At 37.0% G+C, this 144,179-nt stretch overlaps 8 protein-coding genes and 1 pseudogene across 9 annotated transcripts; 6 read left to right on the top strand and 3 right to left on the bottom strand.

The window, feature by feature from the left end:
- Positions 1-34,279: 34,279 nt before the first annotated feature.
- On the top strand, positions 34,280-41,724 carry LOC145776738 (uncharacterized). Its single transcript, XM_082587964.1, has 14 exons — positions 34,280-34,321; positions 34,538-34,646; positions 35,126-35,306; positions 35,654-35,767; positions 36,016-36,217; positions 37,462-37,590; positions 37,784-37,916; positions 37,990-38,242; positions 38,869-38,985; positions 39,277-39,475; positions 39,710-39,862; positions 40,461-40,611; positions 41,211-41,292; positions 41,682-41,724. The coding sequence occupies exons 1-14, from the start codon at positions 34,280-34,282 to the stop codon at positions 41,722-41,724; spliced, it is 1,908 nt and encodes a 635-aa protein (XP_082444090.1).
- A 295-nt stretch (positions 41,725-42,019) lies between these two features.
- LOC145777689 (uncharacterized) lies at positions 42,020-51,096 on the top strand. Its single transcript, XM_082589123.1, has 12 exons — positions 42,020-42,096; positions 42,565-42,672; positions 45,594-45,723; positions 46,173-46,346; positions 46,572-46,777; positions 46,930-47,085; positions 47,508-47,748; positions 48,383-48,531; positions 48,800-49,066; positions 49,391-49,523; positions 49,792-49,990; positions 50,487-51,096. The coding sequence occupies exons 1-11, from the start codon at positions 42,031-42,033 to the stop codon at positions 49,965-49,967; spliced, it is 1,806 nt and encodes a 601-aa protein (XP_082445249.1). The 5' UTR covers positions 42,020-42,030; the 3' UTR covers positions 49,968-49,990; positions 50,487-51,096.
- A 3,330-nt stretch (positions 51,097-54,426) lies between these two features.
- On the bottom strand, positions 54,427-59,976 carry LOC145776737 (solute carrier family 35 member G2-like). Its single transcript, XM_082587963.1, has 8 exons — positions 59,903-59,976; positions 59,306-59,424; positions 58,544-58,881; positions 58,035-58,165; positions 56,704-56,855; positions 56,081-56,230; positions 55,299-55,467; positions 54,427-54,977 (listed from the first exon to the last, which is right to left on the bottom strand). Exons 1-8 carry the CDS (start codon positions 59,947-59,949, stop codon positions 54,767-54,769), a joined length of 1,317 nt encoding a protein of 438 aa, XP_082444089.1. The 5' UTR covers positions 59,950-59,976; the 3' UTR covers positions 54,427-54,766.
- A 9,358-nt stretch (positions 59,977-69,334) lies between these two features.
- LOC145777112 (organic cation transporter protein-like) lies at positions 69,335-86,891 on the top strand. The gene is made up of 13 exons (XM_082588406.1): positions 69,335-69,559; positions 70,222-70,337; positions 71,360-71,521; positions 71,868-71,971; positions 72,120-72,274; positions 73,047-73,239; positions 73,728-73,866; positions 74,274-74,398; positions 74,942-75,162; positions 75,447-75,555; positions 76,141-76,240; positions 85,168-85,331; positions 86,223-86,891. Exons 1-13 carry the CDS (start codon positions 69,433-69,435, stop codon positions 86,278-86,280), a joined length of 1,773 nt encoding a protein of 590 aa, XP_082444532.1. The 5' UTR covers positions 69,335-69,432; the 3' UTR covers positions 86,281-86,891.
- Positions 86,892-95,276: 8,385 nt separating this feature from the next.
- LOC145777510 (intraflagellar transport protein 27 homolog) lies at positions 95,277-101,266 on the top strand. Of its 2 annotated transcripts, none has more exons than XM_082588898.1 (6): positions 95,277-95,404; positions 95,638-95,717; positions 97,943-98,005; positions 99,140-99,320; positions 99,768-99,877; positions 100,724-101,266. In XM_082588898.1, exons 1-6 carry the CDS (start codon positions 95,371-95,373, stop codon positions 100,772-100,774), a joined length of 519 nt encoding a protein of 172 aa, XP_082445024.1. In that variant the 5' UTR covers positions 95,277-95,370; the 3' UTR covers positions 100,775-101,266. The 2 variants fall into 2 exon arrangements, with proteins under 2 accessions (XP_082445024.1, XP_082445023.1); XM_082588897.1 differs by lacking the exon at positions 100,724-101,266 and adding an exon at positions 100,050-100,702.
- Positions 101,267-101,396: 130 nt separating this feature from the next.
- On the bottom strand, positions 101,397-113,020 carry LOC145777605 (protein Spindly-like). The gene is made up of 13 exons (XM_082589030.1): positions 112,895-113,020; positions 112,240-112,361; positions 111,847-111,981; positions 111,496-111,620; positions 110,800-110,923; positions 109,912-110,001; positions 106,815-106,954; positions 106,555-106,624; positions 103,753-103,890; positions 102,597-102,697; positions 102,298-102,485; positions 101,714-101,884; positions 101,397-101,636 (listed from the first exon to the last, which is right to left on the bottom strand). The coding sequence occupies exons 1-13, from the start codon at positions 112,986-112,988 to the stop codon at positions 101,527-101,529; spliced, it is 1,608 nt and encodes a 535-aa protein (XP_082445156.1). The 5' UTR covers positions 112,989-113,020; the 3' UTR covers positions 101,397-101,526.
- On the top strand, positions 104,092-106,014 carry LOC145777342 (uncharacterized). Its single transcript, XM_082588705.1, has 2 exons — positions 104,092-104,232; positions 105,398-106,014. The coding sequence occupies exon 2, from the start codon at positions 105,480-105,482 to the stop codon at positions 105,990-105,992; it is 513 nt and encodes a 170-aa protein (XP_082444831.1). The 5' UTR covers positions 104,092-104,232; positions 105,398-105,479; the 3' UTR covers positions 105,993-106,014.
- Positions 113,021-117,005: 3,985 nt separating the features above from the next.
- LOC145777802 (U6 spliceosomal RNA) lies at positions 117,006-117,103 on the bottom strand (annotated as a pseudogene).
- Positions 117,104-125,193: 8,090 nt separating this feature from the next.
- LOC145777339 (cGMP-dependent protein kinase 1-like) lies at positions 125,194-134,708 on the top strand. The gene is made up of 16 exons (XM_082588702.1): positions 125,194-125,440; positions 125,577-125,752; positions 125,927-126,110; positions 127,196-127,343; positions 127,542-127,753; positions 127,880-128,032; positions 128,225-128,319; positions 128,473-128,584; positions 128,740-129,011; positions 129,239-129,359; positions 129,780-129,910; positions 131,054-131,216; positions 131,536-131,683; positions 132,078-132,214; positions 132,856-133,019; positions 133,458-134,708. Exons 1-16 carry the CDS (start codon positions 125,309-125,311, stop codon positions 133,585-133,587), a joined length of 2,478 nt encoding a protein of 825 aa, XP_082444828.1. The 5' UTR covers positions 125,194-125,308; the 3' UTR covers positions 133,588-134,708.
- The last annotated feature ends 9,471 nt before the right edge of the window (positions 134,709-144,179 follow it).

Here is a 144,179-nt window from a genome sequence, read left to right as displayed (position 1 = left end):
CCTATTGATGCACATCCCTGGAAAGGTAATTTAATACTGAATCTGATGCATGCAAAATTTAAGTGGCACGTGTTGCGGATTAAAGTTTTATTTCAAGATGTTTGAAGAGGTGTCAATTATGCAAAAATCATATTGTTTTAATGTTTATCGTAAATATATCCTCCATCTTTGAAGCGTTCTGCTGGGAGTTCCTTCCAAATGCCCACCTATTGGTGCACATCCCTGGAAAGGTAATTTAATACTGAATCCGATGCATGTAAAATTTAAGTGGCACGTGTTGCGAGTTTTTGTTTTATTTAAGGTTTTTCGAAGGTATGTCAGGTCGCATTTTATGCCTCGCACTTATTCACGGATGACTTTTTTAGGCGGAAAGCGGAAAAACTATTCTGCCAGATTGACGGTGGTGTTTGTGAGTGTGGATTCTCAGTGTTAACAAGGGCTGACGCTCCCACTAGACGGAGCATGTTACAACCAAGACAGGCAAACTTAGTGCTTATGGCCTTTGAACATTCTGTATCGAAATCTATCGATTTAGACTTGTTTGTGAGACGGCTTGCATCCAAACATCCGCGACTGCAATAGCAATAGACTAGCTCACGGTTGTATAGGCGGAATGGAATCATATATATCAAAATCCTCGGCACTAGCTTCTTCGAGCCAGTTAAAGTTTTTGCTCGTAACAAGTACCGCTATTTATACAACAAGTCAACAATTGCTTTGTTATGTTGGTCATTGTAATATGGTTGCCGTAATAAGAGACCAGTGTTGGTCTTAACCAGTGGCGTAGCCAAAGGGGGGGGGGGGGTTACAACCCCCCCCCTTTGGCACGCGTGTGACGTCACGATATTGAGAATGATGCTTTCAGACTCTTTATGCTTGAGCATGATGCTTTCAGTCTAAAAAAATTTGCCTTATTTTAAACAAAACTGCATTAAAAGAGCGAGTTGTGCCAATACCTAACATTCAAACATCTCAGCCAGGAATTAACAACAAGAAAACATAGAGACTTAGCTTTATTTCCGAAAAATGCTGAAGAAAACATGATCTTATCCTTTTGCTATGCCACCTGACAGCACCATTTTACAGGAATATTCATACCCACATTTTTGTTGAAAATGCTCTCAGAATGCACCAAATTCAAAGTAATTTTTCAAAATTTTCTGGGGGAGGCCCCCCAGACCCCCGTCGCTGGGTGTCGTCTTAGGCGAACACGCCGTCGGGCTTCGCCCGCCGGTAGTCAAAACCTCTCCTTTCAAAATTCCTGGCTACGCTACTGGTCTTAACACTAAACTGACATATTGCAATTTTTGTGGATACCGGTGTTTAAGAGGTTAAAATGCCAAAATCATTCAAATTTTTTCGGCCCCACCTAACGAAAAGTTGGCCCCCCCTTGCTCTGCGGTCTGGCTACGGCCCTGTATTGACTATTGTAATAATTATGCTACTCAACTACTGTACTGTGCCATATTGCATTGCCGCTATGACTCCTGCGGCAAATATCAGGAAACAGTTTTTCAAATAAGAAAATGAATGAATTGTTCAAGAAATGTCAGCAGTACCGGTATTTGAATATTGGGGTGACCCAAAGTGCCATGCCGAAACTTTTTCAACGTAAGCAAATTTAATGAGAGGGCTGTTGCTGCCTTTCCTGAACTAAACGACTAAACTGTGGTTGAGTGTTTGACAATGCAACGCGCATGTCATCTTCAACGTCCAGGCGATTTTGATGTTTAGTTTTTATTGTAACAAGAGCTGAGAATCCTGCCTCGCAAAGGTAGTAAGTGGTTATGAATGAGTTGAGTTGATATCAAAAGAGTTGAAAAGAGTTTATCAAAAGAGTTGATACCTGATTTTTTAGCTGCTGCAGTCGTTTTAAAACTTCTCCTCTAGATAACCAACGTATCTCAGAATGATACAAAAGTACTCCGTAATCTGACCCTACTTCTTGACAGAGCGCTTTAAAAGTATTGTGGTTTACAGCTCTGCTTTTGATGAAATTAACGACTTTCACGCAATTCTTCAGAATTTCTTTGAGACTTGCTGGTAAAGTTTTTGCTGCTAAGTCTTACCTGAGCAAGAAGCAATGGGTAACAACTACGCGAGGAGCAGCAGCATAGATTTATTTTAATGCATACCGGTACAGTTTATTCTTGCGGGCTTGAGCTTGACACATTTACATTTAAAGAGAGAAATGAAAGTAAAAAGATCGCTTTTCGTTTTTTTTTCCAAAATTCATCAAGGTTATCACGGACCCCCAAGGGGTCCGCAAACCCCAGCTTTGGAACTATACTGCTCTACAGGCTGCGAACAGATTTAATGCAATTTGGTTGAGATGCTAAAATAAGCTACACGCAAACTGCAATGCCGGAACCATTGAATTTAATAGTTAGCCACAATGACTTGCTTCTCGTTTTCGTTTGATCGCATTTTGCAAAATCCATGTAGTACTACGTAACATAAACGTAAGCTAAACAATATGTTGTCTGATTTCAAGGTAAGATTATGTATGGAATTCTTGAGTTGTTTGCACAAATTATAAAAGGCAGTAGCCTAACTCTGCTATTGTGTCATTTGATCGAGACAGCTTCTCGAAAGTGATTCAATAATGCAGAGGGCACTGTTCTTCATTTGTGTTCTGTTGGCAGCTTTTTCAAAAGATGTTGCAGGAATTAAACAGCAAGGTTGGTCTGTAACTTAAAAAAAAGGCCTAAAGTTAAAAGTAATAGGCTACTTTTGTTTGTTTCTTAGTAAAACTTGTAGCCTGCTGCAAAAATTGCGTTTCGTTTTTTTCCATGTTTCCAAACTCTAGCTCATAAGCGACTACGAGGCTTGATTATAAACAAACGCAGTTTACTGCGTCTGCATGTAGAAGCTGGACCACAAACTTAAAAAACATTATAACAAGTTCCCTTGATCCCTTACTTAAAGCTAGTGAGGTTGTCTAACTTGTCTAGCAGTAGCCTAGTTGCCACGTGCATCTCATGAATGCGAAAGTAAAAGCAGAAACATCTGAGTTCTTTTGCTGCCTTTAATAACGTTTTACCCGCCGTGGCTATACTGTACATAACAACCTTGGAAATTAAGGATTAAGAACTTTATTGAGATTTCAATCTCAGTCAAAATATGATTAAACAAAAGCATTGTTACCACTCCTAGTCTTTTTTGTAAAAATGGAGAAAAAATTACAACATCGCATAGCGTTAAATACCGGTACATCTTTCAATTATTTCCAAGGCCTACTATATCGGTGGTTTTCAACCTTTTTGTTTTGGTGGATTTTTTTGGTGGCTTCGAAGCGGTTGCGGACTAAAAATCTTTTATCTGAAATGTTGATAGGCCATATGGGGTCTCCTATAAATGGAATCAAATGTTCCAAAAGTTTCGAAGCGGCTTACCGGTACTTAGAAGAATTTGCTGAACTCGCGACGATTGATGACATTGACGAAGTTATGTTATGAGCTATATTATGTTGGCGTACAAGATCAAAAATCTGTAATCTATATTAGTAATTGTTTTTCTATAAATTTTATGAAAAATTAATTAATTTTCGCGACTGTTACAAACAATTTCTCACTTTTTTCGTTTGTAATCAATATTCATTTGTTATAATCACAGTCAGGACAAAACTGTGAGTGCTAATAAACTGCTAACTAACGTTTGCATTTCTAAGTCAAGAAGTGATCAACAATTTGCTGTCTCGAAAGAATTAAGTTGAACATAGTTACATAGCCAAAATCGCCTCAAACATTTAGCTCATGTATAATATATGATTTTTTTTTTAGTTAAGGAACCAAACCTTTGTGCGATGTCTTTTGAAGTTTCAAACAACACACCAGTGCGTTGCGATGTACAGTTTAAAATTCACTGTAATGCACAAACAAAGTACAGACAATTTTTAAATTTTGTAATTTATCAATCATACTGCAAACTGGGAAACTTTCGCGGACCCCCTGAAATCGCTTCGCAGACCCCCGGATGAAAACCACTGTACTATACCTTCCACCTTAGCCTATTGTAAAACCATTAACCAAAAAAAAAAAAATCAAAGCAAGGTTATGCCTCACCATTTACAAACAAAGCGGCTTCGTTTATCATTACGTTACAGCAAACATGCAGCTGCAGTTTATAACCTATCTAAAACTTAAAATTATGCTTGATTTTGTTTTAGGGCTGAAGGAAAAAATGGCGGAATTTCCTCGACCGAGTAACTGCGCATGTAAGGATATGTAATAATATCGTTTAGTAAATTAATATTTTTAAACCATGAAAGATAATATTCTCTTGTAATCTATATTGTTTGTTGTTGCTTTTTGTGTTATTGCTTTCAGGCGTATTGTTTTTTCTAACAAAATAAGCTTCGTGCTACGGTTTTCAATTTGGTCGTGATATGAACAAAGCCTGAGAAATCTTAGGTGCCTAACGCAGACACAAGTCACAATAGCCTACACTACTTAGGCTACAACATTTGGAGGGTGTAATCTAAATTGCTGCCTTATAGCAAGAAGAAAGTTGAGGATCGCCTACTATACTTAGACAATATTGTGATTACATTACAACATAGCTACAGTAGAGCTCACGTTCAAATATTGTCCATTTTTAAAACTAGGCCTACTGTGTTGCATTTAATCAAAGAAGGCATTTATTATTAAACGTTTATTTTAGACCTTGCAATCCATACGAAGCGAAGAAAACAATTCAACAAATTCACTTGCATGCAACATGCCCTATAAAACATAGGCTATGCCAGTATAAACAAGCAGACACATTCAAAATAATTGGTTATACGAGATACATTGCTTTTTAGTATAGTGCTTATGAAATGATGACAATAAGAAAGAATTCGATTTCATGAGCAACGAAATTAATCTATTAGCTGAGATTTCACAGCGTTTGATAAACGCAAAAAGAGTCTTTCTCATCAAGGCCTCAAATGTAGTTATACTACAAGCAATTTGAAACTCACTGATGCTGATGTGGCGAGGCAGTCGTTATAAAATACGAAACAAATTGTTACACGCCACTCGAATACGATGAATACTATAACTCTAAAATTCACTCCATAGCTGGCTTCCATACATAGGCTATGTAGATTAGTTGCATACAATACGATCGAAATCAGGTATATTAGGCCAATTGAGAACACCTAGAAAATCTAGCTTTTAAATTTGTAAACTATGCTATGTTTATCTTGCATCAGATGTACAAAGCTTTGAAACTGGGCAGAAATATACTTATCGTTATGACGCCGTTGCCAAAATCTCAAACAACATGAAGAAAGGTGCTACGAACGGCGTAAAGATCAAGTCAGTGGATTATATTGTTAGCTTTGTTTTTGCTTGTCGTTGCCTATATTGTCTATACACAACCCACTACTGCAAGCACCGTTTGAAATATTTTGTGCAACAGATAGCTTAAATTAGAAATTAATATATACATTCAGTGCACAAATGTTTTGTCATTAATCTATTATTATTACTTTTTTATTTCTATCTTTTTCAGTTTATAACTTATAAGCAGATAAGGCTAAAACCTAGCAGCCAACTATACAGCATGTAACACAAGATACAGACATCTAGTGATTGACCTACAGTATAATACGCTACGTTTTTTACCTTTTGCTAAGATTTTTATTGTTTCGTAACTTGCTAGTAAAATGTTTCTAATTTCATTGTTATTGTTGTCTATGCTATATAGACTATCACTTGCTGCATGAAAAGGTTACAAAGCAGCTTCTTTTTGTTGGTGACAGATGCCAAGTGCAAATTCGCATACCAGCACCCTGCTTTGCTGCTTTCTTAATTGAGAAATGTGAAGTGTACGAAAGCAAGCAGCTTTCTATTGGAATTTACAACATGTTGCCTGCAGCATCACACGATATCAGCAAGAGAATGAGAAAACATCCCGTTTATTTATTTTTCAACCAAGGAAAAGTAGGCTAAACGTTTAATATTACATAAGGTTTGCATCTTTTTTCCGTCCATTGCCGGGCTTTCAGTCTCAGTAGCTAACGTGAAACACACTATTTCAATATTCCTTTAAGAGATAGCCTTTAAAGCTCAGCACCAACTTTTTTGTCTTTCTATTAAAACGTAGCCTAATGTCTATTCTGGCAGTTTGAAAGCAAAATTGCAAATTTAGAATTTCGATGGGGATTGATTTATTCTTACGAGCTGTATTTAAAAACGATACCGGTAGTTCTAGTTTGAGAGAAAAACTTGATCTTCTCTTTGTATGGATATTTACAGTTTAAAATAACTCCTAGTTGAAATTTTTTATTTTAAACGAAACCGTTTGGTGATTAATTTTGTTTGGCTCAATGTAATGACTAACTGAATAAGATTCAAAATAAGTTGCTGTTTGAAAACGTACATTAATTAGTTTCCTTAACTCTCTTTTCGATTCCCTTTTACATCCTATGCTTGCAACACAGCAATAAACAAAAATTTTCATTTATCTTGAAAGTCTAAGTTAAAATGAATGCTTACGAAGTACAACCAATTGCAAGCAGGGATATCGACAGTATAACTTACAGCAGAACTTAAATGTTAAAAAGTTTTGAATGATCATACAACTATTCTTAGATGACAAACTTCTTCATCGACGATTCCGAACTCAGCGATGTTGCCAATATAAAAAGGGGTGTTGTAAACGCTGTCCAGTTTGAATTTACTGGTTCCGGTTTGAGACAACCACTTTACAAGCCTGTGAAAGTAAGTTTTTTATTCTAAATTTTTTGAGTGATAAATCTACTGTAGAATAAAGTGCTTTAAAACGTAATTGGTTGTCGAAATATTCGTAAGGGTATCGTAGCTTTTCAAACTTGATGTGGCAACCAAAATGACGATAATCTGGTCTTCACAAACAGCCTCATGGTGCCAACCGCTTGTTAAACTTTTCTGCAGTTGCGCAATAGATTGAATTCCGCTTTTAGCAGCATGACCGTTAATTATTTCACAAATGTAGCCTGAACTTCTTTTTCAGCCTAATGCTGCATTAGGCCGAAAAAGAAGTTCAGTCTACATCATCATAATCATCATCATTATGTTCCTTCCTCGTATAGACGATTGGATACAATGCGCCATTGGTCTCGACCATGAGCTGTTTGTACTGCATTTTCATAACTTAATTTTGTCCATTTAGTAATGTTTGTTGTCCAAATCATTCTTTGTCTGCCTTTGTTTCTTTTACCGCTTATCCTCCCTTCTATTAATGATCTTTGTAACGAGTTTTGCTTTATTGTGTGTCCGAAAAACTTCAATTTTCTTCTTTTGACTATTTGTAAGAGAATTTTGCTTGAATTGGATTTGGATAATTTCAATCTACACTTGTGATTTCTGATGTTTTTAATATATTTATTGTTTTAGCACAAAGAAGTGAACATATTCGGTTCGGGTAACATGACCACCATCGTCAAGTCCTTTTATAATGGTTATGCCAGAAATCTTAAACTTACTCGTGATCTTAATCATTACGAACTGCCATGGAATCGACAACAGTCCACTTTGTTCCGCATACCCTTCAAAGAATCGGAATTGTCAAAGATTATTTCTGATACCGTACGTTGCTTATCTCGCGCTATAGCAACTAATACTATTTGGCACATTTTCATACAAATGCAACGTTTGTGGAAGTTGAAACATTGCAAAAAAAAGAATTTTTTTTTGTTAGCTGAGGTCTACTAGTTTTACATTATTAACCTTTTGAGGTCCAATTTTTTTCCGATTTTGGTCCGTTGAGGTCCGACTTTTTTTCAAAATTTTTCAAATTTCAAAAGCACCCCACGGAGATGCTTGGACCATGTTGATCAGCAATATGTAGACATCATCCCAGGGATGACGTTGGACCGTATTACATAATTTTATTTTGCATCCCAGGGATATACTTGGACTGCAAAAGGTTTTAAGATGCATAACTACTTAAACTTGTTTTGTGTTTATGATATATCTTTATTAGTTGTCGAAATCTTTATCTTCAAACTGACCCTCTTTAAAAATTAAGTCCTGGAAATTTTGCGTAGGCTGGATGTAAGGAATTTGAGCTACCGACGCAAACACAGTTACCGATAGTGACAGAAGTGAAACCCAAGAGTTGAACTACGGCTCTACTTGACTTTGTCGCTTATAACTTACAAACTCAGCGCTTTCCCACCTCAACACACCTGCCCCCTGGTGATTTATTGGCTACTGAAATCTTAGATCAGCGTGTACACGGTTCACACAGTTGAGCATTTCTGTAGTAACTCTGTTTGCAGTATGTGTATTCTCAGATATATTTTTCCTTTCACCAGTTTGTTAAAAATTCGAGAAGTTTTGCTGGAACGGCTATCCAAACTTGTGACATCGTTCTTTCAAGTGGTCGACGCGTGATACAAACTCAATGTGTTGAAAGACGTTCTACCTTTCTTTCGAACAGCGTTTTATTTCAGGTACGCTTTGGCATTAGCAACCTTTAAAGTGAACTATCTTTAAATGGTTGTCTATAAGCCCATCTAAGGCCTTTAATCTGAAACTGAAGAACAGAAAGTAAGTAAAAGTTCGAATTAAATTAGCACACGTTCAGAATAAAAAACAGTGAAACTGATTTGTATTAACAAACAGATACTTACTAGCCAATCTCTCTTTATTTGCAAGAGGTTCAGTCTCTTCCTATAAATTGTAATACTTTCGCAGTATTACGTCTATTCTCATTTCTTAGCCATGCAAATACATTCTAGCTTTGAAAACATTGAAACAAGTAATATGAAATCTTTGTTTCAGACTTTAATGCAAGAAAAGAAAGCATACGATATGTCATCAAGCGCTGTCATTCGCGTAAAATTGAAGCAACTCCGTCAAGAAAAGATGAAAGATACAGACTATCCCTCTATAGGTGATTGCATCACCGTATATAACGCATATGCACGAAGTTTAATTCCTGTTATGGCTGTAAAAAGCCGACTCTACTGGGTTAAAAAGTATTGTAGGTTGTGTGCTCTTTTATGGGGTTTTGATATCCAAAGCTTACTCAATTCAAGTAGGCTACATGCACAAGCCACACATTCCATCAGCAACTTTACAGTGTGCAGTAATAAACCGGCAGTGGATTAACACGATGTGGTTCCTTGATATAATTATTGTCGAAACCTTTATTTCACAGCAAGAAAAGGTCTCCTGTGAATTATTTTTTCCACTGTCCTTGAAGGGCCTTGTTCAAGCCCATGGCCTATAACCCTTCAGCTGAATCAGCGTCATTGCATGCTTTTGTCGTTTTCTTTTGTTCACAAAATCAGGCCCTTATCTAATTAAGGTATCGGGGAGAACTAAAACAAAAATATGCCCTGCTCGTTATATCTGGAAGTTTAGAAGAAGTTAACGTTATGTAGGCCTATTATGATATTTTGAAGTCTGTATGTGCCTAAAAGAAGGCGTCTAGCTACAGTAGATGCTTCTTCGTAACAACTCAGACCAAGTTACAACGCCTTGTTTAACTAATTCGAATTTGCAATGTTGCATTTCAAATGATGTCGAATGATAATTTCAGCGGAAATGAAGCATTATCGAAACACATACCACGACGAGTCTCTGATGTTCGAGGAACAGTGGCAGGAATCTATGGATGGCAATCCAATCATATTCGATCCCATGTCAGCCATGGAATCTCTTGTAAAGCGTCAGGGAAATAGGGTTACTTCTGCTCTATATGCTAAGCTGGCAAAATGGGTTGCCAGAAGCAGCAAACTTGAACTAATATTTCTTTGGAGCAAGCTTTTACTCCGATATCATGGAGATGAATTGGAAAAGACCACGTTAGTGTAACATTATAGGCCTATTAGGCCTACTCATTTAAATCATTTCAACAGAAAACTTGACTTATTTCCTACCTGAAAACCTTTACCTGACGATGTGGTATTGTAGCCTACTGTAGGCTATCTAGTAGAAGTTTTAAATTAATCTCAAACCTTATTTAGTTTAAATACATTTGCAATCCACAAATCACATCATAAATTATTGAAACTGTCATATAAAATGCAACGCACGGAACTGTCGTAGACAACTGTCACAGTCAGATTACATTCTTGTGCTGATGATTTCGCTTCAAGTGTTTCTAAGACTACCCTACCCTATACGCTTTCACAATCTTACTGTGTTTAAAAGGAAAGAGACAACTTTACTATATTATCATGTGCTTAATTGTTTTTATAAATATAAAATATGAACGTATATAGCCAAAGGTACGGTAGTCTAGAAAATGCTAATTAGAATTTTTTGTTCCAGGAATATTTGGGTACATCTTTTGTACGGGTGCAGTAGCACTACATTTTGGTGTACAATGCCACAATGTAAACCGAATTCTGCCTGCCAGGAAACACTGGGAAACTTTATCAGTTCATCTTCAGCGTCATCGTGGTCAGCCAGTGTGAAGAATGGCATTTTCAATGCCCTTTCGTCAATACCAAATCCCAATGTTACCATTGTCAACTCAGCATTGGTAATCACTGGCGATATTTTTCAAACATCAAATTCCTTTTAACTTACATTTGTTTTTTTGATTGTTGGTGAAAATTGTCTTGACACCACGGTTGTCCGACAGCTTACCAGAACGAGCGTTTGTTTTAGCAAAAAGCATTTAAAATTTAAAACAGCATAATTTTCTTATGTTTGCACCATTCTATAACCATGTTCTAAAATCTAACTTTCTCTATAGCACACTTCACAGTGAGCTATATTTCAATAACCTACTTTAAAGATACGCTTAAAAAAATAGTACCAAGCAATAGAAGTAACCTTTTTTATTATATTTTTGTCACAGGAAATCTGTTCTTCTGATCCAACCCCATTCAATACGATCGTGTTGGGAAAAGTATTGGCTCGCTATGCCAAAGTTGCCAACAACGACAAAGAAGCACTCTCGTTTCTGAAAGCGGAGCAATACCTTCTTGGTCTTCTTCACTCCAATTGCAGTACGCAGTTTTCAGGTAGGCTTAGATTAGCATTTTAAGACTTTCCAATCATAAAAGTAGCTTTAAAAAAGTATAACTTAAAAACAAAACTGCTTCAAATAGAGCTTCGAGGTGTCCTAAGATACGGTATATTATGTTTTAGCCTACCAGTTTCTTTTAGATGATGAAAGAGCTTTGATGATAGCAGCAATGAAAGCAACGGCTGCTTTGGGTGAAGATGGGATTTTTGCTGTTGAACGCCTTGCATCGTGCGCATTTAACACAAATGCTTCTGAAGAACTTGGACTGGGAGCAGTTCAAGCAATGAAAGATATCCCGTTTGGCAATAATGAAAATGTAGGCTGAGAAAACGTTGCATATTAGTTGTGTTAATCTCAAACCTTGATGCTAGAGTTCGTTGCATTTTGTTGCAATAGTTCAACAGATATCAAAACTTTCCCTAATTTTTAAAATCAGTAAGTTTAGCTTGTATAGTGCAATTTAATGGAGTATTTTATACACGCTGATCTGGCTATTTTATTCACAGATATTGAAATAAATAAAAAGGGTAACCTCTGTATTTTAATCAAGAAAATGAAATATCTTTGGACAGGACGGTGTCAAACCCACGACAATGCTTGATATGAACGACTCGGTTACACGTCTTATAATACAAACGAATTTATTTTCACACGAGTCAGTTCAATCATAAACAGCTAAAATTCGATTTCGATTTTCTATTTGAATAAGCTTAACTGAAGATGATCTAGCTGCTAGCTGATCGAAATCGACTTTTAGCTGTTTATGATTGAACTGACTCTTGTGAAAACGAATTCGTTTGTATTACTCTGCATTTTACCGTTTTCTAGGCTCGTCGACGCTTACTTACAATATTTGCTGACAACAGACGTTCGGTAAATCTCCGTCTGGCCTGCTATCTTCTCCTGATCACAAAAGAGCCTACTCTACCAGAAATTCGCACTATCCATAACGTTGGTTAGTTTTGAAAGATGATTTGTAGATTAACAACGTCATTTCAATGGCATTACTTTCTACTTTGGCATTCTACTTTTATATTACTGTACTTCATTGAGCTACGCGTGGTATAGTAGAATAAACACATAAAAATTTAAAACTATTTTAAGTTTGTCTAAAACTCGGGGTTGTGTTGGTGTAGCTGATGTCGTACAGTAGGAAGGGTTTCTGTTTTGGCCCTAGAAACCTGCTTAGATTTCGATCGTTGTAGTGTATCTACATTAGGGTGGCTCATTTTCCTTGATGTTCTTTAAATTTTTTGTCAGTTTGGAATAATGTTCCATTTTGCTCACTGATATTTGTAAACCAAAAATTTTTGTTGGGTTTTGACCTTTGACCCTGGTTCACCCAAGGAGAAATTCTGAATTTTTCTGAAAAATTAGTAAATTTCGATGTGGTTTAGCAATATCTGAAGAGGGGATTTGTCAAAATTTGACCACGTGATTTTGACGTCACTTCCTCTGTTAACTTCCACATGGAACATCTTCACCCTACTCCAAGTCTGAGAGTCACTAATAGTGCGTGCTTTTAGTGTGATTTTAGTTGATTTTACAGCCTTTTCGCAGTCAGTGAATTTATAACACAGACCAACAAAAAAAATTTGGCACAAAAGATGAGAGTCATTATAGAGTATTTCAGGGCACCTGATTCCGAAAATGCACTTAGTTTTTTCGAATTGGCTCTAGTTTTCGAGATATTCGACAATGAAAATATTTTTGAAATCGTTTCTCAAAAGCTCTCAATTTACAAATCACTTATTTTCAGCCCTGTTTACCATTATGATGTCATAGTTCCACTTGTCTAGTTCAATTGGTTCATATTGCAGGAAAGTTCAAAACCCAAGCAAAGGTTGAAATGAATTGTGTTTAACGTAAGGGAGACATAAATATTCAATAAAAACAGTTGTGAATCAGTAGGCCTACATCACAAGAAAAATATCCCGAAAGTCATGTGTTTATGAATGCAGCTTTATATTGAATAGGTAGGCCTACAGAAATGGATACTATACAAATGAAATTTTATTCTAAAGCCTTTGCTAAGGCCAAGTCATTGCTGCAAAATTTTTTTTCTGGTCTATAGGCTAAATAAATGGCATATAGGCTAATAAAATATGCCTTTGACAAGTAGGATGCTGTACAAACAACCCAGATATATTTTGCTGCATGAGGCAACGCAGAGGAGCAACGCATTCTGCGATAGATACAGCGCTATATAAAAACAAGCATTATTATTACTTTGACATGAAGCTGGGTGATCAAGATAAGTCCTGGGTTCCTCCTATAAAGTATGCAAACATTGCACGCAAACCCGTTTCTGGGCTCAAGGCTAAGAAGAAGTTCAGAGTGCCATGGCATAAAGAAAGCCGTGGCATCACCATGAAAATTAATACTTCTGCACGGTGAGGATGTTCGAAGGAAGTTGGAACATTATGTTTACATGGAGTGTGCAAGGCAGTCATTGCATGGACGTTGCTATTTCTGTTTTTTGTTTGCCCTCTCTAATTTCAAGTGGTGATTTGCTTGAAACAATAGGAAAACGGGCATGACTGAGAGTAACCTCAATACCTTCAGTAGTGTTTTGGAGCAAGGTCAAGTTTTTTTCTCAAAACCATTTCTACCACCTACTGTAGTAATTAAAGATTTAGTTATCAAAAGTGGTAGCTGGAATCTTGGCTCCTCATCTCGATCAACATGGCATTCTTGACTCCAAGGCCAAGATTACGTTCTTCCGCAGCAAGGATAAAATTCTAAGCAGCTACCTTACTGAATAACATAACTTTGTATTTTGTAATTGTATAAATGGCCTTCATAGCCTACCTTGATGGGGTGTTGCTCAGTAGGCCAATCATAATAAAGAGTTGCGTTTGTTCATCGATAGCTTTGTTTTGCTTATTTGTCTAGTTTGTTAGCAAAACAATGAATGCATTTTGTTTGTACTTAGTAGCTTACTTAGTAAGTCTGATACTGTTGAAGTCAGCAAATATATTAATGCAAAACGAAAGTTATATATTCTACATCTTGTATCCTCAGGCTTACTTCACATCATATTTTGATTGTTACTAGGCCAGTAAATGTTAAATAGCTGTTTGTTTGGGTTGTAATCAACGTGATTGGTTCCAAATAGCGTTTATACAACTCAGAAATGTGCCTGGGATTACTTCCAGTTTTGTCTATGTAGTAAACGACACGACGTTAAATCTATAGGGCCACAAAATTAAGAAAAAAATATTTTTGCTGTAACTCAAAAACTAGGGCCAATTCGAGAAAACTTAGTGCATTTTCAGAATAAGGGGCCTCGAAATACCTTAAAATGACCTTAAAATGACTGCCTTTATATAAAAAAAAGTTTTGTTGGCCTGTGAAAATCGATAAACATCGTCAAATGATTCAAGAAACTGAAAGCAGTATATATTTACTACGGTGAAGGGTGCACAAAGAAAATCATGTCTGAAATGTGGTAGAATTCGATATTTTGAGAGTAATACAGGTGTCAGTGTTCATGGAGTTGCTAATTAAACCACTTTGCTTGCTACAAGTGTGTGTTACTGCCTCTTATTGTGTCCATTAAGATGCTAAAGTGCATTAGAAGATAGCGGGTGAGCAGTTTCGGGGATAAGCAAAAATTCGATATTTTGAAAAAATTCAAACCAGGTGAACCAGGGTCAAACGTTAATATTTTTTTGTGAAATTTGGTGTAGGAGATACATTTACCAAAAGGAACAATATTCCAAACTGACGAAAAGTTTAAAAGAAAAAAAATTTTTTTTCGAGATTTTGCGCCAGCCTAATCTACATGCATATGGCCTTTCCTTTTGTGATCGCGATTTTCGCTCGAATTTTTATTGTGGCCTTTGAGTACGTTTTTACGTAGAGTCGTTTGGTCTTTGAATGTGTTTTATATAGAAAAGACGTTTGGCCTTTGGCTATGCTCGGAATACGCTTGGCCTTTTGATATATTTTGGTTCCTGAAACTGACTTTTTCGTATATTTTTGGTTTTAGTGCTGGCTTTTTGCAATGAAATTAGGTGTGTTACTTTATTGTACCGTTATAATTTCACACTTATGTTCTATGCTTGTGTTTCATTTTTTTTAAGTAGTTTAATAGTACAATCAGGGGTCAAAAACACACATGAGGTGGTGTTTGAACTCCCAAAAAATGTTTTTGCGCATTTTTCCAATTAAAGTTAGGCTACAACCAAGGGTGGAAAACCTGCATCAGAGAATGACAATCAGGGCATTTCAACTTGGTTCAGAAGCCGACGTTTAATCTTTAAAAATTGTGGAGTACAATCCTATGGTACTTTAGGTTCCAATCTACACCCTTGTTAGAAACCATGACATTCCTGTAAACTATCATTGATTTTAAAAAAGTTGAGAAAAATAATTAATTTATTATTTTGTTGCGTCTGGTATGTGGGCTATACTCTACGCGTTTGTCGTTATATATATCGTAGTATCATGAAACTTCGTATTTGTAAATTATTTCTGACTTCACTCATTTGTCAAGCTTACCTTATAAATCTGTAATAATGTCTTTGCTTTCGATTTTCCATAGGAGGAAAAATCATTACAAACTTTAAGATCAAATTAGCCAGCGTTTGCATATTCAGTGTACGGTATTGCATTACGATTTTCAATTTACGGTCATGGCTAAGATGAATTTAATGATACAGCAAACATTATGTTGACATTAACTTTTATATATTTGCACAAACGTTTGCAGTACACCGGCCTGAAGAGCCGAGAGTCCTAAAAATCTACATCGTCAAGCACATAAACTCTCAAAAAGCTCTCAGAAGAACCAGTTTTCGTCAGTTATCTGCGAGGTCTGGTATTCTTTTTTACAACTTTATAGTCTATTGACTATTTGAAATGACTCATGAAACCAATCAATCGGCTAATAGGTCTACGATAGCATAGATTTGTGCAAGTAAAGTCACCAGAAAAATGTGGTTCATCAGCAGATATGATTTAGGACTGTTTTGGTTACTGCTCAGATATGGTTTAGGACTGTTAGACTTAACCTTTCTTTGACTTGCAGTTTGGAACTTTGCGCTTTCATGACTTTTTTTTTCATTTTCAATGACTTTGAATATTAAATACAGGCTATTATACGTTTATTATTTCAATAACCTGTTTGAATCTTATAAACATTTCTTAATGATTTAGCACCACGCAGCGACTTTATTACTATTTCCATCCCCGACCGAGTAGTTTTGATTTTGACGTCACTGATGGGAGAAACAGAATGGAAGAGAAACATTATGAAATCACAAGACTGATCTTTGTTCCCTTCCTCAATCAACAACTCAACTGCACGTTTGCTGCCAATCTTGTTCATGGATCGAGAGATGTCTTTCCTAGACTTGCTAACATCACAATATCAACGCAGGTTAGTTTGTTGGTTTGATATCACTGCTGTTAGGTAATGATGGATCGATTTTGGGAATCTTTACATTCGGACAGAGAAAGTTTCTTTGAGAACTTAATCCTGGCAGTTTCACATGCATATAAAACTATAGAGGCTGACTGCTTGGTAGGCTCTTTTCATTTCATTGAAATGATGGAAAACAAATCGTCATCAGAGGCATGGTTCGGCAATGTAGAAGCGTTTAGCCGAAGTTTTAAACTAAAGCAATTTGCTTTTTATATGAGCCTAATGTTCTCACCAGTCTCGCTTTTGTTTGCACGGACACTCAAGACGGTTATGCTACGTATTTCCAGAAGGTAAATTTAAGCTTTGCCCAGAACAATTGGTTTAAAGCAATAGAGGCAATCGTAAAAATAAGCTACCGTACTCGAAAAATATGTCTTAGCCTACCGTACAAACTTAATGTAGCCTATTATAGGCTACTTAATTTAAACCTTTTTTTTGGCTTGCATCATGTCGGATACCTTTTTAACTGAAGCAACGGGTGACTCTTAACTTCATTCAAACATATACTTGCCTCATTGGCATTACCTATAAGAAAAAAATTTAATTCATTGGTTGTTTATCTGGTTTCATTGCTTATTTTTTATTGTTTTGCTGACATCTTACCCTTTGAGGGCTATTTTATCGCATGACACGTTCAAATCAAGTTTTGAAACTTAAACGTTCAACATACGTTGAATCAACATATACGTTCATTAATAGATCACTTCACGTAAGATCATCTTGTTGGAAGCTACACTTGATCTCAACAAGATCCTTGCTGTTCTGGAACCCTTATTCGGTGACAAGGGAATCTTCCCCAATCAAGGATTGAAGCAACTTCTCAATATTCCTTTGTCTCAGTTTTTCTACACCTCTCGAAAGGAGCCGCTTCTAACATCAAATGAAATAAAAAGACTTTTGAATATCCAAAAAGAGGTCAGTTTATTACAGTTTCATTACAGTTAATCACAAACATAATCTACAGTTTTCTAATAGGAATATACATACAGCATAGGCTTGTTGATAGAAACACAATAAATATAAAAATAAAATAAATTTTTAAGTATAGCTTACTGTATTTTACTCTTGTAGAACTGTGGTAACAAACTAAAGCATACAATAAATTTCAAAGCTAAATTTCTAACTCAGTGGTTCTCAACCTTTTTATCTTGGCGGACCTCTTTAGGTGCCCTCAAAGCCGTCGCGGATCCCTTTAAATAAATTCATTTAAAATTTTAGTATATTGGGTCTCTTTACGGAAACAAATGTTTCGTAAGTTTTGAAGCGACACCCTCAGAAGAATTAGCTGAACTCGCGACACATTTATGACGATTGATGACGATGATGACATTGATAAAGTTATAAGAGAGAGAGAAAGAGAGAAACCGAACCTTTGTACGACACCTTTTGAAATTTCAAATGACGCACCAGGGCGTCTCGACGCACAGTTTGAGTATCACTGTAATAGAAAAATAAAGCACAGCCAGCTTTCAAATGTCGTAATTTATCAATCTTGTTGTAAATTTGGAAACTTTCACGGACCCTTTGAAAACGCTTTGCGGGCCCTTGTCAGCGGATCCCCAATTAAGAACCACTGATCTAACTTTTGTGTCTGTTCTAAAAATTAAAACTTTTACTTTTACTTTTCAAGCAAACTTTCTAAATGCAGGGCTCCCTTGCGCACGGCATTCTAATGATGAACAACCGTTCGCCTCTCAAAGTGAAATTGCTTGGTGACTTATTAAGTTCTGATGACCTCTTTGATTTTTCTTACATTCGGGAAATGAATATGATGGACATATGGAAGGTGAGAGTACAACCGGCTAGATCTTGTGGGCTACTAATTGAACCGTCCTCAATTAAACTTATAATAAGAATAAATTTGAATCTTGGATTTTTATTCTGTCTATGATGTTTCATTTGTTTTTCGTTAGATTTAAAATATGAGGCAAACCTGCTGCTGCTTACAGCCATGGCGAAGGAGCATTACAGCATGGCGAAGGAGCATTTGGCCACGTGTCTTGCCTGAAATTGAAGAATAAAGCAAAATCATCACAATGTTCTGCTAACACGCCCCACATCACCAATCTAAGGCAGCGCTCATTTGAGAATAAATCTTTGTTTTTTTATTTTTTCTTGCCATGCTCATTTCTAAACAAATCCGATGCACCTTCAAAAAATTGCGATATTTTAATGAAACCAAATTGCAGATTATTGAGATCCTGGAGAAAGGGTGGATCTACCAAGGACTTTCTGCAAACCAACCACTGCATGTGTCCATTGCCTCCCCTACTTCTATTGGTTCTCCTCATCTTTTGCAACTGGATTCTTCCTACTTTCAAAATGCAAACATTAGAGTTGCTGCTCAGATAAAAAGAATATTTTTAACTGGACATGGAGACATATCCATAAACTCGGAAATGAGGTTTGGCTGAATGGAGCCACCGTGTTCCCTTTGTTGACGTAAAATGTAGTTACTTTTGCAATTATTTAAATATGCAGACGATATTTTTAAAAGTCATTGTCTTAAATTTAGCACCTTGTATCAATCTCTAAACTTGATACCTTTTTTAGAGCTAGTGGTTCACTCTCGTGGGTCAGTAAAATGCAGCTTTTTTCTGAGATATCGACTGGGTGTGGCCATCAGCTTAATGGAGGACACAACAGCAAAATAAGTGCATCACTGAAGTCTTCTGGAGATATAATTGCTTTGAAAGTGGATCCTCTTCCTCGAGCCACTGAAATTGCCAGCCTTACGTAAGAAATATATTCAATTTGTGCATTGCCATATTGTTAAAAGAAACTTACTACAGTTATCGGTAGTTTACATCTATTTTTTGATCCGTTACGTTCGATGTAGGCTACATGTATTGCACATGTTCGAATGCCATTCACAATTATCATCATTACTTTCAACCTGTGGTAGCCCACTGCTTAGCGAAGGCCTTTCTCTTTTCTTACCAATCTAGTCGATCGTGCGTTTTTGTGTACCAGTTTATTATAGAATATTTCTAAAATATTCAGTTTTATATTATTTTTTTGTCAATCTCGTCTCTTCATTTCATTTTTGGCTTTTCTCGTTTGGGTTTATTTCCTCAGGGTGTCCAAGTTCTTTAAATAGCTTCAATACGTTTTTAAAGATTGAATCAAGTTGAATATAAACAAGGCAAAACCAATCTTATGGAACAACCACAAACTTGCACAGCCAGAAGTCTTTACGGAACTTGTGGATCTGGGTTTGCTCTTTGTTCTGAGGTGGGGTACCCTAGATCAAGAAGCCACGCCGTAGGCTACTACACAGACTTAATACAATAAGCACTTTACTTTGTAGTACGAACTTACTCAATTAACGCGGTGCATAAATATTACAGTATTTGTTCGTTTTGGCCATTGGTTCTCACTCTTTTTCTGATAAACTAAGCTACCACTTGGAAGTATCATAAGGTCACCTTGTACTGCTTCATTGCGGAAAAAATGAGTGCCATATTTTGTAAACAAGATGTATTGTTATAAATCAGGTCTAGAAATCTTATCGGATGAAAACGATGGGTAAAGCTATTTTTAAATTGTAGGCATGTTATCGGCCAAATGTAGGTTATGGAATATTTTTGCAAAGCAACATCGAGAACTACTACGAGAGTGAAATAAAGTGGGGAAAGGCTGATACTTTCAGCAATGGCGCAAAAGCTTCCTCCCAAGTCATCGACTTCATTGTAAGATTTAATGTGTGTGTACACTGTGTAGGCTGTTCGATTATATAAATTTTATTTTAAAGCTTTTAATGTAGAAAGCTATAATTATGTCTGTAGCCTATACCAAACTATAATTTGAAATCGGAAAGGCAAATCCCAATTTGACACAAAATTAAGGAAGTGCTGTTAATCAAACGCTACAACCCAAATTTAAGCAAACAATTATTTGCGGGAAGCTCGTCCATTCTCCTCAACATTTATTGGATGTATCATGTACCACGTACCCTTTAGTGCAAATTCTTTTGTAGTTAGCCAATTTGTAGCTTACCTTTTCCTAATGTAATTTGTTTTCCGTCTATCTGTCTGTTTTCCACACTATTGCTTTTAATCGCTGCTTATTTCTTGATGCTTATAGTCAGTTAGCTAGTTATCTTCAAGTTGAAATTTATTGCATTTTTATAACTATTTTCAGATTCCTGATGAGGGCTTACGTTAAGCCGAAAACGTTCGACTATAAAAACTATTTGTAAATATGTAAAATATGTTGCTTTAATGCTCAACTGTGTTGTATTGTTGAGTCTTGCCTGTCTTTGGTACAAGAAAGCAAACTATTTTCCGAAACTATATAGTTGAATTGTTTGCAGTTTTAAGAATGTGAGCATAGTAACTTTTTGTTAGCAATTTAGCTAAATATTAAATGCATCGCTTTTCAAGGTAAACGCGTAAAAATTTTGCTCTTTGCACCGGAAGCAATAAAATCTTGAGTATGCTGCCTTCAAACTGAAAAAATGATTTGTGAACAATAAATGCTATTAATACTGGCAACAAGTACTTAATGCCAAGCAAAAAATCAAGCAGAGCAAATTGCATCAAAATCAGTTACGAGAGATCGGTGACCAGTGGGACGCTTTAACAGTGGGACACTGCCATTTTCTTGAACCGTGGTGAACTTAAATGACTGAAATTTTGCGTGTGGAAGCGAGATACTGGTCAATGTCGTTTGACGAAGCAAATGTTATTTTTAAACTTAATTCTTGTTAGCCTAAAATTATTTGTGACAAAGCTTCGCAGGAGATAAGTCCAAAGTGTCTTGAAAAACGTTGAATTTTGTATTTGATTAATTCCGCTTTGAAACTAAAATGCTCTCAATACTTGAGTGATCAGAAATAGGGTTACGCTATTAATACCCATTGTTGTTAATTTATTACAGTTGAAATCAAAGCGCGAACGAAGAGGGTCAGGTCAAAGTCTGATTCGAATTGTTGGACGTAAAATCCCCACTCTGAGCGAAGTCCAACTGGAAGTCTTTCAGGAAAACCAACAGCCATGGCTTGTGACAGCCAGACTGCCGATGTACCGGTCATCAAGTTCCGGCTCTTCAATTAATTTTGAAAATATGATTGCCAGCTTGAACGTAACCAATCTACTCGGGGAAATTGTATCTTCAAACGTTTTCAAAGTGACCTTGCAGGAACAAGAAGTACTTTTGCAGAATGTAGATGAAAAACCTCAAGCAAGTGGTAGGCTAGATTTTGTGAATTATTTTTCTTTTTTTTCTTAATCACTATTATTTTGTGAGTTATTCTTCTGAAAGGAAAAAGTAAACATTTGTTTCAAAAGTTACAATACTGAATCATCATTATGCTTAATTATTCAATAGGTGAAATCTTTACAATCTCCAGCACAATATGCCATTAAAGCCGAAGTTCAATTTCCAGTAGTTGGTAATCTGAGCGCAGTTGGTTCTATTTTTCTTCAACAAAATGTTGGTGGATATTTTACTGACATGCAAGTACGTCCGATAAGCTAAATAGGCTACTGATTGTCAGAATCTAAAAACTCGTTTTTAATGTTATTCAAGAATTACGCTGTAGCAAACTACACGACACCGACTTAGTTAAAGTATATTTTAACTATGCATTTGTTTCAAGGTGAAACGTGGCCTTTTGAGTGACGCTGATGCCATAACAATGTGCTTATTCAACATCTCTTCTCATCCAGTTAGTGAAAACACATTAAGAGGATTCAAGACAACTGCAGTTCTAGAAACAACGCCAACGCTACAATTTCTTTACACTATCTTTAAACTTTCTTCAAGGACATTGAATGATAATTTGGGTCGTCATGTACAGGAACTAAGTGGCTACGCAAGGAAAGGAAAAAAGCAAATTCCGTATTTTTTTCACAGCCTTGTCCATTTGAACAAAACGAATAGCGATGATTCAATAGAAGCATCCTATCAAGTTTCTCCATATCAGTTCAGTTCTACTTACACAATCAACAGAGCACAGTTACAGCTTGATGTTAGTTCTCCTCGCTCGAGTCAAATTGAGATTGTCCAAAGATCCTTTGCCTTGCAATCTCCTATTCGAGATTTCAAGCTTGAACAGTGTTATTCTCACCAGGCCATCAGAATCTTTGCAAACGACCACAAATTGAACCCATCTGGACATGAACTTGTTGTAAGAGCCGGGAAGAATGAGTTTGACAATTATGAAATGAACTCAAACTTTTCCAAATTACACTCAACGTCCAAATACGAACATTTAAGAAACGAAATTTTTACCATTGCTTTTTCAGTTAACCCAAACGAATGTAAAAGTTGTCATAAATTAAGCGTAAACTTTAAAAACTTTGAATTATCAAGTCAATATGAAAACAACACTGACTACCACGGCCACACAATATCGATTGGTTTGCACGAGTCAGCATTAGCTTACCTTCCATTGTCACAAAAAAACAAGGAACGTCTAAAGTATTACTGCCGACTTCCTATAGCAAACATGCTGAAGATTGGATACACTTTGAAAGAAAAGAAAAGTATCAACAAAAGTTTCTCAGACGTTGGCTATGAAGTTGGTTATGAAGTTGGTAACAAAAAATTTAATGCCATAACTAGTTTTTGCCAACGCAAAGATGGGATATATCGTGCTAGTCGTCCTTTTGATCTTTGGATAAACGGATCTTGCAAGACATGCATTCCATTTTCTTCATCATCATTTGAAACCTACTTACATGTTATATACAACGAGAAATTTCCTACTGATATTCATCCACTTGCCAGAAATGCATACAACGTTGCGACATATTTTGGTTTTGATAAACAGAATGGCCTAAAAATTGATTCCACAGCTAAAACTTCTTTTGTTGGGACCTCCAACATTTTAACCAACTTAAACTTGTACGGGAAAACTGTCTACATAAGCAATAAAACTTCTTTTGGTTACTACCTTCCCTTCAGTGTGTACAATTATGAAACTGGTATGAGTGCAAATCTAATCTCAAACGCATCAGATTCAAACCAAGAGAAACTGTATAATGTGTCCGTTTCCATGGGACTCTTGCCACAGTCCCCACTCATGATTGGTAGCTATACAATTGCTGGATCAAACGATGATAAAAATCCTGATTTGTGCCGAAAATCTTATTCATGCCATAGATACAAGCTCTACCTGCATCAAGTAAGTCTGCTCGACATATGTATCTTAACCAAACACACTAATTTACAGTTGAGTAACACTTTTCCTTTGTTTCGTCTCTTTTTGAAGCTCAGTTGATTTAGCTTTCGTCTACTCTCTGGCGAATAATGATGAAAATAATAATAATCTAAAGCGATTGTGCTTCAGGCCTCCAAGGGCGTAGGAAAATAATTCATTCGAGTACATTTTCATGCGCAATGAAACCTGCCGGTATCGAAACTTTTGCCTTAAATATAAGCGAGAACCTTAAATTGTTCCTTTGCAACCAGCGACTATTTTGTTACCAGCTACAACATGCTCATCAGCGAAAAGTTTCGCTTATGAAGGACCATTCTCTGTTTGAGAATACATACGCTGCAATAAAGCGAAACAGATTAAAATTATATTTTCAATATTTATACGCTGGGTATTGCACTACTTTGGCAATAATAAAAAAATAATGTAATGTCTTTACTTTAGTACTGCAAATGTATCAGATGCTTTGTTGTCTTTTAAGAAATGAATATTTTAAAACTGTAGTAAGCAAGTTCAAAGAAGCCATTCTTTGGTTCTTTAAAGTAGCCTTCTACCTAATTATCATTATCACTTGCTACTTGTGTAGCTACGCAATATAAATCTGTAAAAGCTATTAAGTCTGAGATTTATAAGCAGTAACAAAAGCAAAAATAATTGTTTTACTCACTTATTGTACATCCCCAGACAGCAAACTTCGTCATTTTTTACATTGATTCAACGTTTGCAAACGTTGAACCAACGTAAAAATGAAAGTATTATGCTGTCTGGGATTGTAAAATATGGACTTAAACATGTTTCAAATGAAAGATGCATAGGCTACAGTACAACAGAGCCATAACAATAAATTTTGTTTTCTATAGGCTACAAAGTGCAGCAACGACGTGTTATCTTTTGCGGACCAAAATGACACAAAAAGATTTGTGTCTAGTTGCACGACACTGTCTGCAGACTATCACGGTTCTTACAATGCTTGGAAGTATCAACTTTCGATCGATGGTGAAAAAAACATTGACACCCCTTTAAACCGTTTCACTCTCAGTCTAAACAAAAACCGCCAAAACCGTGTTCACAACTCACTTACAATGAATCTTACTCAACGTGTCGGAATGTTACCGCAACTTCTCAAAGCGTCTTACAGTAGCACACGAAAAGGTCAAACAGTGGACTTTTACGCATACAATGATGAAGGCGAATTGCGTTATAAATATGAAAGTGACCATTCCTTGCACTTTTCGGTTGTCATGGCTGAAGGACCACTTAAATTGAATTGCTTGTACAATGCTAATTTGTCTGATTTTTCAAAAATAAAATTTAGCGTTCCCATGTGTATTATTGATAATCCACAACTTACCCTAAGCGGACCCGCAAACATATCAGCAAGCGGAATGTTCAAGTCACTGTTTGATCATGATATTCATTTTCAAATTGCAAAAAATTCCACAAACATTCTTAATGCTGAATTTTTTGCTAAAGGTGGAAACGGTAATGGCAGAATTCTATGTCATCAAAAAAATTCAACACTGCCATGCCATATGGAAGTGAAATTTGATTTGGAACACGTTAATATTAACTCCAGTATCAATTTACCAGTTCTGAACCAAACAGCAAAGTTATCTCTAACTGGAGATTTGCAACGCGTTGTCTATGACTTACAAGCCACATCCTTTGATTTAGAGACCAGCAACACTGTTAAACTTGGAGGTGCCTCAGTTACTCATTATACCAAATTCAAGTTTGGGAACGGACAACAATGGCTGTTTAAATCGTTCGTCAATGTTTCAGAAGATTACAGCACTGGCATCACATTATACAATGGCAGTTTAAGAAACTTCCACGTGATAGTTAACCAACCATATTCTTCTTTTTTTGACAATTCATTGTTCAGCAATTTTCACTATATTACAAGTGAAACAGTCAACGTAGATGTTTTGTTTATCACACGAATTGGAAACACCAGAAACCTTGAGACTGGAATTTATAGAGGAAAAAATAAAGCTGATGTCGCACTCCATCTGGCTCCTGAAACTGAAAATAATTATCTGGAGGCAATTTATTTCAACAGTACATTCTACCACAAAAATTATGCAGTTAGAATTAAAGAATTATATAATCTACCAAGTAAAGATGGTGGGAAGCTTATTAAAATGGAAACAATGGTCAAGAGAAACTTTCAGCCTCTTATCTGCAGTTATGAATGGAAAGATCTTTTCAATCAACTTTTTTCACCTATGCTCATTGTACCCATGTGCCATAGTGAAATCATGGTGCTTTCGGAATACAATGAATTCAAAAATAACGAAATTTACTTTCAGCTTTACTTTGAATCGCTACCGATTTTCAAAGTTATCTACAGTAAGCAGCTAGAAACACGGAAATTTGAGTTTATTTGCGAGCGGGTAAGCAGTCCATCTTGTGACGTGACTGTCTCAATTGGTCAAAACATTCTTGAGATTGATTCTATGCTTAACACCTCCAGTGTGTATCACACATGCAAGGCAAGATTTGATACATCTGAGGAAATAAAAAACTTGTTGGGAATGAATCTCAACATCACAACTCATAACGCACTTACGCTGAAGCCTTTCCCTGCTATTTTGAATACCAAGATAAGTTATGGGCACAAAGAAAGTTTTTCTATAATGTCGGATTGGAATGTCACCGAAGATTTAACCAATGTTTTGTTGATCAATCGTGGAACACTTCAATCATTGAACTTGCACGGTAACAATATACCTATTCTTTTTCAACCTCGTTCGTGGGATCTCACTTACCGTTCGACTGATTCGTCAAAGGTTGACATGTTTGTGTCAATAGTTATAGATAAAGATACATCATTAAAAACTGCTTTTTACAACGGACAAAATTTACCTGATGTGAACCTCTATCACCCGGTACCAGTTCAGGAATCCCTTCTTCAAGCTGGAACTTGGAATTATACGTCACGTGGTAGACATGCAGTGTTGGTGTTTAAGACAGTGCGTTCTTTTGATGACCGCAACTTAATTACAATGCATTCAGCTGTTGACATCACAACGTGGCCTTTCTGCAATAAACCTGGCTGGAGCAAGTTTTTCGTTCCGGCGACTTCATTGTCAGAACTTAGTCTTGGAAACTTGGAATTTACAGTAACACTTGATGTACTTGAAAATACGTCAGCGACTTTACAGCTAATTTTTGCAAAAACACTTGAGTTGTTCGTCGACTACTCACTGGAACCTTGGCGGAAAGGTAAAGATTTTAACTTCAATGGACAAATTGAAGCAAATTATTACAAGAACTCGATAAAGTCCTCCCATGTTTACCTTGGGGGAAATGCCACTATTCTCAAAAACAACTACACTGCTTTGAAGGTTATGCTTTTGACTGAAGGCAACGATATCCTTTCCATGAATATGAGTGAGTCGTGTGAATATGCACCATCTCAACTTTTCATGAACGAATTTGCAGTCAACAGCAGGGCAGCATCGTGTTACTTTTTCATCAAAAGGAACGAAGAAACAGAAATCATTGTAAGGTGAGCCTTTTCTCTTATGATGATAAAATCGAAAATAATAAGTATAATGAACCATAGGCTACTATAGCCTAATTGTAAAATAAATAGACATAGCTGTGCAACAACACAGCATTTAAAATTATAAAAACAACAACAAAATAGAAAACGTTTTTGACTATATATCTAGCCCTTATCAAACTCAATTATGTCTGTTGATGGTTAAAAACTAATTTGTCTATCCAACTTGTATAATCGTAAAATGTACACCACTTTACTCAAGTTTTATTCAATCATGTACTTTGCAGACTACGAACGTTTTTAGATAGCCGACATCTATTTAATTAAAATATGAAACAATTTTATTTTCTGATCATGTGAATTCATCTGTGTGATACAACTTTGGATACAATGATGTGCTGTGCAAGAGATGTGAGCTCTTTCACTCTTAAACTTGTTACTCTCACAATTTGAAAATCTACAGTCGCTTTCCAATAGGAAATTGTGTTGTTTGCAGTAACTAATAAATTTGCATAATTCTCGATTAAATGTGTTTTTATGTTTCAGATATCCTAGCAGTTCTGATGAAGTATTTAATTTTGCTGCAACCATTGGTATAGATGAATGCATAATTAAAAAAGTAGCTTGGCACACTCCGTTCATGCTTTGGAAATTAGATCAAGTCGCAATTGCTCCGGTTAGAGACGAATTCTATAGAGTAGTTGGCATAAACGTTTACAACCTTTCCTTGAACGCAATTCCACTCCACATTCGCAACCCAGTTGCAACACATATTGTTGGCAGCGCAAGAGTAACCAGGGAAGGAAACTGCTTTATTGACGTACATGATGCATTGAACGAAAACGTTAGAATTCGGATGAGAAGTGAATTTCAACAGGATATGTTTTTGCTTAACTCGACAGGTCTGGTCCGTTTAAAGGGTGTTGAAATGGACTTGGCCGGTTATACTGTAGTACAAACCGGTAGATTCTTTATTAACCATCAAAGCATGTCGATTTCGTATCTCGACCAATTTTCTGCAAAAATGAGACCTTTATTCCAAGTGCGGATGACAGATAATATAACAGCAAATGATCGGTCAGCTTTCTTCGGAAATCTTGATTGGGCAGTAAATATTAGAAATTTTTGGAGTTCACCTTCCTATTGGAGACCTAAATTTCGTATGTCAATCGAAGAAGCAGATAAAGTTGGTGAAACATTTGCGAACACCAACCTGATCCTTTCTGAAGATTCTTACATCGCAATTACTTCCGTTTATTCTGATGCATGTCAAGCTATAGTGTTGCTTTCAAGCTCGAGTGTTGTTTGCATTCCACAGCGCCAAACATCACACGTTGCTTATAACTATCCTTTTTTCCAAGCAACACATGACTTTCGAATTGCACCTGGATATTGGAAAATAAAATCTTCTGGCACAGTATCTTCTAATCGTTTAACCAACAAAGAGCGGCAACCTGCTATAAATTATAATTTGTTTGAAACTATCTACACCACTGAAAACAAATCATGTTTTGGTAATTGGAACGATAATGGCCATATGCTCAAACCAAGCGTTGTAAAGTTTGAAAGTGAATTTGAGTTTGAATCTGTTCGACATGGCACAAATTTCAACTATGCACTTAACATTGAAGATTATCCACCTGTGATTTTGAATGTAACTTCTCGCTCAACTTCAGAAAGCCAAAGAATTGTTGTTCGACACCTTGACACAGTGCTAGCAAGAGCATGTGTTTCAGTTTCCGGATGTAATTACCAATACAACCTGTATGAAAATAACTTTTGCTTTCCGAAGAGAATTGAAATACAAAATATTTCAGCCAATATTTCATTAAGTCGTTTTCCTTCTGAAGTTGTTGGTTCTCACACACTTTTGAGATACGTTCCAAATGGCAATTTTTATCTGAACAATGCGTCTTTTGTCATTCTTTCCAGTCTTACCAGAAATGCTTGGAACATCACATGCAACGGCCATTTCCCCAACAAAGTAACTCAACAACCTCTTGAATTTAATTCAGTGCTTTTTAGTACTTTACATGATTTTAGCTGGGACATTCATGTTAATGATGAAACAATTTTCCAACACCAATTGGCCTGGAATATATCAAGCATGGACTTAACAGTTGACTCCCAATTTCAATCTTCCTGGTACGTAAGCTTGACAAACGTTTGTTTATAATTAACTGAAACTTCTTTTTTTCTTGTCTTGGCCTATGGCATTTTTTCGTATTTGAAATAAAGCACGCCATTCAGTCCATTGGTGGTCTGCTTTTCTCCACCTATTCACTGGCATGCATAGTGCCTGCAAATAAAAGTCTTCATTGAAATGTACGAACTTAATCTAGCTGATTAATAGCCTACAATTACTCACTTTTGTATGCCGTTATATAAGGTAGCCTACCACGGGATCTTGCTTGTATTTTTGTTTGGAATGGGGTTGTGCGATCCACTCGGTGGCGCTACAACTGGGTCCTAGCAACACGCTCGCAGTGATTGCTTCAAGCTTTAGCACGCTTTGCGTAACGCGCGTACAGCTGATATGGGTGGGATGGGAGTGGAGTGTTGTGTTGATGTGAGGGTAAGAAGGTGCATATTACCAAGTTTGATACATTTTAGGCTTTATTTAACGTTGCTGTGGCTATAAAAGCAAATAAGTAAACAGGCTTTTCGAACACATTGCATGACAAGGTATCGACTTGTGGTGACAGGCAGAGAGGGAGACAGAGCAGTTTTTGTAGCTAGAATCCTTTAATAATGTCCTTGAAGTCTATGATTGTGCTGTCTCTTCCTTTTAATAATAAATTGAGATGATTTAACTCCGTAAACATGTCAGTTAAATAAGCAAGATTTTCTTCAAAATTATCAGCATTCATCACATCAATCAATTTTTTTTTCAATCATGCCATTTTGTTTTTGGATTTGTTTGGCAGTTTGCTTCTTTTGCATTTCACTATCAATTTTATTCTGCATAAATGCCTTTACTTCTCTTCTTAGCTGAAATAATTGATTCAAAGCATTGCCTTTTGATTCAAAGCATTTGCCTTTTGATGACATTAAATAAAAACTCTTCTTTAATGTCTTCTTTTATTTTGTAATGGACGTAAACTAGCATCTGTGCACAAGATCGAACTCCAGTGGACTCATCCACTGCAATGCTAAGCAAGCCAGATTCTTTAATTTCTCTCACAACAGTCTCCTTAACATTTTCTGCCATTTCAAAAATTTGTCTCTGCACTTGTGTTGGGTAGAGAAACTTGCATACCCTGCCATCACCTTTTGTATAGGCTACCAAGTAGGCTACTTATAGGCTACTTGCATACCATGCCTTAACCATTTATATAGGCTACCAAGTAGCCTACTTGCATGTTTAACTGTATGATGATTGATGAATCAACCATGTTTGATGGGTGTGCGGAGCACACACTCTGAATAATACGCCACTGCAATATCCAGGGTTGCCATCGACATGGACCCCAAAATAAGGACAACAGAAAAATTAAATTTTCATACAAAATAAAACAAACGTTTTTGAACAAATCTCAGCATTTATACGAGCCATTATATATCACATGCCATATTGTTTGCCAGAAACAATGTGTTCCAGCAACTCATTGTTCGTAAAAAATACTTTGTGCATCTCACGACAACTCAGGTCTAGGTTTACTTTTACTGTAGTAGGGATTTGGCTGTCATTTTACTAAGTTTATTCACTAATTGTTGAAAATAAGACAAAATAAGGACTCAAATCAAAAAGAAGGACATTTCCTAGCAATAAGGACAGAAATATTTTCTAAGATAGAGTTCTTCAAAATAAGGACAAATCTTAGAAATAAGGACGGTATGGCAACCCTGGCAATATCCCTGGAATGGGGTGATTTACCGATTAGGTCCGTGTTGTGCACCGTCTTCCTGGCGTTCAATTAAAAAATGGTTTTCGATTTCGCCATTTACTCGACAAACCTCCTAAGAAACTCGAGTTGATAAGCAATCTGTTTCCGACGGCCCTCCCTACTGTACACTTAGTTAATTACAAGCACTTTTGCAACTTTATGAGAATTCTGTAACTTTATGAGATGTTTTTCTTATTTTTGTATCATTCTGCGTTCCAACCTTCTAAAAACAAACATGTTTTGATAACTACAATGCATATCCGAATCATATTTTAAGTTATTCTTTCGCCCACGCATAACCAAGCGCTGTACAACGCATTGTTTATATGCTGCGCAAGGCTAGTTCTCGTCTAGAAGGACCCAGTTGTACCGCCGCTAGTGGTTTCGTGGTATCCTGTCGCACAACCCCATTGTTACAAGTGCTTTTGAATGCACTCCATTGCAAAAAAACATAACTTATGCATATCATCACACACTTTAAATTTCAGTTGAATAATATGTTTTATTAGGCTTGAAGAAAACTTTCGTTTTAATCGTCATGGTGCTGGAAACATCAGTCAAATACTTTTATTGCTGAAAACCAAGAAAGATTTATACAAAAAATCCCCGATAAACATTGACTGGGAATACCAAAACAGTGCAGCACTTGGCTTCAAAAAACTTGAGATTCGTGCTTTGGAATTCGTGCCGGGAGATCTTGTTCAAATGGATGCGTCGATGAGTTCAAATGCCACATTAAAAAATGTTTCTTTATGTTGGAAATTGACTTCAGAGAAGTAAGCTGTTGAATGAAGTTTTGTTAACGTTATTACTGGAAATACGGTAGTATATCGATCGAACTAAATGATTTACTGCGACGTTTTTAAATAAATCGGTATGAAGCTTATCTTTTATTGGTTAGCATCTTAATTGGTAGCACCTCGACCATATATCTATTTGTTGAGGCTGTTTGAAACAAGTTTAATTGATCAAAGCGAAACGAAATCAAGAAAACAAATTTTACGCCAAAACAAATCTTTTTGAAAGTTTGAACTATTTGTACTTGAACGTTAATATAAATTTACATATTGTAGCATAGCCGTAGGAGAGGATAACATTTTGGAGGGGCAAACAAAATTTGTCCAAATTTTCTTTGCAAATATGTGATCAAAAGTGCAACATTACTCACCAATTTTTCAGGTATGGTAGTAGTCTAATAACTCCACAGGCATCAACGTGGACGTGTACGAAAGCACAGGACACAAAACGTACTGTATAACAGAAAAACAAGACTGAATTAACGTTAATCTAACTTACATTCATAGACCTGTCCTGTCTGTGTCACAATTAAATAAACCATCAAATTGAAACTTTCTTGTGGGTCAAAAAATATATATTTTAGGCCTACCTGGATTCAACAACGAGACTTCAACAATAATTAAACAACAGTGGCTGAATATCCATGTCGCCAGATTAATTGAAAATCTCCAGCCCAATTGCAATAAAAGATTAGACCAAAAGTAGCTTAATCGTTTCAGTAAGATTACTTTGTCCATGCTACCTCAAACCCTACAGCCTGAAAAGAATCTGACAGTTTATCATGCTATGCGCATCAAACTTGCACCTTTGAACAAAACTACTTTTATATATCACAAATATTGATAGGGCCTATCATAGTGAATGTTCTTTTATAGAACATCATCACAGAGATATTCTCACTTCAAAATGAAGCAGCTACAGTACATAATCGCAAGCATTGAAGAAAAATGGCCCATAGGTAATAACTTCGAACTCAATACTTGCCGAAAAACACAGACAACATTTCCATCAGCGGCACTGTCTAAATTGCCTGATGCATCAACTGCATGAATTGGATGACAAAACAACATTAAACTTCCCTTTACATTTGATCGTTGTTGCTATAATACTGTGTCATAGATGATAAATAGCAAATGGTTTTTACAAATAATTACATTGGTAGAATATTAAGAAAAAAACAAAAAACCTTACCAAATTACCAGTACTCAGCAGGCTTTCAAATCTTACCAATGAAAAAATGCAGCCTACAGGTTAGTGAATATCAGTAATAAGCTTACCTCTGTTCGCCAACTGTGCTCTTTTACACTTATATTTTGCAACTGTGGAACCGAAACTTATCATTCTGCCCAAACTGGTATACCACATGCAATAATTTTCAAAATTGATGAAAATGCATTTTACATCGAACGGAAAATATTAATGTATCTCATAAATTATAACAATTATGTAAAGTTGCTAAACTGGTGAGATGTCGAAACATCGTGGAATGATTGATTTTCTCAAATAACTTGACATTTTTGCCCAAATTCGCAAAGTTTTTTTTGTAACGGGGAGCGACCTCCCCCTGCTCCTCCATCTCCTACGGCTATGCATTGTAGATATTTCAACAGCCTGCAAAACAATTCACTCTAAAGTATGTAGATATCATCATTCAATACAAGGTTTTAATACAGCTTGTCTGCTGGCTGGATAATCTTGCTTGTTCACACACACTTACACAATACTATTATGTAATCCAAGCATAATTGAAAACACATTAAATAAGCTCAGTATTTATATCAATAACCATACCTTTTATTATGTAGGTCTCCCGTTATAAACAATATGTTTACAACAAACTTGCAAAAGCTTCACGATTCTAATCATTGGAAGCTAAACACATCTTTGAAAAACGTCTTTTTTCGAACAAATGTTTCATTTATAAGAGACTCTAGCCTTAATATTCGAGATATAACCTTGAAACTGCCAGATGATCGAAACCAAATCGATGCAATATATACTCCAAGTATCGTGCCAAATCAGTGGGGAAAATTAGAGGTGTTTCTGAAAGGGCCGGAATCAGCAGTGTGCAACTGCACTTTGAAAATGAAACGACAAGAAGCATTAAGCTTGATTTGTATGAAACAAGAAGTGAGTTGTTAGGCTACTCTTGTATTGAAAATGCAAAACCTAGGTATTCGTTGACAAAGTGATTTATGTCTGAATGAAATGTTGAATAACCTATTTCTCTGGGAAGACTAGGCTAATTTTAGTTTTTGGTAACATTTAGCGATGATATACGTACTGACAAATCGCATGTTTTACAGGAAGCTCAAAACGGTACTAGGGCCCATTTTACCAGCGAAAAGTACTTTGCAAACGCCCAAATGCAACTTACGGTGGTTTCACTGCTGCAAGTATTAACAAAAAGCATTTCATTTGAATATACCCAGCTTATGGAAGAAAAGTGGCTTGCGAGAACCCTTTCCGAGGTATAGGCTGACTGTGCAGACAAGTGTCTCGTTAATAAATGTACTGTATTAGAGATAATGACAATAGAACATTGCTTAAGTTGGGGAAACCTACTGGAGGTATGAAATGGATAAATATTTATTTCACATTAAACTTTATTTTTTTGCATTGTAATTTACACGTAAAAAGTATCTCATTTATTTCTTTACTTTTAATATTTTTTATCTTGGTCTTCCATTTTCTCCTTTTACTACTTCTATTTTTTGAAAAGTCGTTAAAGATTAGGCTACCTGGCTTGACAACATTTGTGTTACTTCACTATACTGTATATTTAGACTTTCAGTTTATCCAATAAAAAGACGATCGTTCAACTATCACATTATATCAAGCAGGAAATGGAAAAACTATTTAACAAACTCAAAGTGACAACTAACTTTAAAATTGGTAAGTTAATAGAGATGCGAACTAGATCATTTTAAATCATGTTTATTTTCTTCACAATGTAGATATTAACCACCTGTTTTAAACATGTTTACGACCTGTTAACGAAATGTTTATTCAGATGCAAGTCCTATATCTTCAATCTTTTACATGTTTGAGCTCATCAGTAGCTATCCATTAATTTTGAGGTCGTGTTTAAAATCTCCGAATTAGTTTTGAAAACTTGTGGCATTTGCAAACAGAAACGTTTAATGATATCCTTATTCTCTTTTTAATTTTAGTCCTAGAAGTGTACTTAATTTTGATCAAACAAATCATTTTAAGTACAAATTTGCGGCCCTGCGTGTATATTTGAATAATAACCTAATGTTCAATGGCAGTATGAAGATTGCAATGATTTTTACCGTGCTTTAGGCTACCGTGCTATCTTTTGCAATAATTGATAGGATTGCAGATATGCTTACCAAGCTTTACGTTTTTAGTGGAAAAGACTTTGAAGTTTCTGTTTAATATTGTTGCATCTGCCCCTGATTTTGATGCACTGCTTTTAAAAGCAAACGAGGCTCTACAAGCTGTAGAAGCTTTTACTAGAGGTTCCTTGAAGATGAGGATTGTCAGAGAAGCTGACTTTATTGCCATTCAAAGCAGATTGAACGATCAGGGGTAAGAAGTATTCTGCTTAAAACATCATCTTTTGCTGCAGACATGAATTTATTATTATCCATTCTACACGTTTTGAAAAAAATATGGACAAAATATTGTTTTGGGCTCGGCTGTTGAGAAAACCATTTTAATTGATAATGTTCAATCGATTAAATGGACGGGGTTAGGACACAAGTCACAATAAGTCTTCAGCTGATGTGGTAAGAAACATAAATCTTCACAATACCATGCACACGTAATTTTTCCAAAATGTTTAATTTTTTTCCAAATGCAGAGCTTTGCACAAACGAAAAACATAGAATTTATAGACATAGCGTTACTAGTAAGTTATGTCTTGTACGTTGCAGAATGGAAGGTCTTATTTTGCAAGTTAAGCTCACATCCAGCAATGAAGGAACATTAGTTGCTAACTTCTCTCTTGTGTCTTCATCTTCTTTTCAGTTTGTTGCCGTGGATATTGGGTAAAACATTTAGTTGACAATTTGCAGTAGAGATGTATATTGTATCTAGATAGTGCAATTGACAAAATTTTATTCATGCAAAATATTGTTATATTGTAATTTACGTTCAAGTGCATTTGTCGCTGGCATTAAAAGAAGTTAATTAAATGCTTTCATATATATTTTTACTTAAGTAGGCCTACATTTATGATCATTTTTACCAATATTGGAAATATTAATTAATTAAAGTTTTCACTGATGTTATCCAGTCACACTATCCGATTGCTGGAGTTTGGGAGGAAGTTGGACGAGCCCAGGAGTGAAATGAAGGTTACCTTTTCTTCCAGTGAATCAGGACATTTATACATCAAGAGCAATTTCACTATTGGCAGCAAAAACCATTATAACTGCCAGATCAAAGCACGATCGTTCGTTTTGCATTGGGATGTTGTGTGCTCTAAGATCGAAAAGGTTTGGCGAATTAATGTTGTGTCATTTGCGGTGCTGTTGACGTTTTTAGACTATACACTATCTGTAGATATACTATCTATACTATAAACTGTAGACATAGCTATCTTGTATACATAGACAAGCATTGTTGCATATTCCCAATGATGTGCTCCACTCCAATGCTATATGACTTTGCGTAAGAAACATCAGATGGTTGCATATCACAATTAGTTCAGACTCTGAACGCCTTGCTGATAAAAAGCTTGTTGTTTTTGTAGGCAGGTGGCAAAGCGTTAAAAATTATAGTTTCTAAGGCATTTTTAACCATCAAAGCGCATATTCATCAACAAATGCGGATCGATTGCAAGATTTTGTTGTTGTAAGAAGTAATCTACAGTGATCTACATTCGAAAACAGGTATTCGAATATGCAAGAATAGTCATAGCTGCCCCATCCGCCATCAGAACAAATTTTGAAGCAAAACCCTAGGAACCCGACACTCTGGTGTGTTAGCTGCAAATTTTTATCGTAAACTTGAGATCCAATCCTTTGAGATGCAATCTTTTGTAATGATGGCATTTTAGTGAAAAATATTCTACAGCGTCCTTTATCAAAGTTGTATTACGCTTGCTTTACTGAACTTATCCTTCGATAAGTCAAATGTTTACTCTATCCTGCATCCGAGAGTAAATATGTTCCTGAAAAAAGTTTTTAGTTTTAGCAGTTTAGAAAAAAATAAAATAAACTTTCATTAAGTCATTGGTGATGTTTCAACATAAAATGACAATATGGTAAGTTTGGTAACACACTGATTCACTAAAATAAATGTGAGCTTTTGCTTCTTTTGTGAAGAAAGGGGCGTTCTTCCCGGCTATCAGCACAAGGCTGAGCACTCACTAGTACAGCGAGCAGTTGCGATTCGCTAACCATAACGGTATAGCTTTCACGCTAGCCATTCAGACCATCCAATCAACAATATGTTTCTCGGCAGCCGATTTGTAGCAAGAATTGACAGCGATAGACACGTGTTTCGCCCATGAGGCTGGGCTCATCAGTATCGCACCGTATTCTAGCCACAAAATGTCTATCACTGTCAATTCTTGCTACAAATCGGCTGCCGAGAAACATTTTGCTTCTTTTATTGAACTTTCTTTCAATTTAAGGTTAACGTATGACATCCTACTTGTGTGCTCTTAAACACCGAGGTAGCTGCTGTAGCGTCAGTTGTGATGGTGGACTGGTGTCAATAAAATGTTTTTATTCAGCTTAAATCCCGTGAGCGTCAAATTGCTCAATATCGCCTCCAAAATGTTACTCTTTCATCCATTGCAAAGCTCCTTTATGAAATTTCCATGGAAAATTTATCAGGAAACTTGAATGAAAATCTTCGAACAGTAAGATAAATATCTTAATTATATACAAAACTATTTGGAAAGACTCTTCTTAAAGACTCTTCCTTTAAAAATGAGTACCAATGATTATTTTTTAATCCTTTCAATCAGTTTAAAGTAAATTAAAAGTTTCGTTATAAGAACTTTAAACCTTATATCATAGAACTTTTTACCATGGTCTTCAAATATTTTATAGGAATGGAATGCTATTTACGAAGGTTTTGCTTTTGGTTTTGTGAAAGAGGTTTACCTAACTTACAAAGCATTTGAAAAGATCTACGTCACTCCTGGTCGTTCCGGAACACCAACTTTACTGAAAAAAATAAAAGGTGAAAAATTTTATTTTAACTCCAGATCTTTTCGTATAGAATTTCTATGTACCTAATTGTTTTATTTCAACAGCTTTTTCAAGAGAAGGGATTGCACTCTTCAATCACCATCTAAACAGATACATCTATCAAGAAATATTCCTCACCGACTATAAAAGAGTCATGAAATCTCTGTATAATTACGTCACGTCCGTTATTGACTTTCAACCAATCACAGTCCCCATCTTTGACTTGAATTGGAAACACGGCTCTTCCAAGGCATACATGACGATAGAGCCTGGCCTCCTAAGAAAGATCACTTTTGGGTTAAAGACCGCTTCTGAAAAGTAATTTCAAGATTCACATTCATCAATGAAGTTATTTTAACAACATACCCTTACTATTGTTAATCGAAAATCCAAATCAGTTACTCATTTTTCAATTTGATTTTTAGACGATAGTAAATCGTGCTATTTTATATAAAGCGACGTAGCTTGTAATTGTCAATTAATTACCAATTTATTTGTCAACTATTGTATCATTTTACGATCACTAAATAGACTAGAAGATCTGCGTGCTTTGGATGATGTGGCCAAAGACTGGATACTCTCTAGTGGTAATAACCTCTCGTGCTGTTCCATTAGCATGATGTGGATAAAAGGATAGATCCTTGATTTTGCAGTAAAGGCTCATGCAAAGAAGATGAGATTTTACCGACAAAGCAGTAACAAAACTTCTACTTAGATGTTATCTTCATGACGTAGTTTACCGCCTCGATAAAGTTATTTACAGTAATTCAAAACGCTTCATTTGAGAGCAAGGAGTGATTTCAAACTGAAGCACCTTTAAAAAATTTCTAAACATCCTCAACCTAATTCTAGCAGTCTGTCAGGCAAATGCTATTTTTTGTGACGCTGTTGCTTTTTATCCATCTCACTATGATAGCCGGCATACAGTTTTGCTACAATTTCAGAAAACCTGAAATTGATCACACCATCCAATTGGACGTCTGGTATATTCAAAATGAGGCAATGATGAGTTTCTCTATGAACAGCACAGTTTTCTGGACTTGGACAGAAGTATGCCTGAGGTTGGTCGATTATGTACATCGAAGAACATTTGATTCAAAGCTCGACAGTAGCTTTGTTCCATCATGCTAGACCCAGAAGTTAAAATAAAAAGTAGCCCATGTGAAATTGAAAAACTTTTGAAACGTTTAAACAGTATAAAATAAAATGGAAAAGTCATTAGGCTATTTTATAGTATAAGGAAATATTTGTTTTATAAATTCAATAAAATATGCACGGATTGGTAATGTAAGGTTCCATCGAACAGTTACTCAAAGAAAACATAAAAAAGAAGATTTTTTTCATTGATGCAGCTGCGACTACGACAACGTCAACTTCTTGAAAGGTGCAATCGGCATGCCCAATGCCGACAATTACGTCACGATCAAATCTGCAGTGGGGTCGGATGATCCGTTTGCTTATGATGCTGAGTTTACCTACATCGGTTCCAACTACACTTGTCACTTGCGGACAGCAAACGAAGGATTCTTGTCAGTCAACTGCACTGTCCAGGTGACGTGTCAAAAACTGTCAGATTGTAATTGTTTCTGATCTAAATTTACAAGACCTTCTGTTTAGTTGTCTAATAAAACCTTTCAGTTATTGCGAACCTAACCAATTTAGTTGTTATGTTAATTTATATTATTATTCTATATAAGCTATTATTATTTATTATTGTATTTACGTTATGCATAATTTATATTTATGTTATTATGTCAATTTAATTAATTGTTTTGTTCCATTTAGGAACTTGGAAGTCCTGCATCGAGAGTATGCAAATTTAATGTCATCAAACCACCAATCCTGCTTTCTCAAATTATTGTGAACACATTTTTGTTAGTACCTTACTCTTATGAGGCTGCATATGACACAGGAAGATTCAGTAACAGATTACAAGGGGTAAGTTGATTAGTGATACCTCAGGCTAAATCCTTAATCAGATATAGCCATATTTTCAAAATTACATTTGTGTCATGCATCGTGTTATTCGTAGGCTATTGTTTGTTGGATAGAGTTGCTCAACCACCACAAAAGAACTGAAATCATATGCGCCCTTTCAATAGCTGAAAAGGTTAACACTTAATTAAGTCTTACAAACAAGAAATCGGCAAGATTAGGCGGTGTCGGTTCAAGTATCTGAAATGTGCTAAATTTGTGTTTAATGCAAGAAAATAAAACTTCAAACTTTATGACCTGCACGGTGCACGTGCATGGTTGATCAAGGTTTCATCGAATGTGTTAAAGTTTAGTCCAATTGTCCAAAAAGGCATTCTCGGTCGAGAAATAAGCTAAGTATAGGCTGTTTTTTTGCGTCTGTTCTTCAACAGAAAACACATTGCTAATATATGTCTTGTTCTTAAGGTCAAGATGGATCAATTTCAAAGACTCGCAGCATATTAAAAATATATCTACACAATCAGCTGTTTGCAACAGAAGTTGTGATGTGTTTGGATGCAAACATATTTTGGTCGATTTTATCTGTTTTACTTATTGACAGGCTCTTCATCTGACTCACTATCGTAGCCGTACTCGTTTGACCAACTTCATTGCTAATGGATGCAGAAGCATCCTTGACAGTTTTCATTTCAAGCTATTCAAATACTACACGAAACCTTTGACGTCGAAAGTTATGACTCCATACGACGCAGGTACCGAAATCGTTCCTTACACCCAGATATTTTGTAGGGAAAGAAGTTAAAAGTAAAACTTGATCTTTTTTCATATTGATTTAACGTCTGTAGATGAGGAAACAATAATAAAACAGTGGACTTTGTTGGCTGGATATGTAAGTGAGACTTGCTCTAACTATAAATGAAGCATTGTGTATTGTGGCACCCGGGACTTTTCTTCCGGTGTGACAAAGTCCTGGTGAAGCGAAATTCCGTTGTGACGCCCTTATCATTGCATTGAAACTTGTTGCCAACAAAAGTTTTAGATTAAGCTTTTCAACGCAAGTATTTTTACATTTTAGAGTGAAAGGACATAAAGCATTCTTAGGAATGCCAGTATTTGACTGTTTAGTTTGTGGCCCATTGACATTGGCCTACGCTATACCATGCATCTCCATATTTGTTGGAACTATTACTGTATGATAGAATATTTTCCATATTTCGTAAAGTTCTTTCAGGCGTTGATTCCACATCAGTATTACTACTTATTTTCAATATTTATCAACTCGACATACGGTTGTAGGCCTAATTCTGAAAAATATTTTTTTACAAAGTTGTAAAGGGTTTTGTTTTTATAGATTTATTATCGAGAGCTCTTGCAAAAATGATAAGCAACCCAAGAATTCTTGCCAACAACAGACGGCCATTCGGAAACGTTTGGTGGGAGCACGGCCTACTAGAACACGGCCAAATATGTTGCTATTTGAGGAAATTTCTAAGAGTCTGAATTGTTACAATTATAGCTATGACAAACCTGTCATCTTCCCATTTCCAGAAGTAAGTAAAATAAGCAATATTTGTACCTAGACATATGTTTGGCTTGTTTAACCGGAGATTAGGTATGTATGTTAAGCACAACTTATGCAATAACAATGTAAAATATGTAAGATTTTCCAATCGCAACCTGGAGGTAGTATCGTTTGGTGTGTCGCTTTTGGTGAAATTGCATGTTCCATTTAAAATATCAAGGATTTTTTGTGAATTCTATGTTGTAAGCGGTTCATTTGATGTGCTAATTTAAATTTTAATTCGTTTTGTTTTCCACCAAGTTTAATTTTGCAAGTAAAATGTGGTTATTGGCAAAAATCCTGATATACAAAAAACCTAACGACTGTATGAATGTATGATGAGACTACCTCCAGGATGTAGTTGGAAAATTTTACATATTTTACATTATTATGGCATAAGTTGTGCTTAACATACATATCTAATATGTGGAAAAACAAGCCAAAAATATGTCTAGATGCAAATATTGCTCATTTTACTTACTTTTGGAAATGGGAAGATGATATGTTTGTCATAGCTATGATTGTAACAATTCAGACTCTTAGAAATTTCCTCAAATAGCAACATATTTGGCCGTGTTCTAGTAGGCCGTGGTGGGAGGTTGTGTTCCAAATGTACCAGCCAATTTTAGAGGAAATATTCGAGACGTATCGAGCCACTGTCAACACATATTCAGATGTAATGGCTCAAATATGATTTTACAACAACTTTTTGCGAATTCCGATGAATGTTTTTCTCTACGTAGGCTACATTATTTATTTTTGGTAGCCAGCTGATGTGCACAATTTTTAATGCAGGATGCTATGCTTATAAAAATTGATATGTTTTCCATGTTAAATGCAGTATAAATGTCATATTATCAAGTTTACAGTAACAGTTAAACCCATGCGAAACCGTAGGCTTATAGCTTACAACTAAGCCTACTTGCCTTTCATATAAAATAGGAGTACTTTAGTCTACTAAGGCACACTATTCTTAAGTAAATTCCGGGAATAAATTTAATCCAATTTTGTGTAGCCTTTCAAATTTTGCATCCTGAATGATTGCTTGGTAAAATGCACATTCTTTTCTTTGCTACTGTGTAAATAGGGACTTGTTTGTAAGTTTTGACAGTGAATTTCTTTTTATCTTGTTTTTAATTTACAGTTAAAACGGATCTTATCCGAATTAACATTTAACGAGGAACAGATCCAAGCATTATCACGCTCTTCAACAACTCGTGATATTATCAGAAGATTTTATTTTCTGGCTGAGGTAACTTTATTTATTCAATATGTGGAAACGTTCTTTCGAAAACTTCCCTACTGAAACCATATCAAAAAGTTATTTTATAAAACTGTACATTTCAAATTCAACAGGTAGGCTACAAATTGTCAACTCGTAATTTGTCTGACATTGCAGAAATAATAGTCAAAAGAAGAAATAAATAAGCATCAATCGAAGGATAAATATAGCATAATTAAATTATCCTTTAAGACAATCTTGCTTAACAAAACCAATAAAGCATTCATGTATTCGAGTGGTAGAGCAATCCCGTAAGAAGCACAATTCGCCACTCTTATAGTCATAGGTGGGCAAAGTTACTTTCAAAAGTAACTGAGTTACAGTTACAGTTACTTGGCAAAAATAGTAACTGAGTTACCGTTACAGTTACCAATTTTAAAAAGTAACTAGTTACCGTTACTAGTTACAGTTACTAGTTACTTTCAGTTACTCACAAATCTGAACACAAAATTCTGCACCTGGCCAGCTCTGCATGCAAGTCCAGTTTAACCGCAATGTTTGATATATAGTGTTAGAGCCATCCATGCTAACATAACAGCTCAAGTACAATACCAACAAGGTTTTATTTAAAAAAAATACTCAGTGGCTTATATGTTTATTTCCTTTGAGAAATACGAACATTTCAAAGTGCTCGTCACTCAGGCCTGCCCTTTCGGGCTTTAAAATGTCCTTGCCCAATCGTCGTCGTCGTGTGAGCCTCTGGGGCCGAGAGTCTATCCTTTTACCGCCCCAAATTCACGATGTTCCCGGACTACACTGGAAGGCTGCTAGAGAGCAGCCAGTCTTTGGTTTCATCATTCATGACACGCAGACCTTCCACTCCGTTAGGTGGCTTGAAGATGTTACAGTCATTGATGATGTCCGTCCCGAAAGTTCAATTGGTTAGCGCGTCACATCTGGAACGAAGAAGCTTCAAGATCAAGCTGCACTGGTTCGACTCTCAGGGCATGCGCTTGAGCAACGCACGTTAAGGACTGCTCTCCATTTAGCGGCATCTAATAGATGGAATAATTTCCCGGCAACAAGACTTCAACAATCGGAAACTTCACTCTGTCAATCTCGGTGACCGGGCCTGCGACAGTGATTTAAAGCCTTTAGTCTACAAGTATGCGAAACTGCCAGAATTTAGTTCTGCAAGAAGCTTTCCCAGTCTGATAAGATAAAGATTTAATCAATCAATGATGTGGTATGCGGTCTGTTCCTCGGCACCACATTCACAGGAGGAGGAAGAGGCCATTTTCCATTGGTGCATGGTTGAGCAGAAAAGCCCGACGCCCGCACGGAGACGGTTGAGGCGCACACATGCCGGTCTTGGTGGTGTCAGGTCGATGGAGCGTGTGTCGGCGTCGGGGATGAACGAATAAAGTCTGGTGATGAACAAGTGCTGCAATGAAAACAATATTTCTACTGCAGCACTTGACGGAATGGGAGTGTTATGTTTTTAAAACAGTTTTTTTATCAGTCCAATTGTGAATGTGGATCCGCTTAACTTGTCCTCAGGGTCCACTTCCAAATACTCCTGTAACAGATTCAACGCGCATTGCTTTCTTTTCTTGGTTTTTGCGTAAAGTGGTGCAAAAAGTCCTCCGTGGCTCTACCTACCACGGTACCACCATCCACTTCAGTGTCGCTGCTACTCCCCTCTTCAGCAGAGCAGTTTGCTTCTTCAATTGCTTGAAGCATGTTCTGTTTTCTTTTGGTCTTCAATTCAGCAGTGTCACTTAATTGTCAGGCATTAAACACAGATAAGTCTAAATTATGGGTGGAATGCACTCGCAAGCTGAAAGTCGCTGTCCTCGAACCAATGACCAAATTTGGTTTGTATTGCTTCCACAAGAACGTCCACCATCGGCAAGCAAACAGCAATGCTGTTGCTGGTTTTAATGTCAGACAATCTTTTTAGAGGCATTGCAAGCGTTACACTAAATGCAATAAATTTCAACTTCTTGAAAGTAACTAACTAACTGACTATATAAGCATCAAGAAATTGCTTTTAATCGCTGCGTGTTTCTTGATGCTTATAGTCAGTTAGTTAGTTACCTTCAAGAAGTTGAAATTTACTGCATTTTTATAAATATTTTCAGGTTCCTGATGAGGGCTTAAGTTAAACCGAAAACGTTTGACTGTTAAACTCATTGTAAATATGTAAAATATATTATTATAATGCTCAACCCTGTTGTATTGTTGTGTCTTGCCTGTCTTTGGTACATATTGATTAATCGACAAAAACAATTAATTTAGCAAAATCAGTTATCAAAAATCGCCAAAAAAGAGCCAAATCATAAATATGAAGCTAGACGTCTTAAAAAATTGCCAGATTTCTGGACTTTGGCAATAAATTTGCCAATATGGCAACCCTTCTCCACCAAACCACAAAACAAAAGTAGAACTGCGCATGCGCAGTGCTGCGCCGATACATCTACGAGAAAAATGCATTATTGCGTAAAACGCAGCAAACACGCACGAAGCAAGACACAAACACGTGCAGAGAAATAAACGACAATTAAAAACTGAAATTTCAATACAAAAGTAACTTGTAACTGTAACTGTTGAAAAAGTGCTAAAATAGGAACTAGTTACCGCGTTTCGTTACTTTTGGAAAATAGTAACGAAGTTACCGTTACAGTTACTCAAAAAGTAACTAGTTACAGTAACTAGTTACTTTTGTAACTAGTTACTGCCCACCTCTGCTTATAGTGAACCACCTTTAATGACATGGAACGATAACAAAGCTGATAGTGAAAGTGATCTAAAGGCTTTGTAATGGCATGGGAAGTGTACAAAAGCACGGTCGGAAATAAGACACAAACGAGAATTTAAAAGAGAGAGAGAGAGAGAGAGAGAAAAAAGTTTTCAAGTCACTATTTGCAACGAAATCACTTTCTTTGCAGGGATTCCACAAGTTCAAATTCGCGTGCTTGAAAATCATCAACCAACCAGGAGAACTGGAGGATTCTTTTAAAAGCTTCATTGAACAAAGTTACATCATCGAATACGTCTCCACTTTCTTTATGCAAGACGGTACAAAAAAAGTCAATTGTATAGATTGTTTCATTTAGGATTTTAGAGAGTAGGCGTCGTGCATACACATTTTTATTTTTAAGGAATATTAAATTGTTCAAACTAAGCCACAATCAATTATATTGGCATAAGATAAAAATAAGCCTAGTTGCAACACAGCTTTCTTCAAATCTACAACCAAACTTTATTTGCCAAAAGAGGCCATTGTCAGGTCTATTTGAAGGAAATAAGCTAAGCCTACTCAATGACAGAGGTTCCGCAACGAATCACACAGCAGATTATGATGATAGACACCTACATTATGGTGACAGATTACCTATTTTTGTGTGATCTACTCGTTTTCGATTTTATTTGCCAAACATTTCAGTAAAAGTATTTTTTTAGTTTTTCAGCGACTACCGTATAATAATAAATCAGTAAAGTAAGATTTATATATTTCATTACATTAGGTCCAAGTTATAGATGGCTTCAATCTCCGGAAATTAATCAAATCATCTCGTACAATGGGGAATACTTACATTTGCCAGTACCCCACCAGCACTCAGAATGTACCTATGTTTTAGCCACTGATCCCATCCACAATTCACTGAACATTTTATCTAGAGGAAAATCTATCATTTTTGGTACGGTTTGGTTTTGAATCTTTGGAGCGATTAGCAGTCTAAATGCAAATGTAGGCTAAATTTGAAAATTAAGTTCTTGAATGGAGGGTAAGAATTTTTTAGGCACTTAGTTGAAACATTACAGTATAATGTTGCACTCTGACACAAAGGAGTATAGAAAAAGTACGACTACTAAATTAAAACTACTAAACAATTTCAATGCAATAACAATTCAACTTTTAACAGCTTTTCCTGATAAGATAGTAGAAGTTACTCATGAAGAAGATGTCTACTTGACCACTCATCGGAGACAAAAAACAAAACTTAATCTTCCCTACATTAGCGATGATTTTGTGTGCAAGACCCTTCCTAAAAAAATAATTTGCAAAAGCCTTGACTATTCTGCTTTTTTTGCATTCAACGACAAAAACCGGACTCTTGTCACAGTCAAGGTAAGTAAATGACCGATCAGCTGTTATTGGTCTTTTACTACTGTATATAACAGCCTATGTGTTTGGTTAGTGTAGCCTATCAATGAAACAATTATGGCTTCTTTTGTTGTTCTATTTGTGCGTGTCAACTGTGTAATATTGTTTTTCTTTAGATTTATAATGCTAGATTTATTCTTGGAACAGTTGGGGTTTATAGCGTTCAGCCACCTCCATCTACTCTGTTTCTACCTGATGCAACTTACGCCAAAAATATTTCTCAGTTAATGAACGCATATGAACTGACTGGACTACAACAATGCACTGAACAAGTAAGATTAGCCTACATTTATTGATAACGTCAAAGCATCATCGATAACAGTAACGAATTATCAATTTTATCTGGGGTAATATTGTTATTTGCCACTTATAGCCCTATTAAAAATTAATAATTCATCCTTTTATTTTGTACGCTAAGATGCAGTTCGTAGACCTACACTACAACTACAAGTATAAAAAACTGCCAAAACTTATAGCTTACAAAAATGTCTTAGTTTGAAGATAAAGATTCTCACGATCAATCAACCAATCTAGCAGCGGTATCGAATTCAAAATAAAGGTTTGACGATTTTCCTAAGCATTACCAATAGCAGTCTTACAGGAACGAACAATTCAATCCAACCGAGCTTATTTTGTGTATTCTTTCAGCAATTAACTTTTTCGATGATGTGATGCTTTGTTACAACTTTTAAAGGCAAGTGTTTCGCCTGAGCAAAGAGAGTACGGAGACGGATATGATCAGTGCAGAGAAGCTTTCTCACATTACGAATTGAAAGACGCCACCGAATCTTATCCTGAATTAACTCAGCAATACATAAAGGCTTGTTCACAAGGGAGTGGTGCGCAAGACTCAAAAGAAACGTGTGAATATGCAAATGCTTTTGTGGAGCAGGTTCGTTCCAAAGGATATCCTGTCAAAGAACTCAAACGTTGTTGTAAGTAATGTTACTTTTCCTGATGCTTCCTCTTTTTACAAAGTGATAGTTCCTTTATGTGTAGTTGCTACGTCTTTATTCGTTTCTCCAATTATTTTTCTTGGATTTATTCGTCATGTCACACAATTTTCTTAGTACAGAAAACGTAAAACACTGCGAAAACACAATTCTGAACATGAAAGATTACAATTACAACGTATAAACGTGCTTTATACTACCACGTTACCCTGCATAGCCTATATGTTAGAATACTATACTCCAATGTTGATTGTAACCGCCGTGTGTAGGCTACTGAATAGAACAAAGCATAAAGTAGTAGAGCGACATTCACGCCTTAGGCCTACACAGGGACGTAGCCGCGGAAAGGGGGGGGGGGGGGGAGGTTGGGCAGCAATCGCTCTCCAAAATTCTATCTTTCCCTCCTCAAAATTAGCTTTTAATGCCATTGTATTAAGTTAAATGTTGAATGACATTTTATAAACTTTGGCTGCATTCAGCAGCTTTATTTTAAAACACACTCTATAATTCAAATATTAAAATATTTCCTCCCCCTAACAGTTGCTTTTGCCCCCTAAAATATTCTTTCTAGCTTCGTTACTGGGTCCACACTTTTATTTTGCGATTTTTTTTGCAGTAAACTGTGATGATGGATCTTTCCCAAGTCATGTGGACAGGTCAGAGATATACTTTTTGATTTCTTTGAGCCGAAACACAACGGAGACTCAGCCGAAAAAGTTTCTTCGGAATATTATGAAAGAAATAGCTTCTTTGCTACAAAAAAGAGTGAGTGTGAACTTACAAGTGACTTCTTTTGAGAATAATGCATTCTGTAGTCTATCAGTAACCAATTGAAGGTGTCATTGTCAATATTTGCTACAGCCTACTTAGCATTTAATTCAGGCAAGGTCCTAGTCAGCAAACCAGTAATATTTTGTATTGATTCAAAGTTTGCAGACGTTGAATCAATGTATAAAAACTAACTGATTTGCTGTCTAGAAATAGACTTATGCATATGAAATCTATTTCAAAAGCTACCATTTTGAATTTTCAGAATGAAGACCTTCCTAAAGTTGGCATAGTTACGTATGGTGGTCAAGGCATTCTCTACAGGCCTATGCTGGCTGGATCGAGAAGAACATTCGCCAGCACCGAATCAGCTCATTTGACCACAATTGTCCACAATTCTCGATTTAACGGAGTGAAGTATGCTTCATTCACGTCGCAATATGCTTTGGAATTTGTGGCTAAAAACATGCCATCTGCATCAGAAGGTGTTGCTAAACATCTAGTCATTGTGGCTTTAGAAACACAAGAGAAGGTATTGCTCTATTAATCCACTTGAATTGTTTTTGAGCATTGACAAACTCAAACGTATCTCAGCCTACACTTTTATTTTTTTGTGTAAGATGTGTGTGTTGCCTTGTAACTGCTCAACCTACATAACTGCTTGCAAATTATTTAAGAAATTGCTGAAAACGTCCTTAAAAGTAGTATAGGATAAATGCATTATGTAACACAATGCAGTTTTGTCTATTTTAAAAGTATAGCAATTTGATGTTTTTTGTTTGACGTAATTCATTTTGAGTGCAATGCCTGCTCCATAAGTTTGGTTATTTGTCATATACATGCGTCCACCTTACAGAATTGCGGGTCATCGGACATGAAAGAACTCACACAGAAGTTTCAAAACGATATGACTTCAGTGTTCTTATGGTCACCAATGACTCACAGTGAATGCAAACAACAGAGAGAAGCTATCATCGTGCAAACACAAGGTATCAGCATGAAATTGGAAAGCAATTCAAACTATTATGCGTGATTCATAGAGGCGTATTTTTAAATGATTTCTTGTAGGCCTATTAATTTGTTAAGTTCAGAAACGTCTTTTTTGAAGGTCTCCTAAATTAATTGCAAAATCTATTTATGTTTTAACGCCGTATGGTTATAAACTCTCTGCATTCTTTCCATACTTTGTCACCAGATACAATATCACAACGCTATTGAATTCCAGCTGTCATTACGTTGCAAACTGGTTACTTGCAGGGAAATGTATAAGCAGCAGCAGTGAATCCTTCTCTGACATGGCCAAAGCGCTTGTGGCCAGCATGGCTTCTAAACTTGGATCAACTATTAATTGTCAATGTGATGTGAAAAACTTCTACACGGGTGAAAAATCGAGTGATTGCGTTATTGCAACATCCCAGGCTATTCATACTTAAATGGTTTAGACCATTTTTACAAGGTATGTATTTTAAATTACCACTTTTATCAATCTTTGAATACTTTTCGAAATATAAATTGTAATTCTAAGACAAGCAAAGTCACAAACTAAATGACATTTTAGTTTCTAGGTAACAAATTGATCTCGATGTTTAATTCCGAGCTTAAAGAAAATTCTTGACTTTTTTTGCATTATTATCATCTTTGCATGAATCACTTTAAACTGAGATTTTAACCTGTGGGTGGGCTAAAAGCAAGACCTGGGCAATCTCTGACAAATGGAGTTGCTCGATACACATTGTGCTTGAGTCCTTGCGTTTAAGTGGTTTCCATTAGAATTAGATCTTCTACTAATACCTTCATAACTGTTCTTTCTACGTTATGATGTGATAAGTTTTTGTCATCATAGTAGAAGTTTGTGTGACTGGGTTTAGTGCAAACACTTTACAGATGAATGTGTTTATTTAGAGTAGACATAAGTGCGAGAGTGGTTTACAGTTTACACTTTCCCCTTACAGCGCATTCAAGAAATTATGAATGCTTCAAGTTCATTCAAAGATCTGCTGCAATTTTTAATAAACCTTCCACAGCTGGATTATTGCGTGCCACTCTCACAACTGAGAAGTTGACAATTATATTACTATGTACATATATTATTACTCTGTGGTCACTTTCATGAATGCGTCCTTTGTGCAAAGGTTTTGCTATAATAGTAGGCATATGAAATATGTTTTGCGATGTAAAGGAGACAATCTTGCAATTAAAGTGATTTCGCGTCAGTAGGCTATGCTAATTTGTTTTATGCATCAACTGTTTATGTTTTCCTATTTTGTCACTTGGTCAATCATATCAAGTGAAAGTAGCTTTGTATTTGCTTGTTGGATTCCCGCTTGACTGGTCAATATCTCCTATCCCAATCGCTCCCAACCAGGGCTTAGCTCCCAACCAGGCAAAGCGCGATATAGGCAAAGCGCGAAAATAGGCAAAGCGCGATATTAGCTAGAGAAATTTCACTTGATTAAAAACGTAAAAGTGCAATAAATCTTATTCAAAGATGCATGTCAAAAAGATATAATTTTGAATGACATAATATGTATTTTATGTTGCAATAAATAGCCTACAATGTCAGTGGTGGCTCGTGACTATTGTTAGTAGATAGGACGCAAAAATGTTTTACATTATATTTTCGTTACATTTACATGCACCATATTCACGAGGGTAGGCTGCAGCCTTTTAAGACAAACCGCCACTGTACGAGGTAGTCTTGGTCTCATTGTATGATTTTAGTGGATAGATATCTGAAGGTTAAGAATGTTCTCATTTTTTGTCAGAATATATAACATTATATGAGTATTTCGACCGCTCTTCGCTGAAACAAGTGTCTGATCAATGATGCAACCCAATGCAGTTCTTCAAGCAGAGTGAAACTAAACTTGATCAAAACGATAAAACGTAACGAGAAGAAGCATAGAAGCTGACTAAACGTGGTGTTACGCGAATGAGAAGAGGATTGATGTAAGGTTTGATGAAACAACGTAAGTTACTGTAGCACTTCTGCCCAGAAGATCAATATTGTGACGTTGTTACGTCTATAATCTACAAATATCTCGCTAGGGAATAATGTGTTGATGGGTCTCGCCATAATGATCACTGCACTGTCGGTTCTGCACTGGATATCCAAGATAAACCTAACATTTGCATTCTAGTAACGCAAACTTTAAGACCTTCTCGAGAATGAATAAAGTAACTACGAATCTTTATGGATGAATATAAGCTATCACGTTTTGCTTGTCGTATCCAGGCTTACACCCGGTGATCGAAGATTTAGATTAAGTGGACGGGAAGGCAAGGAAGCCAATCTTCATGTCCACCTTCAGGCATGTCTTTAAGTGTCCTTCCAAAGACACAGCTGTGTGCTACTGAGCGGTGTCGAACCGGCGCCCATTCGATTGCCGTTCCAGGGCTCCCACCACTCGGCTATGCAGCCGATAAATTAAGACAAAAAAAAACACGTTAATGGACGTCTACCTAATCCAGTGGTTCTCAACCTTTTTTCTTTCGTGGCCCATTTTTCTCTGCATAGAAATTCTATGGCCCATTAAGCTTTTATGTAAGTAAAAACTACGAAATAGGTTTATAAACAAAAAGCAGCAAAACATACTTCAAAAAAGATTATTTTTTCAACCGACCAGTAGAGAGATGCTTGCTCCTGAACATTATCAACCAACATGTCAATTTTTGGAAGGGTTGAAGATAGCGCACAACGCATACCACTTTCCACTTCAAGTTGGTTGTGAGCCTTCGTTTTCATCTGCACCAAAGTGGAAAACCCTGCTTCACATAAACACGTACTGCTGAAAGGCAGCAGCATTTTTTTACATTCTTTACCGATAGGCTGATAAGAATCACACACCCTTGCCCAAAACTCGCAGATTGATAAATTCTCAAACATGTCTTTACAAGTAGAATCATTTCTCCAGTCAATGAGCTCATATTGTAAGTCATCAGAAACTTTTTCTTTTGGTATTGCAAAAGGGTTTCTCAGCAGTTCTAAGTCAACGGCAGATATTTCAGGAAAGTAGTTTAAAATTGTTTTCGGAGTTTGATTGATCGAGTCTTTATCCTCGGATTGGGAAAGATCATGTCCAAGTTATCTTCAATCACAGATGAAAGGGTCTCAAACATTGCAAAATATCGTTCTCAGCTTTTCGTTTCCAGTTTTCAAGCTTTTGCACAAACGCATTTAGAGCGTCGATACAGTCAAGTAGGCTACAGTTGTATTCCTTCTTTGTAGCTTGAGATTTAAGCGGTTCAATTGGTCAAATATATCAACTAGATAAGCAAGTTCGGACATAAAAGTACTATTTCACAGTGTAGATTGTAACGATCTGTTTAAGCCTGATGCTGCGAGTTAGTTGTGGCAATATCGAATTACACGAGCTTTCGGAACACATGACTAGGGAACTGTGTTCCGAAAGCTCGTGTAATTCGATATTGCCACAACTAACTCGCAGCATCAGGCTTAAACAGATCGTTAGAATCTACACTGTGAAGTAAGCAACGATCATGCTGCTAAAAGCGAAACTCAATCAACTGCATAAAAGTACTATTCCTAAAGCAAGATTCCAATTCGTACTTTCCCTGCATGTTCAGAAATTTTTCCTGTAGTTCAAAAACTCTTGCTAAAACATTGCCCTTGGGCAGCTGCTCACGGATCCGAGTATACTAAAGTAAATTTAAGTGTTTAGCATTCATCTACGAGCATAATTTTCTGAATAGTCGTATGTTTAATCCTCTTACTTACCGTCTTGATAACTGTGTTTAGAACATTTTGAAGAGATTCTGAAAGAGTTTTCGATGCAATGGGTTGTCTGTGCATCATGCAATGCATTGAGACGGCATGAGGTGAACGACTACAAACTAATGTTTGCAGGCCACTTCTAGCTCCTAACATGGCAGGAGCACCGTCAGTGCATATACCACAAACATTTTCCCAGCCGAGTCTTTCTCACAATTTGGGTAGAGAGGTAACTTTTTTAAAGCATAAACAGACATAACCCAGCACTACATTTAACATTATAAAAAGTAACGTTTTCGGCTAGTCATACAGCCCTTTTCCAGACTATAAGAAAAATATTTTTAAAAGAACAAACACACAAGTGTTAAATTAACCATAGTGTCAAAAATGAAACAAAATGTTTCAATAAATCTCTCAATTTTTTGAATAAGTCTGTGACCCACCTCAAAATGTTTCTATGGCCCACCAGTGAGCCATGGCCCACTGGTTGAGAACCGCTGACCTAATCTTTACATCCAGAGAAACGTAAACCCCAAATTTTTTTGAAAAGTATAACAAATTAACTAGCCTATAACAGCCTTCTTGGGATGAAGATATCAGCATCTGTCTCGAAACCCTTGATGAGATATCTGGCGTGTTGGTGTTGACTGTAAGTAACAAAGTGTGATGCATTGAGCAATGAGCATGAGCACTCAACATATAAAGAATACGAGTAGTTGCATACAAAGTGGGTGATACATAAAATGTTTTTTTTAGTCAACTAGGCTACCGTAATTTAACCGCTGCTGCGGCTAATAACAATTTCTTCTCAATATACAACAACGTTAATTTTGTAAAACGAAATAGGTTACAGACAAAAAAAATCAAAACAAAATTTAACAAAGTAGGTTATCTGATTTTATTGTATTGCTTTCAGAGTTACTTAAGTACAAAAAACGAAACACCCGAGGAGATTTTTGTTCGGTTTTTAGATTGTGTATGAATGCATTGCAAAATAATAGCAAGCTTACACTACCAACAGAAAAACACAAAACTTGGTTACATTACTTTTTACCACACATGTCGCTGATAAAATCATCAGACTGCAGACAATAACCTCTCCCAAGTTTTGTCTCTTGGAAATAGTAAGTAGCCTACAGTACGAGGATACTGACCACATTTTTAACAAGTGAGATTTGTACTTTTTACATTTAGCTTGCTAAAAGGCTATTTGATTCAAGCATGCAGATGTACGCATCATGCGTATTTTCCTTGATAAATGCGTGATGTTAAGAAATATAATATTCCAACAAAGTGTACAGAAATTGAAAAGTTTGTCTAACTTGGTAAAGTTTGAGACAAATTGCATTAACTTTTTTACTCTATATGGATAACCAAGCTATCCTTCGGTGCATAAAAACAATAAATAATATTATAGGTAAACCTATCTACAGTAGTGTTTATAATGCTTCATGAAAAGATCAGCTAATTAAGTTTTTTAATAATAGCCGTTCTACTAAGTTATTTGGCAAAAATAAGTTCACTTTTATTTTTGCTTTCCCTCCACCTTATCCATGTTAGCCCTGATACACCTCCTAATATGAGGCAGGCACCTAACATCTCCAAAACGCTCGGAACGAGTTGCAGTAAGGTATGTTCCAGGACAATGCTGACCACCAGATCGGAGTTTTGTCCTAAAGCCACCAGAGCAGGATGAATCAGTTGAACAGCACTGTGAAAAATGAAACATAACTTGGATAGCGTTAACGTAAAACAGGAGAGCAACTTTTGTTATCATCTATTCCATGGTTTCTTGAAGAATTTGCCTAAAGTAGGCTACTCAAAATTGGCCAAACACCAAGCAATAATTTAATTTTGTTTTTGAAAAACATTCCACAGATAACAGGCTAATCTCCTTTTTGCAAGCATTTGAAAGTTTATTTAAATATAGATAAGTGTAGGCCTACATTTTTTATTAATTGGATGTATTTTACAACTTTTTATTTTAGGGATTTGAAAAGTAACTATTATCGAAACAAATACATTTGCCCACCTATTGGACGACCATGTTGCAAGTGATGACGTAAAACACACAGCTAATGTGTAAGCGACACCAGCAGCAGTTGGAGGCCATTCTACCGGCCGGACAAAAAATAAGAATATGGTTACCACCATAGTCAACGTCGAGTGGTAAAATACGATCATGAATGAATGCAGAGAACCTATGTAGTATAACAGTGAAAGTGAGTTGAACATATCAAAGTGATACTAATTGCGTAGCTACTAGCTTTTATTAATTTAAATCATAAGAACAGATTGAGGGCATTGTGTGGATACACGATAAACATGAACTACTTTACAATCAATTGAATTTACAAAACTCTGCAATGCAAGATCGATAGACTTTCTTCTCCGTTTGCACTTCTGTGCGTTTTATTCTGGAGCGGGGGTTTATCTTTTCATCGCTTCAGAGTAGCGTAGCCTACATACTGATGAGTGGTTGTCAACGTCGAGGATATAGGCACAGAGCCCGACTGTTTTTAGTCTCTATTCTGCCTGTTTAAAATCCATTTAAAATTTCAATATTTATGGCGAGTATTGGCTGAGAAAAAGCTTCCATTAATTTTCTACAACAAAAGTAATTGTGTACGTCGTCCAGGATGTATTAGGGCGGTGACCGTAAAGTTTGATATGTCGGATGCTTGCTAAACATACAGTACGGTTATACGGTATATCGTCCTTACGCATTAAAGTGTGTTAATATAAAAAGTAAGTAAAATTTAAGTGAAGCAGTGAGATTTCTTGCTCTTTTCGATCCGCCTATGCAAGTCTTACCTTTCAAATGGCGCACAGTAACCATTCCGAGACTTCTTGTGATTCCAGCAAATACAATTAACACATATCCATATATGTTGACGATGACACGATTGTCAGACATTCCTTTCGGTACAATGTAGTCGTCAGAAGTGGAAGTTAAGCTCGAAGCTACAAATCACAGATTCAAAAACATCGATCAACACCATAAGCATATAACATTGCAACTTATGTATAGACCAGACTACAGCAGTTCGGCTCATTATCATTATGTTCCTTCCTCGTATTGAGGGCTGGATATAATGCGACAGTTAGGCTATCATTGTAAAACAAATGCCACGTTGTGCATTTACAGATGCAAAAACTATTTTTATAATATCACAGGCTTACAATTATTATGCTCTTGCATTGTGTAAAGGTCATTTGCGATGTAGTATGTAGTCAAAAATCGTTGCTATGCCTATGGACCCACTGCACTGGATCGTCATGTTCTAACATTGCCCTCAAGTGCATTTATTTTTAAGAAATTGTCATCGCTATAAGTTAAAGTGTGCTAGCTAAATGTAAATAGTATATTTAAATTTTTAACTAATATACTTTTAAGACGACTGTGCCTGACTGAAGACAAACTTACCACAACCTACCTATTATGCAAGCGATACCAGTTACACATGTTGTAACCGCTATAATGTCTTTCAGCAAAATAGTTTCATGTGTTATGAGAAACGCAAACAGGATTGCAAAGATTGTTCTAGATGCCCCTCTTGTGGCAATAGCATTCCCAGGAGGAACAACACTGAAAAAAATAGTCTAAACAAAAACTGTGTCTTGTGCAGAATTTTTTATCACAAACTACTTCTGTGATATCAGTATTACTATTAGATTATTTTATTATAACTAGTATTATTGTTACTTTTATGAACTTCAGTAATATTATTAGTAGGTTATAATGAGTAGGCTTTAGCTTGTTATTATTATTAGGCTACTTAGCACTGATGATTAAAACAGTTTAGTTTTTAAAACCTTTGCCGAACATAACTTTACTGTACTGTATTATGTACAAACAACTTTATTTTATAATATCTACTGATGTACCGTCGGTGTATAGGCTCTTCAGGTTAACATTAATCTTAACCTTTGGCTGTGACTATATTGTAACAATAGTTTTCATTTAGATCAATCAATTTTTTTTTACTGCATCTGATGTGTGATGTGTGTTATCCAGGGCTGCAACCTCGAAAGACTTTTTTGCGATTATTATCCAAATATTGAAAAATTTGAATTTTTCGTTTTTAATTCCTACCAAGGTTGAATTCGATAAATTTTTCATCGATTTTGATTTCGTAGGCTACTCAGTAAAAGGTACTGGATTCTTTGAATTTGGTGATAATAACGCCTTCAAGCTCATTCGGATGATGATGATTTTTAATCTTGATAAACCACTTTCGAAAATTAGCGATTCCGTAAACTCAAACACAACAATTTTTTCCTGGTTTAATTTCAAGGATTTGATTCTGTCCCTTATGGCAAACAAGTCGGAGTTTTGTTACAGCACTGCTTTTTACATAGGCTATATTTGTTGCATTTCTAACTAAACCATGCACTTCCACATGTTTGTTTAAATTTTTCTGTAACTCCTGAGCTACTGCGGGGGAGGGTGACTATTCTTCACACAATCACACCCGTTGGTCGACGTTGCCTTACATGCGAGAGTGGGAGCTCCCGATGTTGGGTTGCTCAGCGAAGGTAAGTCGACCTTTGTGTTCTACCAGAAACAACTTAGATTTGCGGTACCGAAATATAGTAAAATCCCGAAAGCGGATTTAGCTGTTTCGTGCCACATACTACAAGCAATCTACTGCATAACATCAATTATCTGATTACAATAATGTAGCTCATACATTATTGCGGAAGCCAACTGGAGCAAATTTTGTAAAAACGCAACAAATAGATCTACTCATTAACAAAAGCTTACTTGAAGGCTTCGAAAGACGACATGGTTGCAAGCGCGTAGCAAACCGCAATCAAGATGCAGAACCACACTTTTCCTTCCGGAGGACGAAATGAAATTTTTTTTATTGCGGATGTTGTTCCAAATAGTACCGACTGAAAGAAAAATAACATTTGCAGAAAATTTGTAAACAAAGAAAGGTGAGGTAAGGCAATAACTACCGAACTTTGTAATATGAGTAAATCCAAAACTACATCTCAATGGCTTATGTCAGTGACGCATATAGCTTACTGTAGGTAAGGATGGCTGGTTTAATTTATATCACCTATTCAATACCACTTGAAAATATGATAACTGTAAGATAACATGAACTATTAAAATTTTTTCTTGTTGCAATTTACTTTGAATCATAGAAAATGTTAAAGCAATTAGACTACTGTAGGCTACAGTACAGTGGTTCATTTGCTGAAGTATTCTAAATATCACTACACAATAATCTGTATATATATACAGTATATAATAAGCTACCTAACCTGAAAAACACTTCGAACAAAAAGAGTCTCCACTGATCCCACTCCATTTTCTCCTGCAAGTCTTACAAACACACCAGTTAAACCGTACATCACACCAGCTCCAATGATAGCAAGAATAAGTCCTTTGGTCATATCAGAGTGTGAAGAAGAAGAAGACGTGTTGGATGGTTCAAGTGGCTTTGTTTCATCAATTGACATGCCACTCTCGAGCGAACAGGAAGAAGACCATTGATCGTGCAGCAAGCCGCGATGATGAGTGACAATATGTTGTTGGTTTCCGTTTTGATTTTTCAGATTCGATCCCTGATTGTTTTTATCTTGAGATAAGCTGGAGCACACTAAAAATGTGTTAATTCAGTAAATTAAAAAAATAATAATTTCCAATTTCAACGCATCTTCAGTGACGATATATCGCAATGTTTGTCGATGACCGTACGCTTGGGTCGAATGTTTTCAAACAAACCTTCATTTGCAGTTGCAATTTTTACGCTAACATCAGTCGCTTACTTGTTAACAATTATTAATTATATCAGCAATTGTCAGGCTTAATTAATCTACAAGTTGGTTGGTTTTTGCAGTGATTTTACATAACTTAATAGCTAAACCGCAAAAAAAGCAATCGCTAAATCTTCGAAAAATTATTCCCTATAAGAGGAGCAGCTGAGTGTAACTTTATAATCCTTTACAGGAAAACTTATTCCATACAGGATACAGCCTACCGCAGTATAGCAATAGCCTACGATTATTAGGCTAGCATACTACCAGTAGCAACACTTTTTGCTGACTCAGAGGGTCGGTTATTGTCGTCGATATTCGAAATTTCCAATTCATCTTCTCGGATAAGAGGAGTTTTTTCCGTAGATTGTTCAATTTGTTTCTGTCTGCATATATTTTGTTAGTTTAAGAACAGTTTCACGATAAAAAAAAGGCTTCCATTGCTGATCAATCGACTACAAAGTAGTCTACCAATGTAAAACAAGTAGCTTACAATTCTACAATTTCAACCACTCTAAGGTATTTTTGTTTACTCGCCAAAACCATTCCACTACTACTATACTAGCACCATACTGTGCAGTGTGCATTATATTCATGTTAAATGTGCTGTTGTTAGACTACGGTACTGACAACTTACAAAATTCTGAATCTGAAAACCAACAACTAAAAATATTTGATTCTTTTATGTCGTTTTTTTTAAAACATAACGTAACTGTTAAATTAAAACTCAATTTATTTACCAATCATAAAAATTAAAACATTGGAGATGTAACTATACTTTACAGCAAGGATATCTTTCACTAAAACACGCATAAATAATTTAGCCGACGTGTCAGCACATTACAATATACTGGTATAGGTTACCTTAGCAATCCCATTTTGATACGAGTCGGCTTCTCTTGTGAATTCATTTTGAACAATCTTCACTGCAAGTAAATTTAGTTACAACTGGTTTTATTGCATTTGCAAAACAAACGGGTCTAAGACTGCAAAACTACGTCCATCTATAACTTATTATTAAACCGAGGTAGTCTACGTGAGCGTTAAAATCCAATCATCTTTCTATCCTTTTCAACTTCAAAAACTATAAAAGGGGTTACCGAATAGCCTTAGCCTATAATCTTGGTTTCATTAAATCTACAGGATTAATACAAAAATGAAGTTTTTGACTATTTTTTGACACTAATTTTTTGCAGATAGGATCTTTTATGAATTAATTAAAACTCTCAATTTTTGTCGGATACGTAACTCTTGTTCTGATTTATATAGGCTGTTTGAAAATTCAACATCTATTAAAGTAAACTTCCGACAAAATCTTAGTCTACACAAAATTCAAGAAAGAAATTGTAAAATCTCCGCAATTAAAACCAATCCACCATCCCATTAAACACAGAAGTCAATGACCGCCATCTTCTCCACACGGTAATCCTTCACGCACAACATCTCACTTGTCAACGCTTGCCTTCCAGATGCCTTTTCTCCAAACACACTGCGGCCCTTCATGAAAGCCACACTGACCTTATGCAATCATGAAGAGACTGCTGGAAAAACACCTCACGACCCGATCAGCTTCAAGTATCACTAGATGCTAACGTACTACGTGGTTCAGACAAGCCAAAAAAAGAATGGGTGACACTAAATCGCCTCTGTCCCCGTGTCGGTCGCTTGAAACATAATATGTTTTGTGGAGTTTGTGTAACTTGCCAACCTGCACCCTTGCACTTTGGAAAAACTCAAACAGCACAGCCCATCATGCATCATTGTGCATTTTTTCGATCTGCAAGACATGTGGACCTCATAGACCCTAACATTGGGAGAGTGTACTAGTTGCAACAGTTGATGGGTGCTATCTGAATTGCTGTCTCATAAGCAAGAAAGATCTCATCAACATCGCAGTCCAAATTTTTCATTTACTGGGACAGATCGATGAATACATTGATACTTAAATGATATTTCAAACACAATTCACCTAATATACTACAGTAGCCTATAGGCTACTATTCAATGTTTGATCTGAATGTGATGTTTACTGTGATACTACGTTTCCTCAAACCATACCGAGACAGACTTTTCTCTCTGTCAATATGTTTCAGAATCTACAGTTTACAGCATAGACTTTACCTTCTTTTTTACCGTGTATAATTAAAGCGACGGATGTAACATAGTTTAGCAAGCTTATAATTTATTTATGCTTCTTGCTTGACGTTGCATTTATGACTGTAGTTTGTCTTACAGCTCAACACAAGATTTCTCGAAGCATCTCTTTTGATGTAATCGATAGTTTTGGTATTAGGATTCGAGACATTTTTTTTTCATAAACTTACAACAACTTCATGAGCTACCAAATGAAATCACGAGCAAGCTATTCCTTCTAATTTGCTCTGTTGCAAACATAAGCTCACGTGGCTTGCTTGATGAAATGTTGATTATTTTTAAAGACGATGGATCATCAAGAGTAGCGTTGACAAGGGGAGTTTGTGGAGCACTTTTAGACCTTGGCCCGTGATGATTCTAGTGGTTCGTAACTTTTCCAAAGGACTCGGGAACCAAAAGAAACCACGGCGTATCTTTAGGATTTACCTGTAGTGCATTTTTTTAGAAGTGTTTTAATTTCGGAACGGCAAATTTTATTGGAACCGGAGCCCAATTATCCTCTCAACGACCATGACCATCAAAGAAATATAATAAATAAAAGAAATTAAAGTTTCTTGCTGTGTTTTGCACAAACTTTATTACTTGCCTTGCGCCGTAACTAATGGTGCTGTTCTATTCAGTAAGACAAGGAAACTTAAAAATTAAAATAAAGTGAAAAAATAAATACAAACATATGTATAGGCCTGTCTCATGGTGCAAGACTTCTTCCTCCTGTGAATGTGGTGCCGAGGAACAGACCACAGACCACATCATTAATGACTATACCATCTTCAAGCCACCTAACGGAGTGGAAGGTCTGAGCATCAATGATGATGGAACTAAGGCTGGCTGCTCTTTAGTAGCCTTCCAGTGTAGTTCGGAAACATCATGAATCTTGGCTGTCAAAAGGGGTTATAGGCGAATTCTTCGTAAACAATTCTTCGTAAAGCAATTCTTCGTAAGCAATTCTTCGTAAAACAATTCTTCGTAAACAGTTGTTGGTGAAATGAAATCCGTAAAAGAATTTTTCGTAAAGCATTTCTTCGTATACATCAAATCTCCATTGCATGCACGAATAAATGCTTTGGGAAGAATTGTTTTACAAAGAATTAACTTTACGAAGAATTGTTTTACGAAAAATTGCTTACGAAGAATTGCTTTACGAAGAACTGTTTACGAAGAAAACGTCGGACACCGTCAAAAGGATAGATCCTGGGCCCCAGAGGCTCACACGACGACGCGACGACGATGATGGTGCAAGAGAGGGTTAGTTTTTACGCATTTATTTATTTCAAATAAAAAAGCGTTGTGAAGTCATGCCATTTCGGCAATATGTAAAGCTATAGGTGCTTCAGAAGGGTTACTGATTTCTATACTTTCATTTGTTAAAAAGTCTAAAGCCTTTCTTTCAGCAAGTACGCCCATCCAATTTATTACACCCTGGGTAGAGGTAAGCGATGTTTATGAACAACCAGCATAAGCCGGGAGTCGAAACAGATTTGTTTTATTGGAAAGCTAGCGCATTAACCCGTTGCGCCATCCCACAGCACCGCACAAAAAAGACTAAACATACCGCATCAATAAAACCTATATTTATATAGTGTGCAAAATTAAAAGATTAAGTAGGCTATTATTCATTTACAAAAAGTAGTGCATTTGTTTGCTTGTATTTTTTTAAATCTATGGCCCATTTAGCCATTAGCCTGCTCAATGTTTTAGCCTGAGTTTAAATCTAAATAAAACAAATAATAAAAAAATATTTTTATGAACACTGTATATGGTTCAAAATTAGCGGGGCAGATATAAAAATTTCAAATTTTGTTTGAGCTATGTGCACTTTAATTTTTAAAAACTCAGTACTTTTGTCTTTGCGCGAATACGATGGTAGTTCTATTAAATTTTAAAGCAACTTCTGCATTCGGCTGATCTCAAGGGTAAAAAATCTATAAAAAGCATGATTTCGATTTGTAAGAACTCGTCATTACCTAATCAACGCGTCAACACAAAAGCATTACCAGGAAAATCAGCATTTTTGCAGTTTTGCTGAAAGATTTGTTTTCTTTTGTCACTCATTTACCGCCCAATGGATTGCACCTATGTTTTGTTGAACTTTTTTTTTCTTTCGCTTTTTGTTTCTTTTTCGTTCGCGCAAAGCTAAGAGCTCAAAATAAATAGTATATCAGGTGTAGGCTACATCTTGCAAATTTAATTTTTTTTGTATTTTATACAAATTAGTAGTGGTGTAACATTACATTCTGATTATATTCACAGTGCCTTAAAAAAAAAGGTAGGCTGCATTTGGTAATGCGAGTTCGTTTTCTCATTTAGACATAGGTTCCCGTAAAGAGATTCAAAAATTTATACGCCTGCTCGCTACCACATGAGCAGGAGAAAGATATCACATACAGAATTAATTATTAAAAGAACCAATTTTCTGAACGATTCTGTGGATTGAAATCGATCGATATGCAAAATTGTAACTTATTTACTGTGACTTACCTTTAATTCTTAATTTAAACTCCAATCAATGTTTAGTAAAACGAAAAGAAGACCGACATCCGCTTTAATCATTCTGAAAACGATAATAGCCATCATGTTCACGCTTATAGCCTACTGTAAGCCCACGACATTGTCACCGTCTATTTTGCTTACAAAGTTTTTAAACATTTTTGGGCATTCCTAATACACGACGTTTTATCAACTTTAGATTGACCGCTGAAAGGGATAGGCTGGCTATAACGTAATAACTACGTAATATACATTTTGTCTGCTCCTTTAGCTCAGTCGCGCCCGACATCATGAACGAAGAAACCTCCAGATCAAGCGGCGCTGTTTCGACTCTCTGGATGTATGCTTGAAGCAGCTTGAGCAATGCATTTCAGGACTGCTTTCCATTCAGCGGCACCTAGGGGGTGGAATAATTCACATACAACAAATTTTCAACAACTTCACTTTGCCAATCTCGACAGCCGCGCTTGCGTACGCGGTTTAAAGCTTCTACAAGTATTCGAAACTGTCAGGAAAGTCCTGTCATGGGCTTTCTAACCAGCTCAGTAGCCGAGTGGTTTTCGCCTTCGGCTCTGGTGCTGGTAGATCTGAGATCGATTCCAGGTCGGGTCAAACCGAAGACTTTAAAAACGGTACCGATTGTGTTCTATCCTGCATAGCGCAGTGAGAATGAGTCGGGTAATAATGTGGTAACATCGTAAACCTGATATAAAATTAAAAATGAGTCCTGTCGCTAAAAGACCTTAGCTGTTGTAGAGCGACAATAAATAAAACCATAACATTATTATCATGGGCTTTCTCAATCCGAGAATAAAGATTCAAACCAACCAAACATATTTTAGAAGAAAGTCTGAGTTTCAGACAAAAGTTTTTAAAGGTATAACGCATATCAAGCAATACAGTTTCTTGCATTGTCTACTTATTGCTTGTTTTTGTTGTTGAAGGTTGTCGAATTAAGTTGTTTGCCACTTTTGCTTTAATTTTACTATTTGTCACATGTTATGACTAAGGATGTCCAAAGTCCGGTCCTCTGGCCAAATCTGGCCTGCGATACGTTTTTGTATAGCCCACGCCTGTTTTTGCGCAATGTGTTATTTTTGGCCCACAGCCACATAGAAATCATACCAATTTAACTTGTATTTTTTTTAAATTATTGAAGACAACGTTTTCTCACAGATTTTGCACTGAGTGAGTTGTAATACATGTGCATGAGTTGTAATATATTATGTGCATGCATTAAACATGTGTGTTATTGCTGGTAGGTCCGCAAAATAATGCATGCCTTAAATTGGTCCGTAGTGCGAAAAAGGTTGCCGATCCCTTTTCTAGAAAACTAAGATAGGTCACACATGGCCACCTGGAGATGGCCACCATCCACCATGGCTACCACATAGAACAAAGTTTTGATTTGACTGTTCTATATTGTCGAAATCAGCAAAAAAGACGAAAAGAAATTGCGCTTTAACAAACATGGACCATACTTTATTTCTGCATTGAAAACTTGCGCTATTGTTATTCACTTTTTTCTGCATGAAACCTGATGAGTGATGAGGCTCCAGCTCACCTGCAGGTAATTGAGCTTCACTGCGACGCCGAAGCCGACGCAGCACCTTTTGGTCGTGTCGTTTTACCAGTAGCTAGATGAAAACAAATTTCCAGAAATGCGAACATTTGCAAAAAAAAATGTTGAGCTAATGAGATTGTTTGGCTGGACATATTTGTGTGAGCAGACGTTCTCGGTTATAAACTTAAACAAAAATAGAAAAGTAGATAACTTACAGCAGTGGTTCCCAACTCGTTTTTAAGGCGACCCATTTTAAAAAAAAATTCAGTTCGTTAAAATCTTGCGACCCAAGCAAATTGTCGTAATATTTTAAAAGCCATACAAGATTGTGTTGACAAACAGCACACAAACAGCACTACAAAAGCAGTAACTTTTTCCGAAGATAATATGTTTATCAAATCACTAATGAGATAGCTGTGCTGGCTTGCTGTCAGTGAGTTTTTGAAATCGAGGCATTAGGCTATTTTGCTTAGGCATAGCCGCATGTCGGCTTTAACTTCCAGCCGGTTTCGCTGTTCAGTTTTCAATACACACATGGCGCTAAATCCAATCATACAAAGCCAAGTTGTTGCAAATGGAATCTGTTTTTGAATCCCTAATTGTGAAATTGTGAGATATACTCTGTACATGGAAGCCCAAAAGTGGATGTTTGCAGAATCTTTGGGGTATTTGTCTTTGAAGGATGCAAAAGAAATACGGTTTGCTATTTCTATCGTTATGTCCATAAACTGTTCTGCAACATGGATGGAAAGTTGAGGCAGATCTTTTCCAACAAATGGATCAATTATCCAATCATTTTGGTTATTAAGTGTTAGAGATTCTCCATATTAGTGCACAAACTTTTTGGCAAACTGTTCCAAGTGTCTAATTTTCGTTTGCTTAATATCAACTTCATTGCCACAGATATATTGCGTTAGCTGAGGAAATATATTGTACTCATCTTTGGTGACATAACTTTTCCAGGATATGAGTTTTTTGTGTTAAGCAGAAACTTTTGCGGCTCGATCAATCACCGTAAAACCGTTGCCTTGCATAGATAAATTTAGAAAATTCATAGAGTCAAATATATCGGCAAGGTAAGCAACGTTTGCCTTGAAATCTTCTTGCAAAAACTTCTTGGCTAATCTCACACAGTTCTGTTGTCTCAGGAGGATAGCAATCTCCTCTCGCAAATTACAAACTCGCTTTAGGACACGACCTCGTGACAACTATCGCACTTCTGTGTGCAACAGCAATGCTTGATAATAATCAGAATCCACAAAGACGAAAACAAATGCCGATTTAGTGGACTTGTTTTGATGAAGTTTACACACTTCACATCATTCAACACTTCGTGCAGCTCTTGAGACAGCTTTTTTGCAGCAAAGGCCTCTCTGTGGAGAAAGCAATAAGTCCGTACAGCACTTGGAGCTTTGTCTTTGATGCGTTTTACCACACCATGCGTGGTCCAACGTGTGGAAAACTTTGTCATAATAGTTTGTCCGACATAGCGTTCGTGACGTATAGTGCACGTTACAATATTATATCCCGTAACTTTGTCAAGTTAATTTATGTTTGAGACTGAAATTTTACTTGGGTTTACATTTAATAATAATAATAACAATAATAAAAGCAAAAACTGTTAAAACTTCTTGCACTACGATCATGTTACAAAGCTTTCCAATGTCTCGACATGAAACGCTTCATGACTAAGTTAGTGTTTATATTTTCCAGTTTTGTGATCGATCTCATCACGTTTTAAATTTTTTTTATTGTTATTTTTTTCGCCCAAGATACAACATGCCTGAAAAACAAGCGACCCAAAAAAATTATCAGGCGACCCAATTTTGGGTCGCGACCCATGAGTTGGGAACCACTGACTTACAGTATACTATATAGCCTAACTTATCATACCTGCATAATGCATATAGCTTTGATGCATAAAAATTACAGTACATTAATTACACAATATTACCAAAAATGCATCTTTTTTGCGCATAATAAAACTATTATCACAGATTGTTGGCCCTCGCCCCTCGGGCACTTCTGCATTACCAAATCTGGCCTCCATGAGAAAATTGTTTACACACCCCTACGTTATGTGATAGCTATGTATCTCTCGGAGTCGTGCAATATTAAATTCTTAATCTGAATGTATCGTTCTGCTATTCAACGAGATTCATGTTGAGAAATTTCATCATATTGCAAGAAGTTGTTTTTGGTTAGCAGTGTATGATGAAGTTGTGTTGTTGCTTTCCGAGCAGAGCGTTCTGTTGATTGCAGTTTTCGTGCAGTGTTGTGATACAATAGATTTTATCTTCAGATGTAGTTTACTGTATTGTAGTTAAATTGATTGATTGAATCTTTATCCTCGAACTGGGAAAGCTTCTTGCAGAGCTTAATCCTGGCAGTTTCGCATACCGGTACTTATGGAGGCTTTGAAATTGAATCACTGACACAGGCTACGGAGATTGACAGAGTGAAATTTCCTTTTGTTGAAGTGTTGTCGCCCAGTAAGTATTCCATCCATTAGATGCCGTTGAATGGAGAGCAGTCCTTATAACGTGCGTTGCTCAAGCGCACATCCCGAGAGTCGAACCAGCGCGGCATGATCTTAAAGCTTCTTAATTCGTTCTAGAAGTCACGCGCAAACCAACTGAACTATCGGGGGGGAACTAACTTTTTCTTGATGAAAATACAGCTTTGCGTCGAAAACATTCAATTTTTTTCGCATTAACCGTTTTTATTTTTATGAACCCAATCCAGGGGCTCTATCCACTTTTAGAATTCTGGCGGGGAGTGATTTTTGGACAGTGGGCTAAAATCGTCATAGTCATTTCAACAACAACTTTCAACTTGTCTTAGTCATTTCAACCACACCAATAAGTGGGGGGTGATCATCCCCTCACCCCCCCTTGGATAGAGCTCGTGCAATCCACACAAGAATAATTTCGTTTGCTGTAAAATTTGTATTGCAACAAATTGAACTTTTTCCCTGAGCTCTACCTAGAAAGCAAACAGAAAAGTTTTGCTAAAATCAACAAAATATATTTTAGTGAACAAGCTTCATTTCAAATCTTCGTGGATTGTGCAAATATTGATCGCTTTTGTATGGCAGTTGGGTGTCTTTTGTCATCATCAGCAAGTTAATTGAACGCTGCACGCACCACTGAAGCGTTAGTTGCATGGAAACAAGATCAATCATCCCTATTCGCCTTTGTTTGGATAAAACACTCTGTCCAATTGTTTAAGAAGGTCTGAGTTTCCTTTTTTTTGTGTTGAACATCTCAAGGTCTGCAATTTGCTTATGGGAACATAGAAAACTTAATAGAAAAACGTCTGTGAAAAATGTGAAAAAAAAAAGTTATTTATTTCCTTCTTGGTTGAGAAGGTGCTTTTACCATTTAAAGTAAAAGAAATCATTCCACTTCAAAAACTCAAAAAGTTTGTGTCTTAAAATAATTTTGTAATAAGTTACAACACTGATCCCGACACATGATATGCCACTCGCCAAAGTAAACCTCGTTGTTTTGTGTTTGTAGTTACTTGACTCGGACATGTTTTAAATTGCATAAATGACTCACGCAGTAAACGTATGCCATAATTATGTACCACCAATAAATTATGCCGCAAAAAAGATTTAATGACAAAACATTGTTTTCATTGACTCAAACAATCGAAAAACATCTATACGTCAAATCAGAAATCTAAATTGCTTACACAAATAATATTTTTATGCAGCTCCACTTGGTAGATCGCCCGACTCTCTCGCGAACAAAATATTTGCAGACAGTTCAAACAAGACAAAAACTGTCCGCCAAAATCTTTGTGTAAGGTTTTCAAACATCGATTCCCATTATTCATGCTGCAGTGCCATTGACTAGTTCCAGCAAACGTTTGCAGTTTGAAGGTTGGAATGTTCAGTCCAAACAGATAGAAAGTTCTAACTGTTAGAAGGTTTGGTTTGATTGTAACCTGGAATGAAAAGGTGTTTTAAAGTAGACTATAATTTTTAGTACGATATAGAAGAAATGCTTGTTTTTGTTAGATATACGAGTAATGTATAATCTCGTATGTGGTAATATTGATTTTGCTTATACAATTTCAGAAGTTAAAATAAGACAAAGTTAATTAAAAGGTTTGCAAGTTTAAAAATACTCCAAAACTGCTCTCCATATACATTGAAGTACCTTTCAAAAATTGAAAAAAAATGTTTTCATTTGATGACGTAATTGAAGACATCTCAGGAACAGGAAGATATCTAATCATTTTAGCATTAATAGTAACTTCCAGCAGTTTTCCGAATGCCTTCTTTATGACAATGACAGTATTTTCAGGTAAATCTTCCTACACAATTTGTTTTCTTTGTTTTTATGCAAATAGTTGTTTGTGAATCCTTTATTTATTTCCGATTTATTTATTGAAAAATACATTTTAATCAAACCCTTCTCAAGGCTACTTGAGTTCAAATTGCTTTTATAGCACAACCGTCAAATATTTGACAAAGTTTTGTTTTTCGAGGCTTGCTTGTCGGTAACTATGCTATATTTATTTGAGTTGTGAATATATCAACAAATATGTGATCACAGGTCAGTAGCCAGCTTATGGTAGTCTAATTGCATTTTAAGATAATTCACATATTGCACACGTACTTTCACAAAAACAATACAGTAAAAGGATGGCAATACCTTAACCATATAAAATTGGGCTGCATAGAAAAATTGAAACCCAGAACTTTAACGATTAACATTCAAAACTTTACATATTTGAAGCACACTTATAATTTTGGAAGGTTGCTAAAGTGGTTGAATTATCTTTCAAGGAAAATGCATTCTACTTTTATAGATGGTTAGCCATTGCGAACATACAACCATATTTTACTATTTGAAGCTAACCCAAGATATGAAGCAATGATCACTTTGAGAGCAACATTTTCAAACAAAATAGTTCTTGATATTTGTAAGTTGTTTTTGTTTACTTTTGTTTTTGTATTTTTAAGTTGCCACCCCAGCTACAAGATGCCGCGTGGTGCCGTACGATAACTCCACTCTCTTTCCAAACGTCACAAACGAGGTTATCAATAAGGTTTTCATTCCATGGAGCCCACTCACTGAAGTAAATATTTACTTTTTTAAATTCTTTTTGGCTCCAGGAGACAGGAGATTCTGCAATCAAACAATCTTCTGTTTGGCCAACAGTACTTTATGAAAAAGATTTGATAACTTTTGCAAAAAGTCAAAGCGACGAAGTTGATTGTATGAGCAATATTAAAAGCAGTGCAATTGAACCAAATATTTTATGTAGCTTGTTTGGGAACGTTATGCTTTTACAACATTGGGTCGAATGCAAAAAATGCTTTTAGCTAACAACAGTTTCAGTAAGATTTTTTACTTTTCTGGCATTTCAGAGCCAGCTTGTGTGACATCATTTTGTGTCATACCTATTAACCGGCTCCGTTAATATAGTTTCGGGAGAGAGTTTGCTTTTTATACCAAAGACAGGCAAGACACAACAATACCACAGGGTTGAGCATTACAACAGTATATATTTTTTACATATTTACAAAATAGTTTAACATTCAAACGTTTTCGGCTTAACCTAAGCCCTCATCAGGAATATGAAAATATTGATAAAATGCAATAAATTTCAATGATTTTCAACGTTAATAAATTTCAACGTTAATGATTTTCAAACATTTTTTCTTCACTAGCCTTATCGTTTAAAGTTATTTTCCCCCAGATTGCAGCAAGCAACGCAAATAAGAAAAAACATTTTAGGCAACTTATGTCTCAGGAAGCATTTATAAGCAGTTGTTTTGAAAACTGCATGGGCTTGTACAGTAGATGTTGTCATAAAACTTGACATTTTGCATATTTGTGGACTGTACTAGAAACTTTCAACCACTGACTCAGAACCGGTCACGGAGATTTTCAGAGTAAAATATCCACTTGTTAAGAGTGTTGTTAACTGTAAATTATTTCATTCACTATGTATAGCCTACCCCTGAAACAAGAGCTATTCTTGAAAGAAGAACTTTCATCAGATTGCTTAGCCGAATGGACGCGTCTTTATCCTTTAATAAATTTTTGAATTGTCATGATCCTTAAAATGGGATTAAGTTAAAAATTTATTTACAGAATTACGATTCCTGTGCGATGAAGGTTTATGACAGCTTTGCTCACAAAATAAATTTTACCGATATTCTGGATGACCTTCGCAACCAAACTGCAACGGAAATCCCATGTCCACATGGTTATGTATATGATCACAGCGTCTTTGAGAATACAGCAATCACCGAGGTAGTTACACTGACTCTCGTGATAATGTCTGTTAGCCTACTAATCTGTTTGTTAAATAAAGTTGTAAACGGGTAAAGGCAAAAATGAGATTTAAATACACGTAGCTGCTGGCACGTATTTCCCTGCAATTCTTTTACATTAGCTCCGATCAAAAGCAAATTTCTTGGGTTGTGTAACTTGAATAACATCATCTTGGTGTTGTTATACAACAGTTACATGAAAAATACCAAGAATGCTTTGAGTAGGTTTTTGCTTTACTATGAAGATTTAATACCTTTTTCGAGCCATCAACTATAATTTCCAACAAAGAAAACTATTCCACATAGGCTTCTTGTTATTTTTTCAGTGGGATCTGGTATGCGACAAAAGAATTCTAGCTGCAATGTCTAACTCCTTGTACTACGTTGGTGTATTTTTTGGCTCCGTAGTTGGAGGGATGCTTTCTGATAGGTATGCCACAGGCTATTTCACTCATTGCAATTTTTTTTTTTCAATTTAAATACGTTTGTACGCTATAAAATGAAATAAATAATATAAATGGACTTCTGAATACTAGTGAATTGACAATACTTTTACAACTTGTATTTCATGACTGCAGGTTTGGACGGGTGATTACCTTTCGGATCTCAGCATTGTGTGGCCTCTTAGTGGGATGCATCGTCGCTTTTTCTCCTAACATTTACGTCTTCAGCATTCTGCGCTTCTTACTAGGCGCGGTATATTTTCCCATGATAGTGAGCGGGTATACATACAGTAAGTAAATTAACTCTTTCTTCACCTGCCATTTTGAGTCTTCCCTTTTGTTTTATCCCACGACCCACGTGTCCCATATTGACTGCAGTACGTTTGATACAGTTTTTACAATATATACCCTGTTACGCTTCTATGCCTATACGTAGCGCCGTTTAGGAGTTTAACTGTTGGATATCAGAAATGGGGTGAATCTGACGGCTCAGTTATCTGACAAGAAACTGGCAGATAAAGCAGCACTGGCTCTATTTTTAGGGTGTGCGCTTGAGCAACACATTTCAAGAACAATTCTTTACGCAGTGGTACGTAGTGGATGGGATAATTTACAAACAATAATTCAACAAGCGCAAACTTCGCTCTGTCGCACTCTGTGACCAGGCCTGCATCAATGGTTACAAGCCTCTACAAGTATCTGCGAAACTGCCATAATTAAGCTTTCAAAAAAGCTGTCTCAGTCCGAGGATAAAGATTCCCACAATATTATTGATCTGCTTTTTTTATTTTTCATATGGGGTTCAAATGGTATGAAATCGTTAATCTGGAAAGTGAAATCCATCTTATGTCAAGTCTCTAAGACTAAACCATTTACCCCTTCAAGTTATTATGTATACTACTATTTTATAATGCATTCGATTACGATAAAAATAAAATAGAATCAAGTTTGATTGATTAAGATTAGTTAATATTTCCTGTGTAGTAGTGGATAAGATATTTTTCTTACAGTAGATTGCTTTTAACAGTTGAATTAAACGCTGATCTACGTTATATTATACAGTAGTTGAAATCTCAAGAAAAAAGTGGAGAATTACATTTGGAGTGATGTACAACGGAATATTCGGCCTGGGTTGCATAATATTAAGTGGGATTGCATACAATTTTACAGCCTGGAGAAGTCTACAGCTGGCGGCTAGTGTTATCGGATGTGTTCCTGTGTTTCTTTTGTCTTGGTTACTTCCAGAATCCCCAAGGTTTTTTCACATTTTTATGACTAATTTCTAATTTCGTCCATGACAAAAACTCCATCCAGAAAATCCTTATTACAAGATGTAGTGAAGCAATTTACTACCAACCTAAGCATGGTGTTAGTATTATATTTTGATGATACATTGCAATAGTAAATCCTATAAAAACAGGAAAAAATCTCATCAATATGGTAGTTGAAGTACAATAGCGTTAAACTTATTTTCTCGTCACACATGGAAAAAGAGGTAGCTTGCTTGTTAGGCTATACGTGGAAAACAATAAATTCAAGTCCAATCACACAAATTATAAAGTGCTTCTTTAAATATAGCGCTGTCTAACAACTGAACTTACAAACACAACGTAACAAAATTTACATACTTATTGCAGTATGTTTTGCATGGTCAGGATGTGTAGATGGTGCAGCCACAGTAGCAAAGGGAATTAGGAACCCCTCTTTGGCTGTGCTGTTGTGCACATAAACTTGTCTTTGCAGATGGTTGTGTGTCCAGGGAAGGATTAAAGAAGCTAAAACCATATGCGAAAATATAGCTCGACGTAACAACACAAAGCTCAGCAACAAAACATGGAAAGATGTAGAAGAAGAGTTTAAAAGCTTCGACCAGCAACAAGAAGTAAAATGATTGTAAATTATTTCATTAAGGCTACTAGGTAGCTTACAAGAGCTGTAGGTCTATCTCAATAACTTACTGCATGCACTGTAATATGTAACAAATGCTTATGGATAACAAAAGACATAGCTTAAGCGTGCAATAAAAATGAGGTTGGGTGTGCTGTGTGCATTAATCTTGACAAACTAAGAAAATTTTTGGCATTGTCATGTTTGTAGAAATTTTAAACTTATATTTCTAATTCAGTAGCCTACTATGCGAAAGTACATATATAAAGCCTACATTGCATTCTTTTACTGGGCAGCAACTTATTTTTGAGCATTATTTACGTACCAACAACCAAAACCACATTGCTTTATCACTGCACAACACGCTCAATTATGTGTGTCTACATATTGCATTTATTTTAGACATCAGATGATAACTTGTCTGTGGCAGCAAAAAGAGGAAAACGTTTTCTTCTGCGTGAATTTATCCGAAAGCCTTACACACGATATATGATTTGTGGAAACATGTGTGTTTGGATGGTCACGTGGTACGTAAATGTAAACGATTAAACTCTCTTTGTTACAATAGTTCAATACAATAACGTTGTTTTAATTTTTTTTTATTTATATGAACTAAAAGCTTAGCTGATAGAAACTGTTGGTAAGGTAGTTTATACAGTAGCTTAAAAAAAATACCTGTCAATAACACGTAGCTTATACAAATCAGTTAACCTGCAAATGTGTTTCTTTTTTCTTTATCAACATTTATAAAACTTGTAGGCTATAGCAAATGATGCGGAAAAATTTAATTCCGGTAAAGACGGGGCCTCAGTCAGATGGGTTCGTTAAGCGCCAGTGAAGGGGGTAATCAAATCAAAATGAGGTAGAAAAAGACTTAGCCTAACTATAGACCTAAATTTAAAACACGCTTTATCATCAAGAAAATAATCTTTTTCGAAGGAAACTTCAGCACGTGTTCTTCAAGTTTTGCAAATTAAAAAGCCTCAAAGCGAAAAGCCCATTTTCTTATCAAACACAAATTACTCAACAATATGCCAATGTAGGCTATCAAGAAAAACATTTTTTTTCAGTTTAGTCTATTATGGGCTGATCCTAAACAGTGGATCTTTGGCTGGCAACGTGTACATCAACAATGCTGCAGGGGGATTAATGGAGTTCTTAGCAGATGCGTCTGCAATCCTTTGTATTGCGCTGATGGGATTTACCAAAACAACATCCTCGTCATTATTCATAGCGAGCATTTCCTGTTTGGTTTCTACAGTTGTAGGTCAACTGAGTGGAAATAATGCAGGTAGGCCGTATGTTTACCAGAACTTATACAAAACATAGCTTGCAGTTGCCTTCCAACTAATTTAAAAAACGTCTAACTTTTCTTGTCATATATAGACCAGCACATATAAACAACGAAACGTTCATACACTTGTATTGGTAGCTTTATAAATGTCACCCACTACTTCAAAACTTTTTTTAGTTTTTTTTTCTCACAGTAAATTACTTTTTCTTGGCTATTTTTTGCTGTGTACCGTACTGTAGAATTCAAAAGCAATTAATGTCAATTATTGTTCATTTCACTAGGTTTACGGACATTTGCCACTGTATTGGCAATGTGCGGGAGATTTGGATCCAGCTTAGCATTTGGTACCATATACTTACATACTGTTGAGATGTTTCCAACTTCTGGAAGGTAAAACAACTATAACCTGTTTTGACTTCTTTTTACTTTTTTGCCACTGCAAAAACTCAAATCTGCATGCATTTCAAATCGAACTACAGATGGGAGCAAGATTCTCCTATAATTATAGGCTATCAATGACGTAGCTAGAAAGAAAACTTGAAGGGGCAAAAGCAACTGTTGGGAGGGAGCAAACGTCATTCAACATGAATTACAACGGTGTTAAAACGTTGTAATAGTATTAAAACTTTTTTTATGAGGGGGGGGGGGTAAGATAAAATTTTGGGTTGGCGACGGAAGGGCCTCAAACTCTCCGTGTCTACGTTCCTGAGTTATATTGTAGGCTATATCTATTCTGTTTAAAATTGTCAATCTCAGATACAATTTTGATGACTTAAAAATAAAATTGCAAAGCATCTTCACATTATATCTGAAGCCACCCCTTGTTGTGTTTTAATTGATTATAAATTATAGGCCTAGTCTTTGAATTTTTTTCAATGTTTTTTCGTATTTCGTTCCGACGCAGACGAGAGTTGCTTTTTCTAGCGTCATATCTACAGTTCCGGTACATAATGCGAACATTTTGCTGTTTTTCAGAACAACGGCTTTGGGTCTTTCATCCATGGCAGCTCGAGTTGGCAGCATAATTTCACCATTTACAGTCCCCCTTCAATTTACCCTTCCTTGGCTAACACCGGTAATCACATTCATTTTCAATAAATCATTTTTTTTTAATTTCTGAATAATTTTTTTCTCCAAATAAAAATAGATATTTCCGATATGAAATTGTTGTCTATTGCAACGGCCTGTTTGTGAAAGCAAAGCTTAACTACTTTTGCTTGCGTAAGAATCAATTCAATTTATTTGTTTATATTCGCGGTTATGCGGTGGCACGGGCGCCGATCCCTATAGGACAGTGGGGACATGTCCCCACCATCTTTTTACATGTCCCCACCATCTTTTTACATGTCCCCATCATCTTTTTACATTATTTTTGTAACGTAAAAGGGAAAATATTACCCGAATGTCACAATTTTACCAGTCAAACGTTTAAAATATATTGAAAGGAGGGGACAACATTTTTGTTTTATGCGAGGAAGCCCCAACCGTAGTAGAAATGTTTTATTAGGCAGAGAAACCCTGGTGTAACTCGCAAATTGTATTTAATTTGGTTACGCCAGGGCCACACAGTGCAGAGTTTTAGAATTACTTTGAAAGAGTCGTACAAGCATGTAGTGCAGTAAGTGTAGCTTGTGTTACTTTTGTATAAGAAAAAAGCTATTTTTTCAGTTATTATTACATTGAGGTTAAGAGCTGCTGAAATGTCTTTACCGGTTTGGCAAAAAATTGTATATAGGAAAATCAGCAGTTGGAAGGCTGGCAGGCAGCTTTTTTTCAATTGAAAAAACTCTTACCCTATCCAATTTTTAAAAGACTTGTCACGTTCCAAATCGTCTTCAGTATGGACATGGCCATGGTCAACCTCCTAAACTTCAAGATCGATCGGTCAGAGTATTTTGCAGTCATTGACAGCTCGCAGGAAATCTTACTGACTATTTCAAGTCGACCGATCTTGAGCACTACAAAATTTTACAAGAATCACTCTTTAGTGGAAAGCTACAATCACATTTGGTAGACGATTATCTTCAGTTCTTTGACACAGAGTCCCTTGCACAAGATTTTCGAATGATATTCAAGAAGATACCATCCGCTGTTCGGCAAATGTTTCCGCAAGTGGAACTTTTGCTCATATCACCAGCCCGCTCGTGTTCAGCTGAACGCTCATTTTCAACTTTGCGACGTATCAAAACTTTGTTACGATCTACCATGACACAGAAACGCCAAATCATGCAATGGTCTGCTATGTGCACAATAAAGTTTTGAATTCGATCAACCTTCATTACAAGCCAAGGATCAACCAAGGACTTCGTTTTTAATTCGCCGGAGACTCGTTGCCGAGTTGCAGTGTTTGGACTTCTGCTGTCCAATGTTGACACTGACAATTAAAATACATCGCATTAGACTTGTAGCCTATCTACTGTAGGCCTATTTGTTTGTTTGTTGAACAGACCCCAATCTTTCAGCTCGCTTCGCTCGTCTGCCCTTTCTTTTCTAGTAAATGTCCCCACCAATCTTAGAGAGCGATCGGCGCCCATGTGCGGTGGGATGGCGCAACGGATAAGGCGTTGGCTTTCCAAGCAATCCTGCTTCGGCTCCCGGCTTCAGCTGTTGTTGAAAAACACCGCTCACCTAGGGACAGGGTGTAATAAACTGGGTGGGCAACTGGGCATAATTGCTTATCTTCTCATACCTTTACCTTTTACTCGTGGTTCTCAAACTTTTTCGCCTTGCAGCGCACCAAAAAAATAAAAAAAATTCTCGGCACACTTACTGTAAAAACAAAGTTGTTTTGAAAACTTTTATTCTATAAATTTTAATGCGATGGGTGCGCCTGTTTTTGGGAACAAATAAAATTAAAACTAGGCTCCTTCGTTGCCAAGCACCAGTGCAGGATTAAGGTGGATGCTATTGATGCTGCAGCATTAGGCCCATTCCTGAAATAGGCCCAGACGAAAACAGACGTGAATTTTCCGGACGCTGAACAGTTTTCCTTTGCTTAATTAACCCACAAATAATTCTTATTATGAAATTTGTAGTCCGACTTTCGCACGCCTAGGCACAGTGTTACGCCTGCAGTGGCGTAGCCAGAAAATTTTTTTGGGGGGGGCCAAATATTTGATGAATTGGAGAGAACAACAAAGTGTTTGATTTAAGCCATCGCCACTTGATGTGCAGTGGCGTATCCTGATGGGTTGAGCAAGGGAAGCAATGAAAGTAGTGGGGGGTTAGAGCGTGCCGAAGGCACGCGTGTTTTAGGGGGGTCCGGGGGCATGGTCCCCCGGAAAATTTTTGAAAAATTACACTCAAATAATGGATTATAGCGCTTTCTGGAAACACTTTTAGGGTAATACTTGTATGAAGTTTATTAGCAGATAAACAGCTATTAACTTATTAAAGATAGCTCTTACACACGAACGGGCAAAAACTGCGGCTAAAATTAGAGAACACCAAAAACTCAGCTACACAAAAACTCAATAACTACACAAAAACCCAACAGAGTAAGCCATTCTGCAATTGCTTCCACAAATCAGTTCAAAGAAACGTAAATCGCGTAAACTTTGCACGATTTACGATTTGCAAATTTATTGGTGTCTTTCTGTGTATCTAAAACAAGTCCTGGGGGGTGTTAATAGCCAGATGTCTAGGAAAAGGTCATAAATTTCTACAAATTTTATTACATTTTCAACAAAGAGCTCAACTTCTGAATCCAAACTTGGAAAATTTGGGGGGGCCATGGCCCCTTTCGCCCCCCCCTGGCTACGCCTATGCGCCTAGGCACGTAAGATAAAGCAAGATTTTGGCATAGACTACTTATTTAAGATGAAAAATTATAACACTTTTCGAGCTGTTTCAGGGCCCTTCATTACTTCAGCCGCAGATAAGATGCACGGCTTTATTAACTCTTCCCCAATCGTGTATGCTTTTTTTGGTTTTAACTATTCGTAGAGAAACTAGATAGGATTCATGAAGAAAGGATTTTTCGGTAGTCGTCATCTTTTCATTTGCTTTTTTTAATCGTTCATATCAGAGAATATTCGTCCAAAATATTCAAGTGGCTTGCCTTCAAGATTGTTGTGCTTTGAATGAAAGTGACGAACAACTTTAGAAGGTTTCATAACGTCATTTGGCAGAATTTGGGAGCACACCAAACATTAGGGCCGTGACGATTGTTCACTACCCGGAACTATTGTAAAACCAAGCTCCAAGTATTTTTATTGTATTGCCTGACAAATTCCCCTTTTCGTTTCTTACTTCCCTCTGTGACACTCAACTTATCTGCATATGCCCTTTTCGTAGTTTACATTTGCACCTACTGATACTTGGTTCATTTCCATTTTGAGAATTATTTGTTTCAGAAGTCTTAGTTTTTTCCTTCTTGTTAAAATACACTTGTTGGTTCGTTGATTCCATATTAATCCTTCTGTAGTTTAACAGGACAAGCTATTGCAGCATCTGAAAAGTGAAGAATGACCTTGTATTACAAAACTTTTTGAAAGCTAGACGCAGTTTATGACGAAACAATCATAAACGGCACAAAATCTAGGTCATCGGAAGGTTAACCTTTATTATTAAACAGTTCTGCTGTATCAACGAAGGAGAGATAGGCTATGCCAGTTTTAGCCTACTGCTGTGAATCGGCCAAGCGTAAAATGAGTTTTACAGGAAGTATCAACTTTGCAATGCTTATGATTCCAGATTAAAATTAGCTTGGCAGAAAGTAAGATACGGTACTTCGCGGACCGGCGGTTGAGAACCACTGAGTTAGGCTAAGCCTTAGGAATAGATTAGGTTAAGGCAGTAAGATTAGTACTCATTATGGTTGGGAAAAGAGTTAGCAATCATTATTGTTGAGTTCAATGTTGTTTCATTGCCGGTTCACAAGCTAACACCGTGCAAACAACTGCCGGTTCACAACAAAAAATGATGGAAACCAGTGTCAATTTATAACAAAAAATGATGGAAAGCATTGGGGTTCACTTGGACGCTAGCGACTGCCTTAATTCTAAGACAATTGCTAATGTTTTTTTTTTGCACTGTGACGTAGGCTAAATATACGGCGTTGTGTTTATTGTAACCAGGCCCGGATTTAGGGGGGGGCGGAGGGGGCAGGTGCCCCGGGCCCCCCGACTTTTGAAGGGCCACCTACGTGGAAAAAATGTGATTTAGTGTTAATTTTTTTCTTTCAGCCTTTGAAGTTTCTGCAAAATGCTGTGCAGTGCTGGATTAATGCTACTGTAGACGTAAAGGTGGTTTTTCGCGCCTACGGCGCGAAAAATTTTTGTGCACGGGGGCCCCCCGATCTAAAAGTGCCCCGGGCCCCCCATCAGCTAAATCCGGCCCTGATTGTAACGGAAGATTTCAAGTTAATGCGATAAATTTTACGGTTCCACAATTTACAAATTTAGCTGCGTTTTGTGCACGCTTGCTATGGCGTCTCAACTCAGTGGATGGGATAAAGCGAAAAAGAAAAGGAAAGAAGCAGCAGAACAAGAAAAGCTTCTGGCGAAAATTCCAAAACTGAGTTCATACTTTGGAATGCGAGCAGCTTCGTCTCAATTGCCTGCGTCGGATGCGATTGCGAATTCGAGCGCTCCTGAAGACCAGGCCAAGCAAGATGAACCTGATGAGGAAAGAGAGGATAAAGAGCGGGAAAGTTCAGCGGAGAGAGCAGAGGTGAAAGGAGACGCTATCACTGGCGAAGCACTGGCGCAAACGCTGGAGGATATCACCAATGATTTAGGACAGTGGGGTAAAATCAACGCTGACACTCGAGAATATTGGGCCAAGAAAGGTTCAAAACACTGCCAACACACTGAATCGATGTTTGAAGAGAGCGCCAGACAATACCTAGGTGAATCATTCCAACGTCGATGCACTAAGACCTTCTTCGTGCGTACGCATCCGCTCAATGGTGAAAAATCCTATAGACAATGGTTGTGCTACTCGCCTTCGACCGGGAAGGTGTTCTGCTTTGCATGCAAGTTGTTCGGTGGTAATGCTGTTCAAGCAACCAAGTTCGTATCCGGCGGTTTCGACAATTGGAGGTCAGGCGAATCCAGAATAAAAATGCATGAAAGCAGCGATGGTCATCGCAAGGCTATGTTGTCTTTTGCGAGCCGACAGAGGGAGGCCGGTCGTGTTGACTACCTAGCCGCTAAACAGGTCGAGGAAGAGCGGTGTTACTGGCGCCAGATTGTAAAGCGGCTCATCGACGTTCTGATATTCCTAGCTAAGCATGGCCTTGCTATAAGGGGCGCGGATGAGATCATAGGTTCCCCTCATAATGGTAACTACCTTGGCATCATTGAGTTGTTGGCGGAGTACGATACTCTGCTGGCTAGCCATATTAGAAAATATGCGAACCGCGGGAAAGGTCACATTTCTTATTTGTCATCCACAATTTGCGAGGAGCTGGTGCAGTTCATGGGACAAAAGGTGCAGGACACCATCCTGAAAGAAGCCAAGAAGGCGAAGTATTTCTCTGTCTCGATTGACTCTACACCTGACGTATCACACCTCGACCAGCTAACGATTGTTATTCGATATGTTCTGCCGTTGGGTCCAGTTGAACGGTTCCTGACATTCTTGCCTATGATGAGACACACCGCTACGCACATGGCTAGCATACTTCTGAACTTTCTGAAGGAAAATGGCTTGGATGTTACTAACTGCAGAGGCCAGTCGTATGACAATGCGTCAAACATGTCAGGACGGTACAACGGTGTCCAGGCAATTGTGAAGCGAGAATGTAAATATGCTGCTTTTATTCCATGCTGCAACCACAGTTTAAACCTGGTAGGAGACCAGGCTGTTAATAGCTGCGCTGGCTGTACCAGGTTTTTTTCATTCTGTCAATGGACTATACGTTTTCCTGTCTGAATCGACATATCGCTGGCAGAAACTGAAGAATCGCTGCACATTAACGCTCAAAGGTTTGTCTGGAACCCGATGGTGTGAACGTGCAGATGCTGTCAAAGCGCTAGTAGAAAGGTGGAAGAGCATTCAAGAAGTCCTGGATGAGCTTGCGGCAGATAAGGAGCAGAAGGCCGATACGAGAAACCAGGCCGACGGATTTTCGCGCAGGATGGACGAACTTGAGACAGCAGTTATGGCGACTGCCTGGAACGATATCCTATGCCGTCTCAACAGTACGAGCATTAGCCTCCAAGACCCTACAGTCAGTCTGAATACGGCAACTAGTTTATTGGCATCACTGGTCGACACGATTCAATTTGCACGGGACAGATTTGACGTGTATGAGCAGATGGCGATCGAAAAGGTTCCTCACGGCGAATACAAGGCTGAAGAACGTCGAGGCCGTAAGCGAAAGCGAATGCCTGATGAAGGAGCTGCAAACGAAGAAAACCTCACCCCTAGGGAAACATTCAAAACCCATATATATCTGGTCATGATCGACAGACTGTTAGCTGAACTGGAAAAGCGAATGAAGGCGTATGAGGATATATCTACAACATTCGGATTTCTTTCGGAGCTAACGTCATTGAGCATAAAGCAGATCGACAATAAAGCTCAAAATCTCGTTTCCTCGTATCCAGATGACTTGGAAGACACGCTGGTGGCTGAGCTCATACAGTTTGCTGCATTTATGCGCACCCAGAAATCGGTGAGTGTGAACGAGTCAGCAGAGCTTACCATGTACAAGCTTTTGTCGTCGTTGAACCTTTCTCAAACATTTCCAAACGTCGAGATTGCTTTGCGCATCTATCTGTGCTTGATGGTGTCTAATGCCTCCGGTGAGCGGAGCTTCTCAAAACTGGGAATAGTCAAAGGAGAGCTGCGGTCCTCGATGAGGGAGGAAAGGCTAAACATGCTGGCGCTTATGAGCATTGAACATGAGGTGCTGAGCAGCCTTGACTGCACTGACATGATCGAAGATTTCGCGCTTGCTAAGGCTCGAAAAACAGTAGTATAAGTAAGCAGCACTAGCGCAGCATTGACAATATGCCAACGTTAAGTTGATCTGGATTAGCCTTTTCTTCATTAACTCCGCTTTTCAGGCAATATTGGTATTGAATTGTGTTGGTGTTACATAGCCTGATGTTACTCTCGAGTTTTTACGATAACACGTCGTTATTATTGTTCATGTTCATTAAAATTTGGCTGACTGCGTCGAAAGCAATAAAGGCTCTTTGGTCGGTCTGATTACGCGTGTACGGTGGAGTCAGAGTGTCGAATGCATATGTACCAATGCCTAGAAAAAATAGGCCTGTTTTTGCGCTGCAGCATCAGGCCCAGTTTCGTCTTAATCCGGCCCTGCCAAGCACACCCGCATTTCGTCATTAATTCCAAGAAATCTCTCCGTTTTTTGTTTTTAATTGTTGTCATAGCAAAAGTCCGTATTTACAGAGCCATGAAGATGTAAATGGCAAGGTTATTTTGATGGTTTTTGCACCGATTGTTGAATAGCATTTGTAAGCAGATTGCCAAAAGTCATGGATATGGCCAATTACCAGCATGCCTATTTGTACTAGCTTATTTTCTAAAACTCAATTTTTTTCATTTTTTTAAATTTGACTTTAAGGGGTGATTGAAATTGAAACGGCAACGTTCATAAAAACTAACAAAAACAAACACGTGTTTCTCGACAGCCGAATGTCGCAAGAATTGACAGCGATAGACACATGTTTCGCCCATAAGGCTGGGCTTTTTTTTTTTTTAGGGCTTATTAGTATCGCACCACTAATTCATGCCACATACTTCTCAATCTCTGGTTTTGTAAGTCAATAGAATCCTTACCTTTGTGGAAAGAAAACAATTAAACTACCTGTCGCCACGGATAATTATGCATTGTTGAGAAGGAGCGATCTTAGCGAAACACAATACTCGCTGTTCTATAATGAGTAGTCAGGTAATGCTGATACCAGGAAGATCGCTCCTTTTCAACAAGAACAAACATTTTATTTTCTAGAGAAGTTGTAGAGTTCAAAACGGATGACAAAAAACAATATTTTGAAAAAAATTATTGCAAACAAAATGTTATTGTTTATCGTTTTGTATCGAGCCGGAGTTTTTTTTAACGACTCCGACTCCACAGCCCTGCCATTAACTGATACGCTTAACATTAGCTCAAATGAAGTCGGTGGCCAGGGTAATTCGGACCCGGTACAAACGACTAATGAGAAGCCCGGGTCTCCTAAACAAAACATTTATATGGAAAACTTAGGGATTTTAAGAATATGTGGTTTTTATTGTTCCTATGGCTTCCCTGAAAAGATTTCCGTCTCCTAAAACGATCTTCGGCTGGATTTCAAAAGTAACCTCGATCAACCTTACTGGCTCAAACGATTAAAATGGAAATCACTGACTCATGAAAGTCAAAAGCAAAGGCAAGGCAATAAAGACAAATCGAAAGCCTGCAATGAGTGGGCAATGAATAAAAATATTTAAGATTATTAGTGAGTCGTAGCACAGCGAATGTATCTCACATACTTGTTTTAGAAAATCTCAGTATTGCTTGGAGTTGGATGTAGGCCTATTGTTATTTTGAAATAGTGTTTAGGCGATATCATTTTTGTCCTTCTAATAACCACAAATGCTGTTCATTCATCCTTCTGTAGGCTACGTCTTGCAACATGAATGTAGTAGCCTAGTCCTCGCTTATTAAGCCCACGATTAATATGCCCACCTGCTTATTAAGCCCAATGTGGTCCAGTAGCCTACGGAATTACTAAATGTAACCTATATAGAAGTGGCAGAGAATCATCCCCCGCTTAACAGGCCTGCCCGCTTAATGAGCCTAAAATCATTCATTCCCAAGGTGGGCTTAATAAGCCGGGACTATTGTAACTTCATAAGCCTACAAACACATACCGTACCATTTATTGAGATATTTCACCAGCGGAGGCGTAGATATGCTAGCTGTGATCATGACACCTCGACATTTTTTTGAATCAAAACAGTAAGATATACAGTAGAGAATGTATTTTACTTTACTATTATTTTACAGTGTACTTTCATACAACGTTTTGTAAAAATGTTTAGATGATATTTGGCATCACAGCGCTTATAGCAGCAGGAATTGCTACTACGTTCCCAGATACGAGAAGAAAGGAACTAACTGCAACTTTTGAAGAAGCGGAACTGACATTTTACAAACACCTGAAAAATTCCTTTGTGTCACGGGTGTTTTGTTTACCAAAACGCAGGTGATTTTTATGATTGATTATTTTCTTAACGAGAGTTGTGTTAGAAATGTCACGATCAGAATAATAGTAAGCTATAGCGCGCTACTTTTGTAGCGCACTACTAGCGCCGCTACTTTTTGGTAGCGATAGCGAGAGCAGCGCAACATTTTTGTTGGAGTAGGCTAGCGGCTGCAGTAGTGACTGCTTTTTTGCCAATGTAGATTTATGTAGGTTTTTTGCCAATGTAGATAGCGGATAGGCGCTACATTTGCTTCGGTCGCACTTACGCTCTTCGCTACTTTCCAATTGAAAGTGGAAAAAATGAATCGCTTTTAGAGATTTTTGATGAAGACGCTGGTTTCAAAGTTTTAATAATCTCATTCCTAAATGATGCAAACCAAACCAAATTCAGCTTTTCCCAGTTTTGATGGTTTTCAATGGCTGCTCTCTAGCAGCCTTCCAGTATAGTCCGAGAACATCTTGAATCTGGGATGGTAAAAGGATAGACCCTCGGCCCCAGATGCTCATACGACGACGACGATGACCTTTGTCGACGATGACCTCTTGGTCGATAGGCTACTTTTGTCTACAATTTGCTTTCATCGGCTAGTTTTCGTCAGTCGTCTTTTGTCGCTTGTGTACACAATCATGTAAACCCTCGCTTCAGCAATTAACGATAAACGTATTTTTTATTACAAATTTTATACATTGTTCGTCAACAAAAAACAATGTAAACTTACGTGGTAAATAGTTAATTTGTGTTTTAGTTTATTAGTTTTGGTTAGTTATACACTGTAGCTACTAACCAGATCGAGTCGGTTACCGCAGCAGAATGAGCCACAGTGCACCAGTTTCAATTTAAACTGCTATTTTTATTGGTCAATGTTTGATTGAAACCATTGATATTTTCAGAACTTTCGCAGAAGAAGACAAAGTTCTGATTACAAGCAGCGGCAAAGAAGTGGCATGAGCAAGAACTGGGATTTTAGTAAATGCTTTTCGACTTGGTCATTGAAAAACTCAACGTTGATGAACCGTTGACAGATGTCAAATAGAGAGCTGACATGTAGACTACAGCAATAAACTGCTACCAGTCAAAACTATTCAATCTGTTACACATAGACTAGGCAGTAGCGCAGACAGGGGGTACTTTTAGATGCGGGCCGGGATAGTTTTTGGAGCCCAAAACCTTTGCAAGGGGCTCGTAAACATAAAGAAACCACAACGTATTTTTTGGATACAATGCGTTATTCTCATAAACGTCTTGACTTGGAACGCATGGTTTTCATTAGTACTGGGCACAAAATATCCTCTCAACGGCCCTGCACAATGCACATAGAGTTGCAGCGAAACTTTGCGTTTTGTTACTTTGAAATGCTAAATGTACGGTGGGAATATTTTTCTATGTCAGAAAAGCGCATGCGTTTTTTATTTTAAAAATCCTACCAATAATTGAGAAACAACTGCAAACCAACATTTGATATTTCATTGCATTCTTTTGCTTTATAGGAAAGACGGGGGTTAGTTGAAACATTGCTGTTTTTTATAACTCCTCGAACATATTTGTAAATCTTTACTGCCTCTTAGCGATTGATCACAATGGCAGCCTATATATCAGCAGTCATGTAAATTTCATAGGGTTTAGACTTAGAGCATACAGTATAGGCTACGTGTGAAAATAATTAAAACAGGTTTTATTGTTCGCAATAGGTTGGTTTCGCTTCGGTTGGTTTTTAAATCTTTATTCTCGGACTGACAAAGCCTTGATAGGTTTTTCCTGGTACTCTGGTAGTTTCGCATATTGTAGACTGTAGAGGCTCTTGACGCAGGGCCGATTGCCGAATTAGACGGAGTGAAGTTTTCCAATAGTTGCAGTGTTGTTGCCGGAAAATTATTCTATGCACTAGGTGCTGCTGAATGAAGAGCAGTCCTGAATTGCGTTGTTCTAGCGCACACCCCGAGAGTCGAACCAGCGCCGCGTGATCTTGAGCCTGGCGGGTAACCACTGAGTTAATGGGGCGGAGGATAGGTCAATACGGTTAACACTTTTGACATAGATTGACAAACAATTTTGAACACTGCTTATATTAAATCTCAGGAAGTTGTGTCTTCTCTGTTAACGTGTCAGGTCACAATCCACTAGCGGCTAGCCTATAGATTGACATGAAAAATCTTGATTGTTGACATTGATCGACAGACGCTTTTAAAAACTGCGCATGATAAATCGCTACATGTCTTCCCTGTTAACTTGTCAATCTCCAATACGCAATAGGTTCATCGACATTGAACACTTTTGATTGTTGATTTCGATTGACAGACACATTTGAATGTTGTAGGTAATATTTAAAAAAAATCGGCGTATAAGTTCCAACTAAACTCGTGCAGTGCTCCAACAACCCCCATGCGGTTTATTAAAAGTTGTGGTGTACATCTGAACTAATTATTTTTTGCAAAAACCTGTGAAAATTTTTGTTTAATCTGTAGGCCTAGTCATAATAAAGCTTCGGTAAAGAGTTTGTCTTGTTGAATCATAGGCGTACGAAGCCGAGCAACGTTACCAAGTTTGATATATTCAAATTTATTAGCCAACATTTACAGAAACACAAAACTATGCAACAAATTAATTACCGAATATCATCATCACAAGATGTCCTCTTCAGGACAAATATTGTACAATGATTTATTCAATCTATAAACAGAAAAAAACAATATCGTTGAGTTTGAGCTGGTCAGAAGTAGGCTACTGTGCAGTTTTTGTCTTTTTTCTGTTTATAGATTTAATAAAACATTGTATTTTATTCAAATGTAGTTAAATTGTAGCCTATATATGTTATTCCTGAAGAGGACATCTTGTGATGTCGAAAACGTTCGATATTTAATTTGTTGCGTAGTTTTGTGTTTCTGTAAATGTAATAAACTTGAATATGTTAAACTTGACAACGTTGCTCGGCTTCGTATGCCTATGGTTCTATAGCTATAAGTTGCACAATAGGCTATAGTGATCTAATCCCACAACAAATAAAGTTTTTGAAATTCATTCTGAATTTTAGTGATTTAAGTTTTACTAATTTTTCTTTTTCGAATAACCCCGGTCTTTCCCATACCCAGCTAGCACAATCTATGCGTTTACGACGAAAAAAGGACAGATTAAGTATGAACTTATCATACAAGACTAAAACCTTTAGTGATTCGGGAGAATGTTTACCTGAACGGGAGTATAGTAGGCTAGGCTTGGTATAGGATAGGTAGGCTTAGCCCTAGCCTACTGTTTAAAAAGACCTAGCCTAATAGCCTAACTTAAATAGAAGCGAAAACATTTGGACTTTTTATATCGTCAGAGGAAAACTACATTTCAGCAAACAAACTTAAGTTGGGTCTGTTGTAATTTTTGAGTTGCTGATAATTGTTGTCAGTCACATTTGCATACAGTTTCCTCCTGATGAAGTCGGAGAGTTTTATTTACACAAGTTTAAGTTGTTATAAAGGGCAAAGGCTGTTCTAAACATAAACTAGAACATCAGTGCTGTATTCGTAAAAAAAAGCACAGGGTACACTGTCAGATTTGCCAAATGATAAATAATAAAATTGCCAAATGATAATATATAACTTGCAAAATAGGCTACTAATCTTTATTCTACCATAACATGAATTATCAAAATTGGACGACGGAATTAAATTCATGGTACACCTGTGTACCTTGATCCTCAGAGGGTTCGGCACTCTCTTGGAAAAACCAAAGGGTATAGTAGGCCCGCTAGCGTACGCAGGGGGCCATTGGGCTATGCCCCCCTTAAAAATGTTTTAGTAGCCTAGTTAACGACGTAAATTAAGGCATTTAATATGTTTTGGATTGCCCTGTCAAAGCAATTAGAACAATTAAAGCAATTGTTCTATAGACTAAGCCAATACGAAATACATGGCCCAATCCACCTACCCCACCCCAGGTACGCCAATGTAGCATAGTGTTCTGTAAGCCTATTATAGTGAGAAATAAATAAATAAAGTCTAAACTAAAACCATACTGGGATATCATGAAGACGTCTGGGATATCAATGGCCAGTGGGGTAGCCAAAGGGGGAGGGTTACAACCCCCCTTTGGCACGCGTGTGACGTCACGTTATTGAGAATGATGCTTTCAGTTTCTTTATGCTTGGAAATGATGCTTTCAGTCTAAAAAAAACTTGCCTAATTTTAAAAAACTGCATTAAAGACTTAGCTTTATTTCCGAAAAATGCCGAAGCAAACATGATCTTATCCTTTTTCTATGCCACCTGACAGCACCATTTTACAGGAATATTCATACCCACATTTTTGTTGAAAATGCTCTCAGAATGCACCAAATTCAAAGTAATTTTTCAAAAATGTCTGGGGGAAGCCCCCCAGACCCCCGCCGCTGGGTGTCGTCTTAGGCAAAAACGCCGTCGGGCTTCGCCCGCCGGTCGTCAACCCTCCCCCCTCTTTCAAAATTCCTGGCTACGCTACTGTCACTGGCTCCCCCTTGAGAAAACCCTGCGTACGCCACTGAGTAGGCCTATAGTTGCTCGAAAAAGCAGAGGGTAGGCTATCCTCGAATACAGCACTGTAAAACATCCAATGGAAAGAAAATGAAAGCTCTCTCTTTGGAAGGCAGTTAAAAAGGAACAATAATTTAGGCCTACACTAGAAATTTTTGCTAAGTTTTGAGTGGAAAGAAATTGCAATATTTTGGTTTTGAACACACCAGAGCAAGACTGAGTAGGCAAACTAAACCAAATTGCTTTTTATGAAATAAAATTTAGAAAAGTAGTCTAACTTTGCAGACAGATAATATGTTAAGGCAAAGTTCTAATTTAACCTGTAGGCTCATCATCAGTCGTTATCTCCGCCTGCGGCAGATTGCGCATCAACATGGCTTATATGCTTCCAAGAGTGGTGATTTTGAGCCAACTCGCCCAGTGTCTTCAAGTTGAGTCCGGTCCATGGTTGAATGTTGTCTTGCCATCGTTTTGGTTGTCTGCCACGTTTTCTTTTTCCTTCTACTTTGCCTTCTGTGCAAACTTTGCTGATTCCGAATTGTGATCTTTTAGTGTGGCCGAACAGTTTTAAAACTTTTGATTTTATTATTGCTGCAATTGGATGTAGTTTTGTCATAGTTAGAAGACCTTCTATTTTCGTGTGATCCAGTAACTTTTTGTTGGTCATGCTTCTCATGATGTGATTTTGGAAGGTAGTGAGTTTTTTCATTGTTGATGATGTCCAACTTACGCATTCTAGACCGTACAGCACGACTGGTAAAACGTAGGTGTTGAAGATTTTTGCTTTCAGTTTGATTGGGAGTCTATTGGATGTTAGGATCTTTTTGTTCTTTTCATATGGCTACTATAGGCTACCGTAATTCAAAAAACATTAGGCTATGCTTTTAATGCCAGATCCGAATCTTGCTAGGATCTCAATGCAAACCTCTTCGTAGCCTGTTCTTTCTCTGACCTCATTAAACGTGAAATGTCATGTTTCTCAGCTTAAAAATTATAGGGTAGCCAATGGGCAACAGCGTAGGCTATTCGCCTAGAGAACAGTTTCAGTTTAGCTTTACACTATTTCTGACCATTGCAACGAAAAACGATATGCCAAACCTAGCAGAAGTCTAGAAAAAGTTAGAAGCGACAAAACGCGAACGTCATAACATGCTTGATACCAAACCAGGGCAGTCAGTCCCGTTAGTCCAGTGGTTAAGCACCCGACTCAAGATCAAGCGCCGTTGGTAGCCTAGCTCTTGCACAACGCATTTCAGGACTGCCGAAATCTCCATTCAGCGGCACATAGCGGATGGAATAGTTTCTCGACAACATTGCAACAAAGTACCAGCATATTAATCAAGTACCAGCATGATGTTTCTGTTTGGAAAGTACATCAATTCATTATCAAATATAGTTATTATTAATAGTTTTCATTGTTTTCAATTCATTATCATATAACTTAGAAATGAAGCATGTAGGATTATTAGTTTTATCGCTATTTGCAAATTACTGTTTATTGACGTCATCATTCTTCGGAGTCAGTACATGGTTGGTTGGTTTTGAATCTTTATCCTCGGACTGACAAAGCCTTGATAGATTATTCCAGGTAGTTTGGATTCTACTAATTATATTGAATCTGTTGACGCATAAATCATGTTTTTACAATAAGAATTAAGTAAGTCATGACCAGTGTTGTACGTTGATGCCGTCACAAACGACGGCGTCAACTTTTTGTTGACGCTGAGGCTAGCGCCGTCAGATTATTTTTTAGTTGACGGAAGTGATAGCGCCGTCAACTATTTTGCCGATTTTAAGCGTCAAGCGCTATGAGTCATTTTTCGTTTTCATGGAAAATCTCGTTTCACTATGAGAGATAAATTTTGTTTAATGTTTTGACTTTCAGACTGATAGCAATAAACAATCTTTTTTGTGGCAGCTGTTCGTCTATCCAATTATGCAATTTCAAGTTTGTTTATCGTATCCTGGTCCTGGGTTAACCTGAGTCGAGAAAAGACGAAATCGTCTTTCACAGCTCGAAACAGTCTCAAAATCCAAACTCGTTAGAAGTCGAATACTTCCGTTTTGTGGGACCCCTTGGCTAAAATAGCACTGACGCTGACGCCGTCAATTTATTTCATTGACGCGTACAACACTGGTCATGACGTTTTCAAATCTCGTGAAAACAACTCCCTATTAAAAACAATGCATTTTCAAGCTTCGAAAAAATCGCTTCAGATACCTTCATAAATCGCGATTTTTGGAAATGAAGACGATGTCCGATCAAGCTCAAACTTTCAGGAATTTCGTTTTATGGCTATTCGCAAGAAAGAAAGTTTGCAGCAATGAAATCGGAGAAAAAGTCAAAATTTCGACCCTTCCCACCGTAGCCTACTATGCAGGCCTGGATTAACCTTTGTACTAGGGTGTGCTAAAGCACAGGGGTCCCACAGACAGAGGGTCCCACTTTTCCTAAAAATGAAATAAATAAAATAAAATAACAAATTTTGAATAACAAATTACAATAATTTACAAAAAAGTTGCTAAGAATTTCTTAATTTTAATTCATCCATAAAATTCATTAGCACAGAGGCCCCATTTGACCTTAATCTGGGCCTGTAATATAGGCTGTACGAAACTGCCAGGAATAACATATCAAAGGCTTTGTCAGTCCAGGGATAAAGAAACAAACCAAACAGTTAAAAATATGGCACGATCGCAATGCCTTAGTTGTACACCCAGTCGAGCAGATGTTAAAGAAAAACCTAGTTACGTATCCACAGTGATGTACGCGCATACAAAACATATTGACGCCGTCAGTGTAAACGCAAACGTTCGAAAAAACATACGCCGTATGCGTCAACGCAACTTGTAAAAAAATTGGCGGCGTCAACGTCAGCGCATACACTAACGTAAACTAATTTTGTTTGCTAGGTGCCAAACATTCACACGGTATAAACCACTCGAAACAAACAAGTTTTATTTTGAATTTCCACGAAGAAACACAAGCGTCTGAAAGTGTTCATCTGACAGTTTGCTGTGTTTTAGTTCCAATATGTCTTTGCCCATTGAAAACATTCTTTCAACTGCAGCGCTGGAAGGTATTGGCGTGTTGTAAAGAAAAAAATACATTAAAATGTGGGCTATGCGTTGACGCTATGCGCTAAAAAAACGCGAAAACTTTACGGCGTAGCCTCAAGCGCAAACTATCCAAAAAAATGTGGCCGCAAGCGTTAGCGCAAACAAAAAGTCTACGCCGCAAGAATGCGACGTAGAATTTGCGGCGTATACGTACAACTCTGCGTATCCATAGGATACAATAGGCTACATGGGTATTAAAATTTTATATTCAAGGTGATGCACGACAAACTCTAAATAACACCAAATTAGCAGATGTAAGTTTTAATTTCTAATATCAGACTAATTTTTTCAGTGGACTTATAACTTTATAACAGGTTAAATAAGCCTACAACAGTTTGGCTCAGATTAAATATATACCGTAGCGGGAGTTGTATGGAAGTGAACAAAGGTTTTTACGACATTAAGCTTAAGTTTTTTTTATGTGGTTGCTAGTAAATTTATTTTACAGATAAAATTATTAAATCAATTTTTTTTCAAATTTGAATGGAATTAGATTATTATCAGGTCAGTTTCCTTTGCATTCCTTTACGTTCTTCATAGTGCTCATCCAAAAAATAAAATAATTAACAAAACAGCTACATTTAATGAAACTTGACGCAATAACAAATCAAAATTTGTTGCCAGAAATTTTTTGTTGTTGTGTCTTGCTTGTCTTTGGTACAAAAAATTGTATGTAATTTTGTGTAGTTTTATGTAGATTTTTATTTTTGCTTACTTTTTTTTTTACAAAAAATCTTTATTTTCACAACATAATTTGTATATTAACTTTAATTAAATTCATAAATATATAATGCTTGCAAATGAAACAAAACAACTTGTAGTTTTTCAAATTGTTTTTTTTTTTATTCATGACAAACTAAAACAGCTTTCAAACTTTTCAAAGTATTCCACCATTTTAAATGTAGGGTGTTTCTTAGCTATTAAATTTTTTTTAATTAAAAAAAATTAAACAAAAAAACATGATTCAAAACTTCAAATATTATACAGTATCATACAGCTTTTGGTCACTTTGAAGAGTTAAGAACGTGGTACTGGCAACGCTGCAGTAGTTCACTGTCAAATCATTTGGCTCAAGCTCAAGTCCAAACTCCAAAATTAGTTGCAAGGAAAGTGAAACTATTGCAACTTTGTAAGAGGTTATGTGGATATTGATTAACTGTTTCGTGATTTGGAGAATTCATTCATTTCGAACTGGTTCTATTCGAGAAAAAATTAGAATTCTTTCATTTAGCATTTTGTCCAGGAATGATAGCTTTGACCCATGATGACCTATAACATTGGCCATGGTAAATTGCTGCTTAAAATTTGACTGAAGGCTGATTTGTTAGGAATCAGAATCGCTACTGTAAACTGATAGTTAATCAATATACTTTTTGTGCACACAAAGACAAAGTCAAAATCACCTGATTTTGACTGAAGTTTAATGGGTAGATCATTATAGTGCAAGTTCAAAATTCCTGAATGGTGCCATCATGACTTTTATGAAGTCATCGTCAAAAATAAATGTTAGGTTTTCAGGGCCTCCACCTTCAGGGCTATGGTCTTTTGCACTTTTTCATTGAATGCACACTGTACATTTTTGTTTTATGTACGTTTCGCATCCAAACAAAAATAAAATAACCATCTATTCGTCTCTTTCTGTCAGACTAGACCAATTGAGAAAATTCAATAGGTGTGACTGTGTAACTGTGTATACGTTACCTGAAACAAGCAACATGCCTTTTTATTACTAGTAGTAGTAAGTGCTGCTTTTTAATCTTCTTATTCCATCCATACCGGTACTTGTCAAAATGATGCCAAATATTCAAAATGTGATTTTCACTTGTGAGTTATCAGCAAGGCATTAGATGAAAGTGTTTTCAGTTGAAAAAAAACTTCCACCATTAGAATCATGTCAAAAATGCGTGATTTTGGCAAAAATGCAAATTTTTAGCCTAGGCCACTTGAGGCAAGCTATCCCATCATCTGACAAAAAATAGAACTTGTCCTTTTTGGTTTTTTCATTGTCAAAATCATGGGAAACAATGTAAGAAGCTAAAAAATTTGAAATTTTTGAACAGGCCTACCAGTAAAATCTAGGATACCATGATTCAAAGGTTTCAATGTTGCTTTTATTTTGTGATATATACAATTTTCTTACAACTTTATCTGTATAATATATATTTATATCAATTACCGGTACTATAGTCTACCTGAGGATTGTCTAATAACTTGCATGAGATGCTAAAATTAGGAAATATTTTAGATTAGGCATTGTTAAAATAAGGTAATGTGATTGCTTCTGGCTTTACATTTGAAGCTAAAAACCTAAACTATTTTTTGTTTATAATATATCAGGTGAAATTTTCAACATATTATTAATAGTGCAATAGCTTAGTTGATATCAGAGGACAAGCATTTTGCTTTGTTCCAAACATCAAAAAGCAATGGTTGTTTTACGTGGAAAATGCCTTTTAGTTGGTATGTAAGTTCTGTTGGATATTATATTTTTGTGACATGTTTTAATGTTACCTGATCTTGATGATGAGTTGGGCAAAATTAGAGACAATACACAAACAACTGAATCTGTAGCCTATAGTAATTAGCAAGCCTATATTTGAAGACTTTGCAAAGCATAATCAGTATCACATGTAAAAAATGTAAGCTTTGTGCTATAAATGGACTGCATTATGGTAACATATTCTCATTTTAAGGGGATTCTACTGTTGGAAAAACTGCAATAGCACAATCCTTTCGTAGTGATGGTTCCATGTTTCCTAAAAACTATCTAATGGTAAGAATTTGTTAAAAAATTTATATATACATTGATTTTTAAAAAATGGGTCCATGTGCGTATCTACAACCATTAACGTAATTGCGTCCACTTCACAAATTTGTAAATAGTTTGCGTTTGAAAATAATTTGACAGAATAAAACTTAACTGTTTGTTTATCAATAATGTTATCACAACTTATGTAAGTTTTATCTTTTTACGCTAACTATGTGACTTGTTTTTTTTTGGTTTTCAAATTACAGTTTTAGAACAACTCTGTTTTTGATTTTAAAAATGGCATCCTGACTTTTAAGCGGCATAAAAATAAATATGTCAATGAGAAGTGCTTTTATCAAAGTCCGCTTGTTGTTGCTGTCATTGCATTCTTCACCACACAGTTTTTATGGATCGTTTGATTAGACAGATTGCACAGAATTATTCCACCAGAATGGCAGTTGTATTTGGATGCATTTTTGATTTAAAACAGCATTCACAAAATTCACTGTTGTAATTTTAATACACATAACATAACCACCAAATTATTACACACTTAAGAGTATGTAAAACTATTTTTCTAATAAAGAGTAACTGTTTAAGTTAACAAATGCCATTTTCAGAGGTCCTTGAAAACAAATGGTCACAAATACGCACATGACTTTACCCACTGCACTGCATTTGTACCCATTTGGCAATTTCTTATTTCTGTTTAATCACTTTATGAAGCAGTGGCCAGTAGTAGTTTATTTATTTGTTTAGTTGTACACACAGATAACACATAATTATATAAGTTATACTATGGTACTACTATTTTGTTTTAAATAGTACTAAAAAAACTACTACTATAAACACATTTCAAGGATTCACTGTAATCTCATCGCGGTAATTTCATCGTGGTAATTCCATCGCAGTAATTTCATCACATGGTAATTACATCGCATACGGTACATTGTCATCGCATTGTAATTACATCGCAAGACACCACATCGTCAGTAATTTAATCTTCTTCGTCAACGTCCACCCATTTTTTTTAAAGTGAAAATGCGGATGAAAAAGTAAATTAAACCCATTAAAATTCAAAGTTGTTGTAATAAACAAAGTAAAATGAAGTAACCATATTAAAAATATCTGAGACAGTTGCTTTTTAATCAAAACGACAAGTTATGTGCAATTTCTCTTAAGAAATCCAGAATTTCGCGATTTTCAAAATCGTTGACTATTCTTTGAATTCTCAATGCAGTATCTTTATATTTCTTTTTGTTGCTGTGTATTGTTCCATTATTGCTTCATTTCTTGCTTGTTCGTCCTTCAAGATTTGTAAAAATTTCCAGATGGTAGGATGAGATGCCCCAATTACGGTAATTCGCTGAATGAGCGATGCCACCCTTCACAGGCATTGTTTGTGTTAGAACCACATAGTTTGGCTGCATTAAAACAATTCCATAGAACATGATCAAAGCGAGGGGGCGACATACTAAGTGACGGTTTGGCCGTCCAATCCACGTATCCTCAACATAATCTAAGACAGGCTGGTAGCCTACGATCGCCTACATAACAATCAAAGTTTTGGGCGTCCAATCCACGTATCCTCAACATAATCTAAGACAGGCTGGTAGCCTACGATACGCCTACATAGCAATCAAAGTTCGTTAGGGCAAGAGCGCAGCTTGTAGGTGGTAGCCGCAGAACGCAGCTGGTCAGATAACGCAAGAACGCAGCTGGTAGCCTATGCAGCTCTCATACTGCGATGTAATTACCTGACGATGTAATTACCATGCGATAAAATTACCACGATGATATTACCACGATGATATTACCGCGATGAAATTACTGCGATGAAATTACCACGATGATATTACCACGATGAAATTACTGCGATGAAATTACCGGACACCCATTTCAAGTGGTGTGCAGTGATTTAGACGGTAGCACAAGATTTATATTTTAATTGTACTGTCACATGAGGTGACAATACAATTGTGATGCATTAAGGATAACTTGCGGTTGAAACAACTTTGATGTAAAATTGGAAGCAAGGTGCGACAATATGTGAAAATACATACCGGTATTGCAGTTATGTTTGTAACTGTCACTCTGAACAGACTGCGTACAAATTAATGTGTAGTTGCTTAAACTTTTAAAAGTTTCAGTTGTTGCAGGCCAACCCATCATGTTTTGCTTAGACAAATAAAGTAAAAAGCATACATGCTACTTGCCTACTTCATAATTTCAAGTCTAGGATTTTTTAGTCCACAGGTGTTGACGTCATAACAAAATTTGTCCCAATTACCGATGACAACAAGGAAACCGTGGTAAGTAAATCAATAGATTTAATAAAAATGATCTGTTTATTATCATTTTTTCTGCCCATTGCGACAACCTGCAGTAGTACAGTACACTGCAATTTACAACAGGAAGCATCGAAGGGATTTATATCAATCTTCGAGTCAGCTGCTCCTTATATTTCATTTATTTACGCGCCATATACTGTACAACTCATTCCGTGTTATTTCATACAGTTACAGTAGAACTCGGTTAATCCGGATCTTCGCCTAATCCAGATAAAACTGGAAGTACAAATGATTTGTAATCTTTTTCTTGAGAAACAGCTTTGGATCATCCGGATTATTTAATCCGGATCTTCGCCTATTCCGGACAAAAGTTGCGCTTTCTCCGGATTTGCCAGTGATTAAGTTTTCCATAGAAACTCGTCTTCGGTAACTATTTTCAAAAGTTTTAAGTGACTACTGACTACAGATTATTCCGACACGCATGTCTGAAGATGTAACTTTTGCCAGTGTGTTCTTGCGTTAGACGCAGAGTCTACAAATACATTCATTTTACATGCATACTGCGTTTCAAAAGAACTCTATCACTGGGTCGCTAATGTGGTGATCGCGCGTCTCGGAATTGGCAGATGACCACACCAATGCGTTAAATTTCGGTGATTTTTACCGATACCCTTCTATCTAGGTAACGTCAGGCTTGATAGAACCGTCATCGGTTAATCCGGATCTTTGCCTATTCCGGATGGAATCGCCCGTCAAATCGAATCCGGATTAACCGAGTTGTACTGTATTTGAAATACAGAAACCTCTCAAATTGATCCAGTTTTGCCAGGGTGCCGCAAACTATTTATCTCTTTGATAGGGTGCCACAAGGTCAAAAAGGTTGGGGCCCACTGGATTATCCAGTCCGCATATCTTTTCGCAGTAACCTGGCCCTTTCTCAAAAAAGTTGGTGACCTCTGGTATATATCATTGCCTACTGTAGGCTGTTGACGATATGACAAATTTCTGGCTGTTGAAGACAATGAGAAAATTTTTTGACGCAAAATTCTTTGTTTAAATTACACTTCATTAGAAACAGATATCATATACAGTAGCTTATCCTGCTATGCTTGAAATAAAATGCGATAAATTTAATGTGTCTCACAATTTATGCAGGATATATTTCTTTTTGACATCACTGGGCAGTCTGCTTTTAAAGAGCTAACCGAGATACATTTTGAGCATTTGGGAATGTTTGCTGTAGTATTTGACGTCACTGACAAAGATTCGTTCACAAATTGCCAGAAATGGGTAAAAAAGATGAAGCAATTTTGTGAGCCGGACAAAACAATTCCAGGTTGGTCCTTGACGTTGCTGACTTTAAACCCAGAATTTTAATTGTCAACGATTTATTTTTCATGGAGTTAAGCTAAACAGCTTTTTCAATTAGTTTAAATCAGATGGCCTACAAACAACAGATCGTGATAATTTTTTGTGTTTTTTTTTTAAATCGGCTCGAACCATCTTACAAAGTTATAGATCTTCACGCATGAAGACATAGGCTACAAGCGGAGGTGGGTATCCACTATTGAAAGTAGCGCGCTGCCGTTACTGTTGTGACAAAGAGCGGCGCTCCCGCTGCCAGTCAATGAAAAGTAACGCACTACCGCGTAAAAATATTTGAAATGAAATTACAAGCTGATTTTGTTCATACAACCAACCAGTAAAGTTTAACGTTAGCAAACTATGAATGTTGATATCTCTGTGCCATGTCATAACGTTCATGACCATGATTTATCTTCAGGTGTATTGATCGGCAACAAAGTCGATCTTGAACAAAGGAGAAAAATAACCGCGGAGGCTGCTAAAGCATTTGCATCGAACAACGGCTTAACGTATTTTGAGTGCTCAGCTGTAAGTTGATTCTTGGTTTGTAGATATTTGACGTAGACCTAGCAGAAAAAGTTAGTTTTTTCTAGCCACAGTGAATCCATCAAAATTTGTGCGTGAACGCCAAAATTCGTGTTTACTTTGTAACTTTTAGGCTATCCCAAAAGGTAAAAACATTGCTTTGTTTTTTTTTTAGAAAGAATATGAAGGAATAGAAGCTCCATTCAAATGGCTTGCCGAAAAGTTTAATAAACTTTATCTTGAATCCCCAGATTTGATACAGCAGATAGAGTAACCTTGTGATGAAAGCCTTTGTCATGCTACAAAAAACTGATCCGTGAATTGTTTGCCCAGATAGCCTCTGGCGGGTTGTATTAAATAACACTGAAGATTTTGTTTCATTATTTGCACTCAGTATTTTTGTTTTTAATACAATAGCTATTACCGATATCAACAAGTCGGCAGGAGTGGCCGAGTGGTTAGCGCGTTGGGCTCACAGTCGAGAGCCTGCATGTTCGACTCCAGCCACCCGCACTTGCTGTTGTTTCTCTGGGCAAGAAACTTTACGATAATTGCCTCTACCCAGTGATCGATTTCGAGTAATGGGTAGTACCAAATTTCAGTAATAAGTAGAGTAGACAACCGGAAACAGACATTGCCGTCGGCTGCAGCGTGGGTCAGGTGTACGTCGGAAGGCGTACACCGATGCATAGCGCTCAAGTCCGCTTTCCCGCAATGCAGGATAAAGATAATAAAACAAACAAACAAAACTTTTTGTTGCTTAGGTTTAATAATATTTATAGGCTACTGTCCCGAACTCAGCCTACAATAAGTGAAGCAAACCACGCATACTTTTTCATTTTTCATTAGGTCCCCCGGGGGCCGCCCCTTGACACGGCACTGTCTGTGGCCTATTTGTAACCTTGTAAGGTGGGTGAGAAGAGGAAACGCGGTCGTCCAAGAAGAACGTGGAAACAACAAGTGAAGGATGAGTTTAAAAAAGTCGGACTGAAGGAGGAAGATGCAAGGGACAGGGTGAAATGGAGAAAAGGGATTGAGACAATTGCTGCGCGGAAACAATCGGCCACCCCCACTAGTGGGGAACAAACCGACGATGGATTATGATGATGATGATGTAAAGCGCCAAGAGCAATGTATGTCTGCGATTGATACAGCGCAACCTGAAACACATTGCAAAATAAATAGAAACATGTTTTGAGACTTGGCACTCATAGTTGAAAGCCCACTGCTGCCCCAAAGTGGTAAACATCTTAATATTTAATACGTGATTCAAGAGTGTTACAATTTTTCCGACGCCACATCGCTGGTATGCATTGGTTCGTCAGTGTTGACTTGACCTAATACTGTTAGCATTTTCTTTTTAACTGCTTTTACATTGAGTGCAGCCTAGACTAGACCTATGTATAATATAAACTTCTATAAATCGAAATTGAATCTGAATGTTGGAAGCTAAGGGAACTATAGCGAACTATTGGCATATTACTCAAGGACATTGAGGTCAGAGTGCACCAGTCCTCAGCCATAATCAGACGAAAAGATTTAATCGAAGTAAAATGTAACGAATTAAAACTACCAGAAATAGGCTACGCAATGAAGGGCAGACAACAGCAAGCGCGCTAAAAAGAATACAACAATTGCAATATCATCACAACTCATTGTTGTTTGCATTCTGCAGGACAGTCTGAACCCTTAGGGTTCCTGGAGTTGGTTAGCTCTCGCTCGTTGGTGCAGACAGTTGTTTTCGTTGCAATAGCAGAAGATCCTGCAATCACAAAGAACAGAAGTCAATAACTTTTTTATCTCTGATAAAAGCTGTCAGCAGCGAGTGTTGAAACTCACCTTTGTTAACACATTCATCTTTTGTCTCATTGTTGAGTTGGATAGGTGACATGACTTCCTTACCAGAAGTAAAGTTCTCCTTATTTTCTCCAGTGTTTTGTTGAGGATCAAAGGGATGATCCATTGGGATCTTTTCTGTCTTTCCAGGTCGAACGCTACGTTTTCCCTGAACTGAAACAATAGAAAACATGCAGTAACCACGAAAGCCGATCACCAATTTTGAATGCCTCAATATTTTTGCATTGAAATGGCAGTTCGAATTTAACATAGATTAGAAATTTATATGAGGATCGTGCGATATCCACATGTTAAGCTATACCTCTCACCGGAGGCCAGTTTACCAACAAGCGTAGTTTCCTCTACCAAAACCAGTTTGTGACGATAGTTTACAAGTCTTGCAAGCAAAAACATTAACTAAATGGCGGTTCAACTGACATGACGGCAATTTTAATAAGCTACACATGCGATATGTCAATGTTTACGTCCAGGTTTTGAGTAGCTAAGTTCGCCTTTAAATGTCTCGCAAATAAATGATAAACATGGTCCGACATGGACAATAAAACTTAAACATCAAATAATTTCACCGTCTTCGCCGCACTTGAGTTTCATTTTTACGATTTCCATTCTCTGTTTGATGCACTGCGCTCTCAGCTTATCCGCTTCCGTTCTAGCGGCGTGGATAGCCTGGTTTGCCTCCGTCACGCTCCTCGTCTCTGCCATCAAGTGCATGCGGCACTTTTGTAACTCGTCGCGCAACTGAGCAACTTCGTCACTAAGAAAAGGATAAATGTGAGTTTTAACTCAATTGCTGGTAGTGTTTTCAAATGTCTACACAGTTACACAGTAATAAGAATGGATATAAAAACGTTAGGCTCCAACTTACTCTTTCTTTTTGAGAAGATTTTCGAGAAAGGCAACGAAATCTTCATTCTGCAGTTCGTTCTTCTTTTTCTCGAGTAGCACATTGCCACTTTTGTTTGAAAGCTTCGACAAAAAAAAAACGCAATTCAACGTATTCATAAGTCCTTGTATCTCAGTGACACTGATACCGTCACAACAATCTCCAGGTAAATACTTCTTCGTTTTGAAAGTTTGGGTGTTTACAGTCATTTCATGCATTATTATCCTGGCTACAGTAATTATAAAACGTTTTCAGCTTGAAATGTACAAAAAAAGGTTTCGCGGCACACTTATACTATAAAACAATTGCTTTGAAAGACAATTAGCGTGATGCATGCGGATGCAAAGCAAGCTCAAGCCTTAAACCAGGCACTTAATAAAATAGTACGGGCTACTGCACCAACAAAAAACGTTTAACATGATAACACTATGACTGGAATTTTTCACCAAGCTACCCTACGTACTGCAGTTGTCGATATCAAAGAAGTGTACAAATATATGACGTCATCGGGGTTTTAAACTGCCATATTGCATCGAAACCTAACTTGCAGGTTGACAGCAATGTAGCTGAAGAAATGAACAAAAATGGCGTTATATGATATTAGAACAAACATCTAGCGAGACATGGGTATTGAGAGAGAGTGAACTGGCAATCCTGAGAAGAACGGAAAGGTCAATGGTGAGAGCAATGTGTGGGGTGAAAACGAGAAGGGAAAAAAGGACTGAAGAATTGTTGGATATGCAAGAGATGAGAGAGACCATAGACCAACTGGCAAGGGCAAATGGAGTAAGATGGTATGGACATGTGATAAGGAGGGAGGAAGGAAGTTTTCTTAGAAAGGCACTAGATCTAAAAGTGAATGGGAAGAGGAAACGCGGTCGTCCAAGAAGAACGTGGAAACAACAAGTGAAGGATGAATTTAAAAAAGTCGGACTGAAGGAGGAAGATGCAAGGGACAGGGTGAAATTGAGAAAAGGGATTAAAACAATTGCTGCGCGGAAACAATCGGCCACCCCCACTAGTGGAGAACAAACCGACGATGGATTATGATGATGATGATCAAACCCTTTGCATAGTAATTTAAGTTAATGTGGTGAATGTTTCAAAACAGAATGAGTAAATTGAATGTTTTTCTTACCTTTCCTTCCAACTCGGCAACTTTCCCAACGAGACGCTGAGCATCGCTTCTTGCATCAGCAAGAGAACGTTCCAACCTGCCAATGTAGTCACGGTCGGCAGATTTTCCTCCAGTCTGAAGGAGCTGAGCAACCTGCGTCTAGAACACATTTCAATCAATTTGTCAAACTCTTTATAGCTTTATCAGAATTAAAGAAACTAACTACTGTACAATGTACTTAGGGTGTTTCATTTTTTCACCATTTTTGAAATTCAAAATGCCTGGGGTCCCATCTGGTGGTATTTGGGGAAAAAAGTTTACACCCCAAATTTTTTTCAATTATGACGTCATATTGAGGTGGTCCACGAGGTTTGAAATTTTTGGGCCTCAAAATCTCGAAATTTGGGCGTATCTCCGGAACCACACATCATAGATCGACAAAATTAGTATCAAAATGCGCAGAAGGGTCGGTTTCCTATACCTGATGTAGAGAATATTAAGGTCTATCTGCTTGAGAAAAAAAGTTATTTCAAAAAATTTGATTTTCGGTCTATTTTCTCCTGATGAACAGAGATCAGGTGATCAAGATAATAAGTTTTTCTGTATTTTTCCACTCTTGGAAGCTGCTATTGCGTAATAATAGTCCTTGTTCGTTTTGCAAGAGACGAAAGGGTAATAATTGAAGGTAATGCTATTATAATGATGATGATGGCTATTCCTCGTCGAGGATATTATAATGTAACCGTTGAGGAAGAGGTATGTATGCTCACCTGCTTTAGATTTTGATTAAGTGTCATTATGGCATTAAGGCCAAGTATTAGTAAGTCGATGCAAAACTTCAAGGAATCGGAGAAAAATGTGCTTCCCCTTAATTCAGATATAATCATCACTATTTTTACTTGAGGAAGAGAGTACGGTAGCCGAAACTAATCCCAAGTTTTTGAAGAAAATACGGTACTCTATTTCAAAGATTTGAAAGATGAACTGCTGAAAGATGTAGTTGGCATATGGAACAAAACTGGTCTTCCAGTGCTTAGCAAACAGAGAATTAAAGCCAAGTTAAAAGACGTGATAGAGAAGTACAATGCAGCAAGAAAAAAAGAAATGAAACGCAGAGGTAATGAGGTTAATCAAGAATGGTTACAGAACTTGTTCGATATATGTGCATGTAAGTGAAGTGTTCGATCTCCGAAAATCTGGTTGTTTTTCAAAAGAAACTCTCTTGCACCTGTGAACTCGAAAACCGAGTCCAGGAGAAAGAAATCGCTTTCTTGAAAGATCAGCAAAAAGATTGAAAAATGCTTATCAGTGGCGTAGATGTCAACCATGTAGAAAAGGCTTTAGAACGGGAAAATCATAAAAGGAGGTGGGAAACGAGCAGTGAAGTTGAACAACCGAGCACTTCTGGCATACAATCTGCCAAAGCATCGGCATTACTATGTTCGAAACAAAGAAAAAGAAATGAAGCAGTTAGATGTCTACACAGTAGCGAAAGCGACTCTGATGGGGATATGAATTAGGAAGATGATAGGGAATACGAGCCTCTGAAACCAGCTATTGGGGGAAAAGTGTACAAGAAAGTACATTCTTTTTCAATAAATGATAGAAGTTGTTTACTTGCTGATCGTAGGATGACTTCGGTACGCCAACAGTCAGATCTTATGAGGTCGGTTCTTGGAAAAGATCAAATAGCTGCAGCACCTTCGACAGTATACCGCCAACGACAAAAAACAAGAGAAAAATCTCTGATGGAAAGTGAGAACCTTCTCAACTCAGCTTCTGCCATGCAGTTATGTTATGATGGGCGCGTTGTCGATAAAATAGATCGATACGTTTTCTTGGGTCAACTTGTTGATGATAATGGCATGAAGCACGAAAGTGTGCTTGCTGTTAAATATTTTCCCAAAATTGTGTCGGTCACTGCAGCACTGATTTTTGACACCATCATCCAGGAGGCTTGCAGAGTTCACCTATCCCAAGTATATTCAGTCATGGCTGATACGACTGCTCTCAATACAGGAAAAAAGTCCGGAGTCAATACTCGACTGGTCAATTATTATAATGATGAAGTTGGTCATGATATTCATACCCTTAAATGTATGTCCCACATAAACGAAATATATCTTTCCCACGTCATTTCTTTTGTGGACGGCGCCAAGAAGGGACCCGGAGCAATGCAAGATGGGGCTTTGCTTAACCAGATAGCAAGACTAGACAAGCCCAGTACTGAAACCTTAACACCAACTATTACTACGCAATAACAGCTTCCAAGAGTGGAAAAATACAGAAAAACTTAATATCTTGATCACCTGATCTCTGTTCATCAGGAGAAAATAGACCGAAAATCAGATTTTTTGAAATAACTTTTTTTCTCAAGCAGATAGACCTTAATATTCTCTACATCAGGTATAGGAAACCGACCCTTCTGCGCATTTTGATACTAATTTTGTCGATCTATGATGTGTGGTTCCGGAGATACGCCCAAATTTCGAGATTTTGAGGCCCAAAAATTTCAAACCTCGTGGACCACCTCAATATGACGTCATAATTGAAAAAAAATTGGGGTGTAAACTTTTTTCCCCAAATACCACCAGATGGGACCCCAGGCATTTTGAATTTCAAAAGTGGTGAAAAAATGAAACACCCTAATGTACATAGTACAAACATTCACGATTGAACCGTGAGAACATTTGTTGTCGAAATAAAAAAGCCTGATTATGTAGTCAAGAATCTAGTTAGTAAAATTATTTTATTAATATTGCAGTATAAATGTTAATAGGAAACATGTAGAGTGTAGACTACCCGAACTGTGTAGTTGCTTACTTTCAACTTCATAGCGTAGTTGACCTGCTGCAAGTATTTCCTTTCCATACATTTCATCTTTACTTGAACACTAAAATATCAACACGATCAAACTATTCACAAAATTAAAATATCGACTTCAAGGCGCTTTGATAACGACATGGCAAAAAGAAAGTAGGCTACTGATAAAAACTTGTGATCTGACTCCATTAAAAAAATGTTTTCTAGAAAATGTAACAATGTCAAAGACTGAGAGGCTGCAACTAAAACGACACAATCACCTGATCAGCCTTTTTTCCGCTTGGATTCTTTTATCTTCAACCTCAGCAAATAGAGAATTTCCTTTGCTGTTCGGATCCTGCGGCTGTGAGCGCAAATCGTCTAGTTCTTGAGAAAGTTCACTATTGTCTTGCCGGCAAAGCTGGAAAGATGAAGGTTTATGAAAAGTTAAAAATATAATTAGTGCTGAACAATTTTTTTCTCATTTAATTGAGCAGAACTGTATTGTTCGATGTTCATGCAATAGAAAGTTACCGCGGCCTGCTGCTTTTGGGATCTTGTATTTTTGACATAAATTACACTGGTCTACAAATTTCAACTTTTTTTTTCAGGTTTGGGTTTTGACAACTGCTTTTGGCTAACTTTGGGGCGCTGAATCCGAAAATGAACTCAGATTTTCTCTATCACATCAAGTTTTCTTTCTATCGTTGCCATTATTAATGAAATTGACCAATTTTTACCCTTTTTAGTGCAGTAAAATGTCAAATATAATTATTTTCTGACAGCTATAAACTTTCAAACATAGAGATATTTTTACACTAAATTCATAAATTGGTTCAGATTTCCTTTAAAATAAAAAAAATTCCTGTTATAATAATCGTAATAGGACATAGTGGAGATTGGTAGCGTTGAGTTTTTCCATGCTGGCTTGAACTCCCTGTCTTGGCTTCTCAGGCGTTATCTGTGGGTCAGCTGCTATCTCTGTGCAGCAGGGTTACCAGATGTAAATTTGGCAAGGAGCCAACTGCACGTTCAAAAATGGCCAAAAAAGAGCCAACTTTTTAAACAAGGGGCCCAATTTCGTTTATTGCAACAATATAGAAGGGCTTCTTCTAGAAATGGGATTACCACAGTATGATGCAGACGAATGGAGACTTTTCATTGATAGCTCCAAACGAAGTTTGAAGTGTGTTCTACTTCACAATGGTAACGTGTACGGTTCTATTCCGATAGGACATTCGGTGACAATGAAAGAAGAGTATCAGGACATCAAAACCTTTCTTGAAAAGTTAAAGTACCATGAGCATGGTTGGCTCATCTGTGTAGATTTAAAAATGGTGAACTTTTTGCTGGGGCAACAAAGTGGCTACACCAAATACCCATGTTTCCTATGCTACTGGGACAGCAGGGCCAAGGATCAGCACTGGAACAAAGAAGAGTGGCCTCCAAGGCTCACCTTGACACCTGGAAACAAAAATATCATACGTGATCAGTTAGTTGATATCAAAAAGATCCTCTTGCCTCTTCTTCACATCAAATTTGGTCTCATGAAACAATATATAAAAGCTTTGGATCATGAAGGAGAGTGTTTTAAGTATATATGTTATGCTTTTCCTGGTCTCAGTGAAGAGAAAAAAGAGCTGGGATATTCAATGGACCACAAATCAGGCAATTGTTAAAGGATGAAAATTTTGTAAAATCAATGTTGCCATTCGAGGCTAGAGCTTGGAATGCTTTCGGTGCTGTTGTGAGAAATTTTTTGGGAAACAGAAAAGCAGAAAATTATAAAGATCTTTTAAGGGAGCTACTGCTTAGTTTTGAAGATTTGAGATGCAGGATGAGCATCAAAGTTCACTATTTGAAAAGCCATGCGGATGAGTTTCCAGAAAACCTTGAGAAAGTTAGTGAAGAACAGGGTGAACGTTTCCACCAGGATATTAAAATTATGCAGGAACGTTATCAAGGTCGGTGGGATTGTCATGATGGCCGACTATTGTTGTAGTTTTAAAAGAGAAATTCCAGATGCTGCTCATAAAAGAAAGTCCCTCAAAAGAGCCTTTTTAAGCTTATAAGTGAAGAGTTCATATTTATGAAAGCTCTTTTTTTGACTCTGAACTCGCCCTGCCCAAGTCCCTTTGAGTCAATCTTTATTTTGGCACTTTGCTATTTCTGTGTGTGTCTTCAGAATTTCTGCACTCCATTGGAATGTCTATGTGCATATTGTGTGAACTGTAGGCTATAATTCAGAAAATACCTTGTCACTGTCCTATCGACATGTTCGTCAGCATAATGTAGCGTTTGATGTTATTATGGTTGCTCTTTTGCATGCCTATTTTTTATTCCAAGCATGGCCACCTAAAGATATGGCCTGATTTGTCACATTTTGCAGAAATTTCCAGGTGTTTCTAACTTTGGGCGAACGTTTAAATAAATTTTTCTAAAAATTAGATTTTTACGCTTTCTTTATTCTTTTCCCCAGATGACACAATAGATTTTCACATCCTCACATGTTAAAAAACAAAGAAAATTTGATTTTGTAAATTTTAGTCAGACTGTTAATTTTAAAGAACAGTCTGATTTTGCGTTTTTCAACTTACTTTTTCTCATTTGCTACTGCTTCCCCAAGGCAACAAAAAAGTTTTTTGTCATTAGGAAACCACAAAAAGTAAAAACATCTCAAAAAATGTCAGTCAAGCACAAGCAGTAGCTGTAATCAAAATCTGCAAAATGTGACAAATCAGGCCGCTTCTTCAGGTGGCCATGTTCCAAGGCATGAAATTTTAATAAAGACAACGCAAATTTGTGTGAATATAATATAGAATGCTTGTTTGTTCATTAAAGCTAGATTATTGCAGGTAAAACAGTGTTTATTGCATCAGAATTCCTTGTTTTGACAACAGAGGGGGGGCAAAAATTGATTTTTTTCAAAAATTAGGGATATTTCATATCTCAAAAACGTGATGTGATAGAGAAAATTTGAGTTCATTTTCGGATTCAGCGCCCCAAAATTAGCTAAAATAGGTTGTCAAAACCCAAACCTGAAATTTTGTGTAGACCAGTGTTATGTATAATTGTATACGGTTAACGCGTTTACAGCGAAAAATTGTTTTCCTTTTCTTAAATCTTTTACAAGTATACAGCAAACAAAACTGGCACGTCTTATGCAAAAACTTATTCAATAAACATTAAACGGATATAAAAGAGACATGCATCAGAGGCATTGTCAATTAAAATAAAATTTACGGGGCCAGACTACATCAGAACTTCAATAGACGAACAAGACCAAACGGAAAAGAGTACGTTTGCAATGAATCGACGCAAAAAATAGACACATTTCGTTAAAGATACGAAGAAAACTAACAATGTCGCGTTACTCACTTCAAGAGCCTCCGATACACGTTTGGCCTCCACTTCCGCATATTCTTTAGCGTCCCGATAGAATACTAATGACTTTTCAACTTCTCCCAACTGCAAAGCAAATAAAATCTATTGAAAAGTATATACTCACTATCCTGGCACAAAAATGCCGCAGAAAATAATGATGCGTTTCTTCATAACATCTGAAAAAAAGTGATCTTTCACTAAACATAGTGAATGAAGTGCTGTACTACACTACTAACCCAAGAAACCTGTACCGCCAGTTTTATCTCCGTAAGATTGTTAATGGTTCACACTTAAATAGAAGCTTCTGATGACATTATTCATAGGAAACATAACAGTACCTGTCTTACGCTGAGCACGTTCTGGCATAAAAACTATGTATTGCGGTGGTTCATAACCCTTTTCACACATTTGCCCTCTTCATTAAACAACACTACCAGATTTAGCTCAAATGCATCCAACAGATTGTTGTAAAATTACGTTTAGTCTACATATGTTCCTACGTTCTGGTTTCTTTGCTTGGAGCGCTTTACGTTGATTGTTTTCTCAGTTCGCGTTCCCAGCTCACTCAGTCTAGTTTTCATAAGAGCTTTTCTTACAATGTTCGGTTATAGGGACGTTTTGTTACGTCAAGTTCTGATTGTGTGAAACAGATCTACTTTGTTCGCTTTATATTTATGGTTTGTGTTTTGCAGGTGTACTTCGTTTCTAAGAAACGAAGTACACCTGCAAAACACAAACGATAAATAACCATATAAAGCGAACAAAGTAGATCTGTTTCACACAATCCTTTTCCTTTTGAGAGATTACCTCTGAAACTGCAAAATAACAGTTTAAAAAGTACGGCATTGTCATGCGATCAAGTTTTTTGTTTAGGCAACTTACTTTGAACTTTAGATGTTCAATGCTGTTTTCCATAGCATCATTATCTTCACTTGCACATTTCAATGCCGCTTGCAGGCTTTCATTTTCACTAATGAGTTCAGCCAGCTCCGGTGTGAGAGATTCACTGCAATATCATATAAGGATGACAATGTGCGGTGTGAAATAGAATGGACGACGTTCTGCAACAGCTGACGCTCAGAGCTATAGAAGTGGTGAAAGCACCAGGCGCGGAATCGAAAGGACGCCGGTTCGACAGCGCTCAAGAGCATACGGCTGTGTCTTTGGCAGGACACTTAAGGGAGTGCCTAGACACGAAGATTGGCTCAATAGAAAACAAAATTAGAAAAAAGTTTTAAAACTAAAAACGGAGCTCAAGATGAACAATATTTTCTAATCAATTAGATTATTTTTATAAAATGGTCAATAGTCCAATGCATGAGCTAGTCGTAAATTTAAGTAAACAACTCAGTGATAAACTCTGAGATGATTTTCTGTAATGACTTTGGAGCATAGCGATGTTAATAAAACAAGGTGATGCGATGATATCAGTTTTATTATTTGAACAAATGCGAAAAATTACAAAGCAAAAGTATCTTGAAAAATGATTTCCTCACAAACAAATTATACATACTCTCGGTAGACTATAAAGTCACGTAGTATCCATGTTGTAAGGGTAGTAGGTCTACAGTGCATTACTTGTTTATTCGAGTTTGCTGTGACAACTTCAACTCGGTTATTGTTTCCTGTTGTTTTTCCAATTTAACGGTTTGTTGATGGTTGAGCAACGTCGCTTCATCCACATCTTTCTGCAGCTCAACGATCTAACAACGTCATCACAATCCTTGTAAGACCATAAAAGTTACCTACAACCTACATCCACCAGAGTTAATGGTCCTTCAACATATTCCATACAAGCAAGCGAATTCATTTAATGTAAAATGACAAACAGTAGCATAATAACTGCAAACAAATACTACCGCAAGGAACTTTGCTGCAAAATGTTTAGGTTTTAGAGTCAAAAAATTGTAATAAAAATTAAAATCATACTTTTAATTTTAATCCATCCAACTCTGTTCTGTGTGTATTAGTCAAAGATTCAATTTGATGTTTATGTTCAGTCATCAACGCTTTGGTTTCATCACCATACCAGCTTTCCAAGCGAACATTCAAGTCTTTACATGACTAGAAAATATAAAGCCATGTAGGTAGTGTGAGACACAGTACTAGAAAATTGTGTACAACTGTATATTAATCTTATCATTTACAGTTTAAAGTGACTTAGCATGCAGAAATTGTGTAATTTTTAGATTTAAACCTCCTTCACAGGAACTTGGTTAAATGCTGCATTACAAAAATTGTCTATAAAAGACCAATAGTATGAAAAAATAAAAATTAAAAACAAAGCAAGTTTGAATGATTTTTATCACATTGATATTTCACCTCAAGCTTCATTTCCAAGGAATATTTCTCCTGTTCATGATCTTCCAGTTTCTTTTCATAATCAGCATTAACTTGTTGAAGTAATTCCTCCAAGTATGAACTGGGCTCAAGTAATGCTTTCTCTGAGATACAGGTTTACCCTTAGGCTACATGTGTGATGCTTGATTTGAAATATAAAATCTTGACATTTTAATTGTAAATCTTTGATAAAGTAGGCTACTTACAACTTTAAAAATATGAAAGCAAAAACATTGCAGTAAATCTCTGACTGAATGGTAACCAATATAAACCATTGAAATCAACTATTTCATAAATCCACAATATGCTACAAAAAGAATGTATATATTATATATATATATATAATTTTAGTTGATTTATAGGAACGTATTCCATGACATACAAATACATGAAACCAAAAACTGACCATGTTGACAACCGTATAGCAAAATTGTTGACTAAACTGACATAATTGCCATTATACTAACTGATAACGAATGAAAGCAATTAAGAATTGCTTAACAATAGGGAGTAGATTATCATTTTCCATGACTGTTCACAACTAAATTTACACACAGGCACTTAAAGTAGGCTAATTTAAAAAATTATGTAAGGGCCAATAATCTGCTGAAGAACAGATGTTACGAAGCTTATATACCACATTCCGAGCTTTGCTGTAACTTTTCTTCATTTTCTGTCATATCTGTAGCAACTTTGTTAGGATATTTTTCATCTTCCGCAGACATAGTCATTAGTAGGCTACAGAAAGATTTTTCTATTAACAAAATACCTTATTAACAAAGGAATTAAAAAAATGCTTTCTATTAGGCGTGTAGCGATAAACCACAAAATAGCTTACAGTTCAGTTATTTTTTCTGCTGGCAAATAAACAAAAATACTCAAAAAACATATAATTTGCACAAAGATGGCAGCAATACACAAAATCTAACTATAACATGGAATTTATTATGATAAAATGCCATGTTGTAAATTGATACTTATCACAAAAAATATCATATTGTTTCTACATGTCAGCTGTTTAAAGTTTACTATAGCAATTTCTCTTCTAAAATTGTATACTATGATACATATGTAAAAAAACTCTTTTTTTACAATATCAAAAAAATTATAGGCAATTATATACATATAACCACAGAAAGAAAATAGTAAACATGATGCTTCTGAGTTCTGGAGATAGTCAAAGCAACATAAAGAGCAAGTGAGGAAAAGAATGGTTGTCAAAGGAGGTTGAGGAAAACAATCTTCCTTTTGTTCAAGTATCTAAATTTAAAATCTGTGACTCATGTTTAGGTAAGCCTAACCGCCATGTTTTTAAAATGTATGCATGCACTGTATCAATGTATTATGGATTTCACAGTGTTTTCTGCATTCTTCTGAAATTCTTGTGCATTTTTGTTTGTAACCAAACAAGCTTGCTTAGATGTGGTCATGAAACAAAAGTTTTCAACATACTTTTTAGAGTGATTCTAAATTGTATACCGTACACAAAACCATTAACCAAACAACTGATGCCAATGTGTAACTTTGTTTCAAAGCCAAACTGAATGCAATTTAAAACTATAAGAATTTTAAACTGCTGTAGCGCATAGAAGTCACCAGGGATATCTAACATGTATGATAAACCAATTATTACGAAACAATAACTATATACGAAATGTATTCAAGTTTTGTATGCAGGCTGAGGATGGTATCAGTTCAGTGGTATGCAGGAGGGCTAAAGGTCTACCAAACTAAGAAACTATGAATTCCAAAGAAAATGTTACATGATTCTTAAACCTAGTTTAATCATCTTTCAGTGAAGTGATTAATTATTGGTAAAGGTTGTACTGTAACCCTTCTACTGGTCTGCCATACCAGTGATGGCCAATGCTTAGCCTAGATGCTAAAAACCAAACAATATATATAGTTTATGTAGTATCATATAGACTAAGATTTTTAAACTGTAGTCAAATATTGTAGGCCAAGATGAACTCAATGCTTCTGAACTGCAGATGTTACATCCATAGGCGTAGCCAGGGAGGGCAAAAGGGGCCATGCCATCCCCCCAAATTTTCAAAGTTTGGATTCCGAAGTAGAACCCTTTGTTAAAAATATAATATAATTTGTATAAATTTATATCGTTTTCCAAGACATCTGGTTATTAACACCCCCAGGACTTGTTTTAGACACACAGAAAGACACCAATAAATTTTGCAAATTGTATATAAATCGCGCAAAGTTTCCGCGATTTACGCTTCTTTTAACTAACTTGTACACCAGCTCCCTTTATGCATACCATATACTTTACCTGTGTTTAAAAAAGTGGACCTCTGCTTAAAAGTATGTAAACAATAAGAATAAAGGCAGCTGTGCAGTGTGCAGCTCTAAAAACCAAGGAACATGGTGGGCTGGTGGCCACTGGCCACAGTACGAGAGTGGGACACTATTTCAGAAGTGAAGATGCCAAGACTAAAAAATTCTCTCTGCTCAGCTGAAAATAGTAAAAACCATGAATTTATCAAAACAGTTCCACTTTTTAACCATCACAGTGAAAGCAATAGCCTACTTGCTACAACACATACTAGGTACCAGATGTCTGGAAAGAAGTAGGCTGAACGTTATGCAATACCAGTAAAAACAATATTCAACCTTATTCTTGGCGTGCAACAAAACTCATTTGTTAGGTTGTTCTTTTGTTGTAAAATAAGTTTAGTTTGAAATGTGGAAGCTAAAAATCGAAAGCATAGCTAAGTTGTCAAAGTTACGCGCGATTTCTTTTTCATAAATTTCGGTGATCTTGTTTGGTACAATCTAATCAGCTGAACGCTACGCTTGATATGTCAAGCATGTCAAAAACTTTTTTAATCTAATCGGGAAAAATGTAGTTGAGTGTTTGTCACCACAAAGCAAAACTTTTAAAATCCTTCTACTGAACTAGTTCTAGTTCTCAATTTTATTAAGATTTTGTTCTACCTTAAAATTAGATAAAATCACCCCGTCCCAACTGATTGGCCGATCTTCATAGCATGTGTCTATTTATATAAATCTTGAAATTATCAGAAAAAGCTATATGGACTAATAAAGCTATTGCCTGAATATATGTTGTTGTCTTTATTTTTGTTTGTAACTTTTCTTTTTTTAATTCCCTTTCTCTTTTAAAATTTTCTGAAGGTGTTGCGACCATAATATATACTCAATAAAATACTCTGGCGCAAAAATTTGGAATAATATACCAGATGAAATTCGCAAATCCTCCTTCACAACTTTTAAAAGAATGTACAAAAAGAAAATTATTGACGCATATTAGGCAAATGCTAAATTACTAATCAGACTTGAGACTTGGAATTGTAACACAGGCTACGTTGGCCTGTGTTACAATTCCAAGTGGGATGGCGCAGCGGTGGGAATGCGGTGGGATGGCGCAGCGGATAAGGCGTTGGCTTTCCAATTATGCAAACCTGGTTCGACTCCCGGCTTACCCTGGTTGTTGACAAACACCGCTCACCTCTACCCAGGGTGTAATAAATTGGGTGGGCGTAGTTGCTGAAGGAAAAGCGGCCGAGAGAAAGGAACTGGCCACCCTACTCTCGTTAGTGCGAAGGCTTAGTAGGCTACAATGAGAACCTTATCTTCTCATCCCCAAAGCTTGAATCAAGTATGGGACCCACCTTTACCTTTACCTACGTTGGCCTACCTGAATTTTTTTTAATTTCTTATCATCTTGGACAGCTTCACCGTTATTTATGTCTTATGTCTTTTTCTCAATTGGCCAATTATAATTAAGTTATCGTTGATGAGTTAAGGGGTGGCTGCTTGACTTGAAGACCTTGAATGGTCACTTCGCAGCCTCCCGCTTTTGTGATGCTTTCATTATTTTCTTTCTTTTGCTATGTAGGCTACATTGTGTTTTGATTCGTTGTGCATCTTTTTTCGCAGCAGCCAATAAACATATAATCTATCTAATCTATCTCATGCCAAATTTCTTTCAACTTAATTGAAAGAAATTTCGATCATATGTTAAATGTTTATCCTCTACTAGCTGGTTGATGCACCGCAAAAACTCCCATGGCACATCGAAAGTTGTGTACAAGCTGACAGAACTGTTTCAGTTTTACTAATTTACGAAGGATATCACAACTGCAATCCACATTAGCCTAATGTTCTCGATGTGGGAGGAAATGTCATTAGTTGAAAAATATGTTTAGCCATAGTAGCCTAATGGGGTAGCTAGAAAAGTAGGCTAGGCTATGATGGTCTAGCACAAGGGTCACCAACTGGCGGCCGCATGCGGGCCGCGGAAGGTATCAGCGTACAAGTATAACCAAAAATACTTTTCTTGAGGAGTTAAAGATAAAAATACTTTCCGGGAAGCGTATTTTCTCTTTGCATATGATTACACCGACCAACCAATCAGATTATAGTTCTAGATGGGGATCGTTTAAAGTTATTCCAATGCGATGTCCACCCACACTGGCCCATTGGTTGATTAAAACGTCTGTTTTCGAATTTCGAAATTGTCTGTGAACATAGTAGGGTTGCTTATTTTAAGTTTGCAAATGTCATGTAAACACTAGTGCGCGGTTCACCGTTATTGTGTTTCACGAGCAGTGTTCTCTTTATGCAAGTTTTTGTTGGCAAAATAGGTCGGTGTGCCAACTCAATTTATAATAAATTGGCAAAATATTATAAACTTAAAGACTTTTTCTGATTGCATTATGAAAATATTTAGCTTAGTACTGCAAAGTGTTTTTATTTTTATTTTGTTTAAAAGAAACATGGAACGCTTCACGATTTTGGGTCTCATCCTTGCGCAGGGGCCATGCTAATCTTCTCTGTATCGCTCCAATTTTAGTATATCTGAAGATAGGAAAGATAGGAAGATAGGGAAGATCTTTTAGATAGGAAAAAGTCTGTGTCAAACATTTCCTTGTTTACTGAAACTGTTAATTGCAAGATATCTTTTGTGAAGCGAAGTGACAACACCGCACTCTTGCTTGGCGATGAATATTCTGACGAAACCGCTCGCCTCGCTATAAGTGTGCAAAACAAGTGGCCCCGTTTATTAGGCATTGTTAAAGAAATCAAAAGTTTTGTTAAGGGAGCTTGGCTTGGCAGTAGCGTTGTTTGACTAATTTTGTTGCTGCGGCATTCTAAGATAAATATTAACAACATGTAGGCTAACGCTGGATAGCCTACTGGGTACGAAATGAGTTCTTTTCTAACATAAGAGTCAACCTACCTAAAATTTTATTAGTGCGGCCCGCCACAGCTCTCCTTAGTGCCAAAGTGGCCCGCATGCAAAAAAGGTTGGTGACCCCTGGTCTAGCACAATATGTAGCCGATTTATATGCATAATGCACTATTTAGTCTTAGATGTCTTCTGTCTGGTCATCATGGATAGGATACCTACCAAGCTCGTTCCTTATGCTTCCCAGCAGGCTAAGGCTAACCATTCATCCGGAAAGCAATGCAGCTAGGCTATTTGCATTTTTTTTTTTCTCCATTTATAGCAAAATTACCAGCTGCAACAATTTTGATTCACACCATGAATGGAACAAATACTGCCACTCAGACTTGTCAAGGTGAGGAGACGTTATCACCGACCCAACAACTGCTCTTCCAGGATTCCACACAACAAACAAATGGCAATGGATAGCCTAAGTAGGTGGGACAATTTCAACAGCTCTGCATGCCTACACAGCACACTGCAAATCTAACATTGTAGCAGATTACTGTACATGCATATGTTTTTATGTGACGATATTTTTAAACATTGGTTGAAGCACCAAAGACACCGCGTTTATTTATCCACATTTCACACCATAGGCTACGATTCAACTAGCCTACAATTTTTTTTTTCAAACAAAAGATTGAGCAGTTGTTGCAATTTTGCTGCAAGTGTAGTCGAGTGATTTTTGTTGATTTACATATTGAAAAAAGTTTTTTCATATCGATAGCCTATGTTGTTAAAATAAAACCTTAAGGAATTCAACTTCACGCTGAAGAAAGCAGGCAAGTTCAGCTTAAAGACACATGATGCAACGTATGATGCCTCTTTAAGCTGATTTTGCCTGCTTTCGAATGATGCAAATTTGTTGCTTTTATTTTTGCTAAAAAAGATTTAGTGCCCATTTTTCGTATTGTTTTCCGACTAGTCCCAATTTCTTTCGGAGGCCCTGTCTACACAAAGCAATTGAGAGATTAATGAATGCTTGACAGTTTAGTTAAACAATTTGAAAAACGTTTTCGTTTGTCAGAAGTTTATAAATATCATATTTTTTTACAATAAAGTAGGAGACGTTGTAGGGAAGACGATAAGTCTATTTGTTTCAAGATTGCTCTGAAAATCTGAAGAAAAGTAATGAAATAGCAAAAGACTTAGGCTAAGCGTTCATCACAAAACAATTCACTTGATGTAGGCTACTTTAGAAATTAGACCACAACAAAAATAGCCTGCTTGATGTAGCCTTGCGAAACTAAATGTTTAATTTGGTAAAAATTTTGTTTTAGTTGGTAAAATGGGTCCGGGCTTGGGAAGAAAATGCGAAAAAATCCTCTTTTTTTAAATATTAGCCTATGCCACGCAAAAAGTTGTCTGACTTCCTCCTTCTTAGAGCACCTGACTACTGGACTTGGTTTGAAAAAAAATGTTTTGTTTTGGTGACATGAACTTCGATCTCGCCATGTAAAAATGTGTTGCAATAAAATTATAGCCTAGCCTACTTCGGCGACATATTTAAAGTTTTATACCTAATTTCTAATGAGACGTGTTGCCAACTAGGGCTAACTGTGTCGTACTTGTACCGAACTGCTGGTTGTTGGTTTTCGTTTTAATTGGTAAAATGACAAAGCAACAAATAATCGTTTTTTTCAGAAAGGAGAAGTAGAGTAAGCTACGCATTTGTCCTATAGCAATTTGATTACTTGAGCGATAACATGAAGTTTGTAAACTAGGTCTGCAGTTTTAGATCTACTTAAACTTTTGAATAGCTGCTTGTGCTTGCAATAACAATCAAAGAAATTGCACGAATTAGGTAATAAAAAATCATCAAACAAACCAGAACAATAATGTGCGTTTGTTTGATGGCACAATTATCTAATCGAACTCCCATGGGGCCTGCTTACGTCAAAGTTTCTATCCGCCGGAAGCATCAGAAAATGCTTAAAGTGTTTGTGTAACCACCATGACGTAGGTACGAGCTGTCAGTGTCGATTGTGAATTTGAAAACTGGTTTGACTTTTCATTCAATGCTGTTTGCTGTGCAATAGATTGCGACGTAAAAGCTTTAAGTTAATAAAATAAAATTCTTCTTCAAATTAAGTACTGGGCGTTTTAACGTTTAAACGGCATGCCATTTATTAACCTTGGAATTGTGTACGCACAAGGTTGGTGAAATGCTTACTGCTCAACAAATACATAAACTTTAGATAGTAAAACACCGAATGGTTATTTCTCATTACCACTATTTGGCCAACCACACACAGCTGTCATGAAACAATACTCTTCGTATCGTTTATGGTTGTTCACCAGTTCGCTGTAGCTTTATAAGTTGTTGTAAATAAAACTATCATATTTTTTCAGTTTTAATAGTTAAATACGAATGATTAAAATTTGTAATCTTTGTCAATATGAGACTTTTACAGGAGTAAGACTATGTGAAATGACTGGAGAGCGTCTAGAAGGTGCTTGGAAGGACAACGGTACAACTACACTTGTCGAATACGCGCGGCTGTGCATTTGTAAAAACACTCATTAGCAGGGCGGTTGAAAGAATAGTTTGGGCCTGATGCCAATGAGATCCTTGGCAACCAAACAAAGACGTAATATATCTAAAAAATAAACGATGTGTTTTGTTTTTGTTTCCCGAGCTCCTTGGATCGATTATCGACCCCTAAAATCATCTCGGGCCAGGTGCAAACATTCCTTTTGGGATCCCATTATATTAACGCTACTGCTTGTTAGTATACTGAAAGTTATAAACATGTAATATAAATTGGGTCTTTCTGTTTTCGTCAAATTAAACTACATTTGCAACCACCAGGCATAGGTCTAGATACGACAATCACAGCTTTTGGTTGATATGTTCGTGCTGTTGTGATGCCCCAAATATACTGTACAGTAGCTTCCTTGATTTGTAGGCCTATGCAAGATTTTAAGTCTTATGTATTCGATCACCAATATTGTAGAATCCTCCAAATTGAATTGCTATTTCAAACTTTATTACAGTATATATAGACCATAAAACGTCCCGGTTTAAATATTAGTATCTTTAGGTTTTTCAGTTTAATCAAAAACTTGTTAGTGCTGTGTAGTTGCCTATTTTCCAAAAGTTTCTACATTTTTTATTCAAGCCTATATAGGCTAGGTTACATCGTGGTCCACTTAATTAAAAGATGTTTTATCTACTACGTCCACAGCTCAAAAAGTGCAAGATTGCTGAGTCATGTATCAAGCTATCACAGATTCCAAAAATTCACTTTCTAAGCCTTGATCTCCGATAAATTCCAAATCAAATATTATGGTGCATTGCTTAATCACCAATGGCCTTTATGTCACTTCTTCCCGGGGATATGCCAGGGTAAAAAGTTCAAGCGAACAACGCTTTGGTCTTGTTACTCATCGAAAATATCAACTAAATAGAATAGTTTTGTAATGACATACAATTCTTAGCAAGTTATTTTTTCTAGAATGTTGGTTCAAAATTATATTCATAATAGGCACGGACGTTTGTGATACATATCTAAGCTATGCGTTTACAAAGAATGCGATTTTCTTGACGTCATGCTAGAAGTTTGAACAATGCAACGCAAACAAAAAGATCTGAAGAAGACCATAGCGATTGCATTGTTAGAATACATCCAGTGGACGTCAGTTTAACTTTCAACATTCATTTGACTAAAGGCTGTGTCGACGACCATGAGTTCATATAGCCTTACGTGGAAAAAAACAGCGTTTTGTCTGCAATCGACAATGTAAACCTTTTTTTTTCATCTTTTCATCATCTTTATCAGTAGTTTCATCAAAGGTAATTGATCAATGACTACACTTTCAACGATTGCCTTTTGTGCAATTGTTTCAATGCTGAACAGTCCATATTTTTTATTAATGTGGCTCTTCTTCAAAACTATGGATTGCTGTAAAAATAGTGAAGTAAAATAATAATCATATCAGATATCACAATAGGTCGCAACTAGGGTTTAACATCAGAAGCAGTGCCGGATTTACCATTAGACTAAAAAGGCTGAAGCCTAAGGCCTCAAGATACAGTGGTTTGTCAAAGTTTGACAGTGGCGTCAAAGTTTGAGATGTTACCACGTATACTTAAAAAACGTTTAAATGAAAACTTTTACCTTGTAGGCTAATAACGTGAAATTTTCTGGCAACTAATTCTAATAAAGTAGGTAGCCTATTCATAAACAGGTCGTAGCCTAATGCAATTTAAAATTCTATAGTGTCATCATCATCATCATCAACCAGTTTTGATTACACAGGCCACGAATTAATCTTCATGTTGAGGATTTGGCCTGTCTGTCTGTCGACGGCAAAGTTTTTTTCTCCACACCTCACGGTCCGTAAATGTTGTGTTTATTATCTAAGAAATTTTTTTTTTAAATATAACACAGCTTAAAGTTTATATTTTTAACAGTTAATTTAACGCATGTTTAACAGTTAATTTTTAACGCATGATAGATAGGACAGTTGCAGATGATGTGGTTTGTGGTATCTTTCTCCGCGCCGCACTCACAGGTCGTGGATGGTGCCATCCTCCATTTGTGCATATTATGAAGAAACAATTTGACGCCAGTGTGCAGGTAATTGGGCTGCACCCAAGCGTTTCTTGGCAAAAGCATTTCGGTTGGGTTGGGGCCAGTACGCGATGAAGCTTTGAAGTCTTATGAAGGCAGGATATCTGCACTGTGTATTAAAAGTGACAAACTGAGGCAAATAAATTGTGATGAGAGTTTGGATGATTTTACTATGAGGAGGGCTAGAAAAAAAATTGGTCAATCTAAGTATTTTTGATCATAATAGTTCATTTCTCGTGTATTAAGTGTTTTAAACCAGACTACTTAGCGAGAAAGTATATCGTATGGTCTATGCGCAATGTGAACACTGTTGTTGTACCTTACTTGTAGGTTATGGTTACTTCACAATGTAGATATTAACTATCTGTTTTAGCCTGATGCTGCGAGTTCGCAGTGGTAATAGCGATATGCACTAGCTTTCGGAACACAGTCGCCTAATCATGTGCTATCACGTCACAATTTTTAAGATGATTCGCAGGCATAGCTTAAGTATTTTTTTACTTTAGATTGGGCGTTAAAAGTCAGATTGAGGTCGTTGCATTTTTCTTTTGACTCTGATCGATACATTCTAGGTGAAACTCATATGGTGTTGTTTGAACGTTTTGTGGCAAAGGAAAAAAAATTGCAAACAATTGTTGCAATTTTTAAAAATCAAAGTATCGAGAGTAGAATTTTTCATGCAGGTCAACCAATGATTTGCGATAGCTTTTCAAATGGTTAAAAACCTCTTCATTATCTTGAATTTTTGATTTTTTTTAGCAGCACAATAGCTTTTTATGTTAGGTTTGTCAATTCGTCTGTGATAACATGTCCAACTTTGCTTCGATGTGTTTCAGCCGTCGGCGACACTAGACACTGTGAGAAATAAGGTAGGTTCCATGAAATAATAATTACATCAGATTTAAAACATTTGGGCAATGATCAGTTTGTGTTATTAACCTAAACAGCAAATCAACCGTTTTTTACATTGATTCAACTTCTGCAAACGTTGAAGCAATGTAAAAAAAGCGGTTGATTTGTTATCTGGGGTAGCCTGAAGTCCACGCCCTCATTAACAATATGAACGGCAAACATACGGTACAAAGGGCAAAGTTAATTGCAATGTAAACTTTAGATATTTCAAAAATTAAAAGTTAGGCTACTTGTATTTGAATGATTGAGTTGACTCACGTACTTAAGTCATGCATTAAAAAACGGTCAATTTTGCAATGGACCTTGCGACCCGCATAGCCTTACAAGCAGTGGGTTAGTGCAACGGAAAAAGATTTTACCGCTCGCTTTCCAATAATACAATCCTGGTTCGACTGCCGGCTTTAGCTTAACGTTGAAAAACACCGTTCACCTCTCTCGAAGGTACAATAGATTGGGTGGAGGTAGTTACTGAAGCAAATGTGGCCCAGAGAAAGGAACTGGGCACATCTTGTTAATGCTGAAGACTTAGAATAATGGTAAGCTTATTTCCTCATCCCCGGTACTTGGTATACTGTGATAACCGCCTTTTTTACTGTCTACATAGTTTATTGGTTACATGCTTTTTACCTAATAGTTTAGCATAAAATAGGTCGTTATTTCGAAACCCATTGTTTGGAAGTGTAATATCAACATAACGATGTGGTTTCTTGGATCACTTAATGCTTTATTCAGCGATGCAACGCATTCTGGGGAATTTTGTCCCCTGGCGGGTAGATATTTTTTGATTTATTGTTCTCCCTCACGCGGTTAGTCGCCGATTTAATTTCATTCACGACCCTCATTAAAACTTTTTCTACCTAATCAACGCCTCTTCATTTACTTACCGCGTTTGTTGGACTTACACTGTATTTTGCACAAGTTGGTAAACACTCTGTTCAAACAAATCGAAATGATCGAACGGTATATAAGCCAGTGAGCTAGCAGTTTTAATTCAATGCGACAGGTGTTACTCAAGATGATAATAAGGTTAATTTTAAAAGTCGAACAGAGATGCAGATATAAACAAAGCTTAGACACATTTACATTTATTGATTGATGTATATTTTAATTAATTATAATAATAATATAACGATATCTATTTTCCCGTCTTATCAATATTATCAGACCGTGCAGCCTAACGCAGAGTTAACGAGGAAAAAATCGATGTAAAAATATGAACAACATTAGGCTATTACCAACGTATAGTTTACAACTTTTTTTCCTATTTTTTTTTTGCTTAAAAAAGAGCTATATTAATAAAACAATTTTACAAGGTTAGTTTAAGAATTAGCAACATTTTTGATCAATCATGAAAAAAGTTTTTTCGAACAAGCTGCGAAAGAAGCATTCGCACAATTTAGAGAAGGCTACAAAAAAACAATCCAAAAAATCTACCAAAGACAAAGAAGAAGACGTAAAAATTACCGAAAATAAACTCAGCACGTACAGCGATGTTGATTCTGGCACCATTTCAACCGAAACTCCAAAAACACGGTAAATTTTTCTCTCGTGCAAAGTTGTATTTTCTGTGTCACCAGCTACAAGCAGGTGGGAAGTTAAATCCAGTAGGCACAATTCTTTAACATCTAAATTAAAAATTAGTGTTTAATATGTAGTTCGAATGCATTGACTATTTTGTAACGCAACTGCAGAACATTGCAATTTTGGAGAAACAGTATTTTTTTTTTGGCTTGCAAAGAAACTGAAGTATTTACGCCATGCGTTTGTCCGAGACAATAAATTTATGGAATCATGTTTACAAAAAGTAATGTGATTTGTAAGTGACGCTTTGTTGAAACGTCATGCTTTGTCACGGTTGTTTGATGTGTATTTTTGCTTCTTTTGTTACAGAAAAAGCACTGGCAACAGTACCGTTCTCACGGAACCCGCTCCAGTAAAAACCAATACACTTCCAAAAGTGAATAAAGTAACATCGTTTTCATCCACATCTTTTTCATCCACATCTTTTCAAAAGAAAAGTCCATCACCAGTGGAAAAAGAAATAGTTTCACCAAGTTCAGTCAGCTCGCTCTCGGACTATTTGTCTTCTGATGCTCTTGCAGATTCAACAGCTTCACTTTCTCTTGAAAGTTCACCAAGAACGTCCACATTGTCTCTTTCTACTACATCCAACCAATTCCATCTCTCTCTGACAGAAAATCAGTTGTCGGACCTTCAGAAATCTAAAAGATCAGTCTTCTCTTCCACCAAATCGCCTCCTGGTGCTTGGTCTAAACACCTCAAGCTTCCATTTCGTCACAAAGAAAAGCTTCCTCAACCACATAGCAAGAAACGACGAAGCTCAAATTTTGAGATGTTCAGACAAATAAAGACTTCAAAGCATCATGGCAGTGTCAGATCACAAAGTCTGTGCATAGGAGACCTCGGTGAAGCAACCGAAGCCTTGGAAAAGTTTCGAGAAGACAACGAAGCTCTTGCGCTTGAGGTAGATTACAAAAGTAACATTCTTTTTTGAAAATATTACTTTACGTTTACAACATAACAGCAAGCACATAAAAATTTCATTTTTTGTAATTATCAGCTAATACCTCAGTAAAGTTGCAATATATTATTATTTCAAGGTACGTGGTAAAGACGAAGAGCTCCGTTTGCTCAATGCAACTATGGATCAAGTAAACCAAACATGGGAACAGAAAGTACAAGCGGTAATGAAGGATTTGGAAAATGCTAAAAGAAAGAATGAGCAACTTCGTATCCTTATTACTAAAGAGGCTGCTGCTGCTCAAGCAAACGCAAGGTAATAACTTTTGAATTACAAGCCATCCATAAGATATTATTTTCCTGTTTTTTTTTCGGCGATAATCATTTCAAAAAGTAGGTTCAGCTCATTCAAAATCAACGCAATAAGTAGTAGTTTAATGTAAGCGTGAGCTGTTTCACTCACACACGTTCGTTTCTTTGCAAATTTCAGCAAACCCGCTCTGCGAGTGCCGGTAACTGATGTAACGGGAAACGTTCGTTTACCGACGGTTCATGAATCGGACCATAAACACACCACTTATGATGACTCGACGAAAACCTTAACATCTCACAGAAGTTCTCGAATCAGCCCTCCCACGAAAAGGAAAGGTGTAAGGGAAGCCCCCAAAAGAATGGTACGTGTTCAAATAAGAGTGGGCTATTTTGACTCAGAGTGAAAACGTGACTTTACCACAAAGCCCATAAAAATTCCAAGGTTTGTCTTTCAACAAAAAAATAAAAATAAATAAACAGAGAGAATCTTTAAGCAATAATTTACGTTCAATCAATCAATCACAAAATGAAAAAAGCAACAAAAAAAACAATCACGTTATACTATGTAAAAAAAAAAATAGAAAAAACTGTATCAAAGCATAATAGTAAGATTTTACTTTTTCTCACATTGCAGTGCTTTTAGAAATAAAAATCTTTTCAAGTATTGCAATATCCCAGAAATATATGAAAATACTCTGCTAACTTTCCAGTTTTATTAATAGGCCTTGGCTAATAAACTGTATATTCTGGATATATCCTACTAAAACTGGTATATCCTAACCCTAACCCAACATGCCAAAGCCTTAAATATTTATGGGTAGTTCTGGACAGGTCGCTCACTTAGTTGCTTGGATATCTTGCGCTGCTCTGTGCGCAGTCGACGTGTTGGCTTCTTGCGTCTTTGGCGAAGCTCTTGTTTAAGTTTTTCAATGTTCACTTTTCAGATCAGTTGTGTTGTGAAGGTTGTAAAAAGTTTAAGTTCTTACTTTATGTTTATGTTTAGCTATGCTTTATAAAGCCTTGATATTGCAATTTTATTAAGTAAACAATATAGTCAAACCACGCGGCATTTAACATAATATAATAACATAAAAACAAACAAAAAATTACAAACGTTTTAGGCCATACTCATGTTAGCCCATTTCAAGTAACCAACAGACTGATGTTCTACATAATATACTTGTACCATGGACAAAAATAAGTATCAACCAACTCTTATAAAATAAACACCAAACAAGTCTTTTTTGTTTAATATAGGATAGAAGGCGGTGGTTTATCTCTACTTTTCGTGTATCTCGGTCAATCATTAAACAAAATGAATTTATGGTACCTTCTTTAAAACCTGATAACCTATTTTATTGACATACCTGACATATCTGACAACATCAAAACTATATTTTTACCGCTCGCTACTTAAATAGGCTTTAATGTGAATTGACTCTTTCAGGGAATTTCGCTTCGCCCAACAGAAAAAACCAACGACGTGAAACAAAAACTTTTCTCAGCCATTTCCTCAAGCAAATGTCTTTCTCAACTTTGTCGGGACGAGCTTCAAAGCATAGTTGATATCATGAAGTGTAAAAGAATAAACAAAGGTTTGAATTACAAATAATCTGAATTGCTCGATAAGACTATAAGATCGCAGGTTAATTAACTTTACGTTAACAATACTGTTTTATACTGTACACTGTACAGCATTATGTGGCTTATACTGTATAAGTAAAGTGTTATGAAGATTTCACGCAATAAACGGCAATTGTAAAACAGTTGTCCAATTATGATGTCTTTTACAGGCGAACGTCTTATGCAAGAAGGTCATTTCGGGCAAGCACTGTTCGTTCTTGCCGAGGGAGACTGCAAAATTTACAAAAAAGATCAAGTGTCCGTTTCACCAAATTTATCAGAAGGAGGAAGATCTGTGGCTCAATGGGAAGTGTTTGGGGATGCGGATGTGTTTTATCATACAAGACGAGTGTGGTCGTGCAAATGTGTTCGACAAGGCTTGGTAAGCTCAAGTATAAAACAAGCTTAAGTGACAGAAAAAACCTTACGTATAGTATAGGCCTCACGTATCAAAACCGCAGTTTGAATTAAGGTTATTAAATCAAATCATTGATTGTGGTCGTTTTAGGTGTGGTACATTACAAGAGAAGAATTCAAATCTGCTGTCATGCAGCAGGACATTCAGAAAAGAAAAAAAGAAATACACAATATCTTGAAAAGTGTGAAACGCTTTGAAAATCTTCAAATGGACCAATTTCGAAGGCTGGCCGCTGTATCAAGGGTAAGGAAAACTAACCAGTATTGCGCTATTATCAACTTGCCTGATTAGTTACACTTTCCCATTTATAGGCTACTGTTTTGCTGTGTAGACCACCATTATTTAATTATAGCACAATCATAACCTTTTTATGTTTCATAACTGACTTCACTTATGGACTTTACAACCAATTTACAATGGACACATTTCCTTTAGGTTGTGCAATATGCCAACGGGGATTATATCATCCGGCAAGGAGCGTCATCCAAATGCGCTTACATTATAAAAGAAGGAGAGGTCACTTTGACTAGGTATTTGGCAATAGTTACAGAACACAATAGCTACTGTGACTGTGCGTACGCGCATTGTGAATTGTATAAGATAGTAAAGGGTTCGCAAAAAGTAACAAACTCGAGTAGATCTTCTATTTGAAATATAATTTGATGGCCATGTTTCTCTTGTAGACTGATCGATGGAACAGAGACGCGACAAAAAAAATTAGGTGTTGGTGAATTATTTGGTGAAAGTGGATCCTCTAATTACTACAAAGTGAACATCGTTGCATCGGGAAAGGAGGTTAGTACCAAATGTGCTGCAAGTTTAAGCTATAACTTTGTCAATTTTTATAGGAGAAATTTTAAGGTTTTGTTAGGAGGCCATGGTGGTTCTGTTGCTTGTCTTGTGATTTCTTCTTAATTTAATTGATTGTTCAATTTTTCCTTTTGCCTTAGGTTGTTCAATGCATTCTCATACCACTGAAACATTTTGACCTCATCAAAGAAAACGTCATATCAGCTGCTAATGAGATAACAGCAAACCAAATAACTGAAAGCCTGACTGAGCGAAACCTCAAGAAAGACGGACAAGAAAGCACGTCCAGTGGTTACACAGCCAGCACTTCCAGCGGTTACGTAAGCGATTCAAGCACATCTGAAATCAGAAGAAAGCTGCACAGAAAACGCTATGATGCCAACCACGTTGATTGTTTCATGGAAAGATTAAGGTATAAATATTCTGTTATAATTATAGTTTGCTTTGCCTGGTCATCTTTAGTTTAATCTTTGCCTAAAAGCACTTATCTTATTATTCACTTGTCTCCAGGGTTAAGTAACATCTCATATTATTTTTTTATTTCTTTTTGATACGATAAGTTGACGATAAATGAAAACAAGAGAAGTTACTAGATCAATCTAATGTTGGTGCGGCAGTAAACAAACTTTTATTATGCAGCAAACTGAAAGGTACAAACAAGGATGACTTTAAATTTATTGCCACAATCGGAAGCGGCGCATTTGGGTCCGTTGATCTTGTTTCCTTGAAAAGAGATTCCACTGATGTTGCTGCCATCAAAGTGAGTCTGCAGTTATCAGACATAGAGCATCAGAATATTTGTTTTGTGTATTTGCTTAGTAAACCTTGTAAAACGTTTCCTTGTGAAATCTTGTTTCAGGTATAGCAGGAACCGAGTTTAAATGTAGGCTACAGTCTACTTCATTCACCATGCACTGTGATGTACAAAAATTTCTCTCCAGACTTCTAACTAACACATTTCTTGTTTGTTCGATGTATTAGATTTTTATTTTATTTTAATATTTCGTGCCAGGATTTCAGGCCAACATCTTTTTTAATTAAACCTTTCTATAAACGTCATCACAGTTGGCTGCTTAACTTTTAATTATAGTACACATGAAACTTTCAGTTGATTTCATCGTTGGTCAATAGCACACATCTTACGTCTTCACTTCCTTTCAGCCTTTTATTTGTTTTCCAGAAACTTTCCAAGCACGAAGTCGTAGCGTCGGAGCAACAACAAAATGTGTTCAGCGAAAAAACGCTTCAAATGAACACGTCACGAGATTGTCCTTTTATTGCGTCACTTTATTCCACTTTCAAAGACAATAAGTGAGTGTGATTTCACAATCGGTGTTTGTTTCTATTTTTGGATTACTGAATATATTTCATGATCACGAAAAATGTGCGGGTCTCTTCAATTTGTGACGTCACTAGTCTATATGGAACCTGTTTGAAGATTGACCTCTTGCCCCTGAATACAAACTCGCGTAAAAAACCGGCTAAACAAATATTCTTGTGGTCGTGACTTAACATAATTATTGTTTTCGTGCTGGTTCTATTACCTCCTCTTTCGTAATTATGTCACACAATAATCAACTTTTAGTTGATATACACTTCAACAATCCTTCGAATTTCACTGGTTTTTGAAATATCATCATTCTCGAATATTATAACATTGAACATTGAACTCTAAGCGACATGTTGGCCTACACAGTCCAAAGGCTAATTTACAAACTTGTTAATTTTTAATAATTAGGTCTTTGATGATATGATAAGCATGAGTATCATCATACGGGTTGTCTGCGCTGAAGTGGTAGTGTGATATGAGCGTGTTTTAAGTGTGTTTGCTTAACGACTCGGTATAATGCAAATGTCATGTCACAGTTGAAAAAGTAAGCTTTATAAAAATAGCAAATAGCAATTATCTCTCATTGTTTATTAACCCCAACTCACCTCAGAGTTTTCACACAACAACCAAAGCAGTTACGAATAAAATATTTCTAGCATGTCTCACACTCAGTAGTGAAAGTTTTTCTGCCAAATTCCGGATGAGTTCTACACTTATGTCAAAACAGTTTCACTGGCATAGGTTTCTGTAATTGTTTGCTTGTGAAATTTTACCCTGATGATAGAAATGCCTAAAAATATCCGCGCACCTTTTGTTTTCATCGTTCGATTGACGTAGGTTTTAGTCATAGGCTACAGCAAACTAGTTTTGCAAATTCTTTCGCAGAATGTAGGCTATTTATTAACGTCCATTCCACAAGCCGTTTCTATATTTAGCCTAATTTCTAAGCTCGATCACAGCAAAACAAAAAATTGTAGACATAAGCCGCGACTAGAAAAACAATGACAAAGCACAATCAATTCTACGTTGTAAACTGTTAGCTTGCAAATACTCAGGCTAAATCATGTCCATGTCATGATCATATGACGCACGCACAGTAGCTTTATGGGTTTGTTGTTACATAGGTACGTGTACTTTGTGATGGAGTTTTGTCCTGGAGGAGAGCTGTTTTCCTTGCTTACTCAAGCTGGATCATTCAAAGATACCGCCGGGAGGTTTTATGTGGGATGTGTTGTGGAAGCTCTACACTTTTTACACAGCAAACACATATTGTTTAGAGATTTAAAGGTAAAACCAACTGCTGCGTTTACATCGTTTCCTGATTACCCTGTATCGATTTCTCAATGATGAAAGTTATTTTTTCTGGGCATCTCGTATTTACAACGGACTAACGATGAAAACTGCTTATTGTGTCATATGGTCAATAGTATAAATAGTCAAATGACAGGCCATCAAAGGAATCTTGTATGGAGTATCCTTTTCCATAAGTCAAATTAGCAGCAAATGTACAACTCCATCTTTCAAGTGGTGTCTGGCCATGCTGACGTATTGCAAACGATCAATGCAAAAATAATTATCTTATGGCATCAATTACTTCTTCACACAGCCGGAAAATGTTGTCATCGACAAACATGGTTATTGCAAGTTGACGGACTTTGGATTCGCCAAAAAGGTTTCAGTTAACTCCACCCTCAGAACATACACTTATTGCGGGACACCAGAGTATATGGCCCCTGAAGTCATCCTTTACCATGGTACGTTATTACTGTAAAAGGTTAAATTCATGTAGGCTTGTAGGCCTGTTGGTAAAATTTGTTATAAAGAATGATTTTATCACTATATTTTAAGCTACCTTTATTGTCAACGATAATAACATAGCCTATTAGCTACAAAAATAACTTTTATGCTATGGTTAAAGGCATGTCATGTTTCTTGCGTAAGTTAAATATCCAGCAAAAAAATGATTTACAGTCAGAAATCGTTACAATTGTTTTGACTTGATAGTGAAACTTCATCATAAGAGCAAGGTAAAAGTTAACACAGCAATGTTTTTGGTAATTAACAATCTACTTTTACTTGTAGGCTGTAGGTAAAATACTTGTGGTATAATGTGAATTTATAATAGATTTACTTATTTTTATTTTTTAGCGCAAACATTTTCTGTGGACTTGTGGTCTCTGGGTGTATTTATCTTTGAACTATTGGATGGCAAAGCTCCATTTCGAAACAAAAACCGGGCAGCTTTAGCTGAATCAGTTCTAAGAGGCATTGAACCTAAATTACAGGTAACCAACTGTTGCTTTATTGCTTTGCCCTGATGTAAAAACATAAGCTACTACTATTACTGAGATTCTCAAAACAGATATATGATAACTTAAAAGCAATACAGTAGTTTGCATTGGCCTAGGTAGGCCTAACACTTACTTTTAGCGTGTCCTTATTAGCGTTTTAGAGTGTACTCTTCAGCCTATAAAAAATGATTTGCTTTGTAAAATACAAAAGGACATTTCTTTAACTATGTGACGCTTAGGCTATATGTTGAAAATACTTAATTTTTTTGAACGTGTGATTTATACTTGGGCTTTCGAAATGTGAAAACCGATTTTATGGCATCAATCTTCCTGTTCTGTTTGCTTTTCGACGGCAATGGCAATAAAGAATGGATCGCTGTGATTTACATCCACGAATTCGTCGTTAGGAAGATACATAAAACCTCACAAATTTTTTCCGTATAGTTCATATAACCTATTTTTATGTCGATCAAACATCATCATTGCTATATCAATACCGACTAAGAGACAGCTTCTGTGTTAACCTTTGGCATGAAATCGACTTGGCATTGATCCTTGTCAATAACACGGTGCTGAGCTACTGTAATTAAAACTGCTCGGCATTTTTATTCTATTTACACAAGTAATTCGTTTAGGTTGCCAGAGAAGCAAATCGTATCAGCAACACCGCATCAAGTCTCATAAAAGAACTTTGCCAAGTGCTGCCTGAAGACAGATTAGGCTCTGGCAAAAATGGCATTTCTGACGTTGCAAAGCATGCTTGGTTTCACAGCATGGACTGGGAAGCACTTAGACAAAGGTAGGCTACATTTTAACAATTGCTAGCATAAGCTGTAATTTTTTATGCCAAATTGAAAAGCAAGGGCACTCATGACGAGTTTGCTTACATTAATCAACAACTTTCAAATGCACAAATCCTTTACTTCGAACAAACACGAAACAATTGAGTGAAATCCTAGGTGTTGATAATGTTTAGAGAATTAGATCCTTCTTATAAACTACTGCAAGTTTAAAAACTACTTAATTCATTTCGGCAATGTTTAGTAAATAGTTTTCACTGAATTATTTTATAGTAAATACCATGATATATATTTATTTTATCTTATATGTATCGTCTTGTAATCTTCATCGGATATTTTTAAAAACATTTTAGTTTGTTAAGTCTAATTTAGCTTTTCAGTCTGCATTCCTAGATTAAATGCTTCAAATGACAACTTTTGATTTTTTACAATTGCAGGAGAATGCGACCTCCTTGGACACCACGATTGGAAAGCACGAGTGATCTCCGATATTTTGACAGTGTTGCCAAATCACACTCTGAACCAAATCACAGCGAAGAATTTTCCGGCTGGGATGAAAACTTTTAATCACAAACTCTTTGCTATTAACATACGGGGATTCGGCGGGCAATGCGACTTTGATTGGCATTCGTATCTATTTAATTGTTATTGGCTTATCATGCTGACTTGCCTTTTCGTCTCGCAAGCTCACTGTAGCTGTTTATTGCTAACGATGTTTGTCCTTATTATAAAGCACACAAGTGAAAATTTGCGTGAGAGACAAAATTAATATTCTATCCTAAGTAAAGAAATAATATAGATAAGGTTGAAGAGCACTTGTCTTTTATTTGCACTACATTTTATCAACTTCTGTTTTCGCTCTGTTTTCAAGGGCACAATTTTCATTTTATCTCCTTTTAATATTCTTCGTTGCATACTCGTAATAGACTACAATATGTACTTTGGCGTGTGTTAATTGGCATTTAAATACGCTGCGGATAAGCTAATATTCGATTTTCATTAATTTAATATTGTTATATTTTTGACCTGACGTCTCAATATTCAATATTTTGTACTTGTGAGCTTCCAATAAGTAAGATGTACTTTATGCGCAAACTACATAGTAATAAAATGAACTACTGTATTGTACACAACTTGTCCATTTCTATATCCTCGCTTGCAAGTAGGCTATACTTAGCCCATACATGTAGCATAAGATTGACTAACATACAGATACCGATTGATGTTTTAGTGTAGCGTAGATAAGTTGCTCATAATACTAGCTTGAAAAAGCTACCAATCAATCTGTATTTTCATTAGCTGAATACTGAAAAGTTTGGATGTTTATCAGGATAATCATCGTTTTTAGCCTTAATTGCAACGTTCATGAGCTGATGAAACTTAGCTTTAATGTTTGATTTTGACCATAAAATTTAAAATTTGAAAAGCTCTCTGTCCTTCACTAAGGTGCAACCAAGAATAGTAGCTGGTATATTTTATTGCTGAGCCTTTGCAAGTAACCCGTAGAATTAACATCACTTTGTCATCGTGGCATTTGACTTGCTGTGTTGCCATTTTATTGTGAAAATCTTAGTTTTCGTGTCTCAGCGTTATTCAAAGTTATTTATTTGTTGTTGATTGTTTTATTTATTTTTTTCGCTTTAGTTGTTCTTTTTTCTTCATCTGTCGTTGAAACTTAAATAAAATATTGAAAAGAATCCTGCGTTTGACTATTGCATTTTCTTTGAAAGCAAGTTTTCGTCCATTTCAATTCGTTGCCAGGGCACATAACTCGTTATCCGTGTTGGTATACGATGGTCATACCATTTGGCCTGTTTCATGTTGCACACGCAATCTGACGAAGATAGTGGTTTCATTCATGCAGCAAAATGTACCGATTCTGAATCGCAAATGCAAATTCCTTCAATTTTTATGCTACTTCTATTGTGAGCATAGCCGTAGGAGATGGGGGAGCAAGGAGGCGATCGCCCCCCCGCTGAAAAAAAAACATCACGAATTTGGGCAAAAAATGTCTACTTATTTGGGCAAATCAATCGTTCCATATTTCGACATCTTACAAGTTTAAGAACTTCGCATAATTATTATAATTTATGAGATAGCCGACATTAACATTTTGCAATGAATGTAAAATGTAGCCTATTATGGATTTTGGAAACTATGGCATGCGGTACTGCAATTTGGGCAGAATGATAAGTTTCGATTCGACAGCCTTGTTTTGGTTTTGTACGTTTTTTTGCTTGTGTTTTCGTACACGGCCAAGTTGATGCCTGTGGAGTTATTACACAACACACCTCAGCAATTGAGTAACGTTACTGTTCTGGAAACATTTTTGCAAAGACAAAATTTGGGCAAAGTTTAAAAAATTTGGGCAAATTTTGTTTGCCCCCCAAAAGGTTTTACTCTCCTACGGCTATGATTGTGAGTATACGGAAGTAATAATCATGCAGTTGAACCATAAAACGTTTCAAGTTAAAAAGCATCAGTGATCAAACCCGCGTGAAATACTTGAGTGCATGTAGCACAAACAAAGTTAGAAATTGCTGATAAGTACACTACACTATTCTAAAAGACTTTTGTCTACTTAATAACTCATTGAAAGCAAGCTACGGGGAGCAAAACATTTTCAAAGTAACCAATCAAACATTCAAAAAATATCAAGTCAATAAAAACAATCTATTGTAATGGCAAGTATTAACACACTTCAACCATTTTGAAGGTCAGTTGGACTAATAAAAATGAGGCACGAAACCCCTCCTCAAAACTTATCTGTTGCAATTACGTCTAATGAAATTCAAAATGTGCAGTCATATCTTGATGAGAATGCTTTTATGTAAACATGACAAGTTTCAACATTTTTAGTTAATAAAAAATAGTATTGCAAATTAGAGTTAACGTTTTCTGTAGGAATATTCAATCTCAAATTGACTTATAAAGAAATGAAGGGTTTTACAGGTTAACACTTACCCGATATTGAACATGACAGTCCTCATGCGCTGTGAGCATAGGCTCATACAATTTGTATTTTCGTTAAAACGAAACAAAACTGTTCGCAAAAGTTTAATTCGAAACAACAAAATAAAATTTGTATGGTGAACATTCATGAGCCCAAATATTGAAAAATTCCTGAGTGTCAGATTAAAACAAAATGTGTTAGAATTTAAAAAAAAATATTTTTGTTTGTAGCAGTCCTATTGCCAGATGGGCTTTTGATAATGATGGTCTCTGCGCTACATCAACTGTTTGAACAAGTTTGAAAAAACTCAAACAGAAATTATATAACAAGGGATGGACTTATCATTTTGTTTACGCCATTATCAATAAGCTTATCAAACACAGTAGCATACTCAATTTTCATTAAAGACTGGATCCAGGTTACAGAACAAATGTTAAACCGAAGTTTAATTAATGATTGACCATGGACTTTTGACCATCAACAACCGACGATCGTTAGCCTATTGTCTCGTACCTTTTTTAAGTTGGAAGTACAAATAAGTACTTCGGTCTAATCAAGAAATATTTACTGTACATGTACATAGCAATCGTCATGTACCGCTAAAACGGACTTAAAGCAACTTAAAGTTGGCATTTAAAACTACATTATTTTGAGCGCTAATAAAACAAAAATTGACGGCTGGTGTTCAATTTATCATTATACGAAACGGAAGTATGAACACTATCGTTGTACAAAATAAAAAGTTTTCCTTTTTGTGTTGGTGGTATGATAAAGCACGTACTTTTGAGTGCTCGCTTCCACTACCAGTCTTTGACAATAAATTTTACTTCGTTCAACAACAACATCTGCACGTGACGTCACAATTCAGCAACATTAAATCGAGCGAGCATCAAAGCACGTTTTGCCAAGTGGAGTCAGGTTCAAAATGCCTGGATGAAAAACATAACAATTCAAGTTGTCAAACTCACACTTATACAAATCCACTCTTCACTAAACTTTTTCAGACGTCACCACAGACCTTTATCCGCACAAGTGCACCACATATCGGCAGCAGTTGAGCCCAATCAAGTTTGATAATATTAACAAAAGTGTTACCTGTTGAAACAACAGGTCTTGAAGTCAGGGGCGGATCCGACAAGTATTTTTAGAGGGAGGCGATTTCAACCAGGCACAATGATGTGCAGATCTACATCAATCCAACATTGTAAATACATCTTGAATAAAGGTACTTTTATATGTTTTAGGGGGCGGGGTGATCACCCCAATCAGCTCACCTTGGAAACGCCACTGCTTACCGTTTCATTCAAGGGACACTACGTTTGCATTTTTCTGAATTTTTGCAAAGTCATGATGACTGATGACATCCAACCATTTTTTGATCAATGCAAACAGATATTTCTAATTGTATAAATCCCTTAACAGATTAACTGGTTATATTAAGGATATCTCATTTGCTGGTGCACTTTTTATCCATATTCTGAGTTGGATGTTTCAACAGTGGTGGCAATTCAAAAATGATAATTTGGAAAACGTTTTAAATATATCTAGGCCGAAATGAAAATACTCAAAAAGCTAAGTTGACAAACAACCAGCTCTGGTGAGATCGTGCAACGGTGAATGAACAACTTCAAAGACAGGTTCTTTAGGGGATCCAAGCAAATGGAATGTTGGATAAATTTCTACATTTTCTGGATAATGTATTTCACATTTCTAATTGATACTTTTTTCTGATTAATGTATTATTAATTAATGTTGATTAAATTCTACTGAAAAAATGCAGCCAATAAACTTTTAATCGAAAGTTTCCGACCTTCATTGTAAAGGTTTCAACTCGCAAATTTTAACCCGAACACAGAGGCTAGTAATTGGCAAGATGCAGCATATCTTCTAAAGGTTGTTATCTGTAACTATTTCTCCTGTTAGGTTGTGCTAGAGAGCTGACTTTGATGAACTCTCTTATTCTGTGGTGGATAATCCATCGCGATTTTAGTGCCATTCATTGATATTTATGATGCCAATGCTCGATGGCACAGTGATTTGACAGCAGCACAAGAAAAAAGGATAACCAAGCGGCACTCGGGTTTCGACTCTTGGGGTGCACACTTGAGCAACGCATTTCAAGAACTGCTCTCCATTCAACGGCACCTAGATGATGAAATAATTCACAGACAACAGCAATTCGACAATTGGAAACTTTACATTGACAATCTCAGTAACCGACTCTGCGTCAGTAGTTCAAAGCATGTTGTACTAGCATGTTATGCATAGACATATCAGGCTATCACATCATCAATGTCTATAAGCCACCACCCTCACGCTTAACACCAACAGCCATCTCAGTGTTCCCCCAACCCAGCCTCTATGCTGGCGATTTTAATTGCCACCACGTTGACTGGTGATACAACACCACCAACACCGACGGAGAAAGCCTGGCCTCATGGTCAGCCAATAACAACCTCACCCTACTGCACGATCCCAAGGGTGCAGCGAGCTTTTTCTCCGGACGCTGGAACACTGGTACAAACCCCGATCTGGCTTTCGCAAGTGATGACCCCGATAATTGCCAACCGGACAGACGTGTGCTAGAGAAGTTCCCCAGGTCCCAACATCGACCCTCGATTATCACGGCTCCAACGCTCATAATACCTGTCCCGAGCAAGCCTGTTAAGCGATGGAACTTCAGAATGGCTAACTGGGAGTACTATAGCCTCCTCACCAATGAAGCCACACAGTATCTCCCATCCCCTCACACCAACAACGTGGAAGAAGCCTTAGAGGACTTTTGTGATGCAATAACATCAGCGGCAAAACAATCCATTCCCGCGGCCGACGAAAGACCTACATACCGTGCTGGGATAAGGAGTGCGAAAGCCTTTACTCCGAATTCCTCCACGCCCCTCAGGGCAATGACACCAACAGCTCAGCCGCAGCTCTGCTGGCAAGGCTGGACTTTAAGAGGAAGGAGCGCTGGACAGAAGCCGTTGAATCAATCGACTTCACGCATTCCAGCCGCATAGCATGGAGTACACTGAACAACCTGACTGGCAAACCACGTGCCTCTCGTCAACAATGTCCCGTTTCAGCAAATTCCATCGCCTCACAACTTGTGGAGAACGGGAAATACAAATCGAGAGACCGTGAATCAGATAGATCCGTCTTGCAAGAAATGACGGACCTCTGGAGGGTAACAACCCCAGACGGGGACAACATCTCGGGTGAGTTCACCCCGGAGGAATTTTCCGCCGCCCTCCAGCACATAAAGCTAGGTAAAGCCCCTGGCCCTGACCACCTATGCCCGGAGTTGATACTCCATGCTGCTGCCTCCTTAAAGTAATGGTTAAAAGACTTCCTTTCCTGCTGTTTGCGCCACCTGAGAATTCCCAGAATCTGGAGAAGAGCCCTTGTGGTTGCAGTTCCTAAGCCGAAGAAGCCCCCAGGGGACCCGAAGAGTTACCGTCCAATCTCACTGCTCTGCAATAAGTCTGCATCCCCTTCAAGATCTTCGAGAGACTCATCTACGCCCGTGTCGAACCAATAATAGATCCGCAGCTCCCCCTTAAACAAGCTGGTTTCCGACACGGACGATCAACCGTAGATCAGGTCACACTTATGACCCAAGACATTGAGGAGAGCTTCTCGGCTAAGAAGAAGGCTGGCGCCGTGTTTGTTGATCTCACGGCTGCCTATGATACCGTATGGCATACCGGCCTTACCTGCAAGTTACTCCGTCTGCTCCCTGACAGACACATGGTCCATATGATAATGGAACTTGTGCAAAACCGCAGTTTTACCCTCACAACCAGTAGCGGTCGTCGAAGCAGACAACGCCGACTTAAAAACGGCGTCCCACAGGGCTCAGTCTTGGCTCCTCTCCTGTTCAACATATACACCTACGACTTGCCCCCCACCATCTCCAGGAAATATGCTTACGCAGACGACCTGGCACTCCTGCACTCAGCAGGAAACTGGCAGTCAGTGGAGAGGAACCTCAGCCAAGACATGCGAACACTATCAGCATACCTCCAGAAATGAAAGCTACAGCTCAGCAAGTCAAAGACAGTGTCGGCGGCCTTCCACCTTAACAACCGGGAAGCACAGCGTGAGATAAACATCAAGATTGATGGGGAACGCCTGCCCTACTGTGCCGAACCTACATACCTCGGCATAACCCTGGACAGGTCACTCACGTACCGCCAGCACTTGAAGTCACTGCGCAAAAAAATATCTGCACGCGTCGCACTTTTGAGGCGATTGGCGGGTTCCGGCTGGGGAGCTGGTGCTAAAATTCTTCGTACAGCTACCCAGCCCTTGTTCATTCCACCGCTAAGTACTGCGCGCCGGTCTGGTGTCGTAGTTCTCACACCCACCAGATTGATACCGCCATCAACGACGCACTGCGTACTGTGACTGGATGCCTGCGTCCCACTCCAACGGACTGCCTACCCATCCTAGCAGGCATCCAACCCGCTGAGCTACGCCGTAAAGGAGCCACGATTTCTCTCGCTCGCCGCGCTTTGGACCCCGACCATCTCCTCCATGCAACATTCAAGAGACCACCACCTATAAATCAGCGGTTGAAATCAAGACGCCCCTTTGTGCCTGCCGCACAACAACTCCTTAAGAACGCAGAAGAACTTGGTTTAAGTGCGGCACACTGGACGAACCACATGTGGAACACGGAGTGGCAAAATCACACCTCCACGCTCCGTGACTTCATACCCGACGCCGATCCCCATTCACCAGGGATGTCCCTCGCAAGGCTTGCGTGGGTCAGGCTTAACCGCCTGCGAACTGGCGTCGGCCGCTTTTGTTCGGACATGCACAAGTGGGGCCTGGCTCCTTCATCAGAATGCGAGTGTGGTGCCATGGAACAGACCGCAGACCATGTCATCCACCATTGCCTAACCTACCGGCCTCCACACGGTGCGCATGGTCTGAGGATCCTGGACGATGAGACTGCTGAGTGGCTGAAGATTTCCTGCCCTCCAATTTAGCCTGGAAAGATCGCTCATACGCCATCATCCTCAGCATGTTGTACAAGTATGCGAAACTGCCAGAATCACGATCTTAAATCTACTTTTACAGTTCGAGGATAAACATTCAAAACCAATCAATGAGAAGTTTCTAGATTGTCAGCAACGCGCTTAAAAGTCGCAAAAAAAATAAAACGTCAGCCAACACAAGAAGTTAAAGTTCCTCAATAACGTTTTAACACAATTGATCATAAAACTAAAACTACTGTAAATCTGTGTCAGTGGTTTCTTAAAATCTATGTGTATGGTTCAGGGCCAAAAATGTTTTTAACTTATTAAGCTTGTTTATGGGATACATGATTAAAACCGTGGGCGGCATGTACAAAACAATATCAGCCAAAAGTGAAACAACAATTTGTCAAAGATGTTTATGCTGAAAACAAGCGATTGCTTGCAAGTAACTTCAAACAGGTTAACGTGGTTCAAACAATTTTGCAAAATAAAATTTATTTGGAAACGTTAAAACTATTTAGCCCGAGGCCAAGTCTTTTGACTAAAAGATCTGTAGGCCTCCAAGCACTAAAAATTCTTTTGGTATCACGTTTCACCAATCGTGCGTGTGGTCGATTCTATAATTGTTAAATTTCTTTCATTTTAAATGATAATTAAATTAACAACTCTTCAAGAAATATTACAAATTGGAAAATTGGTCTGAGGTGTTGCACATCTTTTCCGGCCGCATTTACTTTACTGGCCACCAGCACAGTTGACGAGTGCTGGTGTCGTCTTCGGCTCTGGTGCTGGTTGATCTGAGAACAATTCCAGGTCGGATCAAACCAAAGACTTAGAAACGGTACTGATTGTGTGCTTTTTTGCATATCGCCATGAGAATAAATCGGATAATAATGTGATGACATCGTAAACCTCATATAAAATTAAAAATGAAACCTGTCGCTAAAAGATCTTATCTGTAGTAAAGCCACAATAAATATAAAGTTATAACATTATAATTATTATTACTATACTGGCCTTGGATTAACAAAGATTGTAGAATTTCCAACTGCAGTACTTTACTCAAGGTCGCCATTTACTTTGCTGAAGCTTTACTGTAATCCAGGGGTCACCAACTGGCGGCCCACGGGCCGCATGCGGCCCGCCACGCTGTTATGTGCAGCCCGCGGAAGGTATCAGCGTACAAGTACAACCAAAAATACTTTTTTTGAGGAGTTAAAGAGCATGAAGGCAAAAAATACTTTCATGGAAGCATATTTTTGCTTTGCATACGATTCCACCGACCGACCAATCAGATTGTAGTTCTAGGTGGGGGTTGCTTAAAGTTATTCCAATGCGATGTCCAGCCACACTGTCCCAGTGGTTGATTAAAACGTCTGTTTTCGAATTTCGAAATTGTCTGTGAGCATAGGGTTGCTTATTTTAAGTTTATAAATGTCATGTAAACACTAGTGTGTGTTTGACCATTATTGTGTTTCACGAGCAGTGTTCTCTTTATGCAAGTTTTTGTTGGCAAAATAGGTCGGTGTGCCAACTCAATTTATAATGAATTGGAAAAATATTATATATAAATTTAAAGACTTTTTCTGGTTGTATTATGAAAATATTTAGCTTAGTACTGCAAAATGTTGTTAATCAACAATTCTTGCCACGCTGATAAGCACCGCAGGTGACATTTGTCTAATAATCAAAGAAAGACGGTTTTATAGACTCTCACAAAAAAGATGAAAAACCAACTCATTGCTTTTTCAGAGGGAAGACTGTTCAGTGTTCATGAATTACTATAGAAACGTTTTTTGGTTGATTTCCACAGCGTTTGTTTCATGGTGTCTTGTTTCTCTCTCTCTTTTGTTGGAGCTTATTTTTTGCTGATATGTTCGCAGGTCACTATTGTTGCCTGTATTGCGATGTGTCAAACATTTTCTTGTTTACTGAAACTGTTAATTGCAAGATATCTTTAGTGAAGCGAAGTGACAACACCATTCTTACTTGGCGATGAATATTCTGATGAAACCGCTCGCCTCTCTATAAGTGCACAAAAAAAGTGGTCTCGTTTATTAGGCATTGTTAAAAAAGTCAAAAGTGTTGTAAAAGGAGTTTGGCTTGGCAGTAGCGTTGTTCGATTAATTTTGTTGCTGCAGTATTCTAACATACATATGAACAACATGTAACGCTGGATACTGGGTACGAAATGCGTTCTTTTCTGGCATAAGAGTCACCCTACCTATCATTGTATTAGTGCGGCCCGCCACAGCTCTCCTTAGTGCCAAAGTGGCCCGCATGCAAAAAAGGTTGGTGATCCCTGCTGTAATCTATTGTTTTCTAATGTCATACATTTTGTGTTCCTTGCGAGTACCGGCCAAACAAACAAGTTAACAAACTTTCTGTTTCATCAGGTCGCAATCAATCACATTTTGGTCATTTCAAAGCTTATGCTTGTTGGCTTAAAGATTTAGGTCAAGTGGATTGAAAATCAAATAAGCCAATTAGTGTCTTTCCTTCGAGCATGTTTATTATCCTGTTCGACAACATCTAATCAGCAAAAAGTGAAAATATTGCAAAATGATAGGTTGAAACGATGTGCAACAAACACAGTAGCAACACGACAGCTTTGCTGCCTAAACAACAGCCTCCTGCATTCACTGAATGTGAAACTGAAAATGTAAGTACCTTTATAGCAGGGGTTCCCGACCTTTTTTACACCGTGGCCCCCTTTGAAAATTTTAAAAAATCAATGGCCCCCTATTTTTTCAACCCTTTAAAAAAATTAAGAAACGTTATTTTAATTAAAAAACTTATTTGTACAGTAACCTGTAGTTAGAAATTAGAATGAAAAAATGATATAAATACAACACACAATAAACATGATAGTACATTAATTAGTTATTACTAGGGCCCGCAAAAGTCAATAAAGTCAAATTTTTTTCAGGACCTTGCTTATCCACGAATCAAAGGATAAAGTTGTTTTCAGCATCTAGGGGACTGTTTCTAAGAAGTTCATAGGTCAAAATAAAGTCAAAATTGACAATAAAGTCAAAGTCTTCAATAAAGTCAAAATTTGTCAAATTATGGCTTTTGACAAACTTTTTGTGTTTCTTGAGAGTAATTTTTGTCAAAATCCTCGTGGAAGCATTGTAAATCAGGAACTGCGACACAATTAAACCATATTAACTCATAAAAGCAGAAAATATGTCACAATGCCTACTTGGGTCAGTAGTAAC

The sequence above is a fragment of the Aplidium turbinatum genome, chromosome 9, assembly GCF_918807975.1.
Source record: "Aplidium turbinatum chromosome 9, kaAplTurb1.1, whole genome shotgun sequence".
NCBI lineage: Eukaryota > Metazoa > Chordata > Ascidiacea > Aplousobranchia > Polyclinidae > Aplidium > Aplidium turbinatum.
This window is presented reverse-complemented; position numbering and strand designations above follow the sequence as displayed.

What these genes read in the sequence shown, in the direction of transcription:
- LOC145776737 (XM_082587963.1), bottom strand. Translation starts at nt 59,949, where the DNA reads ATGAATTCACAAGAGAAGCCGACTCGTATCAAAATGGGATTGCTAAG. An exon ending in TGGTATCGCTTGCATAATAG is followed by an intron (nt 56,231 to 56,703) that starts GTAGGTTGTGGT and finishes TGTGATTTGTAG; the next exon opens with CTTCGAGCTTAACTTCCACT. An exon ending in TACTGTGCGCCATTTGAAAG is followed by an intron (nt 55,468 to 56,080) that starts GTAAGACTTGCA and finishes TATACTACATAG; the next exon opens with GTTCTCTGCATTCATTCATG.
- LOC145777112 (XM_082588406.1), top strand. Translation starts at nt 69,433, where the DNA reads ATGTTTTCATTTGATGACGTAATTGAAGACATCTCAGGAACAGGAAGA. An exon ending in GACAATGACAGTATTTTCAG is followed by an intron (nt 69,560 to 70,221) that starts GTAAATCTTCCT and finishes TGTATTTTTAAG; the next exon opens with TTGCCACCCCAGCTACAAGA. An exon ending in TTACTTCCAGAATCCCCAAG is followed by an intron (nt 73,240 to 73,727) that starts GTTTTTTCACAT and finishes TTGTCTTTGCAG; the next exon opens with ATGGTTGTGTGTCCAGGGAA.
- LOC145777510 (XM_082588897.1), top strand. Translation starts at nt 95,371, where the DNA reads ATGGTTGTTTTACGTGGAAAATGCCTTTTAGTTG. An exon ending in ATGACAACAAGGAAACCGTG is followed by an intron (nt 98,006 to 99,139) that starts GTAAGTAAATCA and finishes CAATTTATGCAG; the next exon opens with GATATATTTCTTTTTGACAT. An exon ending in GCCGGACAAAACAATTCCAG is followed by an intron (nt 99,321 to 99,767) that starts GTTGGTCCTTGA and finishes ATTTATCTTCAG; the next exon opens with GTGTATTGATCGGCAACAAA.
- LOC145777605 (XM_082589030.1), bottom strand. Translation starts at nt 112,988, where the DNA reads ATGACTATGTCTGCGGAAGATGAAAAATATCCTAACAAAGTTGCTACA. An exon ending in ACAGCAAAGCTCGGAATGTG is followed by an intron (nt 112,362 to 112,894) that starts GTATATAAGCTT and finishes CCTGTATCTCAG; the next exon opens with AGAAAGCATTACTTGAGCCC. An exon ending in TTGAACATCTAAAGTTCAAA is followed by an intron (nt 110,002 to 110,799) that starts GTAAGTTGCCTA and finishes TTTGCTTTGCAG; the next exon opens with TTGGGAGAAGTTGAAAAGTC.
- LOC145776738 (XM_082587964.1), top strand. Translation starts at nt 34,280, where the DNA reads ATGACAATAGAACATTGCTTAAGTTGGGGAAACCTACTGGAG. An exon ending in GACAACTAACTTTAAAATTG is followed by an intron (nt 34,647 to 35,125) that starts GTAAGTTAATAG and finishes TTACGTTTTTAG; the next exon opens with TGGAAAAGACTTTGAAGTTT. An exon ending in TCAGTAACAGATTACAAGGG is followed by an intron (nt 39,863 to 40,460) that starts GTAAGTTGATTA and finishes ACTTATTGACAG; the next exon opens with GCTCTTCATCTGACTCACTA.
- LOC145777342 (XM_082588705.1), top strand. Translation starts at nt 105,480, where the DNA reads ATGGAAAGTGAGAACCTTCTCAACTCAGCTTCTGCCATGCAGTTATGT.
- LOC145777689 (XM_082589123.1), top strand. Translation starts at nt 42,031, where the DNA reads ATGTACCAGCCAATTTTAGAGGAAATATTCGAGACGTATCGAGCCACT. An exon ending in AGGAAAATCTATCATTTTTG is followed by an intron (nt 46,347 to 46,571) that starts GTACGGTTTGGT and finishes AACTTTTAACAG; the next exon opens with CTTTTCCTGATAAGATAGTA. An exon ending in TACAACAATGCACTGAACAA is followed by an intron (nt 47,086 to 47,507) that starts GTAAGATTAGCC and finishes CAACTTTTAAAG; the next exon opens with GCAAGTGTTTCGCCTGAGCA.
- LOC145777339 (XM_082588702.1), top strand. Translation starts at nt 125,309, where the DNA reads ATGTTCAGACAAATAAAGACTTCAAAGCATCATGGCAGTGTCAGATCA. An exon ending in ACGAAGCTCTTGCGCTTGAG is followed by an intron (nt 125,441 to 125,576) that starts GTAGATTACAAA and finishes TATTATTTCAAG; the next exon opens with GTACGTGGTAAAGACGAAGA. An exon ending in GTGTAAAAGAATAAACAAAG is followed by an intron (nt 127,344 to 127,541) that starts GTTTGAATTACA and finishes TGTCTTTTACAG; the next exon opens with GCGAACGTCTTATGCAAGAA.